Source organism: Callorhinus ursinus, unplaced genomic scaffold, assembly GCF_003265705.2.
Source record: "Callorhinus ursinus isolate GAN/ISIS: 27379988/994484 unplaced genomic scaffold, GSC_fseal_2.0 scaffold1, whole genome shotgun sequence".
NCBI lineage: Eukaryota > Metazoa > Chordata > Mammalia > Carnivora > Otariidae > Callorhinus > Callorhinus ursinus.
In genome coordinates this window covers 5396481-5540659 of record NW_027397063.1, presented here as the reverse complement: position 1 = coordinate 5540659, position 144179 = coordinate 5396481, and the positions used below count along the sequence as shown (strand labels likewise).

General features: G+C 41.0%; 2 protein-coding genes, 1 long non-coding RNA gene and 1 pseudogene across 8 annotated transcripts; 1 reads left to right on the top strand and 3 right to left on the bottom strand.

Moving 5' to 3' along the window:
* Positions 1-34833: 34833 nt before the first annotated feature.
* LOC112820682 (uncharacterized) lies at positions 34834-65808 on the bottom strand. Its single transcript, XR_003207224.2, has 3 exons — positions 65646-65808; positions 59268-59328; positions 34834-35316 (listed from the first exon to the last, which is right to left on the bottom strand). It is a non-coding gene; the product is annotated as an uncharacterized lncRNA (long non-coding RNA).
* Positions 44232-44332, bottom strand: LOC112834369 (U6 spliceosomal RNA; annotated as a pseudogene).
* A 95-nt stretch (positions 65809-65903) lies between the features above and the next one.
* Positions 65904-74249, top strand: SOD1 (superoxide dismutase 1). 2 transcript variants are annotated; one of them, XM_073891253.1, is made up of 5 exons: positions 65904-66198; positions 70189-70282; positions 71954-72023; positions 72848-72965; positions 74037-74249. In XM_073891253.1, the coding sequence occupies exons 1-5, from the start codon at positions 66010-66012 to the stop codon at positions 74142-74144; spliced, it is 579 nt and encodes a 192-aa protein (XP_073747354.1). In that variant the 5' UTR covers positions 65904-66009; the 3' UTR covers positions 74145-74249. The 2 variants fall into 2 exon arrangements, with proteins under 2 accessions (XP_073747354.1, XP_025728000.1); XM_025872215.2 differs by having other exon boundaries at positions 65906-66081.
* SCAF4 (SR-related CTD associated factor 4) lies at positions 72247-133481 on the bottom strand. Of its 5 annotated transcripts, XM_025872205.2 has the most exons (21): positions 133009-133481; positions 111506-111589; positions 110379-110423; positions 108703-108864; positions 107480-107615; positions 107063-107202; positions 106274-106450; positions 101843-102063; positions 101068-101176; positions 99213-99377; positions 98594-98679; positions 97734-97924; positions 96728-96828; positions 96186-96299; positions 94887-95043; positions 93581-93738; positions 91919-92084; positions 91745-91831; positions 91400-91591; positions 77514-77975; positions 72247-73531 (listed from the first exon to the last, which is right to left on the bottom strand). In XM_025872205.2, the coding sequence occupies exons 1-21, from the start codon at positions 133036-133038 to the stop codon at positions 73482-73484; spliced, it is 3033 nt and encodes a 1010-aa protein (XP_025727990.1). In that variant the 5' UTR covers positions 133039-133481; the 3' UTR covers positions 72247-73481. The 5 variants fall into 5 exon arrangements, with proteins under 5 accessions (XP_025727990.1, XP_025727971.1, XP_025727981.1 ...); XM_025872186.2 differs by lacking the exon at positions 72247-73531 and having other exon boundaries at positions 76691-77975; XM_025872196.2 differs by lacking the exon at positions 72247-73531 and having other exon boundaries at positions 76691-77975; positions 91400-91525.
* Between the last annotated feature and the right edge of the window lie 10698 nt (positions 133482-144179).

Below are 144179 nucleotides of genomic sequence, written 5' to 3'. Positions count from 1 at the left end.
AATCTGGGAAAGCTGGACTGCAAAGGAATCTTCTAACCCAGATCCTTGATGCCCAAAGTGTGGCCCTTGGACCAGCAACAACGGCATCACTGGGAGCTTGTTGGAAATGTAGAATCAGACTGCATTTTTATGAGATCCTGCAGGTGATCATATATGCATTAGAGTGCAAGAAACATGCTCTGGAAGATTTCATGACTCAGGGTCAAAGGGCAATTCTAGAAGTAGAAAGCTACTTTAATTTCTTTAAGCTTGGTGCTACTGCTGTACCTGGGTCAAGCCCTTTGCCACACCAGTGAGTAAACAGAGGCCTTCCCCGCCCCCACCACCCTGCTTTTCTTAATTCCATTTTTATCATTATTTCCTCCTTATTCTCTTGAAGTATTTTTTCCTTCTATGGGATCATTTTTACAATTTTATAATAAAATGGGCCAGGGAAACAGGATTCCCATGGCAGAAAATTTGTTTTAATGTCTTATTTTCTGAATTCCTGTCTTAGAGTTCCTTGATGGTAAGCAAGAGAAATGAATTCTGGGGAATGTAAGCAATAAATAAATAAGTACCTGGGGTGCCTGGGTGGCTCAGTCGTTAAGTGTCTGCCTTCAGCTCAGATCATGATCTCAGGGTCCTGGGATCGAGCCCCATGTCGGGCTCCCTGCTCAGCGGGAAGCCTGCTTCTCCCTCTCCCACTCCCCCTGCTTGTGTTCCCTCTCTCACTGTGTCTCTCTCTCTCTGTCAAAATAAATAAATAAAATCTTTAAAAATAAATGAATAAATAAAAATAAAAATAAATAAGTACCTAAGTAAATAATACCATTCATTGGATGGATATGGTGGTAGCTGAGAGAACAAAGAACAAGCCCAACAAGGAGGTCTTAGAAAGGACAGGAAGCAGGGCACTCCAGAGGCTGGCATTGCCAGGCAACATTTGGGACCCACCTGTGCCAAATGTTTTCTGTGTCATTGATCACTCTGCAAATTCTCGGGACAGAGAGTCTGTCTGGCCTAGTTTGGTCCATGCTTGGCCCTTGGAGAAGGGCGGGGCATCTTGATTTCAGGACCCGTCAAAAGAGTATCTGATGAGCGACTCTGGGTTCAGCTGCTGTCATAGTCAGCATCCATTCTGACTGCTTGGGTGTGGGAATATCCCTGCCATTCTAGTTGCTATACACTTTGACTATCAGCCCTGGAGAGGGGTGCATCCCCAAAAGAAATCTGAGGTGTTTTAGCTGAAAAAGAAGGGGTGGATCCTAGGCAGGCAGACCCAATAAATGTTCTCTACATACATCTGCATTGTGAAACAGACAGGCACCAAGGTACTGATTGGGGAGGATACAGGGAATGCATTTACTCTAAAACCCATGGACTTTTTATTCAAGGACCGATCTGTTTTGTAACCACTGATGCACACGATCGGAGTGTTCAGCAAAATCTTGATGATTTTTGGTTCTTTTTTTTTTTTAATAAAGCTTTTATTTGTCAGAGAGAGAGAGCGTGCACAAGCAGGGGGAGCAACAGGCAGAGGGAGAAGCAGGCTTCCTGGTGAGCAGGGAGCCCGATGCGGGACTCGATCCCAGGATGCGGGAGTTGATCCCAGGACCCTGGGATCATGACCTGAGCCGAAGGCAGATGCTTAACCGACTGAGCCACCCAGGTGTCCCTGATGTTTGGTTCTTCAAGGCAAATCTACTTTCTACCACATCATCAGATTAAAACAGAAATTACACAGTCGGAAGGGGCCTCCACCCTGCCAAGACTTCCGGCATCGGTCTCCCTTCTGACGTTCTAGCATATTCACGGGAAATGTTATACAGATGGTGAGGGTCTGTCTTTTCTCTTTTTCAAATAAGAATAAGAAAAGATGGTGTAGCTATGAAAAACCCACTGTGTCACAGAGCCACGTCACATTTCTCTGGGAAAACATCGTGGGGAGTAAACGGCTGCCGTCCCACAGCAACATTCAACTGAACAATGCTCTGAGCTGAAAGATGTTCCTTGGTCAGAAATCCGTGCCTACAAAGGGATACCATCCACCGAGTTACTCACCGTTAATTACAGGTAATAAAGTCAGCCCACAGCCAGGGGAAATGAGTCTCAATCATGTAGCTTTATTGCCCCCTGGGAATTTTGCAAAGGATTGAACGATGTCCTCACAGAGTGAAATGAATGAGCCCGTGTATCACAGAGAGGACTCAGGGGCATGCCAGCCACCTTACAAAGCTTCTCACCTGCAAGAAAGCATTTTCTTTTTTTTAGAGAGTTATTTATTTATTTGAGAGAGAGAGAGAGTGTGTGTGCAAGCAGGGAGAGGGGCAGAGGGAGGGGGAGAGAGAGAATCTCAAGCAGACTCCCTGCTGAGCCCAGAGCCTGACACAGGGCTCAATGTCACAACCTTGAGATCATGACCCAAAGCCAAAATCAAGAGTCGGACGCTTAACTGGCTGAGCCACGCAGGCAACCCGGAAAAAAACATTTTCTTTTCTGTTCTGAGCACTGATCACACTCTACATATAGCTGCTAATAATAATAATAATACAGCATTAGGGAAACAATGATGGTAGCCCCACCCGCACTTCCCATAGGCCTATCTCTATAAGCAGTGCTGTTATATTCATTATGTCTTCGTGAAGTCTTATTTCTCTGCTTCAAAACTGTTTCATGAGATAAGATAATCTATTTTTGTGTTGTTGGGGAGACTTGGCATCTATGGCCCAAGTAACTAGTATATGCACATTTCTTTGAATCCTCCTGTTTCATCTTGAAAATCCAAGTGATTTTTGCATTCCATGCCATAATCTATCCCTGCATATTTTTAAAAGAGTTTATTTTTTTATTTGAAAGAGAGAGAGTGTGAGAGCATGTGAGCAGGGAGAGGGGCAGAGGGAGAGAGAGAAGCATACGCCCCACTGAGCAGGAGCCCGATGTGGGGCTCAATCCCAGGACCCCAGGATCATGACCTGAGCTGAGGGCAGACGCTTAATAGACTGAGCCACCCAAGCACCCCTATCCTAGCATATTTTAAAAAGAAATCAATGTTTTCTCCCAGACTTTAGATGCACATTTGTTCTCTAGGAAGTGGTAGCAGGCATATATATCATGGTCACCTGACTGAGATGGCTCAGTGAGGAGCGAAGGGCTGGGGGCTCCCGTCCTGGTTCTGTCGCCCTGCTCCAGGGTGGAAAAGGCCAGGAACTTAATTTCACGGCCCCTCAGTTACCCTACTTGGACAATTAGGTGGCTGATTTCTGGTACACTCTCTAACGCACCTCAGAAGGCCCCCCATCCTGGTCCTCTTTGTTGTGGGCTCCAGGGGGTAGAAAAGGAAGTCAGAAAGAGTGACCAGAAAGCCACCTCTTCTTTGTGTAATATATCTGGGCCTTCTCAGAAAGTTACATCGGGGACTTTCCTTTGGAAGTCCCATCTCTGGTCCCCAGTCTTTGGGGAGCACGTCCAGAAACTGAGTCCTAGGACTGAAAGCCAGAAGTACAAGGAAAAAGGATCCGAGAGTTTATCCTTTAAATACCAAATTCTTGATTAGGCCTCCTTCCACCCTCTGTTCTTTCTTCATCTGAACAGAGCGGCGATAGTGAGCGCCCAAGCGCCTGTCACAGTCCTTGTCGCATTCTGTCTGGCACTGTCCAAGCTGCGTGCTGAGAGGGTGGCTTATCAGAAGCTCAGAGGGATAAACCTATCCCAGGAGATTGAATTAAGACTGGAAAATATCTTGACAGGCTGGAATAATGGATGAAATCTAACATTTGAAATTTAATCAAGATAAATGTAAAGTCTGGCCCACAGGTTCAGAATACCAAGTGCACAAAAACAGCTGATCTCACAAAAAAGGCCTAGAATGTTCAGGTCACTACAATCTCAACCTGCACCAAAACCGTCAACAGGATGATTCCCCCCCCCCCCCCCCCCCCCGCTGCTTCCCCTCACTGAAGCCAGCACCGTGTAGGCTTTACTGAATAAAGTTCACTGAAGGAGTGCCTAGGGGGCTCATGCGGTTAAGTTTCTGACTCTCGATCTCAGCTCAGGTCATGATCTCAGGGTCATGAGTTCAAGCCCCGTGTTGGGCTCCATGCTGGGCATGGAGCCTACTTAAAATAAACAAATAAAGTTCACCAAAGTAAGAGAAGAAAACTGTGCACCCCCCTCTGCTCTGTGTTGTTAACCACATCTGTGTCATCAGTGTGACTCATGATAGGAAGCAAAGCAGACGAGGCCAAGAGGGAAAGACAGACTCCAGGCAGGCAAGCTGTGACTATACATTCATGAAAAAAATTAGAACAAGGGAAATAATGTCTTAGTGTTATTATTAACAGAGTTTTGATCCCATTACAGCCCTGAAAGTTCCTGAGGATACCGGACCACAGTTTTGAGAACTACCTACCATCTTTTCACTTCTCTGGCTTCAGGCATATCATCTAAACAAAAGCAGGAAGGTGAGAAGAGTTGAGCAGACCACACTGTCTTCTTACCCAGAGAGGAAAAGCTGCCCTAGCAGGTCTGAGCTGCCTTCCTCATGGCTCACTGGCCAGCCCTGTCACAGGATCTCAACTAGCTCTTGTCCAATATGAAAGCAAAGACCAAAACCCAACAAAGGTGTTGTGAAGTTTGGAAGGAAACAAAGACAATCCAGAGAATGGAATAACGAAAAATTTAAACCCATAATTACTTTCTTCGGAGAAGTAAGAGGACAATATTGGGTCCCTAAAATAAGAACAATATACTATTAAAAGTATTTTGCAGCTGAAATAAAAATTCAACCAATGGATTGAGAGATAAAATGGAGGAAATCTGCCAGAAAAAAAAATACAAAGCAAGTAAACAGAAGAAATTAAAAAAAAAATTAGAGGATACATGTACACAAGGTGTAATCAGCCAGATCAGATTAATTGCACAAAGAAGTGAGAAAACAGAAAATTACCATGGAAATAATTCAAGAAAACGCTCAAGAATTTGAGCATTCCAAGAATGGTTCAGGAATTGAGAGAATTGAGTTTCCAGATTACAAGAGCCTACTACATGCCCAGCAGGAGGAAAACCTCTCAAGGTGGGTCATGATGGCATTTTCAAATTCTGCAACTAGAGCAGAGAGAGAGAGGGAGACAGGCAGAGAGACAGAGACAAATTCTGAGAGAGAGAGAAGTCATATACCAAAAAAAAAAAAAAAATTGAGAGTTAAGTTGACTGTGTAGAATGTTGGGTTGAAAATAAATTTGCCTTCAGAATTTTGAAGGGACTGCTTTGTGGTCTTCTAGCTTCTGGATTGCATCCCGATTCCCGTACATGAGCTCTCTCTCTCAAAATCTCTCTCAATCTGTCTCTCTCTCTCAATCTCTGTCTCTCTCCATATATATATATATCCTATCAGTTCTTATTGGTTCTGTTTCTCCAAATGCCACATAATAAACTGGGCGGGCCAATTTCTGTTCTGACAGGGGAGCAGGGAAGATGGGTACTGGGGACTATTAGGAAAAAGAAGTACTTAAAAACTTCAGTCAGAGCAAAAACTTGTATAAGAAAGGAGACATAGCCATGATGGGCTACTTGGCTTAGCAATGACTATATTTTGTATAATCATAACAAGTAAACTCTGATACATCGATTTAACCCCAAACCATCATGTAACTATTGGAATGAGCAGTAAATGCTCTCGAGGTGCTAAATGATCTTCCTGTACAGTAGGACCCTGCTATAGACTGAATATTTGTGTTCCCCGCAAATTCGTATGTCGAAATCCTAACTTCCAATGTGACAGATAGTATTAGGTGAGGCCTTTGAAAGACTCTGCCCTGGGGCATCTTGGTGGCTCAGTCAGTTAAGCATCTGACTTTAGCTCAGGTCATGATCTCAGGGTCCTGGGGTCAAACCCTGTGTGGAGCTCCATGCTCAGTGGGGAGTCTGTTTCTCCCTCTGACCCTCCCCCGTGTTCATGATCTCGCTCTCAAATAAATAAATAAAATCTTTTTAAAAAATTAAAAAAAGGAAGACCCTGCCCTCATGAATGGGATAAATGCCCTTAGAAAAGAGACCTCAGTATTCTCCCCTCATGTGAGGTCAGAGTGAGCTGTCTGTGAACCAAAAAGCAGGTCCTCAATGGACACTGAACCTCTTGAACTTCCCAGCTTCCAGAACTGTGAGAAATAAATTTCTGTTGCTTGTAAGCCACCCAGTCTGTGGTATTCTGTTCCAGCAACCCTCATGGACTAAGAGAGACCCAATAGACAATACATATACACTGAGAACTGGAGCATGCTAGAGCTTGAAGAATCCCTTGAAGTCCAAATCGCTTGACTGAATCACTCTGTACGATGAGAAATGGCCTCAGAGACAAGCCACAAAACGAGTCAATGGTGGAGCTGGGATCAAAACCAGGTCTCTTGATTCCTTTCCCCAACTGCCTCCTCAAACAGGGATGCCAGGTTGTACCACTGGGAGTGGGGGCACCTTTGTCATTGTATTTCATGAAAATACACAGTCTAGGGAACACCAGCCTCCAAGGAATACAATGCGGTTGGCGCCTCCTGGAGTTGTGCAGTGGTCCTGTGCCCAAAGAGAGTATTCAAGCCATTTCCAGGCATAATCGTAAAAGCTCTTTAAAAAAAAAAAAATTTATTTATTTATTATTTATGTATTTATTTATTTAAATAATCTCTTTACCCAACATGGGGCTCGAATGCACGACTCCCAAGATTAAGAGTCACGTGTTCTTCCGACTGAGCCACCCAGGCACCCCATCGAGAGCTCATTTTTTGCGAGACTGACCCAGGTGGGTGATGTAGGCTGTGGCTGTGCAAACACTGTTTCTCCATTTGCAGCCATGGGACTCATGTGGACTCGACCCCCAGATCCTGGCCTCAGCTTAACTCTGCTCTCAGGATTTCATTCCACTAACAGAGGCTCTGAGGAGGGGTCACGCGCCCCTGAAAGGGTGTGTGGCCGACGATGCCACCAAGTTCACTGAAGCAAGGTCGCCTTGTGGCCCTCCTGCCATCCTCCTTGCGGCGACCAACTGCTTTTTTCAGACTCTTAATTCGATGCTGTAGTCAGCTCAGGCTCACTGTTGCCATGGGTTACATGAATTCCAAACTAAGGATGGAACCAAAACAGTCCCTTAAATATCAGGCCTCAAGTGGGAAGCGCAAAGAAGTGCTCCAACACCTTGGAAGAGATGAGGTGACGTCATGACAAGGGACAGATACAGAAGAGGAATATGGCAGAGCAACCAGCTGGATGGTGGCCGCCGGGGGCTGCAATTTGTTAACAGCTGCTAAAAATATTCGCTCTCTGTGGGGCTTGCAAGTCATGGCAAATTCCCAGAGAAATGAGAATGAATGTCTGAACTTCAGTCTTGTGCCATCCAATATGGTAGCCACTGGCCACACGTGGCGACTGAGCTCTTCAAACGTGGCTGGTGTGAATGGAGATGTCCTGGCAGGAGTATGGCCAGAGTGGCTGGGTAGGGGAATAAATGTCGCTCTTTCATTGCACTTATCAAAATAAACTCCCGAGGGATTAAAAAGTTAAAAGCAAAAGAACATGTAGGAAAACTAGGTGACTTTTGGATGGCGCAGGAGTGTCTAAGAATATGGGCAACAGAAGAAATCACAAAGAGAATGACAGATTTGACTGCAAAAAAAAAAAAAAGAAAAGCTTTAGCTTTTTGTTTTGGACCAATATTAATTTTAAAAGGGTTAAGAAGGGGCACCTGGGTGGCGCAGTCGGTTAAGCATCTGACTCTTGGTTTCAGCTCAGGTCATGATCTCGGGGTTGTGGGATGGAGCCCTGTGTCAGGCTGTGTGTTCAGTGCGGAGTCTGCTTGAGATTCTCTCTCCCTCTCCCTGTCCCTGAGATAAAGAAATAAATCTTAAAAAAAAAAAGTAAAAGAAATTACCTTCAGGCCAGGTAGGTACTTTTGGAAACACTTTCTCTTAAAAATATTTTTTAACTGACATATAACATTGTGTAAGTTCAAGGTACACAACCTGTTGATTTAACACATTTATTACACATTTTGCAATATGATTACCACCATTAGGCATACCTAATGTATCACGTCACATAATTATTTTTTTTGTGGTGGGAATAATTAAGATCAAGTCTCTTAGCCACTTTGCAGTTTATAATATAATATCGTTTATGATCATCATGCTGTGCATTAGATCTCCAGGCCTTATTTATCTACTAGTTGCAAATTTGTAAAGAGCTTCAGCTTTTATAATATTATAGGTATAAATACGATTTAAAACCATATAAAATGGAAAATTATTTTCCATAAAGATCACATATAAAGTACAGAAAAAATTGATGATGTTCTAATACCCCAGGAATGGAATGAACAACTCCCAGAAGAAATACAGATGGCTAATAAACATTTAAGTGTTTATTCCTACAAGTAATCAAAGAAAAGCAAATTAAAACTGCCATTAAAAGTTTAAAAAGTTAAGGCAAGTTGAAAACACTGTTTATTATGATTCAAGTGAACAAACTTTTGTTTTTGATGGAAGTCACACATAGCTGATGGGAATGTAAACAGGGAAAAATTTCTAGAAAGCAACTTGCAAAATGCATCAAGAGTCTAAAAATGCTCTACTCTTTGACCTGGAAATTTTACTTCTAAGGAAATTAACAGACCGATTTATGTGCAAGGATGTCCATATGTTCACTGTTCATAATGGCAAAATAACTGAAGCAGCTGAAAATATGCAAATAAATGACGCCACCATGAAAAAAAAAAGATGTGCTGTAAGCATAAAATGCATATTGGGTTTCAAAGACTTAGTATGGGGGCTCCTGCATGGCTCATTTGGTTGAGTGACCAACGCTTGATTTCGGCTCAGGTCATGATCTCAGGGTCAGGAGACCTTCTCCGGGCTTGGCATGGAGTCTACTTAAGATTCTCTCTCCTTCTCCCTCTGCCCCTCCCTCCAGTCCCTGCTTGTGTCCGCATTCTCTCTCTCTAAAAAACCAACGAAAACAAAACAAGAAAACCCAAAGGCTTAGTATGAAAAAATAATGTAGAAAGATCACACTAATATTTTTCAATCGATTCTCTACAGTGGCCAATATACTGGGTTAAATATTGAGTTGTATAAAATAATCATTATATATTTGGTTATAATATCGGGTGAAATAAATTGGGTTAAATAACATGATTAACATTGATTTCATCTCCTTTTTAGTGTGGCTACTAGAAAAGTTAAAATTCCATATGCAACTAGCGTTTGTGGCTCACATTTGTGGGTTGCACTACATTTCTATGGGCTAGAGCTCCTTTATTTTTTTTATGATTTTATTTATTTATTTGAGAGCGAGAGAATGAGAGACAGAGAGCACGAGAGGGGGGAGGGTCAGAGGGAGAAGCAGACTCCCCGCCAAGCAGGGAGCCCGACGCGGGACTCGATCCCGGGACTCGATCCCAGGACTCGATCCCGGGACTCCGGGATCATGACCTGAGCCGAAGGCAGTCGCCCAACCGACTGAGCCGCCCAGGCACCCCGCTAACATTTTTAGAAAGGCTCTACGTGCTACGTACGTTACCTGTCTTATGTCATATAATCCCCCCAACTATCCTCTAGGGTAGGTAACATCATTGACACAGGGCGTTTAAGCTATGTGCCCAAGGTCATACAGCCAATTAGTAGAGACGCTAGGATCCAAACCCCAGGTAGCCTGTCTCCCAAACCTGTTGCTCTATACTGCGTTAAGAGAAATGCAAAATTGGGAAATCTTGAGAGAAACCTCTTTGGAACAATCAATGGTGTTTTCCCACTTGCACTGCCATGATGCCCTGGGGAAGACATTGAAGCTTAAAAGCTAATGGTTGGTTCCTGAAATGTGCCCATCAGTGCGGTGGATGGCATTGTGTCTCCCGGGTTGGGTCACTGCAGCTGAGATAGCACATTCCTGAAAATTTCTTACACATTAGGAGCCTCTTGAGGAGGCTCTTAGCCTTGGAAGATGTGAACAAATGGGTTAGAATCAATAAAAAAGGATGTAGGGGCTTCAAGTGGCATAGGACAAAGGAATGACCCAGTTGGGAGGGGCCAGGAATGCAGGGCTGAAAATTGGTGAACAGAAGGAGGTTAGAGGCATGTTGTACATGATAAAAGATCCTCAGGTTTTCAGGAGGAAAATATGTAAGATGCGTGAACAATAAAACAACCATTATGGGGATGGTTGCAAATTGGATTTCTAGAAAGAAAATTTAGCCATTGACCTGGTGGGTCGACCACATCCAAGTGCCTTAAACTGTGACCTCAAACCATGGTGCCTCATCCAGTGGCAAAGTTGGCTGCTCTCTAATTATTAAGAAAAATATTTAAGTACCCAACACGGCTGAGGATTTACTTTGTATGTGTTTTAAAGTGGATGGCTGTGTTATCCCGATAACGAGCTCCCACTCCGGACTGTCTCCCATGCTTTAGAGAGCAGAGAGGAAAGGGTGGGGTCAGTGTTAGCTCTGTGGCTGGTCCCCGGAGCTCCCTCACCTGAGCCGCAGCCTAGGACCCCAAAGAAATACATCTGTCCCTTGTTCCTAGGCAGAAATGAAGTTTGAGAACAAATGGTTTAACGGATGATACAAGAGAATCAAAGGGATCGTGGTAGGTCAGATGATGGTTCAGACAGCAGGAGGGGGAGAAGATGATTCGCACAGGGAACCCAGAAGCTTTAGGGATTTGGAGATCGAGGTGCAATGATGTGGATAGAGGAGTGCCTTGAATCCAGGTAGATTGGGTTTAGATCTCAGAGCTGGCCCTTAGAAGCGTATGGGAGTCTGTGTGGAGTTTTTTCCCCCACACCAACAATCAATTATCTGCCACCTGGGTGTCCAATAATCCATTCAGTGCTGATACGGGCTGACATTATCTACCCACACTTCTGCCTGGCTGACTACAAATTTGAGGTTCCCATACCACCACCACCCTCCCCCCAGTTTGGTAATTTGCTAGATCAACTCACAGCACTCAGGAAAAAACTTTACTGACTTTGCTGGTTTATCATAAAGAATACTACTGGTGCTGGTTGGTGCCAGAGAATTGGTGTTGGAACCCACCAGCTAAGGCCCCAGGCATCACAGACCAGAGACAAGCAGTGCCCTCAGTGCTCTTTCCAAATCCTGACCCAGAGGATCTCTGAGCACAATAAAATGATTACAGCTTCATGTTACTTTTGGGGGGTTGGTTTCTTATGCAGTCATAGATAAATGGACCCAGGTGGTCCACCTGCAGAGTTGTAAGGATCAGAGGGAACAACACATGGAGATCACCTAACCTGGGGCCTGACCTACAGCAAATCTTACCTTCATTACTGAAAATGAAAGGATCATAAGCTACTCTCTGTATTTGGCCCATCGGTCTTCGCCCCACTCCTCCCTGCCCCCCCCCCTCCCCCAAGATCTCTGAGTCAACTCAGAGTAGCAAAGACCCCCCTCCACAAGTTCCAACCACTTTGAGGGTCTTTAAAGGTCTTTCAAGCTGGTCTGAAGCCAGCTTTATGTTAAATCAAGCCCCTCTGCCCACCTGCCTTTATTCTCTTGCTTTTTGGAAGCCCAAATCCACTTTGACCTGGGGCTGACCCTAAAATTATTCTGCAGGCTGTCAACCCAGGTCCATCCGATCCTGCAAAGTGGGGGAGGCCAGGTGTGAAACCCGCACTGGGAATGGAAATAGTTTTCCCTGCTCCCTCCCTTGGCTCTCAGTTTGCCTCACCCCGTGGAATCCTGCCCCAGAATCCCGTCATTTCTCTGTGCTCCGATCTGCCAAGGATGCAAGGAACATAGGTTCTCCACCCTCTCTTTGGGGCTCTGAGGCAGACAAGACACCACCCACTCACTCTGTGGTGTGTCTCAAACGAGGTGCATCTCCTGCCAAGTGGCTCTTCCTCTGACTTTTCTTTTTCTCTCCAGGTCGAGTTGTGAAACACTTGGCACTAACACGGACCCGGAGTCCAAGATCAAACAAACCAAAGCAAACTTTGTAACCATGGAAAAGAACGACTGCATCAAATGATTGCTGCATTCAGGTGAGGAAAGCCCAGGAACTTCCTTGTGCCCTTGGTGCGGATTGCCACGTGGGGCTAGACAAGGACCCGGCAAAGCTGCCCCACGTCCTACTATCCACATGGAACTGCTGAAAGGTAGATCCACGTGGGGTGAATACGCTTATGGCTCCCATTGTATGAACGAGCAGACAGAAGCTTAGAAGGTTAGTCCGGGGCCACAGAGCCAAAACAAGACAAGGCTGGGATTTGAACCCAATCTGTACAGTTGAAAGTCTAGCCTCCCAACCCCCAGCCTGTACCACATCCTCTGCTATAAATTCTGGCTCTGTTGCTGGGGGTACACAGAAAAAAACCCAGTGAGCTCCACCGATCTTTACCGAAACCCTATTCCATGTGATGTACTGTGTCAAGAGCTGTGCAGGATAAAAAATGACTGAGACAGAGGAAGACAGCTGATACTAGAGAAAGAAACAACAAATCTTTCTAAAGATTCTTGTATAAAATGTCATGAAAAGCCCCCTACCCCTTCACAGAGCTCTCAGGCACTTAACTAAACCATACAGGACATTCCCTTAGCAGGAAGAAACACTCCAAAGAGCTGTCCACGGCTGAACTGTATCCCACAAAAGGACGTATTGAATCCTAGCATGAATGGAGGGAAGACAACGGGAAAAGACAGAGTGAAGACGGCCATCTCCCAGCCAAGAAATGTCAGGGATTTCTGGCAACCACCAGAAGCTAAAACAGAGGGCATGGGCTAAATTCCTTCCTTCTCCAAGAAAGAACCAACTCTGCCAACTGACACATTGATTTTGGACTTCTGGCTTCCAGAACTCCAAGAGAATACATTTGTGCTGTTTTAAGCCAGCCGGTTTGTGGCCCCTTGTTATGACAGCCCCAGGAAGCGAATACACCTACCTTCCATTTCACTGTGGTTCCTGTGTTGTGGGAGGAAAGTAGTCTCTCCTTAACCTTGTGATCTCTCATGCTTCCTGTGTCTCCTCAAAGACCTCCAAATCCTTCACCTAAGCTTGTGTCCTTCCAACCAGATTGTCTGCTAGGAGCACGCCCTCCTGCTCGAGGGCCATGGCTCCTCAGTGCCATTCACGTATCCCTCTGCTTCCCCAAACCCCTGAAGTGCACATTCAACTCTGCTTTCTCTGCATCCCTCCTGATTCATTACCCTCAGCAAAGGACTGACTCTGCCCAAGGGATGGATGGAGGAAGTGAAGCCGGAGACGTAGGATGAGAGCAGAGGCTGAGCAGGAACAAAGTCCTACAGAATCTGATGAGGTGTTTCAGTTCCATAACCTAGGGGAAGGGAAGCTACGGAAGCAGGAGAGTTCATTTATTTACATATACTTTTTTTTTTTTTTCGAGAGAAGGAGATGGTGGGGGGAGGGAGAGGGAGAGAGAGAATCTTAAGCAGACTCCATGCCCAGCACAGAGCTCGACATGGGACTCCATCTCACGACCCTGAGATCGTGACCTGAGCTGAAACCAAAAGTTGGTGGCTTGACCAACTGAGCCACCCAGGCGCCCCATTTACATATACTTATTGAGTGCCTGCTGTATGCTAGGCATGGCGCTAAATGCTGGAGAAGTGCATCAGGTAGGAATGGTTTCAGTGGTAAATGACAGGACACGTAATGGAGTTAAACCGTAAGTACATTTATTGTTCATTTAACAAGCAGTCTGGAGGGAGATGGGACCCTGATGTCTTCAAGGACCCAGGTTTTCCAAACTTCTTTCTCCACTGCCCTCAACATGTTGACTTCGAGTCTTGTGTTTGTTGCCTCATGGTATGGAATGGTGACCACATTGACTGAGACGGATGTTATAAGCCAATGTGTATCTCCCCAACATTCCTGTGTTGGAGTCCTAACCCCCACTACCTCAGAATGTGGCTCTACTTGGAGATGGGGCCTTTAAAGAGGTGGCTAAGGTAAAATGAGGTTATATGGGTGGGCTCTAATCCAACATGACTGGTGTCCTTATAAGAGGAGATTAGGACCCAGAAAGGCACAGAGACACCTGGGATGCATGACACAGAGGAAAGACCATGTGGGGGCAATGAGAGGTAGCCACCTGAAGCCAAGGAGAGGGGCCTCAGGAGAAACCAACCCTGCCACCTTGATCTTGGACTTCCAGCCTCCAGACCGTGAGAAAATAAATTTTTAAAAGATTTTTATTTATTTATTTGAGAGAGAGCACAAGTGGGAGGAGGGGCCAACAGAGAGGGAGAGGGAGAAGCAGACTCTCTCCTGAGCAGGGAGCCTGATGTAGGGCTTGATCCCAGGACCCTGGGATCATGACCTGAGCTGAAAGCAGATGCTTAACCACTGAGCCACCCAGGCGCCCAGTGAATTTGTTGTTTAAGCCGCCCAGTCTGTGCATTCTGTTATGGTAGCCCTAGAAAATGAATACAAATGGGGAATACAGGGAAGACCAGGCTGGGGGGTGGGTGGGAGGCAGAAGGAGGAAGCCAGCTTCCGTGCATTGATTTAAACTCTTCCCTTCCCCATCAAACAGGGTCAGCGAGGCCCCCCTCATGCCCCCATGTCACACTGCACATCTTAGAGACCTCACTCACCTTGGGACTCATGTCAGTGCAGAAGGATCCCCTGCCCCCACTGGACTGTGAACAGCTCATTCTGTGTTGAACATCCCACAAGGTTGTTTTGAAGGGAGAAAGATGTGTTGTTCCTTCATTTACTGCATGATGAGCTATCTCCGTGCGTTGGAGTCATGTTCGTTCTCCATGCACTTGCAGCTGTAAAGGTCTGCAGTTTAACAGAATTAAAAGAAAATGATCATGACTTGGAGAACCTAGTAAAGTGCCCAAAGATGTTGTAGGTTCTCCAAATCCTTCATGATAAAGTAGAGGCTGAGTCTTGGTGGCAATCCTGAGAGCGCTGGGGTAACCCACATTTCTTGAGTCCCGTGCAGTATGTGTATCAGAATGTGTGTGTGTGTGTGTGTGTGTGTGCGCGCGCGCACGCGCAAGCATGTGCCCATGTGTGTCTGATGAGGCTTAGAGCAGGGACGAGGTGGACAGATGGCTGCCTGGGGTGGGAGGCTGGTTTCTCTCCCCCTCCTTCTGAGCCCTCACAGGTTTCCAAGTATGAGACTGGCTAAAATGGGCTGAGAAACATTAGGATAAAAAAAGCCAAAAAATTTAAACAGTGGGGTTTGAGGCACCCGAAGAAGAAACATTGGGATTTCAGTGCTTGGTGTATGGAAAGAAATGAACCAGAGATCAGCAAACGCCAGATATGATAACTGGATTTAAGAGGCTGTCAAGAAAAAATTATTCTGATACTTGTTAAAATGGCAAGGAAGACTTTATTCAAGATGATCCCTATAGGTGTCAAGACTAGTGCCGATAGGGGAGAGACCCAGCTCAACCCTGAGGACAAGAGGGGAGTTTTAGTCGAGGGTCAGCGTGAGGGCACAAAGGGGTGGAAAATTAGGAAGAGAAGACATCATGGGGTAGGGTATTCTTATTAAATTGACCTAACAGGATTCCTACTAAAGGCAGGCCAAGGACTTGTACCTCAGATGTTGGGGATGAGAAACTTAATCAGATAGCAAGAGTGACTAGAGAGCAAGGATGAGGATTCTTTTTTTTTTTTTTTTAAGTAATCTCTAGGGGCGCCTGGGTGGCTCAGTCGGTTAAGCATCTGCCTTCAGCTCAGGTCATGATCCCAGGGACCTGGGATCAAGCCCTGAATCGGACTCCCTGCTCTGTAGCAAGCCTGCTTCTCCCTCTCCCTCTGCCTGCAGCTCCCCCTGCTTGTGCTCTCTCTTTCTCTGTTAAATAAATAAATAAAATCTTAAAAAAAACAAACAAACAAACACCTCTACACCCAACTTGGGACTCGAACTCACAACCCTGAGATCAAGAGTCACATGCTCTACTGAGCCAGCCAGGTGCCCCAGATAGGGGATTCTCTTTAACATGACATAGCAGGACTCTTGCTAAAACTGGGGGTGGGGGTCAAGGTCAATGCCCAGAAGAAGACCCAGATGAACCTGAAGTTTGATCTAGGAGAGAGTCTTATCAAGGCAGCTCCACCAAGAAGCACATAAATACAGGGTGGTCAGGGCTAAACAGGTGTTAGAATGTAGATTTAAACTATGTTGTATAATATCTGAAACTATGTATAATATTTTATATGTTGTTTATGTTTTATACATATTATAATATTTGTAACTATTTTTTTCTCAAAGTAGATTTGATAAATGATTAAGAAAATCTAGACCCAGCTCAGCAAAAACCATATTTAAATTTTCTTTTTTTTTTAAAGATTTTATTTATTTATTTGAGAGAGAGAATGAGAGAGAGAGAGAGCATGAGAGGGGGGAGGGTCAGAGGGAGAAGCAGACTCCCCGCTGAGCAGGGAGCCCGATGCGGGACTTGATCCCGGGACTCCAGGATCATGACCTGAGCCGAAGGCAGTCGCTCAACCGACTGAGCCACCCAGGCGCCCCCATATTTAAATTTTCAATCTCCTATTTCCTGAGAAGCTAACATTTTGATGAATACTGATGAAATCTCATGCCAGCACATCAAAGATTTAGGAGGTTTTGGCCTAAAATTGTCTCAAAGATTTTTCAACTATGCCTGTGAAATCAGTCTCATTAATCTTTGAGAAACTATGAAGAAAGAGGCACTAGAAGGTCAGCGTTGGACAAAGTCTGTCCCAATTATATAGAGTCTGGATCCATTCCTAGAATGTTCACTAGATCAATTCTGTGTTTTAGGACTGTGCTGGAACTTGCTGGAACCACGAAGGAAAGCTGCAGAGAGAATGCCACTCAAGTCAGGAAAGTGGTTCCTTGTGGGGAAGGAGGCAATTCCTCCTTGGGCAAGACACACCATGGACTTTTGGGATTCTCCCAACATTCAACTTACTGATTGCGGATAGTTCCAGGGATGTTGGACTCATAGTTATTTATCAATTAGTACATACTTATATTTTATGTACCTTTATGTAATGTGTTGTATTACACAATTAAAAGCTTTAAAAATAGTTTGTCCTATGGGCGCCTGGGTGGCTCAGATGGTTAAGCGTCTGCCTTCGGCTCGGGTCATGATCCCAGGGTCCTGGGATCGAGTCCTGCATCGGGCTCCCTGCTCCTTGGGAGCCTGCTTCTCCCTCTGCTTCTCTCTCTCTCTCTCTCTCCCTCTCTCTCTCCCTCTGTCTCTCATGAATAAATAAATAAATAATCCTAAAAAAAAAAAGTGTCTGTTTAAAAAAAAATAGTTTGTCCTAATTTTCTACAAACAAATAAATGGAGGCTTCTGGAAATTATAAACCAAAATAATCCTTGGAAAAAAAATTCTAGGATAAGTGATGAAATGGACAGTGCGAGTACTTGGAAAAGAAAGTGGTGATGCTAGATGCCAGCATGGGTTTATTTAGAATAAGCTGGGCTAAGAGCATCTGAATTTTGTTTTGCATAGAGTTACTAGGCTAGTGGGTCATGGATTGCAGAAAGCATCTGGAAAGAGCTCTCAAGATATCCTTGTGGACCAAACAGAAATGTGGGCTGGCCCAAAAAAAGTTTATCTGGAGGATGTGAGGTTGGTTTGCTGGGGATGATCTAAAGCATGGCTGCAAAGGTTTGATACCCTTCTTATAGAGAGGTGAGGTCTATGCAGTGTCATGTTGCTACATGTCCAACAGCCACCTCTCTAAGGATAAAAGCCCTGATTTGTAGTATTTGACAATTTCTATGGGATACATTTAAAAAAAAAAGATTTTATTTTTAAGTAATCTCTACATCCAACATGGGGCTCGAACTTGCAACCCCGAGATCAAGAGTCGCACGCTCTACTGATTGAGCGGGCCGAGCATCCCTGTGGTGTGAATATCCCCACCATGATTGATGTCAAAGATGGCTGTGTTTAACAATGGACTCATACAGTTTTTGGAAATTTTGCTGGCTCCACTACCCTACTGGGCCTATGTCTCCTCTTTTGGATCTAGGCAGGTTTGTGACAGCTTTAATCAAGAGTCCAATGGCAGTGATTCCAAAAGGCCAGTGATAAAGGCGTGTAACTCCCACTCTGATGCTGGAGCACTCTGGGAAAGCCTTCTGGGAGCCCCAAGCTGCCATGTAAGTTTCGCCTCTGAGAGAATGTGCCAGATATGTGAATGCAGCTACTTTGGACTGCACAGACTCAGCTACCCAGCGACCTCCACCACTACCACGAGAAACAAAAATATCACCCATTGAGCCTTGCCCAAATGTCTGACTTCCAAAGTCATAGGATATAATAAAATGCTTCTGTTAAACCACTAAGTTTCGGGGCAGTTTGTTCTGCAGCAGATCATCGAAATACTTCCCACACCCTCTCATCTCCTTTCTGATTTGTCTTTCTCTACACCAGTGGCTTCGAAAGGGGAATGCTCAAATTCCGAGCCTCCCTTACAGCTAGGTGTGGCCAGGTGACAGTTTTGGCCAATGAGATATAGGCAGAAATCCCTGGGGAGATTTTCTCTTTCTGAATCAGGAAGGCAAATATCAAAGAGGCGAGGATTTTTGCTCTTTGTACTTTGTCATGCCTTTTTCCTGCCTGGTATGTAGATATGATGGCCTGGGGTTCTGCAGCTATCCTGTGTCAGGAAGAGAAAGTTGGTTCTAAAAGTAGAGAAAGGCAGAAATCCTGGGTTATCTGCTTCTGGATCTCTAGTGACATGGAAAAAGTAAAATTTTACTTGCTTAAGCCCTTGTTTGTTGGGATAGCTGTTACTCACAGCTGGAAGCAATTCCAGCTTACTTTAGAGAAGCCAGTTTGTAGCAAGTTGGATGAAGGAACCAAAGAAGTTAAATCAGGACTGGTTTCTTGGGTGTGTGACCTGTGCAGTCACACAGGGACCCACACAGAGAAGGGCCCACACTTGGTTTAATGCTCTCCTAGCTTTACCTTGAAATTCTGAATATTTTTTGAACAAGAAGCCCTGCATTTTAATTTTATTTCTTTATTTATCTTTAATCTCTACACCCAATGTGGGGCTTGAACTCACAACCCTGAGATCAAGGGTCACATGCTCCACCGACTGAACCAGCCAGGCGCCCCTGCATTTTCATTTTGTGCTGGAGCCCTCAAATTAGTCAGTTCTGAGTTTAATGAATCAGTGTGATCCTAAATGGAATTTGTATGTAAGTTATATCATCAAACTCGGTCACTCAACATTTTTCTTAAAGTCACAGAAGAGGACATAGAAAACATCATGAAATTTGTAAACAGCCCCAAATTTGATACACTGTCAATTAGATGACAGATTTAATATTTAAAAAGAAATCTAAATAGTCATGGAGCCCAAAGCAAGATGACATTTAAGAAGAGAAAAATGAGAAGCCCTGTCTTTGGGATTTTTTTTTGAAGATTTTATTTATTTATTTTAGAGAGAGAGAGAGTGGGGGGAGGGGCAGGGGGGAGGGAGAAGGACAAACGGACTCTGCACTGAGTGCAGAGCCCTACCCGGGGCTCGATCTCATGACCCTGAGATCATAACCTGAGCCAAAACCAAGAGTTGGATGTTTAACTGACTGAGCCACTCAGGCGCCCCTCGGAATTTTTTTTTAACACACAAGGTCAGAGCTATCCATGTGGCAGGAACTCTGTGGTAGGGTCACTACTGTGTGTCCAAAGTAAATCACCACTTATCTGGAGCATGACATTGTCCCGTGCATGGTAAGGGGTTTAGCTGGGTAATTCCAGGTCAATCTAATGATTCTAAGCGAGCTACTGACTTGGGCTTGGAAATTTTTTCGCAATATAGTGAAATTTAGTAATATAGTATTTCATCTGGGAAGGAGACATGTACATATTTCCCTAAAGCTTGGAGCTGATGTGGTACCAGGTGAGTGGGTGAGAACTGGGACCTACAAACTTTGCCCAGTCTTCTTTACCCCAGTGATACACATACACACACACACGTATATTTATATAGTAAATATAAATACATGTACACATAATGGTTATAAGCGAAAATATCAAACAAAATATTTACGAACCCCTTGATTATCTCACATTTTATTATAGTCACCCAGAATAGACCACTTTATCCAATAAAAGTTTATAAATAATAAATCTGCCATGAGAAAAACTGATGTAATATTTTATTAACATCTCCAAAAACATGTTGGTTAGTGAAGAGTAAAACAATAAAACAGAATCTAGGTGCCCCAGACTTGAAAGACTGTTATCAAAACATCCCTTGCCTCCTTGTCTTTTGTAAGGATTATATGACGCAATCCAAGCAAAGTGCTGGGTACACAGTGAGCACTCAGAAAGTGAGTTCTTAGAATAATACAGTATATTTGTTCTTTGCTTAATCATGGCCCAAACTACCAGCTAACATCTTCTCTGGCATCGAAGAAGTGAAATTCAGGGAAACCCAATCAATGAGAGCCAGATAATGAGGCGACCCATGTTTGAAGGGGAAAATGTGAGTGAGTGGGAGAGAAGACTAGGGCTGTAAACTTTGTTCCCATTTCACCGTTATCTCTAACTGACTAAAACGGAACGTTCCTCAAATCAGTGAGTCAGCAAGCGGCGAGATCACCAAGACAACTATGAGGTGCTGGCACCACCTGCTGGTCACAAGGCAACAGTTCTGTGAGGACAGAAGCCAGCTTTGGTAACTAGGGGAAACACAGACACTGTTTTCACAGGACAGTGTGGCTGAAAGAAGACGGATTTTGGAACTCACTTGAGTTCCGATCCCAGCTCAGCCACTTGCTGGTGGTCTTGGGTGAATTACTTAACTGTTCTTAGCTTCCTTTCCTCTGCTGTAAAAATAGAGCTACTAATAGGGTCTTTGAATGGAGTCTGGCTACACCCGCCTGGGGGTGGCAGAGAGTGTTTGGATAACTTTGCAAAGGGAGAAACAGTTTCCAGATCCTCAACTTCCACCTGCCCTTGTTCCCAGATTGATGTCTGACAACGAGTGTGGATGAAGTATTAAGCTGGTTTTCTTTCAGTCTCCCTCTCTCTTCCAAAGCTCTTCTCTCCCACTTCACAGAAGGAAGGCATTCCTGTCATCTACCCTTGGTCTAACTAAAGTGTCCTGCCCTAGGAAGGGGGGGGGTGATCCTGGGGCACCAAAGGGACAAATGGAGATATCCGTGCCTGCAGTGAGAACATGAATGACTAATGACAGAGTAGCCAGTCCTGATAAATCAGGTCATTTCCCATGCATTGTCTTAAGCAAAATTAGAGGACCTAATTGAATTGCTCATTACTAGATCATTAAAATTAATTTAATGAGAGATCGCTAAATGATTTCTGACATATTATGCTGAAGGAATTAAAAGAATTGAATGATATTGGTGTGATAAAACTCCTTCCGGACTACCTCCTGATCTACGTGAAGCTGGTCTCTCAGAAGATGTACCCTTTTTATAATTATTAGTAAATAATTATAGATTCACAGGCAGTTGCAAAGACAATACAGAGAGATCTGATGTACCCTGCACCCAATTTCTCCCAGTGATTAATCATATGGAACTATAGGACAATATCAAAACAGGAAATTGACACCAGTGCAACGTGTGTGTAGTTCTGTGTCATTTTCATACACAAGGCCCAGAGCTATTCCCTCAGCATGAAGATCTTCCTTATGCTGTCCCCTCGCTGTCACATCCACCCCTACTCCACCATTGTTAACTCCTGGCAACCACAAATCTGTTCTCCAACTCTAATTCTGTCATTTCAAGAATGTTATATAAATGGAATGATACAGTATCTGACTTTTCCAGATTAGCTTTTTTTTTTAGTCTTCATAATGCCCTTGAGGTCCATCCAAGTTGTCACATGAATCAAATTTTTTTTGTATGCTGATGCATACAACTTTCTAGATGAAGAATGGGGATAGAACTGATGCCAAGGCCTGATTCATTGTAGCAGTAAGTAATTTTTATTACCAGCAAGATAAACTCAGTGTCACCAGAAAATCATCCATTTCATGAAGATATGTACTTCTAATAAAATTACTTTTTACATTTAATAGCTGTCAATATTTTTGTTCTTTTAATCAGTTCTATTACTAATCATTGTAGATTAATCCAAATTAAAGAAAATTTAAACCTTATAACCTAAGATCACAGGAAATGGAAAATATTTCAATTTATATAATTTAGTTAGACAGAAATGGTGGATGATCAACAAAAGGTCTTCAAGCATGTACTGTAATAGGAAGAATACTGTAGGGGATATGGGATAGAAGTTGAAGGGGGAAATGATGCCTATTTCTGACTGGTAAAGAGTTTGTTCAGTGTTTTGTAAATAGATAAAGATGGGTGTTAAGTCTCTGGGGCATTTAGGTTCCATCAGACACATGTGCAAGTGATCCCAGAGGATTGTTTTGTGGTAAGAACACTTACCATGAGATCTACCCTCTAAACAAATTCTTGAGTGTACTACAGAACTCCTAGCTATAAGCACAATGCTGTCCTGCAAATCCCGAGAACTTACTCCTCTTGCATAACTGAAGCCTTACACCCAAAAAAAGTGATCTAAGAGTTTTACTTGAAAATGTATCTCCAACATGAGAGAAATGACATCCTTTGTAACAACTTAAACTTAACACGAAAAATGGTTTTTAAAATGTTAAAACTTTAGAAAGCATATGGGGGGAACACAGTTTTTCCAAAGCTCTTCTAGAATGTAGGTGAACAGAAACGGTGAATCACCGTCACCAACTGGTTTTGGCAAAGTGGTTTTGAAACTATGAGGTAATGCCTGTGACATGAACAGGGTGGCCCTCATATAATAGCATTCCCATAAATGTTCCCGGGCATCCTGGTAAGAAACCAATCTGTACTGGGAGAGTTTCAGTGAGTAACCAAAATCTGACTCATACCGGATTAAATTGAAAAGAGAATTTACTGGTCTAAAAACTAGGAGGCTGCGGTGGTGGATCCCTACGCTTAGTTGGTAACTTTGGAGATCCATCTCTCCAGCTGTTCTGGCTCTAGTTTCCTCTCTGACGGTTTCACGTAGGGGAAGACGTTCCCTTGCGGTGGCAACACGGCCGCGGTTCCGTGTTGTCCGGGGCTCCCATTCTCCCCATTTGGCAACCCTAGCGCAACGAAAACTTCTTTCCCAATAGGTACGGTGGAATTGCAGGAATTGGGTCTTATTGGCCTGGCTTGGATCATGTGCCCATCCCCGGGCCAATGACTGTGGCCATAGAAATGGAATGCTCAGATTGGCTAGTCCTGGGTCACGTGCCCACCACTGAACCCGGGGAAAGCGTCAGCCGGGCCCAAACCACCGGAACTGACGGTGACGGAGTAGAGGAAGATCAGGTATTCTACAGGAAGGGAGAATGGATAATGGATGCACCAACGTGATGGAGGGCTTCACGTCATCATCAGTCAGCCCGAATTGTAGGGATTAGAAAGATACATCGGTCATGGATCTTGTTCATTATTAATGTACGTGTTCTGAGTGAATGAATGTAGGTAAAGTGTTCAGAACAGAATGGTGTCTAGTACAAAGCGAGTACGAAATAGCTAGGGTCTGAGGTCAGGTTCCCTAGAAGCAGGGCCTCGGGATTCGTGTTCTGGGGATTTGCTGAGGGCTGGCTGTCAGGGGAAGGGTAGGGAGGGAAGCAGGATGGGGTAGGGAGGCGGTTAACTAAGCAAAGGCGTGCTTTCAGGAGGAGACCGACTTCAGGCCCATCTCACGGGGAGCTCTGGGGCATGAAGTGCTTCATGGAGCTGGTTCCACTTAGAGCAGGGGGCTGGCCTTCTGTCCGCCTCTGTCAGGCAGTCACCAGCTGTGGGCTCCTGGGGGTGGGCTGGGGAACCATAACCTCCTGGGTCCTGTGCTCCTGCCCAAGGAGGGCAGTTCTCTGGAGAAGGGGTAGGTGTGAGCGGGAGCGAACACTCAGAGCACCGCCGGTCAAATCGAGGGAATCAGGCTGGGCATCAACAGCATCTTCTACAGTTCCTATCATTATTTTTATTGAGGGTATGGAGACGAAGATAAATAAGGAAGAGTTCCTGTTTTCCATGTAGGAATTTCATCTTCACTGGGGTAAAATACAAAGAGCCCCACGTTGTCTCTTATGGAGTACCGACCCTCAAGGCAGAGGGGCCTTGGGGAGAGGAGAGCTCAGCAGGCCACTGAGAGGGCCAGGAGAAAGTTCTGGAAAAAATGGAACTCGAGCTGGCACTCTAAGGGTTGGGGAAGCTATGGATGATGGGGGGGGAGACAAAGGGGGGGATGATGGAGTCAGTGCTTTCCCACAGCTTATAGTTAATTGGTGGGCCTCTGGCAGGAGATGGATGGGGGCAGGAGAGCCACACACATGAGAGACCCTTAGAGTTGGAAAGTTAGAAAGGCCAACCTCCAGATCGCCAGAGAGCAACATGTGACACAGTCACCCTCAAAGTCCTGACAATGATCCTCTGAGTGACACGTGGAATCACTTGTGTCACAGATGAGAACACTGAAGCACAGAGAGGTTACACTATTGTTGAAAGTTGCACAGCTGGGAAGCAGTGGAGCAGGGTATGGGCCAAGTCATCTGGCTTGAGTTGGCACTTGGATCCTCCGTGCTGTCCTGCCACCCCCTTCATGACTGCAGGGGCCCAGGAAGGGCAGCGTGGCCCAGGCTCGGTGGCCACTGAGCTTTGAATTGACTGTGAGCTGCAAGGGAGCTAGCTGAGCAAGGCCAAGTGAGCCCTGCTGCACAAACCCTGCCCAGGGGGGTGGGCAGAGGCATCACCAAAACTTCAGCTAGGACTTCTGCAGCCCTATGCCAGCCTGAAGGATGAAAAGCCAACTGGGCAACTGATTGGCACAGTGGGGACCTGAAAGCAAGGAGTGAAGCCTTGGAGGACAGAGCCTGGGAGGAAGGAGAAGCTGGGGCCAGGGTTTGCAAGACAGCAAAGGGCACCAAGGGGGTGGTGGTGACATGACTTCCCAGTGGACTCAGCCTCCCTGACATGGAGCTGTGGAAGGAAGGAAGCCCAGTTCAGTGATTAGGCCCAAAGGCCCTAGGTACAAGGCAAGCCCACCCTGGGCCAGTTCCTGCCCTGAAGGCAGGATCCCAGCTGCACATCCACTTTGGAAGCAGCTGGGATTTGGTTTTTTTCTTTTTTTTTCCTGTGGTAAAACATACTCAACATCATATTTACCATTTTAACTATTTGTAAGTGTACAATTCAGAGGCATTAAGTACATTCACCTTATTGTACAACTGTTACGGACATCCATCTCTAGAACTTTCCATCATCCCAAACCAAAACTCCATACCCCTTAAACAACGACTCCTCGATCTCCTGTACCCCAGCCTCCCATAATCTCTTTTCTACTTTCTGGGTCTCCAAATTGGCCCATTCTGGGTACCTCAATGAGTGGAGTCATGCAGTATTTGTCCTTTTGTGACCGGCGTACTCCATTTAGCCTCATGTCTTCACAGTTCATTCATGTTGTAGCGTGTACTGTAAATACCTGACATGAAACTTTTGATGCTGAGGTGTTCACCATCTGTGTGATACAGCCATGAGCAAAACGGCCAGGTAAGGAGCAAGGCCTTCCCTACCATGAAGTTCCTCTTATGGAAACCCTGGACAGCCTAGATACCTGACCACTTGAGTGACCCTGCCTCCACTTTCCCGTGCCCTAATTCCTGCTCTGATGCTTCGCATTAGCCACTTGACACCCCACCCTCTGACCCTAATAAAGGCAGAGCCCCAGGTCCATGCTTATCTTTCTCAGCACAACCGACAGAACCTAACGCTCAGAACTTCATTTTTCTTAAGGCTGAATAATATTCTATTGTATGGATATATCCTCTTCTGCTTCTCCATTCATCTGTTGATGGACATTTGGGTTGTTTCTACCTTTAGCTATTGCGAATAACAGTGCTGTAAATGGCGCGCAAGTATCTGTTTGAGTCCCTGTTTTCAGTTCTGTTGGCTCCACTCCCAGCAGTGGAATTGCTGGATCATATGGTAACTCTAAGTGAAACTGTTTTCCACAATGGCTGTTCCATTTCACATGCCTACCAGTAACACACAAGGGTTCTGGTTTCTCCACATCCTCGCCAATACTCGTAATTTTCCATGCAGGGGTTTTGTTTTGTTTTGTTTTAGGTTTTATTTTTAAGTAATCACTACAGCCAATGTAGGGCTTGAACTCACAATCGTGAGATCAAGAGTTGCATGCTCTACTAACTGAGCCAGCCAGGCGCCCCTCCATGGGGAGGTTTTGGGGCTCTCCATACCAGCCCGCACTTCAAGGGGTTGGAATTAGAACCAGCCGCGGTGCGGTTCGGGCTTAACTATCTCCTGGTCCTCATCAGCTTCCCTCCCTCCCCAGCTCCAGACAGGCCTCCCCTGTTAAAGCCTGTGTGATGACTCTGGTGTGGGGCCAGACTGCAGAAGCATCACCACAGTTCCCCGGGACACTGAGCCCCGAGGTACAACCCTATCCCCCCCTACCCCACCCAGCCCTACCTTTTAAGGACACATCTTTGGAAATGAGTTAACAAATGCAGATGACAACCCACTTTTACCAGAATTTGAAGTTTATGTATCTTCAAAAATTTTTTTTAAGTTTATTTCTTTATTTTTTAAAATATTTTATTTATTTTTTTGACAGAGAGAGAGAACACGAGAGAGGGAACACAAGCAGGGGGAGTGGAAGAGGGAGAAGCAGGCTTCCCGCTGAGCAGGGAGCCCAATGCGGGGCTCAATCCCAGGACCCCGGGATCATGACCTGAGCCGAAGGCAGATGCTTAACAACTGAGCTACCCAGAAGCCCCTAGTTTTATCTATTTTTTAAGTAATCTCTACACCCAACATGGAGCTCAAACTCACAATCCCAAGATCAAGAGTCGCATGCTCTTCCAACTGAGCCAGTCAGGGACCCCAAAATTAAAAAAAATTTTTTAGTCAAGTTTAATTAACATAATATATTAGTTTCAGGTGTGCAATACTGTGATTCAACAAGTCTGTACATTACTCAGTGCTCATCTCGGTAAGTACACCGTTCAGTACTCTTAATCCCCTTGTCTATTTCACCCATCCTCCTACCCACCTCCCCTCTGGTGACCATCAGTTTGTTCTCTATTTTTTTTCAGTTTGTTCTGTATTTTTGTCTCTTTTTTTCTTTGTTCATTTGCTTTGATTCTTAAATTCCACATATGAGTGAAATCATATGGTGTTTGTCTTTCTCGGAATTATTTCACTCAGCATTATACCCTTTATATCTATTCATATTGTTGCAAATGGCAAGATTTTGTTTTTTATGGCTGAGTAATATTCCACTGTGTGTGTGTACACACACACACCCTACATCTTCTTTATCCATTCGTCAGTCAATGGACACCTGGGTTGCTTCCATATCTTGGTTATTGTAAATAATGCTGCAATAAACATAGGGTGTACATATCTTATTGAATTAGTGTTTTCGTTTTCTTTGAGTAAATACTCAGTAGTGGAATTACTGAATCATATGGTAATACTATTTTTAATTTTTTGACAAACTGCCATACTGTCTTCCACAGTGGCTGCACCAGCTTGCATCCCTAACAACAGTGCATGAGTGTTCCTTTTTCTCCATATCCTCGCCAACACTTGTTTCTTGTGTTTTTGATACTAGCCATTCTGACAGGTGTGAGGTGATAGTTCACTGTGGTTTTGATTTGTATTTTCCTGATGATAAGTGAGGTTGAGCATCTTTTCATGTGTCTGTGGCCATCTGTACGTCTTCTTTGAAAAAATGTCTATCCATGTCCTATGCTCATTCTTTAATCGGATTGTTTTTTTTGGTGTTGAGTTTTATAAGTTCTTTTTTTTTTATTTATTTAATTTTATTTATTTAATTGACAGAGAGAGAGAGACAGCGAGAGAGGGAACACAAGCAGGGGGAGGGTCAGAGGGAGAAGCAGGCTTCCCGCAGAGCAGGGAGCCCGATGCGGGGCTCGATCCCAGGACCCTGAGATCATGACCTGAGCTGAAGGCAGTCGCTTAACCAACTGAGCCACCCAGGCGCCCCGAGTTTTATAAGTTCTTTACATATTTTGGATATTAACCCTTATCGTGTATGTCATCTGCAAATATCTTCTCCCATTCAGTAGGTTGTCTTTTTGTTTTGTCGATGGCATCAGCTGTAGAAATATTATTCTAGATATGTCTCCTTTGGCAAGAGAAACAAAAGCAAAATAAAACTATTGGGACTAAACTCAAATAAAAAGCTTTTGCACAGCGAAGGAAACCAACCACAAAACAAAAGGACAACCTACTGAATGGAATCAACCTTTTTATTTGTTGGTGAGAATCCCTGGCTTGGTGTGGAATCTTTGAGATCTAGAAAATTCCACCATGAGATTAGCAAATTTAATAAAATAAATATATTTATATAAATCATTAATACATTAAATTAATGAAATAAATCAGATTTAGTCAATGTCCATTCTGCCCCACATTCTGTGGAGCTCTACTTAATAATTCACAAATAGACCATCGGTTTACCCCTATATTGTTGGTTCTTACAAAGATAAACTCTGTTTAATAAAGTTGGTTATGGGGTTTCTCAGCAACCCCTTAAGCCAGATGGCTCCATGCAAGACGGCATCCAGGATCCATCCTCAGAAAGTTTCCCTGGCCTGGCGGAAGCGCCTTCCCTGGGGCTTTCTGCCTTTGCATCCCTGAAGCTATAGCTTCTGAAAGGAGTGTCAGCAGACCTCGTGTCCTTTGATTGCATCTGTTTATTTTTGTAAGTTTTTTTTTTTTTGAGGTTTATTTATTTGGGGGGGAGGGGCAGAGGCAGAGAGAGTCCCAAGCAGACTCTGTGCTGAGCACAGAGCCCAACGCAGGGCTTGATCTCACCACCCTGAGATCACGACCTGAGCCGAAATCAAGAACTGGATGTGCAACTGACTGTGCAACCCAGGTGCCCCAATTATTTCAGCTTTTAAAAAATCTGGAGATTTTACATACAATCTAACTTTCCAGATTCTCTTACAAAAATGCATGATGTGGCAACCCTAGATGCCACATTCCCACAAGGCAAGAGTTGACTGGAAGAGATTATCACTACTGTGTGTTCTATTTTTTTCTTTTGTTTTTTATTTAAATTCAATTAATTAACATATAGTGTAGTATTAGTTTCAGAGGTAGAGTTCAGTGACTTATCAGTCTTATATAACACCCAGCGCTCATTACATCACGTGCCCTCCTGAATGTCCATCACCCAGTTACCCCATCTCCCCATTCCCCTCCCTTCCAGCAACCCTGTTTGTTTCCTATGACTAAGAGTCTCTTATAGTTTGTCTCCCTCTCTGATTTCATCTTCTTTTATTTTTCCCTCCCTTCCCCTATGATCCTCTGTTTTGTTTCTTAAATTCCACATATGAGTGAGATCGTATGTCTTTCTCTGACTTATTTCACTTAGCTTAATACCCTCTAGTGCCATCCACATCATTGCAAATGGCAAGATTTCATTCTTTTTGATGGCTGAGTAATATCCCATTGTGTGTATATTCCACATCTTCTTTATCCATGCATTTGTTGATAGACATCTGGGCTCTTTCCATAGTTTGGCTATTGTGGACACTGCTGCTATAAACATTGGGGTGCAGGTGCCCTTTTGGATCACTACATTTGTATCTTTGGGGTACATGCCTAGGAGTGCAATTACTGGGTCGTAGGGTAGCTCTATTTTCAACTTTTTGAGGAACCTCCATACTGTTTTCCAGAGAGGCTGCACCAGCTTGCATTCCCATCAGCAGTGTAGGAGGGTTCCCCTTTCTCCACATCCTCGCCAACATCTGTTATTTCCTGTGTTGTTAATTTTAGCCATTCTGATGGGTGTGAGGTGGCTTTGTGGTTTTTATTTGTATTTCCCTGATGATGAGTGATGTTGAGCATTTTTTCATGTGTCTGTTGGCCATTTATATGTCTTCTTTGCAGAAATGTCTGTTCATGTCTTCTGCCCATTTCTTGATTGGATATTTGTTCTTTGGGTGTTGAGTTTGGTAAGTTCTTTATAGATCTTGTTGATTCCATCTGTTTGGATTCTCCTTGGGAACCTGATCTTCAAACTTCTCTTCTACTCTCACTTCTCAGGGAACAGTTACTGTCTGTGGGAAAGCAGCTGGCATTTTTCCTTCATCATTTAGATTTCAGTTTGTCAAACAGAAATTACTGCTTTTGGTGACAAAGAAAAGGAATGAAGTCAATGAAGGAATTAGCTGGGCATTTATTCACTCAGTGGGTTCCCACTGTATCCATTGTGATGGTTAATTTTATGGGTCAACTTGGCTAGGCTATGGTCCCAGTTGTTTGGTGAAACACCAGTCTTGATGTGGCTGTGAAGGTATCTTTAGACTTTGAGTAAAGCCAGTTACCCTGCACAAGGTGAGTGGACCTTATCCAATCAATTGAAGACCTTAAGAGAAAAGACTGAGGCCCATAGAAGAGGAAGCAATTCTGCCTCCAGTCTGACTGTAGACTAAAGACTGCAACTCTTCCCTGGGTCTCTAAACTGCCCCGCATGATTCAGACTTGCCAGCTCACAGAATCATATGAGCCAATTCTCTAAAACCAATCTCCTAAAATTAATGAATTTAAAAGGACTTCTTAAAATCAATCTTTTAAAGTATATGCATGCATACGTGTGTGTGTGTGTGTGTGTGTGTGTGTGTGTACACATACATACTCTTCATACTCTTGGTTCTATTTCCCTGGAGAACCCTGACCAATACAGCCATTCTGCAGGATAAAAACAGCAGACTCTGCTTTTGTAGGAACTTAATTTTAAAGACTACATAAAAGGCTAGAATTTAGTATTGCCAGAATTACCTTCATGAATCTCAAGTTCTCAGTAAGGGACCATCTTTACACAATATGCTGATGAGTGCCATATTAGCTGTCCAAAACAGTCCTCTTCCCTGACACCAGAGATGAGCAGATTGCTGTTTCTATGTTTATTTGCAACTGAGCATCAGTTGAAATAATCGCTTGAGGATACAGGGCCTTGTTATATCAAAAATAAGTACCTAAACTACATCAAACTAAAAAGCTCCTGCACAGCAAAGGAAATAATCAACAAAGTGAAAAGACAACCTACTGAATGGGAGAAAATATTTGCAAATCATTTATCTGATAGAGGTTCACATCCAAAATATATAAAGAACTCACGCAACAATAGCAATAAATCAAACAGTCTGATTTAAAAATGGGTGGAGGATCTGAATAGACATCTTCCCCAAGAAGATATACAGATGGCCAACAGACACATGAAAAGATGCTCAACATCACCGACCACTGGGGAAATGCAAATCAAAACCACAATGAGCTATGACCTCACACCTGTCAGAATGGCTAGTATCAAAGAGACATGAAATAACAAATGTTGGTGAGGATGTGGAGAAAAGGGTACCCTTGTATACTTATGGTAGGAATGTAAACTGGTGCAGCCACTGTAGAAAATAGAATGGCAGTTCCTCAAAAAAAAAAATTGAGGGGCGCCAGGCTGGCTCAGTTGGGAGAGTATGCAACTCTTGATCTTGGGGTTATGAATTCAAGCTCCACGTTGGTGATAAAACAGGTATGTTTAGGGGTGCCTGGCTGGCTCAGTAGGAAGGCCAGGTGACTCTTGATCTCAGTGTTTTGAATTTGAGCCCTACATTGGACGTATAGCTTAGTTAAAAAAATTAAAAATAGCACTACTATATCATGCAGCAATTCCACTTCTGGGTATTTATTCTAAGAAAATGAAAACACTAATTTGAAAAGACACCCCCATGTTCCCTGCAGCATTATTTATAATGGCCAAGACATGGAAACAATCTAAGTGTCCATGATGGATGACCAGATAAAGAAGATGTTGTATACAATGAAATCCTGCTATTTGTAACACATGGGTGGACCTTGAGAGCATTAAGCTAAGTGAAATCAGTCAGAGAGAAAGGCAAATACCATATGATCTCACTTACACGTGGAATCTAAAAAACAAAACAAATAAAAAAACAAGCCCACAGATACAGATAGATACAGACACAGATTGGTGGTTGCAGGCCAGGGGAGGAATGGGTGGAGTGGAACAAAAAGTACAGTCTTGCAGCTATAAAATAAAGAAGTCTTGGGGATATAAGGTACAGCATGGTGACTATAATTAATAATATTGTGTTTCATAGGGCGCCTGGCTGGCTCAGTCGGTTAAGCGTCTGCCTTTGGCTCAGGTCATGATCCCAGGGTCCTGGGATCAAGTCCCACATCAGGCTCCCTGCTCAGCGGGGAGCCTGCTTCTCCCTCTGCCTCTCTCTCTCTGTCATGAATAAATAAATAAAATCTTTAAAAAAATACTGTGTTTCATATTTCAAAGTTGTTAAGAGAGTAGATTCTTTGAAGTCCTCATCACAAGAAAAAAAATTTTATAACTACGTTTGGTGACAGATGTTAACTAGAAACGTAGTGATCATTTCACAATGTACACAAATATGGAATCATTATGTTGTACGTCTGAAAAAATATAATGTTCTATGTCAATTATATACCTCAATACAACTTTTTTTTTTTTTTTCAGAGAGACAGCTTGCATGCGGGAGGGCAGGGGAGGAGGAGAGAGAGAGGGAGAGAGAATCTTAAGTAGGCTCCATGCCTAGCACAGAGCCTGACACAGGGCTCGATCTCATGACCCTGAGATCATGACCTGAGCTGAAACCAAAAGTCCGATGCTTAACTGACTGAGCCACCCAGGAGCCCCAAGAGTGAAGACATTTTTTGAGTCTAAAGGAACAAAAGTTGATTCCATACCTGCTGTGGGTAAAGTACTGTGATAAAACCAAGGTAAGATGTAGCTGTTCTCTTCATGGAATGGAGTCTAGTAGGAAAGTTAAGACACATGTAGTACACAGGCCTATATTTTGGTGTCTAAATGCCATTACCAACTAAGAGGAACCTGGGATTCTTTGAGAAAGACCAAACCTCAGGTCTCTGGCAGGGAATGTAGGAGAGGAGTGACATTTCTAACACAGAAAGCAAGATCAAAGACCAGTGGTGTCCTGTCATGAAAACTCAGAACCAACTTGAAGGAGTGCCCACGGCTCCAAGATGAGAAATCAATCTGAACATCAAAACCAATAATGTACAACCTAAATGTCCACTGATGGGTGAATGGATAAATAAAATGTGCTATATACATGCAACAGAATATTATTCAACCTTTAAAAGGAAGGAAATTCTGACACATACTACAACATGGATGAACCTTATGCTAAATGAAATCACCAGACACAAAAAGACAAATACTGTGTGATTCCACTTACAGGAGATACCAGAGTAGCCAGATTCACAGAGACAGTGGAATGGTGGGTGCCAGGGGCTGGGGGAGGGGAATAGGGAGCTCTTGTGTAATGGGTACAGAGTTGCAGTTTGGAATGATGAGAAATTTCTGGAGATAGATGGTGGCCATGGTTACATAACAATGTGAATGTACTGAATGCCACAGTGGCGTTTCACTGTGGTGTATTTTACTACAATTTAAAAAAAAAAAAGAGTGGTGCCTGGCTGGCTCAGTCAGTAGAGCATGTGACTCCTGATCTCAGGACTGTAAGTTCGAGCCCCACGTTGGGTGTAGAGATGACTAAAAAATCAATCAATAAACAAATAAATAAATGGATGGATGGATGGATGAATGAATGAATAAATAAAAAGAAATGATTACAGCCAGGAAAGATGTGTCTGGAGATGGATGGTAGTGATGATTACATAACAAATGTGAATGTACTTTAATGCTACTGAAGTGTACACTTAGAAATGGTAAATTTATGTACATTTTACTGCAATTAAAAGGAAAAGAATACTTAGAAATGATTATCACCAGGAAAGATGTTCTCTTAATCTAATAAATATACAGTAAGGGTTAAAGAAAAAGACTAATGACCATAAGTGATGGAAACAAGGGGATTATATGAACAAGGGGATTATATAAAAACCGCAAGCAGAAGGAAAACGTGTGTGAATGGAAGTCATATGAACTTATGCTCATTTCCACCAGAGGCCAAGATAAGGGAATGAAATTCCAATATGTGTTTTCTCCACCACCATGGGCAACTGTCTCCATTCTGACACTATCTACCTGCAGATAGTTAAGGGCTCAGTCCCACTAGGCTCCTCCTCGCTCCCCCACCACCCCACAGATGCCAAATGAAAGTCCAAGCTGTTCCCTGTGCTTCTGGTGACTGTCTATTAATTGGCGGATCCTACAACTCCCTCCTTGGGTTGAATTAACTTGCTAGTGAGGCTCACAAAACTAAGAGGAACATTTTACATTACTAGATTATTGGTTTATTATAGAAGAGTATAACTCAGGAACCGTTGGATGGAAGAGATGCGGAGGACAAAGTACGTGGGCAGGGGTGTGGAGCTTCCATGACCTCTCCGAGTGCATCACTGTCCTAGCACCTCTACGTACTCACCAACCTGGAAGCTCTCTGAACCCCATCCTTTTGGGTTTTTATGGAGGTTTCGTTACATAGGCATGATTGATGAAATCACTGGCCATTGGCAATTGATTCAACCTCTAGCCTCTCTCCCTTCCCCAGAGGTCAGGGGATGGGACTGAAAGTTTCAGCCTCTGATCACACGTCTGTTTCCCTGTCAACCAGCCATCAACCTTAGGGGCTTTCCAAAAATCACCACATTGACGTAAACTCATGTGTGGCTGAGAGGGGCTTGTTATGAATATCAATACACCTTATCGCTATTGTCACTTATGAGATTCCAAGGCTTTTAGAAGCTCTGAGTCAGGGGTGGGGACAAAGACCAAATATGTATTTTTTTTTAAGATTTTATTTATTTATCTGAGGGAGGAGGGGCAGAGGAAGGAGGAGAAGCAGACTCACCACTGAGCAAGCGGCCCAACGTGGGGCTCTATATCAGATCATGACCTGAGCAGAAGGCAGACGCTCAGCCGAACCACCCAGGTGCCCCTGAAATATGTATTTCTTATTATAAATCACAACATCACAGACATCTTCAAGGAGAAGTCGTGGAGTTGAGTGTGTCTGTGGGAGGGGCTGTCCAGGCAGAGCACACAGCCACGGGAAAGGCTTGAGGTGGGACAAAAAGAGTGTGGCTGAGGAGCAGCACGAGGCCCACATGGCTAGAAGCAGGAGAGGGTGGTTCACTAGTAAGAGATGGGGCACAGAGCTGGCCGGTGGGAAGGGAGGAGGAGGGACATGAGTTCCTGTGGGCCCTCTGATCCATGTGGACTTCCTGCTGAATGAAGCCAGTCAGGTTATCGAGCAGAAAGGAGATGCTATAAACCTAAAAAAATGCAAATAAAGTGTCAATGAAAATGTGAGGCATCACAAACTCTCACACGCCGCTGCAGCTGTATAAACAGGTTCATCCAGTCTGGAGGGAAGTGCCTTGAACACAGAGAAATTAAGTGTGGGCTCGCTCATCCTGTAGCATGCTTGCATGGGGACACAAAGAAATGTGTATGAGAAGGTACACCTTGGTAGCAAAGTGTATTAGTCAGGGAAGGAATTGGCTCACATGATTATGGAGGCTGAGAAGTCCCCAGATCTGCAGTCGATAAGCTAGAGAACCAGGAGAGTGGATGTAAGTTGTAGTCAGAGGGCAGGAGAAGATGGATGTTCTGACTCAAAGAGTCAGGTAGAAGTTCCCTCTTGTTCAGTCTTGTTCTATTCAGGTCTTCGGTGATGGCATGAGGCCCACCTATATCAGGGAGGACAACCTGCTTTATTCAGTCTACCCATACAAGTGTTATTCTCTTTAAAAAAAAAAAAAAAACCTCCCCTTACAGACATAGAATAATGTTTGACTAAATGTGACTGGTGGATACCCCATGATCTGGTCAAGCTGACACATAAAATTATCTATCAAATGAAGTATGGGTAGCAACACAGGTGCCCGACCCAAGGGGATTTGTAATTAAAGTGTAGCAAATGGAAAGCATAAAGTGTACTGCCAACCAGTTGAGAGCAATGAAATTGTCCCATATCACAATATGGATAAGATGGAAAACTGTAATTAGGAGTTAACAAGGTAAAAAACAAAACAAACTTGTTTTTACACTCTAGAGTGAGACCTAAAAAAATCCCACACCCCTGGCAAAAAAAAAACAAACCCCAAACAATGAACTCATTATGACAGTCAGTGAAAAGAGAAAGTTCCTTCCCCTAAAATAATGCTTTTGTCACCACAGATGGCATCTATTACTCCAACTCCTTACTTGGAATATGGATCATTAAAGGGAAATATGTGGACATTTATCTTGCCTTTCCTACAGAAACGGTATTTCAGGGTGACCAAACAGGCCTGAGTGAGGAGAAAAGCCTCTGCTTTACAGAGGATGCCAGCTAATAAATGTAGAAAAATCGTAATATAAAGTCACCATTGTGCAAACTTTAACTTTCTTATGTTTCACTAAGGAATTATGGTTCTGGAAGATACTGTCCTTTATTTAAGGTTTGTAATTGACTTTAAAATGTTTCAGGAAATTATATAAAAGAAAGCACCAAGCAAAAAAAAGGCAAAATGGTAATTGTTGAATGTAGGTGATGAGTGCATTAAATCATTCTCTGTACCCTTCTGAATAGTTGGCATTTTTTCGTATATGGAAATTAGAGAGAGCCACTGGGGCTCTTGGGAAGAAGAAATTCAGGGATTTAGGTTATCATTTCATGTGCAAATGTCACATCCGAATAGAAATTCTTGCTGACATATTTATCTTTACATTAAGCCTCAGAAAGATTGTTTCCTCAATCCAGTAAGACCACGGAAGTCACAGTTGTTTGAGAGGAATTCTGGGTCAGAAAATGGTGAAACTGGCCAGGCCCCTGGTGCTCTATAGTGGACTGGGGACTACAAGCCAGGGACCAGAAGCCTTAGGTTCCAACCCTGGGGCTTCTCATCTGGGCCTGCCTGTTCTTACTCTAAAGTGGGGATTTGCATCTATTCAACCCCATAAATCTAACTTAAAACCATGTGCAGTGCTCCAGCACGTGGTTAGGAGCCGCTAGGAAGAAGGACGTCCCTAAGGGGCTTCCCATTCAGTAGAAGAGATAGACAGGAAAGACAATAGAGAGACAGGTAAAGTTCACACACTTACAGGTGCTGATGAGGGCTACCGAGGCAAACAAAGCACCCAGCAAACACAAAGGGAAGGAATGATTTAGTCTGGGGTCTTGGAAGAGCAGCAGGTTTTCTTTTTTTAAGCGGTAGAGAAGAACCCCCCACCTCCCCGCCCGCCCGGGGCCACATCCTGAGCAACAACAAAGTGGTGTTTGGGTGAGACCAGATTAATGGGAGTGGCAGATGAGAATCCTGAAACCAGATTGTGGGAAACTTCCAAGCAGTTTCTTTTATGCTGGTGCCCAAACCAGCAAATGTTCGAGAGTCATGGAGGAAAGGAGGAAAACCTGAAAGGCTGGTGTTTTCAAAAGGTGATCCTGAACAAGTAAGGAGGACCAGCTGGAGAGGGGAGAGGACAGAGGCAAGGGTTATTAACCTTTTCTGTGCCATGGACTCCTGCTCAGGATAACGTTCCTAAGTGCTGCTATGGTCTGGTTGGTTGTGTCCCCCACAAATTCATATGTTGAATTCCTAACGCCCAGTGTAACGGTAATTAGGAAGCAAGGCCTCTGGGAGTTGCTTAGGTCAGGAGAGTGGAGCCCCCACGAATGGGATTAGTGCTCTTATAAAAGAGACCAGGCAGAGCTCCCTGCCCCTTCCACCACTTGAGGATGCAGCCCACAGAAGATGGCCTTCATCAGCACCTGACCTTGCCAGCCCCCTGATCTCAGACTTGCAGCCTCCAGAACTGTAATAAATAAATATCTGTTGTTTGTAAACTACCCAGCCTCTAGTATTTTGTTGGAACAGCCCAAACGCATTAATACAAGTGCAGAAAATAAAATACACAGGTTTACAAAGGAAATATTGTTGAAATCCTAACACCAAAATGTATTTAAAATCTGGTATGTAACATAGGTGCTTTCCTTATTAATATATTGAATAACAAGATCTAATAACTGTGAGGATTTCAAAGGAATGACGAGTGTAAATAATGTTCTGTGTCAGTTGTAATGTGATATAAAAACATCTGGAATTTCCATGGGTGACATAGCCATTGGTACTGCTATGCTTTGTTGTCTCATTCATAATCGAAAAGAATAATGAATTTTACTAAGAGGGTGGTGAAAATATCAACGTAATTGCTTTCCCAGCCAAGTTTAAGACCGCCTTGAATTCTATCCAAGGACCCCTTGGGGAGACCGGGTGAAGACTCCTGAGCTTGAGGCTGTCCTGTTTACCCTGAAACCAGAATCCGCATTGATGGGTATATTTCTGGGATCTTGCCAAAGTCAGGCGAGACTCCATTTTCTTTACAAAATCTGAGTTCATTAACTGATTCTTTCGGGTGAGACAGTTTGGAGTAGGGTATTAATGAAGGCTCTACGTACCTCCCCACAGGTGATTCATTAATTAAAGAGAGGAAATAGTACCTTTATAGTGGAGAGCTATCCCAGACATCTTCACGTTGACCACCACAGCAAGTGTCCAACAGTCAAACACTAATAATAGGACAAACTGAAATCACATTACTCTAGACCAAAATGTGGAACCAGAATAATCTCAAGGAAGCAATCAGATAAGCCCCAGTTGAGGGGCCCTCTACAAAACTAGGCATTTGTCCTCTTCAGAAATGTACATGGCATGACAAAGTGAGGTGGAGGAGCGCTTCCACATTATGGGAGATTAAAGAGATTTGACACTTAAATGTCTTGCTTAATCCACGACTGGAGCTAAGCTTGAAGACAAAGGTTTATAAAGGATATTATTTGGACAATTGGCAACATGTGAACATGAAAAATATATTAAACAATAATATTATATTAATTTTTTGGATTTGGCGATTTTTCTGAGATTATACAAGAGAATGTCTTTGTTCTTGGGAGATATACTCTTGGGGCACCTGGGTGGCTCAGTCGGTTGGGCGGCTGCCTACGGCTCAGGTCATGATCCCAGGGTCCTGGGACTGAGCCCCGCATCGGGCTCCCTGCTCAGCAGGAGCCTGCTTCTCCTTCTCCCTCTGCCTGCAGTTCCCCCTGCTTGTTTTCTCTCTCTCTAATAAATAAACAAAATATTTTTTTTAAAAAGAGATATACTCTGAATTGTTTAGGTGCAAAGGGTACACATTAGTCTTAATGATTCAGCAAAAATGTCTCTATATTAAACACACAGGTACAGACATATACATATATATATACATGTACATCTAGACACAAACATGTACATATATGGAGAGAGTGTTCATGAGCAAATGTGACAAAAATGTTAACAACTGGTGAATCTAGATGAAAGATATAAAGAAGATATATATGGGGGGGTGTGATTCAGGATAGTACCCAGCAGTTATATTTCTAGGTCAAAGGTAAATACTATGTACTTTTGTTAGATATTGCTCAATTCCCTTCATCAAGGGGATGTACCACTTTGTATTCCCACCAGTTACGTGTGAGTGCCCACTTCCTCACAACCTCGCCACAGAGTAGTTTGTCAAGATTTTGACTTTTTGGGGCACCTGGGTGGCTCAGTCGTTTAGCGTCTGCCTTCGGCTCAGGTCATGATCCCAGGGTCCTGGGATCGAGCTCCGCATCGGGCTCCCTGCTTGGCGGGAAGCCTGCTTCTCCCTCTCCCACTCCCCCTGCCTGTATTCCTTCTCTCGCTGTGTTGCTCTCTGTCAAATAAATAAAATCTTTAAAAAAAAAAAAAAAAGATTTTGAGTTTTTGTCCTGATGACAGGTGCATTGTGGCTTCAATCCATGTCTTGTGAAGCGCATAGAGCTTGCAGTTTTCTACCAGGTAAGTGGCTCCTAAGACCTTATTTCAAAGAAATGGCTTCCACTCAGGCTCCAGGTACTTATTCAACCCCAGCCCCTCCTTCCTCCCTGTCTAGACAGATACGGTTAGTCAGATTGTGGGAATGGGTCCTCATGGTCATTATCATCATTATCAAATTTGCCTAGACGAGAAAGGGCACTCAATACATTTGTGCCAGTGGTGCATTTGTATGGACCTGGACAACTTGCCCAGCCATTTTGCTTCCATCTCAATCCACATAACAGTCTCCTCCAGAGGGCACATAGACAATACCTTCCCCATTGAATGAGGAAAAGGAGGTTCAAGCATATGAAGTGGCTTATCCAGGCAGTAAGTGGAGAATCCAGGACTGGAGATCACATGTTCAGATTCCTAAGTGCCTACAAAGTTACAGAAGAGGTCCCAAGACTACCTCCCTTCTGACACCCATGGCAAGTCCAGGGATCCCCACAACTACCTTAAGTTCAAGAATTCACATGAAGGACTCTCAGAACTTGCTGAAACCTATTGTACTCACTGTTATGATTTATTACAGTGAATGGATACAGATTAAAATCAGCCAAGGGAAGAGACACATAGGGTGGGGCCCAGGAGAGTTCCATACATACACAAAGCCTCCAGCTGTCCTCTCCCAGCAAAGTCATGGACAGAAACAATGCACGGCAACATGCATGGAGTATTGCCAACCAGGAAAGTTTACTCAAGCCATGGTGTGCGGTTTTTATTGGGGCTTGATCTCCAGGATGTGGTCAGCTGCCCACATGGCTGACCTCAGTCTCCAGTCTATCCAAGAGCTGAGCTGATACTGCATGACCAAAGCCCTCACCACAAATCACATTGTTAGACTATCTGGCATGGCACAGAGCATCCAAGTAAACAAAATCACTCTTATCAGGCAGGACATTCTCAGGGTTTAGAGATCACCTCCTGGGGGTTGAGGGCAAAGACCAGAACTCTCTTTGGGCAAGGTTAAATCTTTATTATGCAATGCCCTTTCTTTGTGCTCCCTTATGACAAGTGGGGGTACCTGCTCACAGTCAGAGAAATGCTCAGCCTCTGCACCCGCACAACTGTGATGGAGAAAGCACACCTGGCTGAACAGCAGGACTGGAGAATGGAAACTGAGCAGAACAGAAGGGAGGAGTGGCACAGGAGAGCCCAGAAGTGAATTTAATGACGGCCCTCTGCAAGAAAAAGTACATTCGATTCCGGTGGTTGGGAATTTGCATCCCATACTTTTCTCTGCTCATCAAGGGTGGAAGAAAAATGCTAGTTTGAGCCCACTTGTCTCTGGGGTCAGGCCCAGCAGGCCTCAGTATCATTTTCTGATTGAGTGCATCCAGGACCCCTAGGTGGCATACATTTTCAGTTTAGGCAGCAAAAAAGAAAGAAGGAAAAAAAAAAGGAATCCAAAAGATTAACAAACCTCATTCTTCTATCAAATTACATTTCCTGGTAAGGTACTATTAACAATGAAAACTGGCTTGCAATTTGTGCAAAAGGTGTAAGTTCACCTCTTTATTGGCTTTTTAAATCTTAGCCGTGGGAATGTTGTTGACACTTGGAAAAATATTCTATTCCCAAATAGGACAAAGTTCAATAGAGATGAGGCCAAGCCTTACAACAGAGGGGAGAATGGGGAGGAGGGGCCGGCAGGGAGCTGGGAGTGCAGAGAAAAGTCTTGTTCACCTTCCCTTGGAGCTTTCTCTATGGGCACTGGCATGTCCTGAAGGAGCACAGGAGGCCTCTCCAGTTTCCCAAGCCCATCCCAGCTGTTTTCAGGATTTCCATTCTCTTCCAGCCTTCCTTGGACAGGAAGCCACAGCCATAGGCAACTGGTTTATTTCTTCATAACACAGACAAAAGCTTGGAAAGACCCAAACCCAACACCTGGGTTACCAAAGCCTCGGTGGGTGTTTATTTAGGGCACAAGACTAAAATGATGAGAAGCCTTGTCATTTATAATTCCTCCCCCCCCACCCCCTTCCTCTTTCCTGTCTCATTCCTGCGAAGGAACCAGAAGTTTCCTACCAGGGATACTTTACTTATTGATTAACAAATATTTACTGAGCATCTATTAATGCCAAGCATTGGTAGGAGCGATGATGGGCAGACACAAATGACAAAAATAAACAAACCAGAAAAATACCAGCAGGTGGCCATTGTTTACAGGGGGCTTGAGTAAACTTTCCTGGTTGGCAATACTCCATGCATGTTGCCGTGCATTGTTTCTGTCCATGACTTTGCTGGGAGAGGACAGCTGGAGGCTTTGTGTATGTATGGAACTCTCCTGGGCCCCACCCTATGTGTCTCTTCCCTTGGCTGATTTTAATCTATATCCATTCACTGTAGTAAATCATAACAGTGAGTACAATAGGTTTCAGCAAGTTCTAAGAGTCCTTCTTGTGAATTCTTGAACTTAAGGTGGTTGTGCAGATCCCTGGACTTGCCATGGGTGTCAGAAGGGAGGGTAGTCTTGGGACCTGTTGGGGTGGTTTTCCTGTGGTCAGAAGTGGTCTCTTTAAGAAGGTGACATTAAGGGGCGCCTGCCTGGCTCAGTTGGAAGAGCATGTAACTCTTGATCTTGGGGTTGTGAGTTCAGGCCCCACATTGGGTGTAGAGATTACTTAAACAAATTAAAAAAAAAAAAGGTGACATTGAAATAAAGACTTGAAAGACAAGAATGAGTCAGCAATGTTAAGAACTTCTGTGGGAAAGGGAGACAACACTGACTTGATAAAGAAGCCCTAACTCGCCCCAGAAAATATGGAATCAACTAAGGTGAACTGAACTGGCAGAGCGAAGTGGTAATGAGCAGGAACTCCGGCATCAGAGTGACAAAACTTTGAGTCCTGGGTGTGTGACCTTAGGCAAAAATTTAATGAGCTGGAGCCTCCGTTTCCTCATCTCTAAAAGGGGTAAATGAACCCTCCCACTGAGGAAGGCCAGGAGGGCTCAGTGCAATGGACTGGCACCCAGGACCCCACAGGGTGATGCACATCCACACATCAAGGGTCCTTGGGGTGGCCCAGGAGGAATGCTCAGTGGGATAAGCAGGGTTCCCTTTGGTGGCCCAAGCGTAGGGTTAGTAAAGGAGTAAGGAATGCCTTTACTGTCTGGTGGGCTCTTTTCCAGCAAACTCCTAGCAAAGCACAAAGGGCACTATCTCAAGCTGCTGGTTATATAACTGGTTACATAACTGCTTAAGGGGAAACATAACTCTATGGAAGGCTGCAATTTAACAGAATCATTTGTAATTGTTTTAAAATAAACCATTTCCCCATACCAACATGGAAACAGCCAGCATAACAGGCAATGCAGGTGGCTTGTGACCATCTATAATGTTCTGATTTCTAGGCGTTGTCAAGATAAACAGAAAGAAAAAGACGAGAGTAAGCCTATCTTTTTTTTTTTTTTTTTTTTTAGTAAATAGGTAGATATATTTTATTTGTCAAGAGTAAATGTCAATTTTATTTAGGGTTTTGGGACGCAATAGATCAGAATTCCAGTGCTGGCTGGGTAGCCTTGGGCAAGTTGCTTAACCCTTGCTACTCAAAGTGTGGTCCCCATGCCAGCAGTATAGGGATACCTGGGAGCTAGATGGGAATGTACAACTTCAGGCTCCACCCCAGATTTGCTGAATTAGAGCCTGTATTTACCAGATCTCCAGGTGATTTTATGCACTGAGAGCTGGGGAAGCATTCATTTTATTGCATATCTGAAACTAATATAACACTGTATTTTAACTAACTGGAATTATGATTATTATTATTGTTATATTTAAGTAAGCTCTATGCCCAACGTGGGGCTTGAACACACAACCCCAGGATCAAGAGTTGTAGGCTCTCCCTAATGACCCAACTCCTTAACTAAGTGGAATTAAATGAAAACTTAAAAAGCCAAAAAAAAAAAAAAAAGACTGGGGAAGCATTGATTTAATATCTCTGAACGTCACTCTCCTAAGAGAGGGGCTAAAGTGGCTTTTAAACAAATTAAATATAAATATAACCAGCTTTTTTTTATTTGCTAAGTCATTCTCACCCAGTTTATTCTTCCAAACAAGCTTTCAAATCCTTTGTCAGCACTCCACAAAAAAAAAAAAAAAAAAAAACACTGGAATTCTCATTAGAACTTCATTAAAAATATAAAATAATTTGAGAATTGATATCTTTATAATATTTGTTCTTCCTATCCAAGAACATGGGCTGTCTCTACATTTATTACGTCTTTTCATTTTTTATTCAAGTTAAATTAATATGCAGTGCTATATTAATTTCAGGTGTACAATATAATGATTCAACAATTCTATAATTAGTGCTCATCAAAATCAAAATATGTAACACCACAAATTTGCATGTCATCCTTGTGTAGGGGTCATACTAATCTTCTCTGTATAGTTCCAACTTTAGTATATGTGCTGCCAAAGCAAGCAATAAATATAACCAGCTTTTTAACAATTAAAAATTAAGCAGGGGGCTCCTGGCTGTTTCAGTTTTGGAGCATGTGACTCTTGATCTCAGGGTTATAAGTTTGAGCCCCATGTTGGGTGTAGAGATTACTTAATAAAATTTTTTTTAAAATTTATTTGAGAGAGAGAAAGAGCGCATGAGTGAGGGGGAGGGGCAGAGGGAGAGGGAGAAGCAGGCTCTTTGCTGAGCAGGGACCCCGACATGGGGCTCGATCCAAGGACCCCAAGATCATGACCTGAGCCAAAGGCAGATGCTTATCAGACTGAGCCACCCAGGTGCCCCAAAGTTAATAAAATCTTTAAAAAAAATTAAGCAGAACAGAAAATGAAATGAAAAACAAAGTCCGCCTCCACCCCCCCAACTCCTCCTCATCCCACAATACCCTATAACTCTTGCGCCACTAGCCACTCTCTGAACTTCCTACAGCTTGGCCTAGTATTGGCCCTTTCTCCTTTGCAGGCAGGCAACCCCCACACTCTAGGCATTATTTGTCTTGAGTTTGGGTGGCAGCAGTGGAAAAGCACCCTTCTTTCCTACAAGCCAACAAGCTCTTCAAAGAAATGCTCACTCTGATCCAGGCTGACAGATACCTCCCTTTCATCTACTGAGCCCACAGGAGGGCATGGTTTCAGGTCAAAAACTGGTCTAGCCACCTCCTAGCAAGTTATGAGGGGAGATCCCTACACCTCTCTTAAGAATGTTAGGGTCTTGGGGCGCCTGGGTGGCTCAGTTGTTTAAGCAGCTGCCTTCGGCTCAAGTCATGATCTCGGGGTCCTGGAATGGAGCCCTGCATCAGGTTCCCTGAGAAGCAAGGAGTCTGCTTCTCCCTCTGCCCCTTCCCCCTACTCGTGCTCTTGTTCTCTCAAAGAAATAAATAAAATCTTAAAAAAAAAAAAAAAAGAATGTTAGGGTCTTGTCACATGTCACTGCTATTCTTGGTTTGGGGCTTCAGCTGATATTCCCGGACAGGGTTCTGTTACAGTCTTCCAAATCTGGCAGTCCGTGGATTGACCCCAGAGACCTGATCTGTCTCAATGATCATTTCATGGTCAGCTCCTTCAGTATGAATGTGACATGACTGAAATAGGACTTCCCTTCATGTGGGCCATCCCAGCTGCTCTAAAGGGAATCAACCAGCATCTTGGGATTCCATGACTACTCAGATTCTGTCTTTCTCTAGTTTTAAGAGTCTGGGCATCTTGGTCCAACCTAAAATTTGAGGTTCTCACCCATCATCTCAATTAACGAACAATAAATATTATATACTCTGCTAATTTCTATGTAAAATGATTCTAGTAGCAATCCCAATGTGTGTGTGTGTGTTGGCGGTGGGTGCTACCCATGCTGTTCAACAGGTATCTGGACACCAGCTGGGTGTCCTACAGTTTGACTCAATTCTGACACTATGTACCCAGAGAGAGCAACAGATGCCACAGGTGAAGGCCTCAGTCCTCTAAGACTGTCTCCCCACCCCCCAACCTCAGAAGCCCGTCACATGCCCAGTTTATTACCTGGGCTTCTGACTGACCAGCTATAGACTGGAGGTTCCAATGACCCCCTCCTTGGGCTTGATTAATTTGTTAGAGCAGCTCACAGAATTTAAGAGGAACATGTTACTTACTGGATTTCTGGTTCATTATAAGAGGATATAACTCAGGAACAGCCAGGTGGAAGAGATGCACAGGGCAAAGCTTGGGGAAAGGGTGTGGAGCTTCCACGCCCTCTCCAGAGGCACCACTCTCCCCAAATCTCCACATGTTCACCAACCCACAAGCTCTTTAAACCAGCCCTTTTAGGTTTTTATGGATATATCATCGGATAGGCTTGACTGGTTAAACCACTGGCCACTGGTGATTGATCCAATCTCCAGGTCTTGCCCTTAATGTAGGTCAGGGAGGGCGCCTGGGTGGCTTAGTCGGTTAAATGGCTGCCTTCGGCTCAGGTCATGATCCCAGGGTCCTGGGATCGAGCCCCACGTCTGGATCCCTGCTTGGCGGAGAGCCTGCTTCTCCCTCTCCCTCTGCCTGCCACTCTGCCTGCTTGTGCTATCTATCGAATAAATAAATAAAAGTCTTAAAAAAAAAATATAGGTCAGGGATTTCCAGTTCTAACCCCCTAATCACATGGCTGGTTCTCAGGCAACCAGTTCCCATCCTCAGGTGCTTCCAAAAGTCACCTCATTAATGCTCTTACCACTGAGGGAATTCCAAGGGCTTAAGGAGCTCTGGGCCAGACATGGAAGAAGACCAAATATATATTTAATCACAGTATCACACTTGACACATACATCCTTTCCTTAGCAAAATGCAAAATTGAGGAACAAAAGCAGCTTGAATTTTCTTTTGATACCAAATTAATTTATTCATCAAATATTTATTAAGGGTTTACTCTGTGGCAATGCCATGCTGGCACTGGGGGAGAGAGATTTAATAATGAACAAGACAGCCAAAGTCAAAGTCAAAGAAAGACACCCCTATGAGATGGCTTTCAGTTATTTTTAATTCTAGAGGAAAAAACTCTCTGAGAACTGAGAAGTTTACCTCTGTCTAGTTGAAAGTAAATGGAGGCATATTAAACATTTTAAGACTTTCAGCAAAAATTGACTGGAATCAGACAGCATCCAATCTAACAGATAGGAGCCCTAAGGAGCTGTACAGAATGAAAGACTTCTAGTCAGAAGGGGGCAGGGAGAAGGAAGTTTGACTAGACAAAAAAGCAGGTTGGTTAATGCAAGGTTACTTTCCTTTAGGGGATGGCAGGGGGTCTATCAGGCGGAATACTTAACTAGTGCTGATTCCTGACTGACTGGTTTAAGACTCCCTTTCTGAGAGAGCCAAAACTGTAATTCAGGTAAGTCTCGGTTTGGTGATATGGGGCTTAACATAAGCACCCCAATTTTGGACTGGTTGCCTTGTTTTTAAGTCCCAACCAAAGGTGAATCTTATCTCTTACAAAAATTTGCTTAGTAGTATTTTAAAAGTTAAGCATTTTTAAAACAATAATAATTTTGGGAAAATTACTACAGTACATGAACATGGCAAAATCAAATGGCCCTAAAGGGGATATGGATAAAAGTCAGCCCCTCGGGTGCCTGGGTGGCTCAGTTGGTTAAGCGACTGCCTTCGGCTCAGGTCATGATCCTGGAGTCCCGGGATCAAGTCCCACATCAGGCTCCCTGCTCAGCAGGGAGTCTGCTTCTCCCTCTGACCCTCTTCCCTCTTGTGCTCTCTCTCATTCTCTCTCTCTCAAATGAATAAATAAAATCTTAAAAAAAAAAAAAGTCAGCCCCTCCCTCCTCTCCCAACCCCAGCTCCAGCTCCCTCCCCCAGGGATGGTAGGTGAAGTTTGGGCTTAATGCCCAGGTGGGGCCTCCTAGCCAACTCTCTTTCTTCCACAGACCGATCTGAGATCTTTGGACCAGAGGGTCTTGGCTTGCTGGACAAAGGGGGCAAGGGTGAGGACAAGTCCCCAGTCCCCGTGAGGCCTTGAGTTCTCACATCCAACCAGCTGTTTGGAGTAGAGATAGAAGTCACTCATTCTCAAATGCTTGATTGCCAGACACTGATCCAGACATTTGGAATATACCAGCCAGTAGAACAGACAAAAGTCTCTGCACTCATGAGCGCTTACTTTCTAACATGGGAAGACAGAGTGAAAAATAAACATGATAAGTAAATTATGGGAATTAGCCATCTCTCCTTGTTGGAGGTGGAGAGCAGGGGAGGGCTGGGAGGATGAGGGCCTGGTGTGAGAACCTGGGCAAAAACATCCCCCTTCGCACTACTCTAACTGAAAACTAAAGAGCTCTAAGTACCCTCCTTCCTTAATCTTCTACAGTGCAAGGGATCTGTGGCTACCACCGATGCCTCTAATATGAACAAGCGATCCCGAACAATGTTCTACTGCGCTTTCCTTCAACACCAAAATGAAACAGACCTCACAACACAGGGGTCCAGTGAGTCACCCATTTTTTGTCTCCAAGCAGTGCTCTGCACTGCCACTTCTGGACAAGGAGCTATCTCTGGTTTCCAGGAAGACTTCTTGTAGCCAGTGGGTTGGAGCGGAGGGAGAGGGACAAGCAGACTCCCCGATGAGCACAGAGCCAGAGGTGGGGCCTCAATGTGGGGACTCGACCCCAGGACCCTGAGATCATGACCTGAGCCAAAGTCCGACAGTTAACCAACTGAGCCACCTGGGCAACCCCCTACTTGAGCCATTTATTTATTTATTTATTTTTAATTTTTTTATTCAGTCGAGATACAGAGAGAGAAAGAGAGAGAGAGAGAGAGAGAGAAGGAGCAGAGGGAGAAGCAGGGGGAGGGGGAGAAGCAGACTCCCCGCTGAGCAGGGAGCCTGATGTGGGGCTCAATTCCAGGACCCTGGGATCATGACCTGAGCTGAAGGCAGACGCTTAACCATCTGAGCCACCCAGGCGCCCCTACCTGAGCCATTTTTAAGTACACAGTTGAGTGGTACCAAGTGAATTCATACTTGTGTAACCATAACCACCATCCATCTCCAGATCTTTTTTCATCTTGCAAAACTGAAACTCTGTACCCATTTAACAACAGCTCCCATTCCCCTGACCCCCGGCCCCTGGTACCTACCATTCTACTTTCTGTGTCTACAACTTGACTACTCTAGGTCCCTCATATAAGTGGAATCATACAGTATTTGTCCTTTTGTGTCTGGCCTATATCACTTCATGGTTCATTCATGTTGTAGCAAGTGTATGGATTTCCTTTCTTCCTTTTTAAGACTGAATAATATTCCACCGTAATCTATACGGTGTTGTGTTTACCCAATCATCTGTCCATGGAGACTTGGGTTGATTCCACCTCTTGGCTATTGCACATAAGGCTATTATAAACTTGGGTGTACAGAGAGCTGTTAAGGTCCTGCTTTCAATTCCTTTGTGTATATGCCTGGAAGTGGAGTTGCCCTCCTTGCTTTTCTTAATTACAGACTAAATGACTCTGTTGCAAGAGAAAGTCAGAATGGACAGGTAGTCTGCTGGATGTTTAGCACCAGTTTGATAACCCAGCTGAAGCCCTCTCATTTAAGGAGAGAGGGATTTTTGCCTTCTCACAGATTCACAGAAAGTCCCACTCACTGACATACTTTCAAACGTACCTTGTTTCTGGTGTAACTGTTTACGCTCTGCGTGTGTGTGTCCAGAAACTGCACCCAGCCCAGATCCATAATCTTATTAGGGGCTTTGCATAACCACATCACAGCTGCATCAAACAATTTCAACACTGAGAAGCTAATACCCCTTCACTGGAGATACATTCTTTCACACAATCTCTTACCTTAGGTTTATGTAAAAGATCAAGTTCCATTCAAGTGACAGAAAAAGAAAGGATGGTGACCTAAAAAAATAAGCACTTAAAGTGTCTGAAATGGAGTAAATAAAATGCAGACCAGCTGCTCAAAGGGGTATAGGAAACACCTAGCAATTCACAGACTTATGGAGACAATTGAACACAGGAAGGTGTGTGCTCATTTGCGTGAATAATCAAAGAAATGGAAATTAAAAATGAGATTTTATTTTTAAGCTCTCAGACTGGTAGATAAAGAGACTGGTCCTATGAAGGTCTGGTGAGGATGCAGGGAAACAAACGCTGAGGGTGGGAATGAAAATAAGTGCAACCTTTTTTTTTTTTTTTAAAGATTTATTTATGGGGATGCCTGGGTGGCTCAGTTGGTGAAGCAACTGTCTTCAGCTCAGGTCATGATCTCAGGGTCCTGGGGTTGAGCCCCGAGTTAGGCTCCCTGCTCAGCGGGGAGTCTGCTTTGCCCTCTCCTTTTGCCCCTCCCCCTGCTTATATGTTTCTCTCTCACAAATAAAATAAATAAAAAATCTTTTAAAAATTACTTTTAAAATGATTTATTTATTTGAGACAGAGAGTGTGGGAACAGGTGGAGGGACAGAGGGAGAGGGAAAAAGAGAGTCCCAAGCAGACTCCCCACTGACTGTGGAGCCAGACGAGGGGCTCAATCTCACGACCCTGAGATCATGACCTGAGCTGAAATCAAGAGTTGGCTGCTGAACTGACTGAGCCACCCAGGCACCCCAACGCAACCTTTTGCAAGTACAATTTGGCAAAAACCTATGAATCAGCATGTACACTTGTAGGAATTCGTATCTCAGAGACATTTTGCAAGTTCACGAGAATATGAATGCAAGTCCATAAGAAAATACGCAGCATCTGTTCTAACAGCAAATCATGGGAAATATCCATAAGTCCACCCATAGGTGTAATCCCCAAAAAGATAAGGTAAGTCCAAACCCTTAGTACCTGTGAACATGACCTTACTTGGAAATAGGGTCTTTGCTGAGGTAATTAGTTAAGATGGTATCATACTGGATTAGAGTGGGCCCTAAATCCAGTGACTGGTATCCTTATAAGAAGAGAGGACACACAGACATACACACAGGGAAGAAAGCCATGTGACCACACAGGCAGAGATTGGAGGGGTGTGGCCACAAGCCAAGAAATGCCTGAAGCCACCAGGAGATGGAAGAGGCAAGGAAGTGTTCTCCCCCAGAGCCTTTGGAGGAATCACACAACTCTGTTGACACCTTGATTTTAGACCTCTGTCCTCCAGAACTGTAGAAGCATAAATTTCTGTTATTTTGACCCACCCAGTTTGTGGTGATTTGTTATGGCAGATATAGGAGATTGATACAAAAGGGATCAGTTCAATAAATGATGGTATATAAACATGACAGGGTTGGGAGTGAGACCCTTGAGCTATTCCTTATTATGTTCTGGTCTTTGAACTATGTGAATATAGTTCCTTTTAAAAAATAAAATAAAATTCAAACAATAAATAAAATACGATTCTATTTCTTTCTCTATAACCTAGTTATTTGAGTTTTACTTATTGTGCTTTTTTATTTTTTAAAAAGATTTATTTATTTGAGAGACAGCAAGTGTGCGTGTGTGTGCACGAGCAGGGGGAGGGGCAGAGGGAGAGGGAGAGAGAACCCCAAGCAGACTCCCTGCTGAGCATGGAACCCGATGTGGGGCTCGAACTTATAACCCTGAGATATGACTGAGCCAAAATCAAGAGTCGGACACTTAACTAACTGAGTCACTCAGGCATCCCTATTTTTTTTGCCCTTTAAAGCAGTCTGCTTTAAATAATAGTGGACAATTATACTGATTCTTTTTTATACAATTTTGAGCTGGAAAGAGCTAAGAGATTGCCTAGTGTAGTAGGCAGAATAATGGCTCCCAGGGGCGCCTGGGTGGCTCAGATGGTTAAGTGTCTGCCTTCGGCTCAGGTCATGATCTCAGGGTCCTGGGACTGAGCCCTGTGTTGGGCTCCCTGCTCAGTGGGGAGCCTACTTCTCCCTCTCCCTCTGCCATTCCCTCCACTTGTGCTCTCTGACTCTACCTCTTTGTCAAATAAATAAATAAAATCCTAAAAAAAAAAAAAAAAGAATAATGGCTCCCAGAGATGTCCACATCTTACTTAATCCCTAGGACCTATGGATACATTAGGTTATGTGTCAAAGGGGAATTAACGTTGCAGATGGAAAATTTAGGTTGCTTATCAGCTGACCCTAAAATAAAAAGATGACTCTGGATGAGCCAGATCGATATAATCATAAAAGTAGGCTCAGTGCCATCCCTTTAAAAATCAGACAGGGATGCAGGAAAGCAGTGTCAGAGTGATGCGATGTGAGAAAGATTCAACTGGTCATTGCTGCCTTTGGCTTTGAAGATGGAGGAAGTGGCCAGGAGCCAAGGAAGGCAGGCAGCCTCTAGATACCGGAAAAGACAAGGAAATGGATTCACTCTAAGAGACTTCAAAAAAGAACATGGATCTGCTGACACTTTGATTTTAGCCCAGTGGGATCCCCATCAGACTTCTGACCTCCAGAAATGTAAGACAGTATAAGCGTGTTGTTTTAAACCAGTAAGTCTGTGGTAATTTGTGATAGCAGCCTTAGGAAACAGACATCTTGTCAACTCCTCCTTTTCCAGAGGAAGAAACTGAGATCCAGGAACACCAGAGAGAAGAATCAACACTCAATCCCAGGTCTCCTGGTTAATAAGGGTGTTTTCACTATAAAATGTGTTACACAAATAATAACTTAGAAGATAAACATCCTTTCAAGTCAAACATGTTTTGTTATAATTGACTTCTCTGGAACATTTAAAATATGAATTGTTCCTTGAAAAGTTCAGCTTATTAACATTTCTGGAACATTTCTCATCTTAAAAACAAAAATAAACAATAAGGATATTCCATACTCACTCTCAAACCAATTTATTAAGAACCATTTTTTCACCCAGCTGAACTGGCTTATCTTCCTTGGTAAAACTGGACTAGATTTCTCACTTCAAGCCAATTCAGGGTTTTCAGTCCCATGCACATGAAGAGCTTCACAAGAAGAAAAACCTATCATGCCATTGCACGTACAGTTAATGTATGTGCAACAGGATTGCTATAAATTTAAATCCCTGTTCACTGTCAAGAGTAATAAAAAGATTGCTTCTAGAATTAATGTGATTCTGAGCCCTGTTCTCTAAGGCACTAAAAGGTTAACAGAAAGCACATGTTTTAAGAAAACTGTAAGGGGGAAAAAGAGTCCTGATCAAGTGGCATATGAAGGAAGATTATTGTTATTCTGGGGAGTGGGGGGCACCTGGCTGGCTCAGTCAGTGAAGCGTGCAACTCTTTATCTCAGGGTTGTGGGTTCAAGTCCCATGTTGGGTATAGAGATTAAATAAAAATAAAAATAAAATCTTAAAAAAAAAGATTACTGTTATTTTTGGACAGTGTGGTAAAACCAAATTTGTCCTACAGACCTTAAGTACTCAGTGTGTGTTTTGTTTGAATCAAGACTCATGGGAATCTTATGGTATTTAGTTAATCATGCTTAAAATGTAAGATTAGAGTAATCAAGCAAGGACAAATATAAGATGTTATTTTAGACTTTAAAACAAATTCCATGGTATTGTTGAAGGGTGCTGGCTTAGAATTCAGAAAATCTGGGTTCAAGTCTGGGTTTTACCCTTTCGAGGTTATGACCACCTCCCTGAGTCTTAATCCCCAATTTATAAAATGGGAATTATGGGGCCCCTGGGTGGCTCAGTTGGTTAAGCCACTGCCTTTGGCCCAGGGTCCTGGGATCGAGGCCCACATTGGGCTCCCCGCTTGGCGGGGGGCCTGCTTCTCCCTCTCCCTCGGTCGCTCCTACTGCTTGTGCTCTCCTGCTCTCTCTCTCTCAAAAAAACCCCAAAAAACCAAAAAACCCCCACTAAAATAAACAAACAAACAAACAAACAAACAAATAAATAATGGAAATTATGATACCATCCTGGCCTTCTAACAGGTACTTGTGAGTACAGCATGGAATAAGGAGCATGAGAACAATTCACAGACTCTACTCTGGGTGCCGAGGAAAAGCCCTGTGCATGAGGGGCAAGCTAGGAGTAGACGGGAGGCCTCATCCCACAAGGGCCACTGGTGCAGATACCCTCACTTGTGGAACTCCTGCCCTTACTGGCAAAAGAAAAGTACAGATCTATGAGCAAACGAGTAGTTTCTTGTGGAAGTTCATGAGCAAGTCAGGTCCTTGCACTGGAAATCCTCCTGCTGCTGCACTGGCCTGACCTTGCCAGTAATTAACTGGGCCTCTTAATCTACTGCCTGGAACTCTCTGTGGTTTCCTCCTTAGGATGACCTTCCCCTCATATGTTGTGTTAGGATGCTTTAACAAGTGAGGAAAACTCATCCAGAAATGGCTTAACTGATGAAGAAGAGGTATACTGAAGAAGAGTTCTGGAGATAGGTGGTTCCAGCTTGTGAATCAACAGGCTAGAAGATGCCATCTTTCAGCCTGATCACCCTCAGCTTGTTTTACTCAGTTCAGCTCCCGTCACATTTGAAAGATGGTTGCCCCAGGACATCCAGAAGAAGCTGACCAATCCTTCATTTTGCAGATCTTTTTTAAAGAAAGGGAACATTTCCCAGAAGCCTCCAAATGCATGCCCCTCATGTCTCACTAACCAGGACTGGGTAGGTGTCAGGCTTACCCCTAAACTCATCACTGACCTACAGAATGGGGTGACCCTGGCTGGTTTAGACAATCAGGATTTATGATTTCCTCCAGTCACAGGGGAGGGCAGACTCTGAAACAAAATCTGGGCTATTGGGCTGGTGATCAACAGTGCCTGCTGGAACTGGAAAATAATCTTTTTTTTTTTTTTTTTTTTTGGAAGGGGGTAGGGAGGGGCAGAGGGAGAGGGAGAGAGACTCAGGGCTTGATCTCATGACCCTGACATGATGACCTCAGTTGAAATCAAGAATCAGACGCTTAACCGACTGAGCCACCCAGGCACCCCTGGAAAATAATCTTTATGGTTCAGTTCAACTCTGTCTACAGTAATTGCTTAGACGTTGAAAAGGAAGGTCCATTATTACCTTTCTTGTCTTAGATAACCAAAGGACATCATGAACTTAAATATATCCAAAATGAAACCACGGACATTTTCCCTCAAACCTGCTCCACTTACAGTCTTCCCAACCATCTTAATTATTAACAACTTCACGCACTGGGCCAAAACTCTGGAATCATGCTGGACCTCTCTCCTCTTGCACCCAACATCCCAACCATCAGCAAATCCTCTTGACACTGCCTTCAAAAATCGGGGCCCAGGAAACAGGGATTTTGGGGGAAGGTTTGCATAAAACCCAGCTATGCTCCAGCATCAGACTAAGGAGCATCTGGAGGCAGCATCCTTGGCATGGAATTGGGTGTCCTCATGACGGGCAGTAGCAGGGATGAAACTTCTCCAGGTAGCTCTGTGGACTATGGATGGGGACAAGGAGCCAGAGCATGTGAAAGCTGTAGCTGATACTCTGATTTGTGGACACGTGAGCTGCTACTTTGGATATGCCCGGAAATAACTAAGGACACCTGGGGATGAGGAGAAGGGCTGGTGGGGACTTGTGCCAGGAGGAAAATGCAAACTGCCTTTATTTGTGGCTACAGGCTAATCAGGCTCTTCGGGACTACCGGTGGATAACTACAAGTATGTATGATGGAGATGGCATTGTGAAAATATATAAACTACTGTGTTTTTGTTTCTCTCTGAAATCACATTCCCTGGTAGCCTCCCACTCGAAAGTCTGAGTCATGGGCCTTTTTGTCCCAGAAAAGGAGAGGCTGTTCACCCCCAGAACAAGGATGTAATTGCTTTGAGTGCCAAAGTAGACTTTCCTGAGGCTGTAGCATGGAGTGACCAGCCATCCTGGTTTTTCTAGCACAGTCCCATCTACACTTGTGGTCTTAGCATTATTTTAAGTATCAATCCATTTTACTATCAAAGGTGTCCCAGTTTGGACAGTAAACTATAGAATCACCCCACTTTAGAAGATAATAGTTTGAAAACCTTTTCTTGATTCCTTAGCATCCATTAACAAATCAAAAGTCAACCCTTATAAAAAGAGTATAGAATTTTACTATAAATCAGGGGTAGCAAGAAATCAGCATTGAAGGTAGAGATCAGTGGTTCTTAAAGTGTGGTTAGCAGTCCAGCAGCAGCAGTATCTCCCGGGCACTTGATAGAAATGCACATTCTCAGGCCCCATCTCGGACCTGCTGAATCAGGAACTCTGGAGGGTGGGGCTAGTCATCTGTGCTTTAACAAGCTCTCCAGGGGGTTCTGATTCAGAGAAAGTGTGAGATCCTCTGAGGTGGAACAAGTGGAACACTTTCTTCAATACTGTGGGAAGAGAGGGAAAAGGAGAGCTACAGGGGAGACAAGCAGTGTGAGCCACATGGGTCCTTACTTCCTCTTTCCCTGTGAGTTCTTTTTTTTTTAAGATTTTATTTATTTATTTATTTGAGAGAGAGAGAGCACAGGAGCAGGAGCAGAGGGAGAGGGAGATGGAGAAGCAGACTCCCCCTGAGCAGGGAGCCACATGTGGGGCTCCATCCCAGGACCCTGGGATCATGACCTGAGCCGAAGGCAGACGCTTAACCAAGTGAGCCACTCAGGCGCCCCTCCCTGTGAGTTTTGAGGGCAGAGGTAGAAACACCTAGATAGAAATGAAAGATCTTGAGAACTTTAAGAGTGGCTAGTGGCTAGTGGCCTACTTTAAGAGTAGAAGAAGATCAAAGATCTTGGAGAGGGTCCATGGGAGAGATTTCAACATGGTGCCAGGCCAGCACAGCTGGGTGTGGAGGGTGATGTAAGAAGAGGGAAGTCTGAAGAGCTTCACATCACCTATGCTTAGCACCTACAGCACCCAGAAGTTTCTGTGGGCCCAGTATTGGATTACAAAAAAAAATGAGTCAACTGGTAGACTAGCAGAAGACTGGGAGCAGTGCAAAAAAGTGGGCACTTGGTGACAAAGCAAATGGTCTGAACCACAGACAACAGTGGTGGGACCAGTCACACCATGGCTGTCACCAGTCCAGAACCAGACTGGACCAGCTGCTCTGCAGCTGAAACCAACAAGGTTCCTGGTGACATCACATGGATGGATAGGAGGTGCTTTCCTCCAATGCTGCCAGAGATGCCCAGAGTCTATCCTGGAGTGCAATCACAGGAATGGGAGGAAACTCAGCATCTATCAGTGAAACAGGAAACTGTCCACAGTCTAAGGAAGGCAGTCTGGAGCACTGTGGTGTTTGGGATAATTACAACCCCTCTGGAAAATGACTAGCATTTATGAGAAAATAATTGAGCAATTTTCTCATAGACTCTGATGAGATTAAGAGCCTCTGTGGGCAGTTAGATTTACCTATATTGTCTTGTTATGAATCACCTGAACTGCTAACACCATCAGGCTGGCACTGAATAGACCACTGTTCACCTGAAAGGCCTTTTTGAACCTAATATTAACAATATTTTTAGTCACCTTTACTTCTATCAAAAGTTTCTACTAAAAAGAAATCTCTGAACTGGCTTTATTTCAGGCCTTGTTCCCCTGCAGCACTTTTTTTTTTTTTTTTTTTTTTTTTTTAAGCAGGCTCCATGCCCAACATGGGTCTTGAACTCACAACCCTGAGATCAAGTCACATACTCTACCGACTGAGCCAGGCAGGTTCACAACCCTGCAGCAATTTTAAATAAAATTTTATGTGTGCTCATAATGAGTTCATAAGAAAGTTGTTTTAGTATCTAAAAGACTCTGAGTTAAGCTAAAGTGGTGGTTTTCAAAGTGTGGTCTCTGGGCCAGCAGCATTACCTGAGAACTCACTAAAATGTAAATTCTCCAGCTACACCCACGTCCTAATGAACCAGAGACACAGGGGGAGAAAGCTGACTTCTGGCTATGGTCAAGTGAAAAGGTCAGCAAATCCTCTCCCCAGAATGCAACTATAATATAAAGCTAGACAAAATTGACAAGAATGACCATTTCAGTGCTCTGGAAACCAACCAAAGGCAGATGACAATTTGAGAAGTGTTTATGCTTGAAAACTGCCGAACTGTGAGTAAGAATAGTAGATGTCTGAGGCATTCTGGCCTAGCACTTCTTCCATCTCCTCCAGCCCAGTGGGTGGAGGGGTTCTGCTAGGGCAGGACAGGTCATGAGGACTGGCAGCTATGCCACTGCGGGCTCACAGGATTTGGTGTAGTGGGTGATGTCCATGGCCAATGGCACTGTCAGTGGAAGTAATGACAGCCTTGCCTTCCAGAAAATACTACAGGAAGTCCTTCAGACTGAAAGGAAGTGACATCAGAGGGCAATTGGATGCACAGGAGAGAATGAAAAGCACTGGAAAAGGTAAATATGTGGGTTAATATAAAAGACTTATAAATATATTTGCCTCATTTCTCCTCTTAATTTCTTTACAAGACATAAGATTGTGTACAGCAATACTCAAAACACTGTATTGTTGGGTTTACAGCATATATAAATGTAATATGTATAACAATAATAATACAAAAGAGAGGGGAGAAAATTGAGCTATATTGCAGTAAAATTTCTATTATTTTACCAGAATTAAATTAGTATTAGTCTCAACTAGATTTTGGTAAGTTAAGATGCTATACTCTAGGGAGTAACCATTAAGAAAATACATTTTAAGATAGTAAGAAAAGTTAACAGAGGAACTTAAATGATATACCAAAAAATACTTATTTAACACAAAAGAAAGCAATAAAAGAGGTACAGAGAAACAAGGAAGAGAGGGGACATATGGGAGACAAATAGCAAAATGGCAAATGTAAATCCATACATATTATGAATTACATTAAATGTGCATGGCCTATATATCCCAATCAAAGAGTAGAGATATTCAGATTGGATACAAAAAGCAAGATCCAAATACATGCTACATGCAAGAGACACACTTAGGTTCAGAGACACAAATAGGCTGAAAGTAAAAAGATGAAAAAAGATATACCATGAAAACAGCAACCATAAGAAAGGTGAAGCGGCTTATGTGGATATTAGCTAAAATAGATGTAAAGATAAGAAATATTACTAGAGACAAAGAGATGTTTCATAGTGATAAAAGAGTCAATAGATCAGGAATCTACAAAACCCAATTTCCAAGTAAGGTCACATGGGGTTAGACTTCAAGTTACGAATTTTGGAGGAGTCACAATTCAAGCCACAACAAATCCAAATGTCCAGCAACTTTTGTGAGTGGAAAAATAATCTGTGGTATATCCATATAATAAACTACTATTTAGACATAAAAAGGAATGATCTATTGATGCATGCTACAACATAGATTAAGCTCTAAAACATACTAAATGAAAGAAGCCAGATGCAAAGACTACATATTGTATGGTTCCATTTATAAGAAACATACAGAAAAGGCAAATTTATAGAGAAAAATGCAGATCAGTGGTTGCCAAGGGCTTGGGATAGGAGAAGGGATTAAGCAAAAACCAGCAGGAGGAAACTTACCGGGCTGATGGAAATGTTCTAAAACTGCATTTTGATAATGATGGCCAACTACATAAATTTACTAAAAAAAAAAAAAAAAAAAAAATCACCAAAGTGTACACTTACAAAGCGTGAATTTTTTTATAGTATTTAATTATATATTAATAAAGCTATTTCTTTTTTAAAAGTTTCTGGGGATGGGGACCAGCAATCTGGGTTTTAATAAGCCTTCCAGCTAATTCTTATACTAAGGTATGGAAATCACTGCTCTAAAGAGACTGTTTAAAACAAATGAACTTGACATAACATCATTGGCACATCCAAGTCTTATCTGATTCTTACCCATCCAAAGTGGTAGAGGTTCATGAAGACAATTACATCCCCTAGAGGGAATAAATAACTACATTTTCTTTACAAATCTGAATAGCATGCATGTTAAATTTGACATAGAGTCCAGACTTAGAAGTGACCCTGAGATTCAGACCCATATCCAAATGGACAATTCAAGCTTGGCACTTCTAGGTCCCTCAGGCACCCCAGATGCACCCTTTCCTGAATGAGGCTCTTTATCCCTCTACTTGCTTTCCTTGGTAAATGGCACCACCATCCACCCGGTGGCCCAAGCCTGAAACAGGGGAACTACATTTGCCTTCCCCCTCCCTCATCCTGCACTTTAGATAGTCACTGAGGCTTGCATTCCGTTTCCATTATCTCTCCATTTTTTCCAGTAATGGCCTTACGCCAGGACCTTATCATGACTTGCAAATGGACTCACTGCCTTCAGTCTCACCCCACCCCCTGTCAGTCCACACTCAAGATAGTCTAGGGATCATTTTTTTTAAAGATTTTATTTATTTATTTATTTATTTATTTATTTTAGAGAGCGAGAAAGGGCACGCTAGTTGGGGGGGGGTGGAGCAGTGGGAGAGGGATAAGCAGACCCCGTGCAGAACCCACACAGGGCTTGATCCCACAGTCCTGAGGTCATGACCTGAGCCGAAATCAAGAGTCCAACATTCAACTGACTGAGCCGCCCAGGCACAGCCCCCGCCCCTCCCAGGGATCATTCTTACACATGGACATACTCATACTGCTTCCTGCTAAAACTTCTTTGGTGGCTTCTCATCTTTATCAGTTAGGAACTGCTTTTGACTACATGTACCAGAAACCTGGTTATGCTTGTTTAACCAAATAAAGGTGCATTTTTCTCACGTGATGAAGTGCCAAGGTAAGTGGCATATTCCCAATGCAAACCATTGTTAGTTTCTTCTTTTTTTTTTTTTTTAAGATTATTTATTTATTTATTTGCGAGAGAGTCCACATGCACGAGCAGAGGGGGTGGGGCAGACGGAGAAGCAGACTCTCTGCTGAGCAGGGAGCCCAACCTGAAGGCAGTCAGGTAACTGACTGGGCCACCCAGGCACCCCAAACCGTTGTTAGTTTCTTATGTCTTATAGTAACATAATGTGCATTTATAGCTTATATATATACAATTTGAAGATTTGAATGTAATCGGGCACAAGCCCAGTGTTTTCAAAAAAGCTCCCAGGTAGTTCTAATGTGCAGCCCAGGTACCTGTGATTGACAGCTGAGGTCTAGAGAGGATTATCCAGGAAGATACAGTGGGCCAGACTGAGCCAGAGCCCAGGCTGGAACTGCTAAAAATATAGCCTATGACATAGGTTATTGACAAGATTATTAAATATACAGCTAACTCGCAATTACAGTTCGCAAACTTCTAATCGCAGACTGTTCACTCCTGCTTACTAGCCATCTACATTAATTTTTACACTTTTCACTTTCTAACTTTTAAGAATGCCTCAGATACCTCATGATTCTGTGATATAATCTTCCTAGAGGGTTTATTGGTAATAGGTTTCAGTTTTGGGGATTTACTGACATCTGCATTTTAGTATCTGCAGGCAGAACCAGCTAATGCCACTTCTTGTTTCTCCTTTGCTTCCTAACTGTTAGTGCATTTGTTTCTTAGCATTTAAAAACCTCTCTTTGTACTTTGCTTCTTTTGAATTTTCCCTAACTCTGGCATTTTTCTACAAGTCACATAAAAATATGTCTTTTGGGGGGCCCCTGGGTGGCTCAGTCAGTTGAGCACCTAACTCTTGATTTCTGCTCAGGTCATGATCTCAGGATCCTGAGATTGAGCCCCACGTCAGCTCCATGCTCAGCGGTGAGTCTGCTTGAGATGCTCTCTCTCCCTCTCCCTCTGCCCCTCCCTCCCGTTCTCGCTCTAAAATAAATAAATAAATAAATCTTAAAAAAAATATGTCTTTCATAAGCAAAGGCTGTGGTAATAATCCCTTTGTGATGTGAAGGAGATTGATAGAAAACTACATATTTACTGAGAATGATGAAGGTATAAAGGGAAAACTGCCTTGAGTCACAGAAATAAAAATGATTTAGGGAAGAGAAAGAAGAGATAAAGGAGAAAAATAGAAAAATGAACCCTAGGAAAAGAAGAGGAGGAAGGGGAAAAGAAAAGAAATGTAAGACTGAACTTCTGGTCTACCTTCTCACTCACATCCTAACTACAGAGGTCCCCAAACATTGACTTTCATTCTCAGGAATGCCAGAAAGACACGCCGTAAGCTGCTCAGTCATCCACTCAGGCTGCAGTGATATCTGAGACATCTATCCCTCCTCATCATTCCCTATAAAATCAAAGTCTCTCTGGATTACTCGTGCGCCATTCTGACCGTCAGATTCTGGCCACATTTTGGGGCTCAAGACAACCCAAGCTACTTTTGGATTTTTTTTGACTTCTTGGAAATAATGACTCTCAATAGGATTGGCCTGGTACAAAAGTGAACTTTTCAAAATTACCTGAGTACTCTGGTCACACTGCAGTTTGAAACACATGAACTCTGGGGCACAAAATTTTGGGGCAGGAGCACTCCAAAGCCACCATGGAATCTCAAGGTCAAAATGAATAGGCCTGCCCTAATTATTTACTAGACTGGGTCAAGAGCACAAATGGAGGCCCTCACACCATACACTAGATCTTTAAATGATATAAATCAAGATAACAGCCAGATAAAATAGATCCTATCTTCTGGTTTAACAAATATATCTTAATAAAGACCTGGAAGGCAGGTTCAAATATGGCATTCTTGGACTTCCTTGAGTTCTATGTAGGAAGGTGGCAGCGATAGAATGAGAGCCAGCCCCCTGTCCCTGGTCTTTCCTTCTTTCCCCACTGCAGGCTTCATGCTGCACTGAGGGGGCCTATGGTCAAACTTAGGTGTATACCCATGGTGGCACAGTCCATCTTTAGCCTGTCTAGGCCCTGGAAACAGACCGAGGATGCCAAGAAATTCCAATGTCTTAAGTATTCAATGAGTGTTCTAGAACAGTAGTTCTCACCTGGGGGCAATTTTGCCCCTCAGGGAACATTTGGCAATTTCTGGAGACATTTTGTTTGTCACAGCTTGAGGAAGGGGGTGTTAAGAGCATCTAGTGGGTAGAGGCCAGGGATGCTACTAAACATCCTACAAGGTACAGGATGGCCACCACAACAAGTAGTTATCTGACCCAAAATGTTAACAGTGCCAAGACTGAGATATCCTGCCGCAGGTTGGACAACAAATACTGTTCAAGATCACAAGATACCTTGGAGATATTGTGGGTTTGGTTCCAGACCACCGCAATAAAGTAAATATTGCAATAAAGTAAGTTGGATGAAATTTTTGGTTTCCCAGTGCATGTAAAAGTTATGTTTACACACACAGTAGTAAATGTGCAATAGCATTATGTCTAAAAAAATGTATATACCTTAATTTAAAAATATCTTATTGCTAAAAAATGCTAACCATCACCTGAGCTATCAGCCAGTTCATAATCACTGATCACAGATCATCATAACAAATATAATGGATAATAAAAAAGTTTGAAATATTGCGAGAATTACCAAAAACGTGACACAGAGACATGAAGTGAGCAAAGGCTGCTGGAAAAACGGTGCCAGTGGGTGCCTGGCTGGCTCAGTCAGTGGAGTGTGTGACTCTTGATCTCAGGGTTGTGAGTGTGAGCCCCACACTGGGTGTAGAGATTATCTAAAAATAAAATCTTTGGGGGAAAAAAAGAAAGAAAAGAAAAATGGTGCCCACAGACTTGCTCAATCAGGGTTGCCACAAACCTTCAGTTCACAAAAAAATACATCTGCAAAGTGCAATAAAGTGAAGCGCAATAAAATGGGGGTATGCCTGTATTTAAATTCCTTAATCCTGTTCTAGAAGGAGGGGTAAGGATCTGGATGGGAACACCCTCTTGGCTCCACAGACTCTCCCTCACAGGATATCTGGCTTGGGGAGGGACAGAACAGAGCCTTCTAAAGTACGGGCCCAGGGCCAGGGACTCCATTGTGCAGGTGGGAGGGCAGTACTGGGAATGAATTTAGAGTACCTTCTGGGGTCCTCTAAACCTGTAGGAGACAAAGCCCTTCCACTGACCAAAACAGGGGGCTCTCCAGGCTTCATCTGACTATCTCAAAAGAGGACCAGCTCCCTGTCCCAGGGCTGCTCTTTGTATCCAGGAGTTGGTCCCTGGGCTGGTCCCCTGGCCAGCTCATATAATGAACTGAAACCTGACTTCCTAATTTCCTGGAACCCAAAGAAACTTAGACCTTGGGCAAAGGCCCTTTGGCTAGCATTTGCACATTTATGCAACTTACTAGCATACGCCAATTATCTGGCAAATACTAGTAAGTATAAGCAGGAAAATTACGAATATGTGCACTTTCTAGAGGCTGATAAAAAATGGGGATTGTATATCTTTGATAGAGGACGCCTTAGAATCCAAGGGTCTAAATAAGTAAATACGATGAAGTGTAGCCCACGTGCGGCTGAAGCAGCCCCTGTCCTTGTTTCACTCTGGCGTTGAATTAGGCCTCAGTATTTTGTCATCCTTACAAGTGAATCCTCCTGAATGAGCATTAGAAGGAAATACAGATTGTGGTGAAGAGTTCTCAGGAAATGGGGAGGATTTAAAAATCCCACAAAGCAAACGGAACAGAAATCCCCAGCAGGCAGAGTTGTTCTCCTTTAGGTCTGTCCCTTCTTGGTCCCTGTCCTGGTCTCTTTGTTTCCACTTTTCTTTTCAGGACACTTTCCCCATCTCTTCTTTGGAGTCGAGTAGTTCCAGCTCTTGGCCCCAACTTGCCTGCTTCCCTGGGCAAGAAGAACACCTGCCAAGTCACAGGTTCTCAAAGTGAGGTAGCAGGCCAGCAGCACCAGTGCTACCTTGGAACAAGTTAGGAATGCAAGTTCTGGGTTCCCATCCCAGACCCACCGAGTCAAACCCAGCAACCTGCAGTTTAACAAGCCCTTTGGGTGAGTGTAATGCACACTTCCATGTGAAGGTAAACTCACCCCTTCCTCCAAAAACAGTTCAGCCACCTTTGTTGGCATTCCATCAGGCATGCCCTGTGGGGATGGAAGATGAAGACTCTACTCCCCTCCATGCCCCCAGCCCCCATGGCTTATCAAACTATCTTCCCAACAAAAGACAGGGCGGGGAGGAGTCTCAAAGCCCTGTCTGTGCAAACAAATTCATGGCCGTTGTGAAAAAAATTCTAAGAGAACTTAATAAATGGTGCTACAGTCTCCTGTATATCTTTGTAGACATTTCAGAGCACACAGCGAATATGTTTATCCTTAAAATACACAAAAATAGTTCGTACTGTTGGCTCATTTCATAACATGTTTTTGAAATATGTCCCTTGGGGGCGCCTGGGTGGGTCAGATGGTTAAGCGTCTGCCTTCAGCTCAGGTCATGATCCCGGGGGTCCTGGGACGGAGCCCCACGTCCTGGCTCCCAGCTCAACAGGGAGCCGGCTTCTCCCTCAGCCTCTGCCTCTCTCCCCTGCTCATGCTCTCTCTCTGCCTCTCTCTCTCAAGTGAATAAATAAAATCTTTTAAAAAAAAGAAAAGAAATATCTCTCTTGAAGGCTAAGTAAGACTCCGCGTGGGGGTATAACTTGTACCCACTCTGCCCTTCTCCCTGACTGTTGAGGCAGCAGAGCCCGACAACACCCGAGAGATGTGCAGAAGTCAGTGTGCTGACGATTTGGTATTTTTACGGTTGTGGGCCTTGTCAAACGGAAAAGGTGACGAGAACACAGAATTCCGCTAACCAAATTGGTAACGCCGTGTGCTAAGGACTAAAAACTGCAGGGAAGAAAAGGCGAGGGCAGGGATTGAGATGCGCCGACTCAACACACCCTCGGAAACCCAAAACACAAGAAATGAAACGACAAAAAGCACCCCCAGCTCGACGCGTCCCAATTTAACAGATGAGCCAATTTCTAAGAAACAGATCAATGTTCTTACAACCGAAAGTCACCACACAAAGTGACTTAAAATATTAAAGGTGTGCCACGTATACCTCATTTTCCCAGTTTCGCGTACTGTCATCTACGGAAGGGAAGAGAAAGGCCGAATTTTTCCACAATTCCAGGTTTCCGGGCGTTTTAGAGCCGCGGGACGCAAGGATCCCCGCGCTGCCCCTTGGTCCCGCCCCCGGTCGGTCACTCCCGGCCACTCGCGTGCGGACGCCTCGTGGGGAGCGGGCTGAGCGCGCGGCCGGCGATTGGTTCCGGGCCAGGGTGGGCGGGGCGCGGAGCTCCGGCCCTATAAGAGCGCGCGGCGCGACCACCTCGGTTTGCGTCGGCGTCTGCTGCGGCGTCTTCCGCTACCCTCCGAGTCCTCACAGCCTTTGGAACCCGGACCGGAGCGCGGCCTCGCGAGTCATGGAGATGAAGGCCGTGTGCGTGCTGAAGGGCCAGGGCCCGGTGGAGGGCACCATCCACTTCGTGCAGAAGGCAAGGGCTGGGGCGGAGGCCGGCGGCGAGGCCGTGCCCGCGCACCTGTGCCCGGCAGTGGCGGCCGCCCGGGCCTCGCGCCGCTCTCGTCACGCCCCCGCCGCGCCGTGTCTGCAGGTTCGCGCCGCCCGAGGCCTCTGCCCCGCGGCGGTGCGGCGGCCGAGTGCTGAGTCACCGGGCGGGCCCGGCGGGGGCGGCGGTGCGTGGCGAGGCCTGGGCGCGGGTGCAGGGAAGGAGCAGCGGCCGACCCTGGTGGGGTTGCTCGGAGCGCGGGCCCGGGAAGGAGGGCGGAGGCCGGCTGGCCCGAGGGCCTGCGCCGCCTCCGTGGCGTCTGTAGCCCGGGGCGGAGACGTGACGTTTTTGAAGAGGCTGTGGCCCTTCCCTTGCGGGGTCGTTTTGTGGGTCCTGAGGCTCCTGCGGACTCGAGTTGCGCAGTCCCGGGCCTGGCCCGCCTTTGGGAGCAAGGAGTGCGGCAGGGCCGCCTGGATACGGTCGCATCCGTTAGCCCACTTTGGGGCTTCCTTTCCGCTCAGGGGTCTGCAGCTTGCAGCCTGTGGGCACAGCCGGTCCCGGGGCGGGTGTTGTACAGGCCCGGAGCTAAGAGGGTGGCTGGAACTTGGTTAGTTGAGAGGGTACTGAAAAACAGGAATCACGTGACTGTCGAGGCAGCAATGAAAACCATTGAGTCCTGAAGTAGTAATTAGTGAAAGCTTAAATGTGCACACACACCGAAAGATAGTCGTGAACCGGGAGCACTCAGACCAAACCATGGAATGAGGATGAGGGGTATTTTGTTATAAAGCAGCTTATATAGTGAGAAGGCAGGGACTGTTTATTTTTCACAGTGATGGGTCATGATAGTTTTCTTAAATGGTGAGAAATTGGTTGGTGGTTACCGCATACCGGCCTAGGGATTCAAACAGTTTTAGCTTTTGCTTAGGATTTCCAGGAGCATAAATAGGAAATGACCCGGGTCAAGTTAGTCTTGCAAAATAAACCAATTAAGCTATGCTTGTATGACTAAATTTGTTTTGTCTGATCAGGGAATTTTCAAGGCTGGTCTCCATTTGTTTTTGACTTTAAACAGGACAGAGACCTTATGTGGCCCCTTAACAGAAAAGTTTGCTGACCCTTGCTGTAGGTCAGGGTCAGGCTGTAAAGGCAGAGAAGATGGCCTTGGACAAAGCTCCTTTTCCACCTCCGGAGATCTGATCGACTCCCTTGTTGGTTGTTTTCCAAACCTGTGATTTTTTTTTTTTTTTTAAACCCCTGGGTGCACAGTAGGCTCATTTGGGGAGCTTTTAAAAAAATGTTGTTTCCAGGGCGCCTGGGTGGCTCAGTTGGTTAAGCGACTGCCTTCGGCTTGGGTCATGATCCTGGAGTCCTGGGATCGAGTCCCACATCGGGCTTCCCGCTCAGCAGGGAGTCTGCTTCTCCCTCTGACCCTCTTCTCTCTCGTGCTATCGCTCATTCTCTCTCTCTCAAATAAATAAAATCTTTAAAAAATAATAAAATAAAACCAATACTTAAAAAAAATGTTGATTCCAGATCAGTTATATTTAAATCTGTCAGGGTGCAGTCTGACCTTTGCTGTTTTTAAAGTTTCCACAGTAGTACTAATTTGCACCAAGAATTGAGAACTGTTGGCAGAGGGTAGTGGGTGGGGTTTGGGAGTTGGAAGTCAGATGTGGAGAGTTTCACTTAACTCTGTTGTTGGGGCATTCATTTAACCAAATTCTCTGTAAAATGGTTTTGAAATTGCTCTACCAATAAGCCCATTGCTGAAATGGTCAAAAAATAAACTGTACAGAAGTACTCAATAGTATTGCAAAACATGGGGTGCCTGGGTGGCTCAGTCGGTTAAGCAGCTGCCTTCGGCTCAGGTCATGATCCCAGGGTCCTGGGATCGAACCCTGCATCGGTCTCCCAGCTCAGTGGAGAGCCTGCTTTTCCCTCTCGCTCTGCCTGCCGATCTGCCTACTTATACTCTCTCTCTCTCTGTCAAATAAAATCTTTAAAAAATTGCAAAACACGTTTTACAAGGAAGGTGCTTGTGATAAGACTTGTCCCCCAAATCTTAGGAACTGATGGAAAATTGTGGTTGTACTTGGCTTGATAATCGTAACAATATTTAATATACGAATGAGATTTAATCTTTAAAGTGGCTTACAGAAATGTGAGAGGACATGAAAAGTAATCTTGGAAATTTATGCGAGGGAGCTTAATTTTTTTCCTTTAATAGGTGGTTTCCAGATTTTCTGGAAAAGGCTTTGTCATTTGACTAAATTTTGCTGTTTTCAGTTGCCAGACTTTGTTTTGCTCCTCCTTTCCTTATGTAATTTCACCAGCATTAGAGAATCTGAGAAGCCTTTGAGGGATACCTTCCCTCTGGCCATGGAGAAATGGCTTGGGTGTTACCTTCAGAAGCCAAGCTGTGAATCCATACATAATTGAGTTTTTCCACCTCACCTGAGTTGCGGGTGTGACTCCCTCTTTTAAGTTCCAAACTTCATTTTGGTGGTGCTGTTTGTACCTGATAAAAGATCCTTGTGTAGTTAAGCATTATAGCTCTACGGCTATGCAGGAATGTTAAATTGGAAATAAATTGTATTTGTTTGGCCTAGAGTGTTAAAATTTTGGATTAATTTCCAATTTTTAAAAATCAGAAATTTTCACTTGTAAGTCCAAATTACTAGCTTTTCTTGAAAACTTTGGAGATCTGCCCACACTGAGCCCTCGTTAGCTCAGGGCAGCACCCTGCAGGACTGAGTTTATATTCCTTTTTGCTTCCCTGACCTGTTTTCAGTCATTTAAGATAACAGCCTGGCCCCTATAGGGTTGTACCCAGGCAGCTTACTGTTGAAATGCTCATATGTGCTCTGTGCATTACCCATTACCCATTAATGGAAGCTTGGAAGAACCTGCCCTTTTGTCTCTGCTGTTGATAACACAGTGCGTTTTGGGGAGAAACATTCATGTTTTAGTTTTTCCAGAATTAAAGCTTAGAAGAATCCTAGTCTCTTCTCAAAAAGAAAAGCAAAGAAGGGGGCAGGAGTTGACATACTGCTTCCGTTGAGCAGTGGTATTTATCCAATGGAAAGTCAAACATTAACCTCTTGTAACTGTTGGCCCTGGCTGTTAAAAAACCTAGCTAAAAACAGAGACACCATCATGTGTATAACTGTGTGGTATGGATGCTGTGTGTATTTTATTTTTGTTCCTAAGATCTCTTAGTTGTAAAAGGTAACTTCCTTAATTTCTTTATGCACTCTGCAGCCCTATTACCTATTACCATTGCCTGCATGGCGATACCTGTGTGTTTTTCTGCTTTAGTGTTTTTATTGCTCTTTCTTTTTGGTCTCGAGTGGAAAGGTTATCTAGGTTTGAGGGCCTAAAATGAGTTTGGAAAACAACAGACCAGAATCAGTCCCCCAGGGAAAGTGGGATAGAATATTTTCTGGCTATTAATAAAAAATATCTATGCTGGAGACTGATAAATACCCACCTAGTGGGTGAGTGGAGAATAGGGATCCTGCGGCAACCAGTTGGACATTTCCAAGGTGTCTTTTTCTTTTCTTTTTTTGATGGCAAATCTGTATGTTTGCTCTATGGAAGAATGTCTGCATGAAGAAAACGAGGTGCTATGTTGGTGCTACCATTTGGGTTAAAAAGTTTGATACATATTCATATTCAGCAGGTGCAAATATAATGTATTCAAAAGCATTTGCAAAATAAAGAAGAACTTATTCTTGTTATATATCCATTGTAGGGGAGTCAAGCCCTACAAAGTCTATAAATCCTCCATTTTCGTGCTCACTCGCCCCTCTGCTAGGTGCGTTTTCTGTGCTATTAATTGTGATACCTGCTGCATGGCTCCTGGGCTCTGAGTGTTAGAGCAAGGTCACATCTCCCTTGTGTTGGTCCCCAACCTAGAACAGTTAAATAGCTTGCTAGAAAAGTGGTAGGCCTGGGATTTGGACACAGATCTTTCAACTCCCACGTCCATGTTCCTTCCATTTTCTTGTGATTGGTAAAGGTAATTCAACTGTTTTCTTTGTTCAGAAGCACTTGCTCTCTCAAACTTTTTGCACTTTTCTTTGACTAAAGGGAAATGGGCCTGTTGTGGTGTCAGGAACCATTACGGGATTGACTGAAGGTGAGCATGGATTCCACGTCCATCAATTTGGAGATAATACCCAAGGTGAGTATTGTGTTGGTCTGGTGACTCCTACTTGTCTCAGCTAGTAAGATAAATAGGACTGGGTAGAGCTACCCCTAAACATTAAAAACCCTCAACATGCAGGAAAAAAAATAAAGTCAGTAGGATTACTAAGGTTAACCTTAGGGAAATGAGCCAAAAGACTGGTTTGCGACTCTTAAGTGTGGAAAGGAAGGGGAAGAAGTTGATTTTTTGTGTGTGTGTGTGTGTTTTTTTTTTAAGATTTTATTTGACAGAGAAGGTGAGAGAGGGAACACAAGCAGGTGGAGTGGGAGAAGGAGAAGCAGAAGCAGGCTTCCCTCAGAGCAGGGAGCCCAACAATGAGGGGCTCGATCCTAGGACCCCGGGATCATGACCTGAGCTGAAGGCAGATGCTTAATGACTGAGCCACCCAGGCGCCCCGAAGTTGATGTTTTTTAAACATGTTTATACCTTGATTATAAAAAGAGTCAAGTATTTTTTAAGAAAACAATAAAAAAACAAAAAATTAACCTACTTTCTTACCTTCCATAGTAATCTCAGGTGTTTGTGAGCTGGGGTTGAGGGTGGGTGCTTCAAGCACAGGGTCTGCATTTATTTGCATTATTCTGTAAGAATAGCTCCATCCCTCCAACACAAGAGCCTTAGCGGGACAGAAGGTAAAATCTGAAAAATGAATGTAAACTAGCGGTGCTTTTGGTTGAGTTTCATTTTCTCAGTTTGGGATTAGAAGCAAGTTAACAAAAGCTTATGGGTTAAAATGCATTTAGTCATCTTTTACCATATTCAAGTAACCTGAACTCAGTGTTTACTTTTTATGATGAGAACCTGATTCATTCGTCTTGCTGGATTTGTTTTTATGTTCTATGATTTGGTTCCTATAAAAATTGTGATTTAATGACAGCTTTGATCCATTTTGCCGATTGAAATTCCTCAGGTTGCTCTTTTTTTTACTGCCTCTGCTTTGGGAGGCATTTGCCCTGGGTCTTTGATTTACTGTGCTACTTCCTGTAACCTGTGTGTCTTCTCCCTGGGGAAGCTGGGTTGAAGCTGTAAAACAATGGAAACTCTCCTCCGTCACCTGCTGAGTGAAGAAAGCCTGTCACTAAAGAACCTCCTGCACTGTGGTGGTGGTTCTGTGAGAATGGCTTTCCCTGAAGCACAGGAGTGCCATTTTTCCAGAATATATTCTGAATGCCGCCCCTTGGAATTCTGTGAGGCAACAGCCTTGGCTCATAGATAGAAGGTGCCATTTATATTCTGCTTGCACCAAGTAAAGGCACCAACAGTAGTTGCTGGTAGTATGTTGCTGGGGAGGTGAGTTTCTTGTAGTTAAGGTTCGCTACCGTATAAACCAGGATCAGAATCATGGGATTTTAATAATAGAAGAACCATGAAGATCAAATCCTGGCCCTCTTATTTTACAGGGCAGTGAAGAAACCAAAGCCCAGAGAAGGGTATTAGCTTTACTGGTGTTATAGAAATTGTTTCTACTGCTTGCCTGTTTTGTTTATACTAAAGTGTTGCTTCCTGTTTTTATGAACCTGGAAGTCATGATGGTAGGTCAGTATTTTCTGTATTTGAGGTTTTAGCAATGACCAGTTTCTTTTTAGAATTTATTTTGAAATCCTGATTCATAATTTGGCTACCTTTGTTTTTGTTTTTGGCAAATAGGCTGTACCAGTGCAGGTCCTCACTTTAATCCTCTATCCAAAAAACACGGTGGGCCAAACGATCAAGAGAGGTGAGTGACAAAAGTGCTTTAATGCTTACTAAAATTATGGCGATGGCTTGTTGGGATCCGTATGGGTGTACTACTTGCAGATTGCATGCTAATGTAACTGTGAGTAGGCCTCCCCATCTCTGCTCTTAAATTTGTTGCCCCCCCAAGTAACCCCTTGGCTCCAGGTGCTAGAGCGGCTTACTCTCTGGGCTGAGGAATTGACAAATGGGGACAATTAAGACGATTTGGTTTTGTAGCATTTATTGAATATAGAACTAATACAAGTGCCAAAGGGAACTAATACAGGAAATGTCATGAATAACAAACAGTACTGTCAACCACTAGCAACATAAACCATTGTGAAACATAGGAAGCCTTGTAGATAAAAATTTGATATTGAAAATTCAGTGAGTCCATTTGTGTGTTTCCTGAGAGCCTTTCAGGAAAATATTAAATTTAAGGACAGGGATTAATTTATTTTAATAACAGAGGCCTAGCATATAGCATTCTTAGCCATGCCAAGTATTAACAGGTGTAACTCATTAACTCAGAATTTACCCTTTGGTACTTTACCTCTGACATTAGAGATGTGCCCCCATCCCATGATTCTTCCCAGAGCACTACTGTGTAGATTTGAAGCTTTGTTTGAAGAGCAATGTGTCTAGAATATCAAGTTGTTTCTAGTTGTGTATGTTCTAAAAATCTGTCCGTCTGGAAGAGTGGGTCCTATCTGACACATACCATATCCACCTCTTAGTGTCCACCCTTATGTATCTGACTCACCAGCTAGCCTGATGTTAAATGGAAGTCAGTCCTAATTCCTGATGCTTTTTCAAAACTGTTAGGCATGTTGGAGACCTGGGCAACGTGACTGCTGGCAAGGATGGTGTGGCCACCGTGTCCTTGGAAGATTCTCTGATCGCACTCTCAGGAGACCATTCCATCATTGGCCGCACAATGGTGGTGAGTTTTCATATGCTAGGATATGCGTACCATTTCTTCTAATACACAGACATGTATCTTTTCACGAGTTCATGATTATTAATCCTGGTTTCTAAGGATCCACGTACATTGTACCTTTAGTTCAGATTAGGAAAAGCAATTACTTTATTTGATGATTACAGTGAAGGTGAATTAATGATGTAGGTGGTTATGACACTCTTCTATGGAACTGTGGTCGTTAAGTAAGTTACATTTGGTCATATTAGATGTGTACTGTGGAAACAGAAGTAGTCTTTGTCTAGTTTTAAAATGGCCAGATTTTCCTGCCACAATTGAGTGTCCCCCTTATAGTTAAACATTTTGTTAAGTCTAAAATCTGAGCTGGACCTTAGTGTTAGTATTTTATTCATGTCTGCAGGTCACCATCACTTGTTTAACGTGTGGGAAGCGATTGCCCTGAGTTACCCACGGGAGCTGCATTTGGTTCTCGCAGACACCAAGTAGCGTAGGCTCTGTGTTGCCTGCCCCAGAGGACAGTTAACGTTCTGTAGTCCTTTCCTTCCAGGTGACCCTAGAGTTTTCTTCAGCTATAGTTGCGAAGCAGAAAAATCATTGATCAATGTTTGAGGAGCCAAATCTAAAATACTATTTAAATAGTTGAAGATACTTATTTACAGACTCACAGTTCATTAGGCACATTTTTGAGTTTCTTTAAATTCACTTTCATTCCCCCCCCCCCCAAAGTGTTTATTATAAAAGAAGGCTATTACTCAGGCTACTAAAATTTCTCCCAGAGGATTCAAACTGGCACATGGCAGCCTGTAACACTTGTCTCGGGTTTTTAGTATTTCGTTTAGATAGCAACACTTACCTAGTGTTTACAACAAACTTAGTCTGTATCATGAAGAAAAAGCTTTGAGTAGTAGTTTCTACTGTTTACCACTAGATTAAATATTAGCATATTTCCTTGCTAGGATTATCTTAACATGATCTTTTCTAATATTAAGTGGTTCTTAAGTCTTTTGGGTATTGTTGGGAATAGGTGGTAATTATTTGACAGTGCTATGTTAATGTTCTTAAAACTTTCTAAAGGTCCACGAGAAACGAGATGACTTGGGCAAAGGTGGCAATGAAGAAAGTACACAGACGGGAAACGCCGGGAGTCGTTTGGCTTGTGGTGTCATTGGGATCGCCAAGTAAATATTCCCTAGGATGTGATCTGAGTCCTAGTAGCTCCTATGTTACCTTGCTAGTTGTAGAAATTTAACTTGATAAACATTAAACACTGTAACCTTAAAAGTGTAATTTGTGTGACTTTTTAATTGCTTTAAGTACCTGTAATGAGAACTGATTGATGATCACTTGGAAGATTTGTATAATTTTATAAAACTCCTATTCAGTTAAAATTGTCTGTTTCAACGATCTCTGTATTTTGCCAGGCTTAATAATCATATATGGGTATTAAACTTAAAATTGTCTGAATTTCTTCAATTCTCATTCAAGCCCGCAATAAATACACCATATGGCACTGAATTTTGAACCTATTAAAGTATCCAAATTGAAACTCTGAATTAGCTCTTGATACTCATACATAGAGCTTGAATGGAACAGATTTAGTAATACGTTGACAGACACTACCTGTTTCATAGAGGTCGCTTTTCAGAGTGTTTTAAATGAGTTTAAATTTTTAGCAGCTGGTCTTTTAGCTAACACTAATAACCTCAACTTGAATCTTGGACAGATAGATATCCTTTGTCAGTTTCAGGGAAATTAAGGTGGTTTTCCTGATTAGCTACTTAGCATTTTGATTCAAAAGGTACTTGTTTATTTTAAAAAGATGTTACGGTTTGAGAGAACCCTTGGATAACTTTTAGTGAAATTGTGAACAGCAAGTTATAGCCTCAGCTAAGAGTAAATTTACCTACCTGCCAAAATGGCACATTATCCACGTTTTATACACCTATGAACATTTAGTTTTAAGTAGAGGTTGGCACAGTCTGCTTCCAAATTAGCCATTTAAAGAAAGATACCATAGCATTTTAAGATGGAACCAAGGAAATGTTTGAATGTGGGTTATGTCTATTTAAGAATTTACACATCCAGTTAGTAAATTTTAAGTCTGGTTCTCTTATTGTAAATAATTATGTACCTATGAGAAACTTTTCAAATGAAATGTTAACCTAATTCAGGTTTGACTCTGGATTACAGTTATTAACTGAAAATTGTAGAATATTTCTGAGAAATCAGAAATAAGCTACAATTCTGATTGATCATAAATACGTACTTTTATCAAATGTGGGATATTGGTTAGGAGAGGAAAAGCCAATGTGGAAAAGGACAATTTGTAGTGTTCTCAAAGTTTTAAAATTGGTGTTTGAACCACATGCTCAGAACTGGTTAAAATCACTGTCAGAATTTAAACACAGTAACAGATTTCACTAAAGTACAGTCTGGTGTACCTATGTGGGATAAGACTCACATACAGGGCCTCACTTGTGAGCCTCAAATGTAATCACTACCACTTAGTACTGGGGGGGGCTGTCATGTGCAAATAGGATGGTTCCAATACCTTACAATTGGATATACGGGTTGTCAGTCCTTGAAATCTGAACACTAATCAGATGTGTATTTCTTTCCAGAAGCAGTTTCAGTTAGGACTTTTAAACCTCACAGGTGGGCCAACATCAAACGAAGGACAAGTTTTATAATTGAAGTGCAGATATTAACTTGGATTTTCTCTCTAAAGTCAGGAACACAAGAACATTGTCCTAGATACATTCTCCCCATCAAAACAAAGGTCTTGCTGCAGAGTACTATTTAAAAACCAAATAAAGTAGCTTCACCTGGGGATGGGGGCAAAGAAAAAGTTACCTGCTCAGCACACTAAAACTAGGACAGTTTAAAAAGGTAATTTAAGAAAAAGAAGCTTCAACAAGGCCATAAATACTTGGGACTGTGTAATGACAGGTCTTTTCCTTGGCACTGGGGAAAGCAGTTTTATGGACTATTTTAGATACAGGTTTGATTTGGCTTTGGACGTCTTCAAGTAATAGTTCTTGGAAAACCTACATCTATTTTTCCTAGTTAACCCGACAATTTAAACAAAGAAAATACTTTGTATGTTCTTATATGTGACAAAAAGTTCAGTCTACCTCTGCCCAGCAGGGGAGTTTAAAAAATGGTAAAGAAAGGCAACAGTCAAGGCTTATAAGGAAACAATAGGTTGCATTTAAGTCCTTAAACATATAAAATAAGACAAAAAGCTTTTAGGTTGCAAATGTTGTTAACCTTGATTTCTTTCACCCTTCTGAAAAATTTAATGGGATGTTAAGAAAACACTCAAACTTATTTCTAGTAAGTAATACCCAGGCAATCAGATAATTCTATAGTACAGTCGGGTACTTTGGGATCCAGTTTTTCCCCCAGCAAAATTTCTCTTTACAAATTAATTAGGGCAACATTTACCACAAATCCAATGGCAAAAAAGAAAACCTTGATTGAACTGCAAACTAACAAGCTTTTCGATTAACATTAAAACAACTAACCTTTACACCTTATGATTGAAATGCTAAAATTCAAAAGTATTACAAATGAAAGTGTTTGAGAATAACTACATAAAGATGTCTATTTCCATCAAATAAACAAGTCTAATTTAGACTCCAATACAGTATTAACAGCTCAAACTTTGATGGTGAACAATCCTTTTCCACCTTAATGCAGTGTAGGAAGAATAGCACACATTAAAGTTTGTTATGAAAATAGAGTTTATTAAAAACATCCCTATTGTTTTGAGGAGCTTTCACCGTTACCTTGTCTTAAATTAAAAAAAAAAAAAAAGAGCACTTCTAATTACGATTTGTAAACTTTTTAAAGTCAAAACTTTTAAAAAGTTACAGCAAAAAGGGTAATATTTATTCATATTTTCAGTATTTTTTGTTATTTTGTGGCTATTTTTAAATAGAAGGGAAGCAATCAAATTGCTTACAATTCCCCACCAACTACTGCGGGGCTGTGATATAGCAGGAGCAAATATAATACAGCATCTGTACACCTCAAGCTCTACACTCCCGAAGTGTCACTGTCACATTTTGACAAATTCCAGTCTCTAACGAGGAGCCTCTGCTGCTGAGCCAGAATCCTTTTCGGGTTCAACGGATGAGGTAGCCTCAGCAGGTAACTCTTCAGAAGATTTTACAACTGCAGACTCAGACTCCCCCTTATCAAGTTCTGAAACAGTGTCTACATTTCCCACTTGGCTAATGGGAGGTTCAACGGTTTTGTTACCACCTGCCCTGTCTGTGACCTCAGGCTTCTCCTTTCCTCGGTTTTCTTCCTTCTCTCTACGAGACTCTCTATCTCTAGAATCTCTCTCTCTGTCCCGATGCCCACTAGAGCGTCTATTCCTCTCTTCCAAGTCTCTGTGCCTGTCCCGGTCAGGGCTCCTTCTTCCCCACTCTCTCCTTTCACGATTACTATTCTCTCTATCATCATTACGGTTCCCATACCGTTCCCGGTCATTTTCCACCCTATTTCCAAAAGATCTTCTTCCAAACCTCTCTTGGTCTCTACCTGAATTGAACTGCTGCCTGTTATCATTTCTAAACGGCTGTGGCGGCGGCTGCGCGGACGGCGGTGGCTGGGCAGGCGGCGGCTGCTGCGGCTGTGGCTGGGGTGGCGGCGGCGGCTGGGCGGGTTGCTGCCTGCCGTCTCTGTCCTCGGGGCCCCCTGGGCCTGGCCCTGGGCCCCCAAGCCCTGGCATTCCGCCCGGCCTAACAAAGGGGCCATGCGGTGGAAAGGGACCTTTCATTCCATGAGGTGGAGGCATTCCAAAGCCCCCCGGTCCTGGAGGGGGGCCTCTATGCATCATATGTGGCGGCATGGGGCGAGGTGGCATCAGAGGAAACCGCTGTAAGTGAGGTGGAGGCATTCCTGGAGGGCGCTGAAGTGGGATCAGGCCAGGGCGGGCACCAAGAAGACCAGTGGATGGTGCCTGGAGCCCAATCACGGGACCAGGTGCAACTCCTTGAGTACCTAAGAGAAAGTAAAAAAAAAAAGTATGTAAAGGAACAGAGAAGATGGCATTCTGTTTTCACCTGTTTGCTGTGGAGCCTGAATCAAAATGAAGTTCAATCCAGAATCTTCCAATTTTGTGTTGTTTGCCAGTCTACCTGTGAGAGACTCGATGTGATGGCCCAGTAACAACCATGGCACAGTCTTAAGATATATATAGTATATATCTATATATATATAGATACATACACCTATATCTATATTCTATGAAGATATATGTCTATAGAATTAGTGTATGGATAATTAGTATCTAACATTGGTGGAGGTCAAAATAAGCTGGAAGAGGAAATTACAACATAGCAATTTTGGAAAGTCTCCTGTAGCCTTCACTAGCAGCTCTTTGGTAAAATACTTTTAAAGTACTTAAAACATTTGAGAGATACAGTAGACTAGGCCTAATGAGAAAAGGCTGAACTATCTGAGCCAACTGAAAGCCAGCTCAGGTGTACCCTTAGGAAATTTTACACTTTAAAGTCTTAATACTAGAAACAAATGGGGTCACTGACCCAGAAAATCCACCGAAAAGGGAGGTCTCTTCGATTCCATGTCGTTTAGATGCCGTACTATACAGCAATAAGCATCACTGGAACAGTAAATGCTTATAAAATAAAGATTGATACACCAGTGGAGAGTTTATTTTTACAGGTTCTTTTTCAAAGCACAGCGTAAGGTGTAACTTGCTAGGCCACAATGACGGAAGTATGCTCAAAGTTCAGCCATTCATTTTCTATTCATTCTTCCTAAGGCGACAAGATGAAGTTGGTGCTGTTGACAGCAACAAGGACGTACTGGTTTTATTTCCCATTTACATGAGAGTTTGCTCACATTTTGGTTTAAGTCATACAAATTCAATAATCCAGCATTTAAAATGATACAGCAAACAGTATGGATTTGTTTCAGCTCACCACAGTAACAGAAAGGCATCATCTCTCTCTTTGCAAATAGCATCACAAGCCAAATACAATGACCAACAGGAGTAACTCATTACTGTAACATTGGAAAATATTCCAGATGTTGGAATATGTACTATTTACCCATGTACTGCAGAAAGGCCCCTGAGCAAGTTATGGGTTATGATTCTTGACCAAAAATGGTAAGAGAAATGCTTGGGTGATGCTGATAAAAAACCAACCCAAGAGCAAACCCAGTACTTTAATACTAAGTACTTCCCACCCCACCCCCCGCCACCCTAACATCAGCTTGAACCACTTCCTCCCACGTGCTTCAGCAGCAAACATTTAACAAGTCCTGCTCGCTCCTAAATTTTTCGTATAAGAAATACGAAACAAAAGTCTAACTTCAGTTTCTGCTCCTCACAACATGTGGTCCAATACTGTTCTGTCTGACTTACGACTAAATAGAGTGGACCTGAAAATATATGTACAGCAGTTTGTAACTTTTAACATGAAGACTCAACAGCCTTGGTATTTACTTACACACATCATCTTCCTTCAAATGCTTAAAAAGAAGTATGGTGAAGTATAATCTCACTTAGGAATGACCTTGGACATGTGCCTCAGAAATGAGAATACCTGCCTCTTGTTGAGATTAAATGGGATAAAATACTAAGAGTGAGCTCAGAGCCTTGTCTATAGTTAAATGCTGAAATAACATCTATGTGACAGGTGATAAATATCCTAACATTAAATATCTGACTTCACTAAAATGAATGCATTTTCCATTTCTCATTTGGATCTTATGAACCTCTTGTGGCCCCCCAATATCCATCACAATTTAAAGTCAAGCACTTTGGTAGTTGGGAAAAATGTGAATGCACTGAGCTTCCACCTGTCAGGTCTAAAAGTAAAATATGCTAAACACCACTGTAAAAAGCTAGAAATGGACAAATGAGGCACAGACCTTGTCTCTTCACACACTCTTCAGACTCTCCTTGAAAATCCCAATGAACATATACAGAACCTACCCACATTTCAGATCGAAATGAATTCACAATGGCAAATGCTGTTCCTATCACTTAGTAAACCCTGAGAGTATACCATACAGCGGGGCAACAAAATCACCTAAGATACCTCCTTTCTCTCATTTTTAAAAGAAATTAGTCCCAACATCTGTGGACTGTAACTCAAACAACATAAAATGTATGTCCCGAAGTTACTGCCCTTTTAATGGAGATAACCACACACAGATACACTCAAACAAACTGAGCTTTACTTTCCCACCAGCCTTTAAAATGACCACTGTTTACTCTGTTCTAGAGTTCAAACTGTGTGGCACATTCGAGTACTTCATAGGCTCAAGAGGCCAATGCCAAATTTTTAAACAATGATAGAAACATGGGAAAGAGGTTCAAAGCATCTTATAGTAACAAAAGAATCAGGTTCAGATGAATCTTTAAAAGGAAACAGTGACTCTGGCAGGATAATGGAAAGGTCCCATTTCCTGATTTACCCAACACTGGCTTCCTCAACTACCAATCTGACAGTGGCCAAAGGATGCAAGGCCACCTCACCCTTGCACACAACAGATAAATTGGCAGTGATACTCTTTAAAATACAAACCTGTCTCTAGGAACACCTCTCTTAAGTCCTTTATAACATGCATATGAGAGTACACAGAGATTGCTTTAATAGGGTTAACATTTATAGTAATCATGTATTTAAACTACCTACAAAGCATAATATTTTTATAAAGCAAAAATATTGCCTAATTCATTGATTCTGTATGTGTGGACATTTGTATTTGCCTAAAATACTACATGCTCAAATCCCTTCTCTCATTTGCAAATAAGCAGATTTCCATTTAATCCTTCACGGACCAACATTTAGATTCCCCTGACAGACTATTCCCATAGTCCTAAATGTTGACCTTCAGGCCACAGAAGTGATAAAATTGTGATTATGTTTGTTGGCAGTCAACGTGTGTTGTTTTTATAATGAAAGCTATATTTAACTAAAAATACACCAGGTGGCTTAAGCCCTCGATAGGCATGCTAGCTGAACTTCATTTTTAATTAGGCAAGTTCACATTATACATACATCAATGGACTATATCATGAGTTACTCTGGTCTAAAGGGCATTCAAAGCAATTATTCATTCAATCTGGAAGTATAACATGCAATGCCACTGACAAGTCTTCTAGAGTTACAAATTAAGAAAAAATTAACTCACACATACTGAACGCCTGAACTTTTACATTAACTCGTTTCATGTGCTAGAGATACAAAGATAAATAGGACATAGTCCTTTACTTCGAACAGGATATAGCCTAAGTAGAAAGAAACATGCCAGCTGCTGGAAGAGATGGCACAAGCTAGTATGGTGGCAAAGGTGGAGCTGACGAAGCTGGTGTGCATGAATCTGAGTGTGAGGCTTAGGGTGTCTGAATGGGGTCTCAAAAGAAAGGAAGGAAGGAAGGAAGGACATCACCAGACAAGAGAACTGCAAAAGAATATCTTCTGACAAGAGAGAGAAAACAAATACGCAAGATGAGGTTTATTACTGAAGCAGCAAGCGAGAATTTGTGCGAATACAAACTTACTATCAGCTAAACTGAAAGAGGTTCATGAGGCTGAGCAGACGGGCTAGGGCAATTCAGAGGTATGTTATGCCGCTGCAAGAGGAAAGCTGGACTCTGACTCAAAGTGATGGGGCGAGGACCAAGGCACTATTTGCAGGGATGATCCCGTGTTCATTTTTGAAAGAGCTTCCTAGCCAGCAGTGTACAGGAGAGCCAGGAAGGGAAAGACAGTGGAGAGCTGGGGGACTATTACCCCCAGAATCCAGGGGACAGAAATGAGAGACTGAACCGCGACAGAGGGGACAGAGATGAGAAACACAGCTTTCTGCTCTGAATGAGTAGATGGAAGCATCAACACAGTGCAGGAATTTAGGAAGAAAAGCTATTTTTGGGAAGACAGAGGACAAATTTCTAGCGAGAGCTAGAGGAGACTGAGTTAGATCTGGTGGAAATGTGCAGAAGAAACTGGTATGTGTATCTAGAGTTCGCAAGAGAAGTCCCAGTGTTACCCACAGTTCAGGTGAGAAAAGCGAAGAGTTCAGACCTGAGGAAACACTACCTTAAAGTCTCCGAAATTTTAATACAGCAGATTTTAATGCAAGAAAAGGACAGCCCCAAACGTCTGTATTCAAATTTGAGAAGTATAAGAAATACGTTGGAGTTTAACTCAAAATAACCAAGACTTAACTGTGAATATTCCTATGAGTAAAAAATAAGACACTTCACAATTAAAAAATAAGTCAAGTTTAAAGGGGAGGTGCCATTGCTACATAGCGCAAAGCTGTCCAGAATTATGTGACATAAAGAACAGGTAAAGGCTAAAGGGGCAGAGAGGAAGGGGAAATTGGTACACATTTGGAGTCCAATGTGGACCTTGAAATCTCAGAGCATAAATAAGGGACACAGTCCTTCTGCCTAACAGGTAACTTTCTGCTAAGGACTGGGGACGGGGGGGGGGGGGAGGACAGGGAGACACATAAAAAGTTACTAAAGGTTTGAATTAAATACTGCAGGAGTGACCCAAATGCATCAGTTAGCTGGATGCCTTTAAAGAGGATGTAAATTTAAGGGGGATCTTTTAAGGAAAGCAAGGACTTGCTAGGTGAAAAGGGGAGGAAGGAAAAATATGAGAAGGAAACATCGAAAAAGCAAGGCAATTCTACCTCTTCACCAACGATCTTGTCCCCCATCCTACCAAAACCACTGCTTCTTTCAAGTCCTGGACCTTTTGTTACAAATACCTGTATTACTTCCAATTTCTCATCTGCAAGCATCCCACTCTCTGACCCCCTTCTCAGAATAATTTTTTATCTCACAAAGGTCAGGGCCCCACAATGCCCTTCATTGTCTTTACCTTCCCCTCCTTACCTGCCTCGGAGTCCATGGTTCCCCCTCACAATTGCCTGGAAAAACCTCGATGGTTCTGAAGGCAACTCTTCTACCTAATCTGTACACAGACAGGGCCGGGGGGGCCCCCCACCCCCAACATGCCGACTGGTCTCATTTTAAGTTTACAACTGCAACCACAAGTGCTTCCTTAATTCGGGTTAGTGATCCTAACTCTCCTAGTCTGTTGGCATTTTCATTTCCCTAGATATCTAATTCACCTGCTCCCGTTTCTCCTTAATCCTGTCTACTCTTAGGGGGTTTGTTTTATACCAAATTCAGTGAGATAAATTCATATAGTGTACAATTCATCCACATAAAAGTGTATAATTCAGTGGTTTTTAGTACATTCAGAGCTGGGAAACCATCACAATCAACTTTAGGATATTTTCGTCACCTCAAAAAACCCAAACTCTATCACCCCCATTTCCGGGCAATTGCCGACCCCCCCAACCCCAAGGCAACCACATATTCTGGTTTCTGTCTCTATAGATCTGCCTATTCTGAACATTTTATTTAAATGGAATCATACAATATGTGATCTTCTGTGACTGGCTTTTCACTTAGTCTTATCTTTTCAAGGTTCACCCACTTTGTAGCACGTTTAAGATTTTTTTTGTTTTTTTAATTACCAAGTACTATTCCATTATATTGTTTGAAATGGAAACCATATATATATATATAGGGCTTTATCATGAAAATAAAGGTCGTTGGAAGAAGACTTTTTCACTCACCTACCTACCACATCTACCAAGTTACCTGTACCCCTATTACTCCAAGAACATTACGCTCCAAGGGCTAAGCCCTTTATTCAAACCCTGAATCCATGCATGCCCTCAGCAAACGCCTCTTCTTGCACCAAAAACTTCCCCTCTGGTGAATCCAATAAAGATGCTTTAGTTTCATCCGTCTTTTAGAAATTAAAAAAACAAAAACCCTCCCTTACCTTGCATCTCCTATCAACTATCACCCCATTTCACTGTTCCTCTATACAACAAATAGCCTCAAAGAGGTCCAAAATCACTGTACCCATTTCTTCAGCTCTCATTCTCCACTGATCCTACATAATTGGGCTTTTGGATCCTTCATTCTGGGGAGACCACATTTCTAAGGTTATCCAGGAGCCTTTATTTTGCTAAATCCAGGCAGCAAGCTTTAGTGTCCTTCCTTGACCCATCAATACAACTGACAGTCGATCCCTCCCGTCTTCCTAGGAACTCTACTTGGCTTCCAGAATACCCCCTCTACTTTGCCTCCTAGCCCACAGGCTGCACCTTCCAGTATCCTCTGCTGAATAGAATAGTACAGAATAGCAGTTAAAACCACAGGTATTGGAGCAATGCTAGCTTCAATTCTGGACCCACCACTTGTAGCTGCTGACTTGGCCAGGCTACCTCCTCTCTTTTACGCTTCAGCCTCCTTCTCTATAAAATAGGGTAACTGTACCTACCTCTTAGGACTGTAAGGCTCAAATGACTGATACATACACACTCTTCAGAAGAGTTCCTGGCATATGGAACTATGCCCACCTTAGTTCTCAGTATTGTATCCTCAAGTGTTGAAGTATTCCTGGGCTCATCCCTTTATGTCTCTACATTCCCTCCGTAGGTACTCTCACTGCTTCCTGTGGGTTTGCTGATGTGTTTGCAGATGACATCCAAAATTATATCTCTAGACTTTATTCACCAAATTGTTTACTTACCATCTGCACCTAAATTTCAAAGTTAAAATACCCAACATTTTAACTTGATATCCTCTCTGCAAATCCACTCCTCCTTGACATTTGCCCATCTCAGGAATGGAAATTACACCCTACTGATTGCTCAGGTCAAATACTCATTCTTGACTCCCTTCTCTCATATCCCATATTTAATAAGGCAATAGGGAGGCCCTATCTTCAAGATAAATTCAGTGTCCAACCAACTCATTTTCTCCACTGTACCACCCCCGATGCAAGTGGTTAGCCTGCATCTCATCGACTGCAACAGCATGTAAACTAGTGTCTTCTTTCCACTCTTACCAACTCCTATGGTCTGTTTTCTATGTAATAGCCGTCATCCTTTATAAAATATACATTGGATTAGAACCACAACATTCCCCACTGCACTCATAACCAGGCCCTTGACAACCTTCTCTGAACGGATTGCCACTCTTTTCTTTGTTCACCCTGCTCCAGCCACACTAGCTCACTGTGGTCCTTCTCAAATAAGCCGAATTCATTCTCAATCCTGGCCTCCTTTTGTTCTTCTACTTGAAATGTTTTTTCTCTATTTCTATGGTTCTTCCCCATCATTTCTCTCCATATTACCTCCTTAGATGCCCTCCTGAACCATCCTCTTTAAAACAGCACATCCCACGCGACACTCCTCAAATCCCTGTGTTCTCTGCTTCACTCTTTGTAGGATTATCTCCATGTGAAGTCCCTACTAGAATATAAGCTCTATAAAGACAGGCTTTTGTCTTTTTCATTCAGGTATCTCTAGTACCCAGAAGGGTGCCTGGCACACAGTAGGTACTGAATAAACACATGTTGAATGTACGAATGAATGGTGGTGGCAGAGGTGATAACCAAAATTATCAAGGAGAAAATCTCTCTCAGGATGCAAGAGCAGAGGCTTTAAGTCCAGGTTTCTCCCCCAGGCGCGGAGTGTCTTTCCGCTGTTAACCTACAAAGATCTGGAATTTATTTTGAGAAAAGCTGCACACAACCTCCTTTTCTGTTCCTAGTTGCAGTTCCACCTTTTTTGATCTGATCCCAATAAAATGAATGTTACTGTGGCATTTGCATGAACCTAGAATGAAATTTTCCCACAAGGAAAAAAATTTATCAACCATTCTTCTCTCTCCCACCAATACCCTGAAAGCCCTAGGCATGTGCACATATAATATATATATGTAATTTTTAAAAATCACTAAATGTCTTTTTTTCATTCCAGACCTTCAGAAAATGAAAATACTAGTACAACTCATACATGTCTTTCCTTTGCTTAGATTTACCATTTAGTAACATTTAGAGCATAACTATTTTGTAAAGACTCCCAGGCAATTCTTATAGCAGTTATTATGTTGGGAGCTGGGGAGAACAAAATAAGGAGCTAGTTTTCAAAGAATGAGAAAGCACATTTAGATATTATTACACATTAAGATTATACCAAAAACAAATCGTGCCTAGAATGTTAATCAGAGATCTTTAAGAGAAATGTGAGTTTTCAGTAATACATAAGCAGGTATCCTGAGAGGCAGATCTATTTTTAGCACAGGGGTACATTATGTTTTGATAAAATCCAATACATGAAAACCAGATTTTCAAATGAAGAGAAATCAGACACAGATTATTTTAAAATGACTCCTTGGCTTTTTGCAAAATAATGTGCAATAGGCTCTGGTCAATTTCCTATAGTTTATTTATAGTAGCTTTTTAGAATTTGCACACAAATTGCTATTTTACTATAACTGGCAAAGTATAACAGGTCTGACTTAGAGTTGAGTTGCACTATTAGAGTCAAGAAGTGTGGAATAAATAACCTATCACTGAACGAGATTTCCCTAGGGAATTTTACTTTCAACATTACCTGGGGGGGGAAAAAAAATCTTACCTGAAATTCTTCACAGCAACATCATTGGCTACCAAAATCAATCTAGAGCCCAGAGTGTCTGCCCCTCCCACCTTCCTCAAGCCCAAAGTGATATATGTCAGAAAGATTTAAATTTAAGAAAGAGTCTTTAGGCTGGAGTTCTATAGCCTAGGAAGCACAGAGGGACATGGGGACAATGTGATAAGCAGCTTTCCAGTTTTTGTACAAGACCTTCCCTGTGTTTTTCATTTGAAATACTTCACCCTCTGAGAAAATATAGTGTATTCATGCATCAACTCATATCCAAGGCAAGTATTTGTCGTGGATTAATAGCTATTAATTCTCTACTGTATCCACTGAACAATGTTATATACTAAATTGAAGGTATTGCGATGAGTATGTGGGAACCACTTCTACTATGTAACACTAGTGAAATAATTACCAATGTAATATTTAGAGTTCCAATTCAGGTATTTTAAAGCTTTCAAAGGGAACATTTTATAGGACAGAGTCAACAAGCTTTCTGGGGTACCAAATCAAATACCTCATAGATCCCTCTAGCTTATAATTTAAAATAACCAAACATTATAGTGAAGTTCACAGTAAGAAAAAAATATTAAAACATAAAAGTTATATTAAAAATTAAATATTACCATTAAAGAAACTACTTTCTAGAATTTTCTTCAGATTTTCTTTGAATGTTATTCACACTAGATTGGTGCTCTAATGTTCTAATTTAAATGTTAAAAATTACTAACTATAAAAAAAATTAAAATTCTGGGCAGAGAAATCCAAGCTAAGTGAAATCACCACAAATCAAATATCAATTTTAAATTACTGAATGTGATCATAAAACTATTCTTCTAGGCAGTTCTAAGGATCATAACTATTGCATAAAAGCAAACACACCCGTTTATGTAATAATTCACAAACCAATTCTGTACACATAATTTCTTGAAGTGTCCAAATTTGGGAACATCAACTCAAATGCTTATTGAGTTCACGCAGGGATGTGTAGAAACCAAGTCTGAAGGCCATCACACCACTGTCTAGCAATTCAGCCTAGAAGGCCACCAATTTGTGACTTCTGCTTTAGATCTTTAGTAACCAAAATCATCAGTAAATAGGAAGCAATCTTAGAAATACCCAATTCCTATTTATAAATTTCACCATCATCTATAGCAGTGTGACAAAACTAGGGAGAATTTGCATATTAACAATTAATGAATCAATGTATCTGACAAGAGAAAAGGCTTTCATTTTCCACAAAAGGAAAGAGTCCAAGTTAGCATAATTTTTCCTTGAAAAGATATTTTGGATATACTGGTAACACAGTAGAGATATGTAACACAAACAAACATTTTTTTTGTGTATTTTTTTTATTGTCTGCAACACCAAAGTAACCCAAATTTCACATTTACAATGAACTTTTTAATAAAAATATGCTATACATATTAGAGATACATGTTATACAAGTTTTTGAAAATTAAACACATACACTTAATACAGTAAAGAGAATAAACTGAATTGCTATTATCATTAATATTCCTTCTCTCCTAAATGATCAACAACTGTTACCAACAGCTTTTATGAAACCACCACTGTCCTAACTAGCTATTTTGGAGTGTGAGGTACGAAGAATGGACTTCTTCAAAATCAAGTGATAATGAATTATTACTGTGCATCATACAGCTTCATATTTTCAGCTTACCAGTTACTAAAATAATCAGAATTTCTACAAGATGGAGGTTTAGTTCTCTACAAATTTGGTAATGTGGGCTACCTCAGCCCAACTCCAGAAATAAGTAGTTAACACTTCCAAACTAATGCCCACACTTACATCTGATCATTCAGAAAATTCTTTAAGCCAATCCTTGCAGCACTGCATTGCCTCCTCTCCATAATAATCAGGTCTTAACTACTGAATTCTGGGAGATGTGATGAACAGTTGTTTGGCCCCTGCCACTTTAAATTGTTATTGCCATGTTTCAGAAAGTAAGATCCAAGAACTGAGTTAAGGTCCCAAGAATAGGTTCACCTTCCCTTGTAAGAAAACTACCTGAGTATCATTAATGAGAAGAATATAAATATCATATTATGCTGTTTCAATGAAATACCACTATGAACTAACTTATTTCCTCAGTAGGCCAAGTGATGGAACTTGAAAATGTGTGAACTTATGACCTGGTCTAATCCACCATGAAAATATCTGAGGCAACTATGTCAAGATACATTTTTTTCCCTAAAAAGCTTGCTTCCTTTGCCAACAAATAGAACAGTTTACAAATCACAGCTAAAGTAATATAATTTTAGAATTACAAAGTATAGATCTTGTCTAGGTATTCTAAATCTCCCAGGGCACTCCTTACCTGTAATAAGCACCCACCATTCACAGATGGCCTACCCTGTGGCAGGCCCCACATGTCAGTCATTTTATATACATTAGCCCATTGAATCACCACAACACCTGGTGTGTCATTTTTATTCTTTTTTTTTTTTAAACAGATGAAGAAACTGGAGTTTCATATCACCTTCTAGGCTTTAAGTTTCCTGGTACAGCATAGAATTTCTTTTTATTATCATAAGAGAAACATTAGAGCACCAAGAAGAAAGTTGAAAGCATCTTAGTTCTAATATTCTATTACTTGGTCAACATCAACAATATCCCAACCTAATTAGCAATCCTTCAGTGCTGCAGTATTACATGTGATTATTGCATTTCTTTATCAGAATGATGGAACTATGATTCCTCTTTTGGGTAAATTCTCCTTTATTTGCATCACATTAAAAAGTCTTTTTCTAAAGGTCAAAATTTATGGGATATTCTTTTCAAGATTTCTAATTGAAGGAATATGAAAGGCTTTCTTTCTTGTGACTGGAACTAAACTACTGCATCTTAGTTAAAAGTACTTATTTTGACAAAACAGTTTTCATTTTTACGTTATGTCACATTTTGATCTTTCCACATTTGGAACAGCCTTCAATTTCTAAATTTTGTTTTGCAAGTTACAATGATCATCATCAGAGATAAAGTATAAACAGCCCTGCATTGAAAACCATCCATCTATCCACATCCTCAAGTAACAAATGTCCCTCTCTCATGGAGTTTCTATTCTAGTATGTATTTGGGAGGGAGAAGGAGGGGAAGACATACAAAGAGGCATGTCAGGCAATGATAAATGCTAAGAAATGTAATTATTTTTCTAGCAGCGCTTAACTTACTAAGTTTGTTTTTTTTTTAAGCTCACCAACTTTTGATCTGTGCTTTGTTTCACATGTCGGATGCAGAGTTTAAATTATGCACCTCTGTGGTGATAAGAAATAAAGGGTGGAGTCTTCAGGACCTAAATGTTAAATCAGTGGCAGGCTACTTAGTCTTCAAGGCTGTTTGAAAGTAGTGGTTATTAAACTCTTGGGGATGAAGAAAGCTTTCATTCAGTGGATTTACTAACACCAAAAAAAAAAAGCACAAATGCATGCCACTTTATAAATAGGTCTCAGGCGGCCTAATATCCATGGATTGCTAGTAGACTAGGAAATTTCATTACAAAGAGAATTCACAATCAGGGGTGTCAGTGTGTGGCGGAAGAAAGGGGTGGATCAGAAAATACTATCCAACTCAGATTCTGTGATTCTTATGCAACGATCTTACTACAAATATGAAAAACAAAATGCATAACAAAACTGAGATTCAAAGATTTTAAAGTTTCCTGGCTCCTAGAACAATGTTCCTTCTACTACATGATTTTCATTATGATGTAGACGTCTTAAGCAACTTCCTCATTAAACAAGCTACTTCCCACCGTTATGAGGACTACTGCTACATTACTGGTGACAATTTTAATCCCAAATGCTCTTTTACCATTACCCAGTCTGTGTACTAAAGGAAATAAAAATCAAGTTTATTATCAGACTAAGCTCAGTCTTAGAGAGGGCAGAAGACAGAATGCTATTTGAAAACAAATTGATTTTTATTATAAATGTAGTATATGCACAAAGTAAAAGTTTCCAACAGCACTGAAAGGTGTAGGTGAAAAGTAAAAGTCCTGTATCACAAACTAATGTTCCACAGTCCTACATTTCAGAGGCAACTAATGTGCTCTCTCCTTAAAAAAAAATCTAAGATTATGAAAGCACATATGTGCACATACATGTACCTCTGAAGAATACAATCGGCTTCCAGGACTACAATGTTATAATACTAAGGATGAATTAACTACCCATTAGGAGAATCAAGTGTTAATTATACTTGGCAAAACCACTTCAAAATACAACAATTTATTAATTTAAAAGATGGTCACCATAACAAGTATATGAAATAATCATTTATAATTCAAGTAAGCCTCTTAAAGATGTAAACAATCTAAATCTTACTTCCCTTGATCGCAGTAGTAAAATTGTGGGTTAAGAGTACAATAGATAAACTAGCAGGAGAAAACTGAGGGGTGAGAAAGAATTGCCCCAGGCTGTGCAACTGTCACTCAGACAATAAAGCCATTTTATTACAATGTATCAAAGGTAATTTCTTTGCTAGCCAACAGAGAAGGTTATCACAGCCCAGGGTTTTATAGAAATTGGTCCAGACAGGAAAAAATTCTAGGCTGTCAAAGAAAAGCTATCTCTTATAAAGCTGGATGTCTGGGGTTGTATCAATCATGGACTTTGTACCAATTCCCCCTCACCTATACCAAATTAAGATGTACAAATCCACACTTTTATTCAGGACAACAAACATGATTTCATCTTTGAGGTTGTCTCTTGGGCTACTCCTTGGTAAAGACCAAGTGCACATATTTAAGAGAAAGATCTTCCTCAAAGAAAAATATCAGTCTCAGAGAACATTTTACCAAAATTAGCATTGTTTAAAAACAAAACAAAACAAAACAAACACCTAACTTGGATGGGGGGGGGAGGGGAAAAAACTAATGATAAAAAAATTAACTTACCAAGAAGTGAAACAGGCTGGGTTACAGGAGGGGTGGGCAGATTCGTGGGTGCAGCAGGTGGCACGGCAGAGCCATACATTTTCACACTGTCACCAGACTCGGCGTTTCCTCTAGCCCCAGACACCACTGTTGGAATGGGATTTCCAATAGATAAGTCTTTTGTAGTGTCTTCATTTATACCAGCGATAGTAGCTAAGGAATATAATTACATCAACATGTGAAGCTGAATAATTATCTCCCCAGTCAACATTTTTTTGCCATACTATAGACCCTATTACTGGTCCATTCTCCCTCCTACTCCCAACTCCAAGAGGACGAGTGAACACAAAGGAAAAACATGCTTACAGTTTGGGATGCTTATTGGTGGAGTGTGAGGAGGAGGAATGGATACTGGTGGAGTTATAGGAGGTGGGGGTCCAGGAGGAAGAAAACCTAGAATAAGAAAAATAATGTCAACTTATGTTCTGTCACCTTATTTTGGTCTCTAAAAAGAATGTCTTCTTTAACAACTTAGTGTACCTGGTGGTAAATGCATCGGATTAAATCCTGGGCGCAAAAATGGTGGAGGCGGCGGCGGAGGAGGAACACCAGGACCAAAACCCGGAGGGGGAATGCCCAAGGGAGGTGTGAACGTGGGTGGCTGGAGAGCACCAACTACAGGAGGACCAGGCTGATGTGGTGGGACCTAAAAACAAAGAATAATGAAGCCACATATCTAGCCATCTTCCCATCCATATGGTAAGTAGAGATGAAAAGATCTTGTTGAAAAAGCTATTTCTAAACTTGTGCTTACTGTATGAATCAATTTATCTTTTAACAGATAGTAATTAGTACCTACTATAAATGACAGAATTCAAATTTTTGTTCGCTTCTCTATGATAGCAAATTCACATTTTATCTCATGAGTATGGACAGGTAAGCATGAGAAATACAACTCTAAGAAAAGCCACCTGGCAATTTACAGTGATTAAGATCCCAGGTTCTGGTGTCAAACTGCCTATCTCCTCTCCCCTTTTAACTAGCTTTGTGACCCTGAGTAAGGTGTTTACAATCTCTAGACCTCAGTTTACTCATCTGTAAGATGGAAAAGTGCCAACCTCACATAGTTATGGGGATTAAAGAGGTAATACATGTTAAGTGCTAGTGCCTGTCACTCAATAAACACCAAACAAATGTCAGCTACTATTTAAAAAAAAAAAAAAGTATGATCAATTTGAATGGATTAGTCAGGTTTCTTTAAATGAGTGGGGATATACACTGAATCCTGTTTAGAACCTGTGCTGAATGGGCATGTCCAAAAGATTTGCAAAAGAGTTTGCCAATTTAGGAAATCCATTTATAAAATAATCACAGCTAAGTATGTATCAAAGCATGTAATTTTCTCCTTGGAGGGAAAATCAAAAGGCTAGGTAACTCACTTTTTGTGATAGTTCAGATTTATCTGATTCAGATTTAATGTGAGAAATTGAAAAAGGTACAGGAAACATGCTGAGTATTTAACATATATTATGTCATTTAATCCTCAAAACAACTCTGACCTAGGAAGAACACCAGAGCCAAAGCCAAGAAAGGGAATTCCGACTTGCCCAAAGTCACATTGTGGAGAATAAACAATGGAGCTGGGATTCAAACTATGTTCTGTTAGAATTCCGGATTCTCTCCTCTGAAGGAATGCACTGACTGACCAGACAGCAGACGTTTTTAAGAATACACCCTCATGTTAAGTGGCACTCAATTTATTAAATAGCTCATCCATTAAAAAAATTCAGGATAGCACCACACAAATTGAGAATTAAGAAACTCTCCCTCAAATCAGCTGCTTGTTGGAATATATACTTTAAGTCCCCTCAGAACATAAAGTCCCCAAAGAATAAAGATCCAATAAAAGAAAACAAGAGGAAGCCAAATATAAAATGCTATTAGGTTTGCATCTCAAGTCTGAAACATTATAAAGACACTGAATAATCTAGACAGATACGTGAGTTTATTTTGATTTTGTCGATGTTTATGAAAAATGTGTTAAGGGTTTATAAAAAGTAGGTCCGACATACCAAAATATGAATATGCGCATTTATGTATTCGTGTCTTTGAACATTAATCTAGACACACATCTAAATAAATAAGATTTAGAAAGGCTTATCTTTCAGACACAAGTTTAAATAGTGCCCCAAATGTTCTTACCTGTGGAGGTGGCACTGTTATGGGTGCAGGGACGGGCACAGGAGGGACAGGCACTGGCAAAGGCTTAGGTAGGGGTGACACTGGTTCTGTGTGTGAGGTTTCCGCCCCTCCATTTTGAGCAACTTCATTTTCATGCTTCTTGGGGATTCCTTTCCAATCTATGAGAGTTAAAGAAATTTAACAATACAAGTTTAACATTTTCAGTTTATAACTTTAAATCTAGAAATTATTTTTGAAATGCTGATTATATAAAAAACTCAGCAGTATGATTATTAAAGAAATGCCTATGCTAATCTTATAAATATTAAGTGAATGGACCACAGTAACAAACATGCAAAAGAATGCCTACAGTTCTATGTATTAATTCAGTGAATTCTCATAACCATCTGTAAGTAGGTCCCATTATTATTCCCATTTTATAAATGAGGAAAACAATTTGGAAATTAAGGAAAACAAGGTCACACACACCAATAAGTGGCAGAGGCAGGATTCAACACACATCTGGCTCTAGGTCTATGTTCTTAACCAGAACAGTGTACTGTCTGGAATAAAGATCCCAGGAGGGAAGAGCAAGATTCTTTTTACTCTGACAGAATGCCTGGCACACAGTTGAGCCCTGATACCTATGTGCCTGCACAGACACCTAGGTGAAGCCATCACGCACCAAGGGTAAAGAGGTCAAGGTATGGGAATGGCCCAGCATTGTTTCACCTTTTTGGCTCTCAAACCAACTCTGCTTGCTTGAAACTCCTTTAATCACTTACTATTTTGCCATACTACCCTGCACTCCTCCTTATCCAGCTATCTATCAATCTCCAGATCATGCCCACACCTGCTATTTTCCCCACTGTAACCCTACTGTCAATCTGGCCTTTTTAATATTCATGGCACAGGTAACGCACCTCATCTACATGTTTACTTCCGACTGCTTCTCTGGACTAGTAAATGCTTTCAAAGACATTATGAAGCACTGGATTAAAACACAATACCTAGTAATGTTCAGTTTAAGATTCATTTGATCTATTAGGTTTTCACAGTGAAAAATTCTACTGTAATTAATGATTAACCCCACAATTAGCAGTATTTCATTTATGTCTGAATCTGTCCCACTAAACAGAAGTTGCCTCAAGGGCAAAGACCACATCTGTCTTATCTACCATTTTTCCTCAGTTTATAATGGAGAGAGATTGGCACATGGTGGGTACTTGAAAAATTTCAAAATCCACTTCCTACTATGAAGAAACATTTTTCCTATGTACAATCAAGAAAATAGATGAATTTTAAAAGAAATTAAATACTGCTTTACCTGGATTAAGTGTATCACCGTCCAACATTCCTCCTTCACAAAAACTCTCCAGTTCTTCAGGCTTGACTTTGTCCCATGGAATATAAGTAACACCCAGTTCTACATCCCAATACTGCTTATAATCTGCCTTTATTCCTTTGTTTAAAGCCCAGGCAATCTGTATCACCATTAGTCAAAATATAAAAAGAAAGGAAGGGAGAAGAATATCAGTTTTGAGAGTTAACTTTTTTGAATTTCTAATCACCCAGACTCGGAGGCAAGAGGGGAACAATCTGGGTTTGCTTTCCCCGGATTTCACTTTGATGCCAGGAAATTGGTTAACCTTTTCTCCCACTTTGTACAAATTTAACTGGCATTACCTCCTTATTCACTCTTCCAATCACTCACTTCTCAATTTAGCCAACATAAAACTTAGAGAAAAGGAAAATAATGTTTATCAGGGAAAGGCTGAATGAAGTTCCCTGTACAGTCCAACATACTGGGGACCACTTTCCAAAGTCTTGAGTACCTTGGAATTATTCAACATTAGACAAAATCCTTTTGCAATGCAATCTAAGGGTAGACTAGAGTGTTATGACATTGAGGAAATGCTGACTCTGGCCCCTTATGGAAAGAATACCCATGTACCTACTACACCCTTTTCTCTACCTCTGTTGAGTATTTTTAATAGTTTATTCTAAGAATGAGATGGCGAACTTTAAAAATGTGTAAAATCCAGGGGCACCTGGCTGGCTCATTTGGAAAGACTCTTGATCTCAGGGTCATGAGTTCAAGCCCCATGTTGGGTGTAGAGATTACTTAAATAAATAAAACTTTTTTTTTTAAAGATTTTATTTATTTGTCAGATGGAGAGAGCGAGAGAGAGCACAAGCAGGGGGAACGGCAGGCAGAGGGAGAAGCAGGTTCCCCGCTGAGCAAGGGGCCCAATTCAGGACTCGATTCCAGGGCCTGAGCCAAAGGCAGACGCTTAACCAACTGAGCCACACAGGCACCCAAAATAAATAGAACTTAAAAAAATTTTTTTAATGTATAAAATCCAAAAAATCTTGAATGACAAAATCTTTTACTAAACATATTTAAAGAACCAATTAAAAATACCTTGACAAACCTATCTACATTTTTTGTTAAAAAATGAAATTCTACATGAATTCAACATTTAAAATTTTATGTTAACATTTAGGAGATAACCTCTTGAAGACATACACGAAATGCCTCAGTGTCCAAAATTAGTTTTTAAAAAGCCAAGCAGTATTATGTGTTAAATTTTTAAAAAATGAATTACAAGGTATAAAACTGTACCTTTATGGATTTCTGGTTCACTTTATAGTTTCCTCGGCTCAGTTTCTGCAAGGCACGATAAGCATCTTGCCTATGAACCATAACAATATAGGCACAACCTCTGGGAGGAATCATCTGCTCCAAAACATTTTAATAAAATATAATAAAATCAAAGAGCAATAAAATAAAATAAACACTAAATAACCAATTCCAACAACCCCAACTCCCCTGCCCCCTACCCATCCCACCAAGCCAGGGTCTATAATCTGAGATTAAGGTATCATAAACTGGCAATTCAAATTTGGTCTCAACTACCAGTTTTTAATAAACTTACAGTTCTCCAAGCTTTGTTAATATAGACTTTTCCAGAAAAGGGTTTCAAATTAAACTTGGTTATCTAAGAAATGTGGTTAAATGCAGAGTGCTAAACACGGACTCCACACCTACACTAGCCATATCCTCTACAAAGCTGGGCAAATTTTAACTTGGGTCTCAAGTCCATAATTTCATAAAGTGACATTAATCAGTGTCCACTATAATTACATAATTTAATAAAAACTCACATTAATTGACTCAATTGGACCAAACTCTTCTAATAGACTGGCCACATCCTGTTGAGTAGTCCTTTTGTCCAGCTGTCCCACCCAGAGGGTAGTACTACAAACTTAAAATAAAATTATAATCATAAAAATATACACATTTTGATAATGAGCAGCACTGTACTTTTCTACAACAAAAAAATCATTATAGGAAGAAAGCACAAGTCACACAACACAGTAAGATTAAGCAGTAAATCCCATATACATCTAAAAACATTCTAGAGAATGCTGGTAGGACTTCCAGAAATGGAATGGGATAGTGAACAACACAAGACTTCAAAAAATCTGGCCCTTTTGTGGACAGATCTAAACTGGGCCAGAGAAGCAATAACCTGTCCAGGGCCACCCTTGGCAAGTGAGCAAAAGACCCGATCCCAACTCTCTTGATAAGCAACCAGCCCAGCGTTTTTGTCCACTAGTACAGCTGTCCCTTTCTGACTGTGAGTGGACACGGATAGTTTTCTCTTATGTTGTATCCTACGTAATAAGCCTCCCAGAAGCAGAAGCTCTACATATGCCCTACTTGTATTATAAATTAAAATGTCAACAGTAACTACAAACTTATAGCATGAATGTGTCTAGCATACCTTATTAAACATATTCTGAATGCATGATGAGATTCAGGAGACAATGTAAGCTAATATATTCTGTAAACTGTAAATACTTAAAAAAGAGTTAATCTGGGGCGAAAAAAACCCTTCCATATACAGGAGAGCTAGTTGATTGCTTTCCATTTCATACATTAAATTCAAGACATGCTATCACTTTATTCCTCATCACTATTAGTTGGGTTCAGTCCTTATTGCTGTTTTATAGCTAGTTGAACATATCAAAGCAAACTCAAGGGTATACGCCAAAGCACAAACAAGAGACAGTAAAGCAGTATTTTGCTAACAGTTATAAAACATTTTGTTATACTCAGGATACGAAAAAAATAATGCAAGAAGTTTGAATGTAAAGGTTAATTTACCACTCGCAGTTTCTGGTTTGATTTGAGGAAGGCCTTTTTGTCGGCGTTCTCTTTCTTTTTCTCGATCTCGCCTTTCTTGGGACCGAGATCTAGGAGAATGTCGGCGTCTATCTCTGGACCGTGATCGAGAACGTCGATGACGGGACCTTCGAGATCTAGAGCCAGATCGAGATCGCCTTCTTTTTGGTGACCTAACATTTTCATGAGGGGGAGAATGGATAGAACATAGAGAAAAAACTGAAAATGGAGGCAGGTATTAATCCCAAAAAGAAAAAATAGAACTAGGTAGTTTAATGTTTGAATACATAATAATAACTGAAGAGCAGGGAATTCATTTTTAAAAATTTTAATATGTTGCAAGTTAAAAAGCATGCACATATTTTAAATGAGATAAGTAAGGTTGCTAGCTTATAAAAATGTCTCTCATCTTTGATAACTCAGTATTATAAATCATGTACTTAGTATAAGAAGCTGTCATCATTGAGATAGACTGGCCACTACTGGTATCTACCAGTTAACTTCTTTTCTGCAGCAATTAAAAATGTTATCTGATTATAGTATTGTTTATTACCTTTCCACTTTTGTTTCCCAATAAACTTGTAAAAGAACTGTGAATACATAACTGCTATCATTCTAGGCACATATGCCTGCAGGCATTGGAACAACTAAGGAGGAAAGCATGGGTAAGATGACTGACCTCAGTTTTTTAAATTACTACTTCCGTTCCCACTCTACACATACAGACATACAAACACACCAAATATTATTTTATTAACACTGCATATCTAAAAATAGTCCAGTTTGATTTTAATCTGTCTCCTAAGACATACAGGATTGGAAAAACATTTTCTGTCAATTACCTGGATGCTGACCTAGATCTTGACTTTCTGTTATCAGACATGTGCCGTTTAACCTCTTGAATACAAGGTTGTTCTACTTCCATTTCCTTTAAAATCAATAAAAAACAACAACAAAAAATAACCACCCATCATTAAATGAGAGAACTGGAAATTATAGAGGCAAGATGACAAAAACTAAAAAAATGCTAAATTACAAATCTCTTACCTTGGCAGTTTTACTCTGGTTACTTGACACCAAGTTACTAGTTTAATAATGACTGTCCATCGGTGAGAAAAAAATTTTTTTATATGGTTTACAAGATTAGAAGAAACACTTCTCTAGTTCTGGAACTTCATATAAGTTACATACAATTTTACTAAACCATTGACTACAGTGGTAAACTAGGCATTGGTTAAGCATTCTGTACTCTATCTTAATCCTCACAGAATCCTACGGAAATTGGTGTTATTACTATGTCCACTTTCCAGATGAAACGCTTTAGGCACAGAAATGGTGAATATGTGCCCAATGAACAGTCTATCTTCACATTCAAAAATGAAGATAACAAGCAAACAGGCAGGAATCTGCACATAAGTCAAAGCAACCAAAAAGATAACCAATCTGAGAATAAAGTTTTACCTGATGTGCCTTCTGTGTAAGTGGTTCATTTTGTGCCTGAAAAGAAGCTTGGAAAGGCTGCTGCACGGGTGGAGTTGGAGGAATCACAGACTGAGCCATGGGAGGAAATGGAGGTGTAGGAAGAAGGCCAAATCCTGGCATCTGTCCATTCGGAGGAAGTGGAACCTTTTGTTTTTAAAGAAAGCATGTGAGTAGATTTTAAGTAACTTTTAAGTAACAACTACCAAAAATAATTCAGAAAGCCCTTAGTTACCTGATATAAAACTAAAATATCTTCAAGAAATTAACAATGATTAACAATTTCCACAGGTATTTTATCTGAAGAATTTTACATATCCAAGTATATAGGTTAAAAATTCTAGAACTCATTTTTAAAATTATGAATGCACAGGCTTGACTTAATATATTTAATTTCATTTATATGAGGAACAATGTGACAGAACAAACTTAGAAGTCAGAGAGGTACTGTACTGCAAACTGCCTCCCTTCAACTTCAAAGGCAATTATAGCATTGACGTACAGGTTCACTTTTTAAAAATTTACTGCAAGGGGAATTTCAACTGACATCCTTACTTTTAGGGTTTAAAATACCATAATAATAATGAGAGTAAACCACAATGTAACATATTTCTGTATGTGCCATTCCAATACCAACAAATATTAAAGTATAAGAGCCTGGGTGGCTCAGTTGGTTAAATATCTGCCTGTGGCTCAGAACAAGCCCCACCCACATCAGGCTTCCTGCTCAGCGGGGAGCCTGCTTCTCCTTCTCCTCCATTTGTGTGCTCTCAAATAAATAAAATCTTAAAAAAAAAAAGTGTAATTATAACATCACAAAGAAGTACTCCTTCTAATTTATTTTTTTTTAAAGATTTTTTTTTATTTATTTGAGAGAGAGAGAGCATGAGAGGGAAGAGGGTCAGAGGGAGAAGCAGACTCCCCGCTGAGCAGGGAGCCCGAAGCGGTACTTGATCCCGGGACTCCAGGATCATGACCTGAGCTGAAGGCAGTCGTTTAACCAACTGAGCCACCCAGGCGCCCTCCTTCTAATTTATTTATAAACTTTCAGTAACTGTTAAACATTTGGAAATAAGTCCACAGGTTTTCTTCATATTTTAAACAAGCTTATCAGTAAGTCATTAAAATCACAGTATCAATTTCATATTAGCAAATTACAGATACACATAAGAAAATGAACACACTCTAAAGAGATTTCTTAGAAACCTTTTTAAACCAAGTAGTAGTATTTCCCAAGGCTGTTTATGAAACAGAATCTATACACTTTAAAAAAAAAAAAAATATACAGTCTTTAGATCTGACTTTAGCATTAGATCCCTATCTCTGTAATTTAGCTGTGCAATCAAGTTTAGGAAACTCTGAATAAAGGATTTGCAAAAATAAACCCAATAAACAAATCCCTACTAACTTCTTGCAATTTTCCAGACTGCTATGTTCGTTTCACTGAAGATTTCAAACTATACTCCTGAATGCTGAGACTAAAAACCCTCTAAAGCATCCCAAACAACATTTACCCCAAAAAAAGCTTCTCACAAGGGAAAGAGCTGAACCACTAAGCAGGCCAGGTCCCTGAAACAGAGCTATAATCTCTCTCTAAACGATTTTAACAAAAATACCTATTATTAAATTATAAGCATGTACTATTTAGTATGCTTGTTTTAATTAAAGCTTTTTAAAAAAACAACTCAAGTCAATTATATGCTCAACAGCTTTGATTGCAGCTGCAGTACTACTCAGACACACAGTTAAATAACAGTGGTCTGTGAAGTGCAATCCATATGCTCTAATGAATAGATCTTCACAGGCTAAAACTCAGCAGCAAGAAAAATGTATATACCTGATGGTGCACTGGATCCTGCTGTATTGTCATCATTCGAGGTTGAAACTGATCCATATTTTGATGTTGCGTATATGCTGGCTGCTGCATGCCATCTCCAGGAAACCCACTAAAAAAATACGAACAATCTTCATTTTATCCATTCAAAAACACACACGATTCTAAGCCACATTTATACTATAGAAACATTAAGAATGTTGTTCAGGAGTCATTAATAATTAATATCTTACTGAATCATGTACTTGCCTAAATTAATTTATACACTCAGCATTATTCCCAACATAAAAGCCATTTTTAACTATAAATCTGATAGGATCCCCTCCCCATTCAAAAGAAAACCCAAAACATCCTAATTTTAAAAAACAATGACTACATGAAAAGTGATTTTGTTACTAAAGTTATAGTTGACCCTCGAACAACATGGGTTTCAACTGTGTGAGTCCACTTACACAGTTTTTTGGCTATGGTATAGTACTATAAACATATTTTCTCTTCCTTATGATTTTCTTAACATTGTTTTTTCTCTAGCTTATTTCATCCGAAGAACATAGCATGTAATATATATAACATACAAACCATGTGTACAGGTTTGGCTTCTGGTGAACAGTAGGCTATATAAAAGTTTTGGGGGAGGCAAGTTATAACGCATTTTGGGCTCTGGGCAGGTGGACACCCCTACCTAATCATCACGCTATGCCAAGGATCAAATGTACTTGTCTCATGCCTTATAATGATGCCCAACTCTATACCCACTGAGTGCGGTAAAGAAACTTACAAGGGTGCCTGTGGAGGGGAAGCGGTGGGTGCAGTGGCGGGCGCAGTGGCGGAGGTGGGCGCTGGAGGCGCAACAGCCACAGCAGGGGTGGTGGTGGTGGTGGCGGCGGCGGCGGCGGCGGCGGCGGCAGCAGCAGCAGCAGCAGCAGCGGCGGCGTCTTCCTTCTTTGCTTCTTCCACAGCTTCTGGCTCATCATCATAATCAAATCTATCAAGGAGCTTCTGGAATAGGTATGTCAATATTCCATTTTAAAACTGGGATTGGGATACACTACACAAAAGACTTGGTAAAAACAACAGAGGTTTCCTATCATCTACGATGCCAGTGCCGTCGTCACGTACCTACTGTCTCACGTTCCCACCTGCCCCTTAGGACCCTGGTTCACAGACAAACCACTGCCACACAAATGCCGTCTGAAAAAGAATTTTTGGGGCGCCTGGGTGGCTCAGTCGTTAAGCGTCTGCCTTCAGCTCAGGTCATGATCCCGGGGTCTTTTTTGGACATTTTTACTCTGCTTTTCTTCAATTATAAATGCAGTGTTTTGTATTTCCTATATGCTTATTTTAAAGTTAATTTAGCAATATAAATATTAAAATACTCACACACTCATAACTTTTAGAACTTTGCACACATGAAAATGGGTGTACATTTTCAGTTAATTGTAAAATGTACCAAGACTGCCTTATCCAATCACTATCAAGGCCTAAAGAAAAATGTCCATATGCTGCTTGCTCAAAAACATACTAATATGACCAAGAAAAAAGAGAATGGTATAGGCAGGCCCAGAAAGAACTTACTACCTGGGCACTAACTTCTTCCTTAAAACTTCACAGCTCATGTCAGATTACCAGAAACATGGAAGGAAGGGAGGGAGGGAGGGTGGGAGGGAGCTCAACACTTCACAAAATCACATGCCTAGAAGAGCCATTTAAAAATAAGATGACATTTGTTCAGAAAGGAAGGGGGGGCGCCTGGGTGGCTCTGTCCTTTAAGCGTCTACCTTCAGCTTGGGTCGTGGTCCCGGAGTCCTGGGATCGAGCCCTGCATCGGGCTCCCTGCTCCGCGGGGGACCTGCTTCTCCCTCTCCCACCGCCCCCCCCTTGTGTTCCCTCTCTGGCTGTCTCTCTCTGTCAAATAAATAAAATCTTAAAAAAAAAAAAAAAAGGAAGGAAGGTAACACAACACCTACTACTTCTATTACTATCTACTGTGTTTAAATATTGGCGGCCCAGGTGATTAAGAAACATTACTAAGACTGCACAGCCAGCAAATGGTAGAAACGGGATGTGGACACTGTTCTTTTCGACTTCAAATCTCTCAGTCTCTGACATTAAACAAGCAGTCTTTTCCCTCAACCTGTGCCCATTCTGGTCATGGATTTTCAACTTCAAATTCCTAAACTTGTGTTGTTCTGTGGTAATTCTGCCTAGAAATTATGGTTCTACTTTACTGGACAAGAGATCTCTAAATTAAGAAGGGAAGTCCCCTTCTTGGACAACACAGCTTCTTTGTAATCCTAGGCCATGTCATTAAAAGTTCTTATAGTAACTGAGCCATCTAATTATGACCCAGACACCTTGTTGCCTTAACACATGTTAGTGTATCTAACCCTCACAGCAACAGTAAAGTCTAGGCACTGCCATCACTATTTTACAATGCTGCACACTGAGTATTTAAGCGACTCAGCATCAAGACAGAGTCAGTGATAGGAGTCAAAATTAAAACTCAGGTCTAAATTGTCTACAAAAAACAAAACTTCTGCCTTTGCTGTTTTTCACGTGTAGGTATGTTCTTTAAAGTTTTAAGATTTATACCTATTGCTTTGGAAAATGATTTGAGGAAATTAAAAAATTAAACTGAGATCCAAAAAGACATTTTTGTTGCTTTTTAGGAAACTGAAGATCTATGAAGCAGCTTGAATGAACTGTTCCCAGTCAAGCTGTTCTACTAGCTTAAAACAGACTTTTAGTCAAAGGAAAAAGCACAGAATTTTTTTTTCTAAACTTCATGTAACTGACATGACCAACCAACTCACTTGAGGTAAAACACTAGAGGAATTACAATTCAAATTAACAACAAAAAAGGATTCCATTAGCATTACTGTTATTCAACATTTCTTGAAGTCCTAGCCACCAATACAGTAAGAAAAAGAAACAGGCAGACATTGAAGAGGAAAAGTCAAATTTAATAGCTATCCAGAAATCTGAAAGAACTGTTTGGTATCATAATCATTTAAAAGATAAAAGAAGCAAACAGGAAAAATGACTAAATATCTTAGGAATAAATGATGTAATAAATGTATGAGACTTGTATAAAAAGGGATTTTAATAGAGATTCTGTGTAAAGCTCTTGGTACTTCTTAAATTAACCTAGAAATTCTAAAATTTATGTTAAAGTTCATCTTGAAAAGTATGCTGTGATGTTTAATTGTATCAATTTGGCTAGGTTACAGTGCCCAGTTGTTTGGTCAAATATTGATCTACATGTTCCTGTGAAGGTCTTTTAAAAATGTGATTAACATTTATATTAATAGAATTTGAATAAAGAAATATCCTCCATAATATGGGTGGAGCCTCAACCACTTAGCCAAGGCCGTAAGGGTAAGAACTTAAGGTTTCCTGTAGAAGGACTTCTCAAGACAGCAACATAGGAACCTTACCCTGTAGAATTCAGACTCAGAACTGCAACATTAACTCTTACCTAAATTTCCAGCCTGCCTTCTGCCCTACAAATTTCAAATCTGCCAGCCTCCACAACTGTGTCAAACAATTCCTTAAAAATCAACCAATCTCTCCTTCTCCCATTTCCCTCTGTGCGTGCGTGCGTGTGTGTGTGTGTGTGTGTGTGTGTGTGTGTGTAATACTTGGAAATGAAATACAGAATATAGTACATAAGCTGCATTTAAATTGTCATGATGCAGAAATAATTATATTAGTGGGGCACAAGAGTCCAAATGTCCACAAATAGACACAGAAACAAATGAGAATTCAGAATTCAATGTATGACAAAAATAGTGAGTGAGAATTGGTTATTTCCAAAAAGTTCAAGATTCAACTCTCTTGAACCATATTCTAAAACAGGCTCCAGATGGAAGAGACAAACATAAAAGTATAAAACTACCAAAAGAAAATATAAAATTAAAAAAATACATACGTGGGGAGAGTTTCCCTAAACTCTGAAAGAACATACACAAATCTGTTCCAAGCAGATAACTGCTTCCCTTTTTACTTTAGAACTTCCTGTATTGTGTTTTTGTCCCCTAATGATAACTAGTATTTACCAAATGGATTCTTAATGTGGACTACCAGCAATAAAATTGTATCTTAAAATTAAAATCTGGAAAGAATAAAACATTTTAGAGATGACTAAGCTAAAATATTTCACTTAGTTCTAGGGTTTTCAAACTTGTATTTTTGGCAGTGAAACAAAAAATGAAATTTTATATAGTAATAAACCCAATGAACAGACAAGATATAAAACAGCTGAGACAGAGTCGTCTGGGTTAACATTTCTACAGGAAGCTCTGAGCTCTGCAAATCCAGCACATCTATATCCTTAGTTGCAGCTCCTTAAACATGCCTACAACAGAGCAGTTGGAAGATACTGAACCGACAAAACCCTCAAGTTATACATATGGTAACTAAGTTCTAAGAGCAAAAAGCAAAAGGTAACTTAAATGTCTGTCAAGAGGGGAACGGTTAAACTGTGATGTGTACACATAATGGAATACTCCTCATAATAAGCTCTCAGTAAAAATGTAGATCTAGGGGCGCCTGGGTGGCTCAGTTGTTAAGCGTCTGCCTTCGGCTCAGGTCATGATCCCAGGGTCCTGGGATCGAGCCCCACATCGGGCTCCCTGCTCAGCAGGAGGCCGACTTCTCCCTCTCCCACTCCCCCTGCTTGTGTTCCCTCTCTTGCTGTGTCTCTGTCAAATAAATAAATAAATAAATCTTAAAAAAAAAAATCTAAATCTATTAACCTTAACAATGACAACAGACAAGAGGATTAGGATCAAAATAAGTTAAAAACTGTGTATATATATTTATATATTATGCATAAAACATGCATATATTATATATTACAATATACATACATATGACCAAATAAAAAATATATCCATAGGAAATTAGTTCAGAAGAGATATACAGCAAAAATTTACAGTAGCTATCTCCTAGTATGGGGGTTAATGGTAAAAGTTCTCCTGTTTACTTTTCTACTTCCTATTTACTGAAAATTTCTGCAATGAGTATATATTACACACTTATACCCAGGAAAAATAATCAGTGTTTTGTTGTCAATGGGGAAAATCCCTTAAACCAAAAAACAACAAAATGAACAATCCAGAGAATAAGTAGAGGAGGAGTAACTTCCATATCCTAAATTGAGTGGTATAGACAGTTAAGGTGGGTTATATAAGAGAAGCTAGCCTACCTTGTCAAATGCAGTTTTTTGCTCAGGCTGGGGGAAAGCAGCTTTTTGTTCAGGTGGCTGTGCAGGAGCTGTCTTTAACTGAGCTGTGATAGCCTGGACCTGAGCCATCACAGCATTGTCAATGGCCGGAGACTGTGGTTTTGGAGGCTGTTGAAAAGTCTGAAGGATCTGCTGAAGCTTAAAGAATGGGAAAACTGATAAACCACATAACAAAGTACAATCATAGTATCAAAGGTTGATTTACTGAAAACACAAAAAACTTAAAGGTGACTCAAAATAGCACAGGCACAAAGTAAACTGGAAAAAGAATACACCTTTTGGCAAAGGTTAAGTCTGTTGTAAATACCAGGGATACAATGTGTGTCATTTAAGGTTAAACATGTATGCTGATACCCCAACGGGCAGCAAATGACACTAAGAGAAAATACACTGAACTGTGAACAAGGTAAGGAAATGTTTTCTAGAAAAATGTAAAAATCATCTCCAATACAAATAATTTTGAAGTTAATCCGAAATGCTAGAATCATGAGCAACAATACCAACCGGTCACCAGTTCTGAAGTCCTTGTCACAGTGGTATTGCTATTGCTCAGTGTATGGCTCCCTTATTTCTCACCTTTCCCACATTTCCCCTGTGATCCCTATGCCATTACCTGTCCAGTAAAGGCTTTTCTAGGTGAAAAGTAGAAATATTTCCTCCCTTGAATGTGCTCATTCATTAGGAATGGAAAATAAAAACTGACAATAGTACCTAACTGCAAGGAATTTAATCTTGAGATAGGTAGTTTACCTGTTGACCTTGAGTTGTCTGAAACAGTTGGGCCACAGCAGCAAAAGCATCAGAGCTAGGCAACTGTGGTACAGTTGGTACAGAGTTTGTAGTGGCTTGGGGTGGTTCAGAAGAAACTTTAACTGGAGGTGGAGGTGAACCTAAAAAAGAAAAGGTTATTAAGACCTATGAAAACTTTAATCTTCATGTTTCCCTTTTTAAACTCCATTAAGCTTTTTTACTAAAATAAAGATCATGGTACTAGACTCTGTACTATAGCAAATACATGAAAGAGCTGTGGAAAGAAAACCATACCTTCCAAGATGTAAATTCAAATGTCTTTCTTATGGAAAAGTTCCACTAATATAAACAGACTCCAAACTTCTCATGTACAAAAGTTATACCATTTTCTAAGTTCACCGATATACTTGGCCATACCTTCATTATTAGTAACATTTTCTGCTACCGGGGCGGCATTACTGGTTCCTGCAGCCATATCCAAAAGAGGTTGAATAATTTCAATTTTGAATACTCCATTTTTTTGCCAAAGGTTCAGCACACGAACTATTTTACTCTGTTATGTGTAACAAAACATGAATATACAATAAATATTTGCATAAAGAAATAAATCTCTAAGCATTTTATAAACAGAAAAAAATTTATCTTTAGAATTATGACCTGGTTAAAACTACCCTAATCAGCCTTTCTTCAGTAGTACAAACTAGAATAAAAAACAAAGATGGGGGAGGAAAGGGGGAAGAAACAAAAAAGAAATATAACCTAGATAATCAAAACAAATATAACAAAAAATGTATTTCACCTTTTCATTATATTTATTTATGATCACAAAGAAATACCATCACTGACAAAAAAAGTAATCATCTTAGAAAAGTAAATGAAGTGAAGAATTTCTTCAGGATGATATTAACGTTAAAATATTTAAGAAACTGGTCTGTAACTGATAGGTAAGTTGTTTTATGGCCCAGTAAATATGATGGAGATCCAGAGATGTGTTATTCATAAGAAAAATAACTCTTATGTCCTACTCAAAAAATGATCTTTTCTCGTTTATTTTTCCCACAAGAACACTCCTCCAAGAACATAAAGAAAGAATCCACAACACTCAAATTTATATACTGTTTACTGTCAAGAATATCTTCATTCTTCATTCTTCTGAGTAGATTTAGTAGTATATTTCTCCCACCTGCTGGGAGTCCAGTTATTATGTCTGTAATGTTCTTCTACCTTTTTATAGTATAGTAAAATCAGCTGGAAGTATAAGGAATTAAATACTGTAGTCTGATTGCTAATGAATACCATTTATACTCCAGCCTCTTAAATCTGGGGAAAGCCATCAATTATTGGTCCCTTCTTTCTGGAATAAGCAACAATATGAGATGAGTACTGCCTTTTTCTATGGCAGAATTTATCACTCAACTACAAGTAAATCTTTCCAACTCCTTTTTCAACAGTACAACATTCCAGAAGAAATTTCACAAGAAAATATATAAACATGAGATGGCCACAAGAGAAAACACTGGGTTTTGTTTCAAGTTCACAGAGATCCCCATATAATTCTTTCAAATATATAATATATATTTAAATAGATTTAAATATAGAAATAAGAATACAAGTTTTAATTTAAAAATTATTAACTATACCTTATCTTCAGATGGACAAAGATATAAATATTGGAATGTGGCGGTTATGTTTTTAGAGAATCTTGGCCCAAAAACATCTTTATCGGTTCCAAACTGATGACGAGACTGTCGCACAATTGAGTCAATTACATATAATCCTGGAACCTTGTACTCTGGTTTACACTACAAAGATAAAGATACAAAGTTAATAGAAGAAAAGCAAAATCACAATTTGACATTAATCTCCCTTTTATAAAACTGTATTATCCAGTGATTGTTTCTATTTGGAAACCGCTTGAATGTTTAGCTCTCTTATTGGCTAGCATGTCAAATTTCCCACAGGCCTGTACAGAACTACCAATTCTCTTGATACTTCAGACCCCCAATATTTTACTTTCCTCTGATCCCTCTACCTCCCCACAATTTCCCAGAATCAACATTACTTTACCAGTCCCTAAGCCACTTCCACACTAATCCACTTATTTATGATACTCTCTACTCCAATTCATCCTACTTAAAAAAATAATTTCTACCTTTTAAAGTCATCAAAAAGATAATTTTAACATCAATTTTAATTCTACTAAAGTAGAGTATCAGAGAAAAGAAAAACTAAGGAGAGATCACATTTTTGGCCTATCAGATTAACAAGAAGAGAAACAGACACATATATATTTCTGGTGGTACAACCTTTGTGGATGATGATTTAGCAATAAAAGCAAAGCCTTATTTGATCCAACAATTATACATCTAGAAATTTATCGTAAGGAAAACCATTAAGATTCATCTAATTTTTTCCTTAAGGCCAGCCACTGAAGTGAAATGTCCAAAAGGAACTAGCTGAGTAAATGTGGAAACAAGCAATGGAATACTTTTTTGCAGACATTTTATGATAAATTCAGTGGGAAAAGCAGGTTATCAGTCACCAGTTTCTCTTTTATGAATGTACATGTACATAATAAAAAACATAATAAAAAATGAATAGATCCAAATATAAATATCATAGTAATTTGGGGTGATGGCATGTAGGTAATTTTAATTTTTTCCCATTTTACTTATTTGTACTTTGATTTGCTACTATAAAAACTTCTACTGACCTTTTTTTGGTCTGTTGGGATTCTAACTCCTATCTCTCATCTAGTATTCAAAGGCCATGGATCAAAGACATTCACACACATTTACTGGTATGTACTACAAGGCACAGCTCCAGGTTGGGGGAGAAGATAGAGATGTCTAAGTCTCTGTTCTCAGTCCTCTGGTGAGACAGATGTGTGCTAATCACATGGTTATAAAACCAGATACAACTGTAAAACTGAAAGATGATTTAATTATGATAGGAGCAGGGAAAATCCGGAATAACTTCACAAAGTGATTTCACTTAAAATACTTCAAGATGAGTTAAATGTCAACAAAGTAGACAGGGCAAATGGCACAGGAGGGACATCAAACTCAGGCGAGAGTCGTGTTGAGTACACCGGAAACTTGTTGAGTGCCTACCTCATACTAAGCACTCAATCAACAGTATTGCTATAGATTTTTATTTTGTTAAAAAAAACAAACTCAAGAGATTAACAAGAACACCTAGTGACAACTTTTTTTGTAGAGTAGCTTTAGAAGCAAGCATCCAACTTACAATTTACAAAGTAAATTACAAGTACTAATCATAACTAAAATGATATAATAATGAAATGGACAGTTACCTTTTTGATGAACTTTTCTACTATTTGAACTACATGCTTATAAAGCTGAAAAGAATTAAAAGAAAATTAATGTCGTTTACTTATTTCTACATATTCAGTAATGTAATTAGAAAATACTTAAAACCTTAAAATTGCACAATCTGAATTCTCAAAATAATACTGAATGAACCATGACAAATAATCCCTAGTCAACAAGTGAACAATCATAAATCAGAAGCGAATTAACTAAAACAGAAACTACAAAAATCCCCCCAAAAGAAGGTCCTTCTCTTAGATTTTTAATCAATAAACGTTAATAAAGTAGTGTATTCAGGCAACTTTATGAGACTGATAAGAACAGTGGAACTGGAACTAAATAATGCAGTTTCTAAAGCGAGTCAGCTATTTAGGTGTGATCTTGAAAACATTTCACTTCGTGAAGTCTGAGTTTGTTTTTTTCCCTTCTTTTTAATAAAAGTATGAAGCTAATACTCAGCTGACTTACGAAAAGAATTAACTAAAACAGTGTGCCTGAGTGGCTCAGTTAAGCGTCTGCCTTTGGCTTGGGTCCTGATCCCAGGGTCCTAGGATCGAGTCCCACGTCAGGCTCCCCACTCAGCAGAGTCTGCTTCTCCCTCTCCCTTATGCCCCTCCTCCTGCTCGTGCTCTCTAGGTCTCTCTCCCTCTCTCTCAAATAAAAAAAAAAAAAAAAACTATAACAAAGAAAAAACCCCTTTTATTCAACTCTCTACTTCTATTAATTCAACACACACACACAAATTGGCAACTATGTGAGGCAAAAGGTGTGCTAATTAATTAGCTTGACTGTGTTAATCATTTCATAATGTGTATGTTTATCAAGCCATCTTGTTCTATTATATTTTTAAATACATTCAATTTTATTTGTCAATTATACCTCAACAAAGCTGGAAAAAATATAAAGTGGAGATACTAAACAACAACAAAAAAGGAAAAAAGCAGGTTTTGAAATTATATGTTACAGTTCAAATATACTATACTGTATTAACATGTATCTTCAGCAAAAGTTAGTGCTCTTTAAATCAGGCCTAAACTAATAGGACGAATTCTCAATATTTTCAAAATCTCAAAAACATTTTTTGAATTAAATATATTCATTTTATTCTTACCTTAATAGCTTTAATGGCAGCTTTAGTGATAAGAATCATCTTGGCTCGAGAGATGGGAGGTTTCATATCCATAAGTGAAAAGAGCTTAAAAAACAAAAATAATTAAAAAAAATTAAGTTAGAGGTCAATTCCCCCCAGTTCTACAAAGATAGTACAATTTATTAACTAAAAGAATAACAAACTTTTGGAACTAAGTTGAACAATTCAGCTAATAAAGAAAATCCAAGCACTTTCCTATATACCTGCATCACTACCAAGAAAACACAATAGGAAAAGATATTAAAAACAGCAAAAAAGAAAAAAAACAAAAAACATTAAGAAATTTACAAAACCTGTAACTGAAAAAAATGTAAAATTTTACTAAAGAACTCAAAAATAATTTGAATGCAAACATACCAGGGGTTTCTGGACTGAAAGTAGCAATTGTATGACTCAATATTTAATGCAAACCTCACTGAGATTTTGGAGATCTTCAAATAATTTAAGGGTCGTTTGGAGAAAGATGTATTACATTAGGCAAGAAATTTAAAATGCTGGCATTCACAACTTCTTGATTTAGTCAGGCATAAAAATGGCACCATATTTAACAAATCTCATGACAGTCAATCCAACAATCAGGTGCTGCCCATGAGATTTAACCACACATGCATACTTCTTCCAAAGTTTAAATCCAACCAAGACGTAATGAAAGCCCCTAAGAGTTACAAGGATAAAATCCTGACATTAAGAAACTTCTATCTAGCTTCTTAAATTCTTCTTTTTTTTGTTTTGGTTAAAAAAAATAAGATTTATCTGAGAGAAAGCACTCCTGTGCTCACAGGGTTGGGGGGGGCCGAGGGAGACCAGCAGACTCCTGGCTGAGCGGGAAGCCCATGTGGGGGCTCCGTCCCAGGACCCTGAGATCATGACCTGGGCCTAAACCAAGAGTCAGAAACTCAACCAACTGAGCCCCCAGGTGCCCGTTTGCATTTTGTTTAATCATGGGCACATACTCACCCTAGGACTTCTAAAAAGATAATTTGTGCGGTTTTTTTTTTTAAGTAGGCTCCACCCCCAACGTGGAGCCCAATGCAATGTGGCTTGAACTCACCACCCTGAGATCCAGACCTAGCTGAGATCAAGAGTCGGATGCTTAACCAACTGTGCCACCCGCACCCCTAAAAAGATATTGTGAAATAATTAAAGTTTCGGGGCTTTATATCAATATTTCCATTTCTTTCCAAATAATGTTGATACTCCAAATATGAAATCTCTAAGACACAGATCTTTACTAGATCACTAAGAAGTTAACCTGAGTACAAAAGTCTCTTTTCATAGGGTAAACTGCCCTATCTGGCAACATATCCTAAAAATTCAGAGAATTTTCACAGCTTTTCACACAACTACAGACACAATGGGACTATAGATAACAGTAACATTAATATTAGAAAAGGCATGGAATGCCAGAGATAATCAATACAAGAACCAGATACTCTGGTTTAAGCAGAGAAAGGTAGAATTCTTCCATAGGTAATATTAAGATTAAAAAAAAAAGGGAGAAACACAGATATTAACAAAGGAATTTGTTTTTTAAAAATGTGATTCTCTAAAGAGGATCATTATTCTTTATTATGTCTTTACCAATGTAATAAAAATTATCGAGAATGCTCATTAACAGAAAACAATTGGAAAGGAGACAGTAATCTGAGATTATATAAACCGATGGGAAATGAAAAACCAATTTAAAATATTACAACTTAAATACAAATTCTAAAAATGTAAACACTGCATGAAATATATAGCATGCATTTATAAAGGACATATTACCATTTATAAGTTATAAAATTTATTAAGACAACTGTTTATTATTTGTTCTATTTCCTTCTCTGTACCTTAATGTAGAGAAAGGGGATGCAAAAAAGTTTATACATGATCTTTAAGAATGAACAACAGTGAAAACTATATCCCTGGTCATTAAAAGCTTAGAGAATCATATTTTCATGAAGCCTAAGCAAAAACTATTCATTTAATGTGTCAAATAGCACTTCTTGATTACTTCAGCAGTAAGCAACCTGCCATATTAAAAAAACCTCAGCCAACTGAGCACACAAAACAGACCAATGTATCATTGGATAAAATACTCCACAGTCTATATTGAAATCACAACTTGTTAAAAAAATTAAAATACAGCCTATATCATACAGCAGTATAACCATTCATGTAAAATACCAGCAAGAGAACCCTCAAGTGCTATTATCTAACAGACAGTAAAAAGGGTATTAAACATTTCATAAAAAAAGGATCACTTGGGAAGAGAGGAGGGAAACAACATCTGAGTGCCTACGATGTATAAGGAAGAATTAAATTTAGTGGTATATAATTTTATTTAATCATATTAACAACTGGAGGGAGGTGGGTGGGGGATGGGCTAAATGGGTGATGGGTATTAAAGAGGGCACTTTTTGTGATGAGCACTAGGTGTTACATGAAGTGTGGAATTACTAAATTCTACACCTGAAACCCATTTTACCGTATGTGTTAACTAGAATTTAAATAAAAACATGGGAGAGAAAAAAAAGTCATACTAACAACTAACAGATTCTCTTCCACCTGTTTGAGATGATACTCAAAAGGGTTACTTACATCTGTTTTGGATGATGCCCAGGGAATGGGTTCGAAATTATAATTTGAAGATTTTATAGCTCACAATTCTTTTTTTTAAAGATTTTATTTATTTATTTGACAGAGTGAGCACAAGCAGGGGCACTGGCAGGCAGAGGGAGAGGGAGAAGCAGGCTCCCTGTGGATGAGGGAGCCTGACATGGGGCTCGATTCCAGGACCCTGGGACCTGAGGCAGTCGCTTAACCAACTGAGCCACCCAGGCGCCCCTATAGCTCACAATTCCTAATAGCACATTCATATCCTTAATGCAATGCTGCTTATGGATTAAATACATATAAGAACCATTAACTATGATGGGGAATACAGACAAAATACCAAGCAGGCGTCTCTGCCACATATATGTATATACACATATATACATATAGAGAGAGTATTGACTCAGGGATAATGACTAAACATACTGAATTTAATTTGGGATGCCTACTGAAATTCAGGCAGACAAGAGAATATGGATCTTGAACACAGAAAAGGTCCAGGCTAGAAAAAAGAGTCAAAGCCATGAGTATGTGTGAGAAGAAATTTGTAATAAGAAGCAAGCCAAGAACATATAACCTAGGGTATATAAAAAATGCCACTGGGGTATAGAGAAAGGGGTTGCACAAATGAATAATACCAGGACAAATACCAGAAATTAAAGGCATTTGGCATGGTCAAATGTGGTAAGAGGCGCAAACCAAACCTTGTTTGGTTTGACTATTAGGTGGCTGAACAGATACCAGTTTTTTAAAGTGATTTCAAAGTCCAACTGGTAAAGAAGTGGCAAGTGAGGAGGTAGAAATGCAGTTTTGGATCATTTTTCATTCATTTAACAAATTTCTGAGCGCTTAGGAAGTGTTAAGCTCAGTGACTGGTACATAGAGGAGGCAGAGCCGTGTTTCAGTGCTTTAGACATGACCACCCTTAAAACACCTCTAACTTGCAAGCACTGCGATGTTTCTATCACATTTGTTTCTTTTTAGATGTTCTTTGCTTTCCTTTACAAATGCCTTTCTCAAATCTTAAAGGTGAAAATCTGTATTTGATATAACTTATAAAGAAAAACATTATAGGCAGATAGAGAAGTTTCAAATCTGGAGGTTTAAAAAATTACCTTTTAAAAGCTCAATGAATGTTACTGATATTTTATTGACTTCTTCAAAATACAAATTCATCAGTCTCTACCTTTTGCAAGGCAAAAAGGTTCTCCCAGATACCTAGATCAATACCTTCATTGGATACAGAGACCCATTATGTTGAAATTGATATACCTTACTGTAATTATGTGCACTGACACTACCTGTTTAAATAGAAACACTAATAGCCTTTGTGATAGTTAGATATTATAATTCCATTTTACAGATGAAAACACTGAGGCATAAAAGTTTAAGAATCTGCTCAAAATCATAAAGCTGATTAGGTGGTAAATTTAATCTGTGGTCCACCACTACCCAAAGCTCAAGTTCTTTCCAATAACTACCTAACAATAAAGAAATTATTTCATTAATACTATAATACATTATCCTGGAGGAATGAATAGCACACAGACATTAAAGACGATAGACTATAAAAAAAGTTTTATATATACACATATATGTATGCATACAGACCCAAATAAGCAAGTATACCAATATGCAACTGTTATGGAAGGACTGAACCCAAAGATCTTTTAATAACAAAAAATAAGTGACATAGAGGTAAAGTGCTATGTCCAGCCAAGCAGTAAGTTAGAGGTAATGTACTAAGTCCTTAACCAGATCTAGAGCAAAGCTGAAATTTAATAAGCTTAGATAAGAAAGAGTTAATTGACATGTTGGCTGAGGAATCTCTCAGAAGTATACAACCTTGTGGTGCTCTAAGACTCAGATTATAGTTCCTGAACTTTTAAAAACAATAAATTTCTGTTAAAGTAATGATAAGAACACAAGATCAATAATCAACTGTCTGGGAAATCCTGACTCCCCCACTGCTAGCTCTGAGAAGTTGTTTCTTCATCTGTAAAATGAAAATAATAGCCCCTACTTATATTAAGGGAAGTTTAATACAAACACATATAAAAAGCACTTAATGCAACACCTAGCACAGAGTAAGTACACAATAGACATTACCTATTATTACCACCACACATAATTTCGTTGAAAGGAGAAAGAATTCTGGAAATAATTCAGATAAGTGTTTTTCAAACTGTGGGCTGAGATACATTAGAATATAAAAATGAGCTTAACGGGTGTGACAGAACTTTTTTAGTGGAATAGAGTAAAAAAATAAAATAAACAGCATTGTACACAGCAAGGGTAAGTACTGTTTGGTGAAGTTTCTCTGTTTTGTGTGGGGGTATGTATGCAAAAACACCTACGTAAAATTATAAATCTTACTGTAGGGGTGACAGTCAAAGGCGCTGACTCAGAGAAAAATTCTTTTGTTTTAGAAATGAGGGAAATAAAGCCCAAACTGCTGTCAACTTTCAATGAGTAGATTCCTTAAGCCATTAACATATTTCTTATGAACAAACTGTGGGGAAAAAAGCAGCACCATCGAGTCAGAAAAAAATTTCATATTTTTCAATCAAGTTTAGAATACATAGTACATATAGAGACGAAAGAGGGGTAAAGATAATTTGGGCTCTAGTTATTTCTGACCAACATCCAATCTCAGCCAACAAACCTCAAGGGAAAAAACCTACTGGCTTTATATAAAAGTGTGAGAACCATAAAATTTAATATAATTCCAACAAACTCTACTAGTGAAAAAAAACCCCAGATATTTGGGTATTCCGGAAAGAGTCAGAAAGACCTGGTTTTGATTCTGAGTCCAGCCATGTACACAATTCTGGACAAATCACATAACACTGTAGGATGCAGTGTCCTCAAATGTAAAAAAGACATGGTAGTTATCTACTTTTCAGAGGTTTCAATGAGAACTGAGTTAGTTTTTGCAGATGGAATGACTAGTGTATCACCTGTAAGTGCTCAATAAATATCACTAGGAGCAGCACTCTCCCTACTATTACAGCCTCTATTCACAATTAGTGTAATTTGTCAATGAAAGCAAGTATGTCAAAGCAGCCAGAGAAACCCATGCAATTCTCATACAAAATAGCAGAACCAGCAGTAGGCTGAAAAAGGTACAAGACCCGCTTGGAAGGCATTAGTAGAAAAAACACAGATGTGTTTGGCTTTTTGCTCTGTCACTAGCTGAATGACTACAGAAAGTATATATGTGAATACAGTCTTGCTATATGACATATAGAGAAGCCTGATACACAAGGGGATCATTCATCACGATCCCTTATATCAATAAGGAATAGTTTCAAGAGAATGTAAAGAATGAGAATATTTGGCCTGTGACACCTGTTGAATTCATAGCTTGAAGTAGTCAAAGTAACATGATAATCTGCTATTTACTAACAGTATAAACTTTGAGAAGTTTAGTTAACCTCTCTAAATTTCAAGGATCTTTTAAATATGAAAAGGGGGATTAACAGTATACATTTCATAAGGCTATTAGGATTAAATGAGGTAATACACATAAATCTCAGCCTAGTACCTGACATCTAAGTGACTCACTAAATAAAGCTATACAATGCCCTGAGAATCTTTACACACACATTGAGCTTAATTTTTTGTTATGGCTTACCATAATAATCTTGCTCGTATTACATCTACTATTCAAACACTGCATTTAGAGAAATCTTCTCTACAGTGACAATACCATAGTATCAAAGACCCTTAAAGCCGTATAGCACCTTAGTACCTAATGTGGTACTTAAACCAAATTTAGAACTACTTTTATAATATATCTACAGCTTCCGCCAAATGACATAAGGCTTAATAACTCATAACTAATCAGCTCCAATGGTCATAGAGGCCTCCTGTGTACTAACTCCCAATCTCCCTTCTGATACCTTCTCTCCTGTTCCAATTCTGAATAGTGATCTCTCCTACATGATAAAATATTTAAAGATAACTAAACATGTTTCCCACTCAACTATCTTCTTCAACTATTAGTGAAATGGTATTTCTAGATCTACCCTGGCTATTCCTTTTAAGTATGGTATCACCAAATGGACATCGTCCAGATGTATTACTGTGTTAATGGAATCTAGTGAATTGCTTTTTTTTTTTAAGTTTCCTATTTCTGCAATAACACATTACCACAAACTTAGCTTAAAAACAACACAAACTTATCTTACAGTTTTGGAGGTCAGAATCTCGCTAGTCTGAATTCAAGGTGTTCACAGGGCTATTATATTCCTTCTGGAGGCGCTAGGGCAGAATACATTCCTTGGCTTTTCCAGCTTCTTGGCTCTTGGTCTGTCTCTTCCTCCATCTTCAAAGCCAACAGGGTAGCATCTTCTCCCTTACCTTTGCGCTTCTGCTGTCACATCACTGACTCTCCTCCATCTCTTGTATAAGGACCCTTGGGATTACATTGTGCTCATCTAGATAATTCAGGATAATTAACCCATTCCAAGATCTTTAACCCAATCAGATCCGCAAAGTAAGGCAACATATAATAAGTTCTAGGAGTCTGAAGTGGATAGGGGAGGAACTTCTTTCCTTCTCTAAAAGATTTCTTTATTTGAGAGAGAAAGTGCACGTGTGGGCAGGAAGGGGAGAGAGAAAATTTAGTAGACTTCGCTGAGCTCAGAGCCCAAATACAGGGCTCCATCTCACAACCCTGAGATCATGATCTGAGCCGAAACCAAGGGTTGGGCGCTTAACCAACTGCGCCACCCAGGGTCCCTGGAACATTATTTAAAAAACAAAAACAAAAACAAAAAACAGTGCTTAATTCATTAACTCACACCTATAATGAACCAAAACCCTCAAACTGTTTTCAATGGAATCTCTATCAAAACTAGATCTTCATGTTGACTTTATGTTGTTTTCTGACAGTCCTTTCAATCTACTTAGGTCATCTGGAAATAATTTTCTGCTACTTGATGTAGCAGCTACTCTGATGAGCTTATAAATTTCATGAACTTTCATGAATGTGCTTTATATGCCTTCTTCCAACTCAATGGTTTTTTAAAAATTAGTAATAACAGGACCTACTTGTGGGATGACCCGGATATTCCTTGGACACTGCCTGTCAGCTCAAATTCACTTAATACTCTCATCCTGCCTATATTTTTCTAACTTATTCATGATGAAATAATGACAAATATCTTTCTGAAATATTTGGCTTATAGTCCTCACTAGATAAAACACTTCACAAAAGAAAAAAGTTTAATTTGGTCTGCTACGAATTGTTAATGAATCTGTTCTGGCTCCTAGATTAGAAATTTCTAGAAGTTCATAAAGCAAACAAACAGAACCAGTTAAGATAAAAGTTATTGGCATTGAGTCTTCGATTTCTGGAATGTGCCATTTCCTATTCTTTGAAATAGGAAAAGCAATGAAAAGAATTAGAAGACCATATTAGTCTAAATAATTCTTCTAGGGCGCCTGGGTGGCTCAGTTGGTTAAGCGACTGCCTTCAGCTCAGGTCATGATCCTGGAGTCCCGGGATCAAGTCCCACATCAGGCTCCCCGCTCAGCGGGGAGTCTGCTTCTCCCTCTGACCCTCTTCCCTCTCGTGCTATCTCTCATTCTCTCTCTCAAATAAATAAAATCTTTAAAAAAAAATAATTCTTCTAATCCCTAATCCCTCAATGTTTCCTTTAGGAATCTTCCAATGGAATACTTATCGCTACCTTTTTCCCCCCTAAACTTTAAAAAATTTGCTTTCCTGAAATTTATTTTATAACGAATTATACTGATTATATATGCAGTATTCCTTCCTTGCTATTATCACCTCCAAGATGATAAATTCTGCCTTAAGCTGGTGTTATTAATACTTATTTACAAACTTTAAAGGAAAAATATGAATGCTTCCAAAAGGAAGTATGTACATTTACAATGACAGGGTGGTACTCAAATCTCCCTACTGATAGATGCAGATAGCAATTAATTCTAGTCTTTCTTCCTGTTTCATTCATTTGACTCAATATATCAGACACATGGGTTTCAACCAAATCAAGGAGTTAAACTCAACATAACTTTAATGGTTATTAACATATAAACACTTTATAAAAGTACACATTGCATTTCTTAACAAAAGGAAACAAATAGAAAAAAATTAACATCATTTTTTCTGCAAAGATGCTTTTGTCCATCTAATTACAGCCTGAAGACAACTCTATAAGATATTGCTAGAACAATTAGGAAAGGGATAGTTAACAGCTCCTTTTACATGGCATTTCACTTTATGCCTTAAATACACTTTACCAAAAGTTTGTTCAAACTAATACTTTCTTAATACTGGGCAATTTGACATGATGGGGGATGGGTTGGGAGGTACAGAGAGTTGCAAACCAATCACATGAACAATGCCATTCTACCAACTATGCCATTTTACCTGAAAGTAGAACATGTACAAACAGTAAGAGACAGTAAAATTGAAAAATATGTAAAATAACTCAATTAACAGAAAAAAAAGTTCATCCTTACCAATAATCAAAGTACAAACTAAAACGAGATACAATTCTTCAATTGTCTAACCTGCATGAATGTAGATTAGCATCAAGCAGAGAGAGCCCTCTACTGATGAAAGCTAACTGGGGAGTTTTAATTTCAGAAGGAAATTTAAAGCTATATATCAAGAAGTAAAAACAAACAAACAAAACAAAACAAAAACAACTTATCTTTTAAGCCAACAATTCCACTTCTAGAAGTTTATCTAAAACAATAATCATATGTGCTCAAATCTTCCATCACTATTTTAAAATTAGAAAATAATTTCCTGTTATTAAAAAGATCTGGTACCCATATAAAAATTTCCAAACACAAGTGGAGGGGGAAAAAGACTAAAACACTATAAAATGTTAATGCTATTCAGTGGGATGGTATTTTCTTTTATTTCCTAATTTAAGTTTACATAACTTGCACTAATTTTAAAAGGAAAAAAATTAAAATCCACTGATTTTAAAAATCAAAAACTTTGTGTCTGAGACAAAAATGCATTTCTCAACTTTTGATTATAAATAAAATATAATAAATACACAGAACCATCATTATCAGATATATCTTATTCATGGATTAAACCTTGTCTTTGAAGTTAACAGTTATCACAATTTTTCAAAATTATTAAAACATATTTTTTAAAATAAACTTAAAATTTTGCCCCTTTAAATCCTTATAATAACTGATGCCCTTGTGGATATAAAACCCAAATTTGAGAAATCACTATCTTTGTATTTTGTTGATCTCTGCACATTAAAGAATCCCTTTAATTACTGACATACTTTACTGCCAAGCAAATTCTACTGACTTCCATAGTCAAAAGTCCTTTGAAACCCAAATGTTTTAACCAATTTTCAAAACTTGCTTAGACGAAGGTATAAAGAGACAAGACAGTCTGGCATTAATATGAAATATTCCTAAGACGGAGCAAATGTACAAGGCCTTTTAAAACAAAGAGTCAGGAAAAAGAAACCATTGTCTCCCTGCTCCTACTGAGCAGTCTTTCATTTGACTTAAACACTAGAAAATAGTTCCATTTATTTCTCCACAAAATTCACTTTTCAGATTTCTAAAGATCCCTAACCAGATATTTTTACAAGCAACACAGCTGCACAGAGTATTCTTAAGTTCAAAAAAAAATTTCGTACTTTTCCTACATTGCTTTACCTTACTACATCCTCCTACAAACTCTCCAACTTTTCTCCTAGTTCCAGAATTTGGAGTAATGCTTTACAAAATACACATCTGTAAGTGCAAATAAAAAACATTAATATTAAATACGAAACTACTTTTGAGTTAACTACTTATATTTCTATGTGCATTAAGAAAATAGAATATGGCAGGGGCGTCTGGGTGGTACAGTTGGTTGAGCGCCCAACTCTTGGTTTTGGCTCGGGGCGTGATCTCAGGGTCTTGAGTCTGCTCTGCACTCAGCGGGGAGTCCACCTGGAACTGTCTCCCTCTCCCTCTGCCCCTCCCGCCAGCGCTCTGGAGTTCTCTAAAATAAATAAATAAACCTTAAAAAAAAAAAAGGAAAGAAAGAAAACAGAATATGGCAAACAACAGTTTAAACATCATCTGCATTATTCCCCACTTTTTAATTATATCATCAAGCCCTATTTGTCACCATTTGCTGCTGGCAGAACTAATTTTCTAAGCAGTTAATTTCTCACAACTTACTCTGTAAACTATGTCCTTAATTTATTCTTCACTTAAAACTAACTCTTCTATCATTTCCAAGAACCTACCCTTAACCCAAAAAATTTTTTTAAAATTATCTCTACACCCAAGCTGGGGCTCAAACTCACAACCCCAGGACCCAGAGTCCCATGCTCTACTCACCCAGCCAACCAGGCACCCCTCATTCAAAACTTTTCACTTTAGAACCAAGGCTTCCTCTCTTCAGCAGGGCTTTTAACCCATTCAGTTCCAGCTTAGAACAATTTTTCTATTCCTTAGCTACATTTTGGTTCACTGAACTGCAATCAATCCTCCACTTCTTTCTTTTTACTTGATCAAGAAATAGGCAGAAGGTGATTTTAAGAAATGGCAAATATTTTATCTGTGCCATTCCTCTACCAGCAGACTCCAGATTGCAAAATTACTTTTACTGTGCCTCACTAGTGAACTTTATGTCCCCCAAAACTGGCTACAGAACATTTTTGTGAAGGGCATCTGCCTTCAGCTTGGGGGTCATGATCCCGGGGTCCTAGGATGGAGCCCCGCATTGGGCTCCTTGCTCAGTAGGGAGCCTGCTTCTCCTTCTCCCTCTGCCCCTGCCTGTGCTAATACATAAGATCTTAAAAAAAAATTTTTGTCAATTAAATATTTCCTCCTAGACTTCAATATAAGAAATAAAAATTAGAGGTGCCTGGGTGGCTCAGTCGTTTAAGTGTCTGCCTTCGGCTCAGGTCATGATCCCAGGATCCTGGGATCGAGCCCCGCATCAGGCTCCCTGCTCAGCGGGAAGCCTGCTTCTCCCTCTCCCACTCCCCGCTTGTGTTCCCTCTCTCACTATGTCTCTCTCTGTCAAATAAATAAATAAAATCCTAAAGAAAAAAGAAAAATTATCCCATACTTAATGTATCTCATTTATAACCAGTTATTTCCACAAAGTTGTCACAAATGGATTTATGTGCAAGTATGGGACTAAAAGTGAAAATGTTAGCATTTATTAAATCCTCAATCAATTTAAAATTTTAATTGTGAATATAAATTAGTGAAAGAAATATAAAGGCCTAAAAGTGCATTTAAGTTTTAAATATGGATTATCTGTGCATGACTTAAAAACTTACCAAACTTCATTATTCTTAAACTTCTACAAATCCTTCCAAAAGTATACATTTTGGTGCACTTGTTACCATGCTTCAGACGTACAAAAGTTGTTAGTGAGCCCTCTCCTCTCATCAACACTCCAGCAGACAAAGATCCACTGCTCAAAAACCTTCAGCACAACCATGTGGGGCTATGGACTGGGCTCAGATGGGTACTTAGAGTACTCAGTCAAATCTCCCAACTGCCATTTCTACACGGTGTGACCTTGGTCAATTCACACCACCTCTTCGGTTTCCTTACCTTTAAAATGAAAAGAATGGAAAGACACACCTATATAAAACTCTCAGCCCATTAGCTGCATCTGGCTGGTGGGTTAAGGAGCAAATGCAGGATTCCTTTCCTGTCCTTCCCCTGAACTGTCCCCAATGGATTACTTCTTAAAATAGCATGTAAAAACTAAAGATACCCTATAAAACAAACTTACAATTCAGGATCAACAAAATAATTTACAGAGCCTCTCGGTACCTACTAGATACTGTTTTCAATGGAAAGAAAATCAGATTAAGCAACAAAACAATGGAAATGATGTGCTAAAAACTAACGTTTTCCTATTTTTTAAACAGGTTTCAGATATAATTCACATACCATAAAGCTCACCCCTTTAAAGTATACAATTCAGTGGGTTTTTTGTTTTGTTTTGTTTTTTTACTATATTCAGAGTTGGGCAGCCATCAGCATTATTTTGTTTTAGAATACTTTAATCCCCTCCAAAAAATTCCATACCCATTCCTCCCTGCCACCAACCAATAATCTACTGTCTCTATGGATTTGCCTATTTTTGACATTAAACAATAATTAAAGCCTTTATAAAGATTTGAACATATCTCCAATAAACCCCAAACTTGGCTGTCCTTTCCAAAGTGATTTATTATTCAGCATCTCTTAATTAAGGTGAATGAGGTGATATATAGCCATTAAAGTCTAAAGAATATTTTGTTTCCTAAAGGCTTAAAAGGCATATTACTGTAAATTTCCATATTATAGGCTTCTTTTCAGCAGGGTGTAATTCTGCTTCAGCTAAAACTCAGCTCCGACAAAGTCAAAAGGGGGAAAAAAGCAGAATAATCATGATAAAATGCATAAAGATGTATTAAAAATATTGCAGAGGGAGATTTACAGACTATAGAGTTGGTCAACTACTACTCTCTAAGGTAACAGTGGGACAATGGGAGAAGAAAATACAGGTCAGGCAATCAGTGGGTAAATTGTCTCTAAAGACTCTAAATACAATTAATAAAACTGAAATCATTTTATCATCACTAAGCACTGGCAATTCTAAATAATATCAGGTATAAAATAGTCCTTCCTCTAAAATATGTTGTTGACTGAGATGCTTAAGTTTTAATCTGTTGCTGTGGTGACTTTAAGTTTTAACAATATATAAGCATCAAATCTATACGCTTTTACTACATATCCTCTAATAAGCCATCTATTCTAAGTGGAAATTCATTAGGAAATCCTCTAGTTATGTGGTCAGTGCCCAAAATATGCAGATTCGCCATACCTGTTCATCTGGAGCGTCAGTACAAAGAGATTTAGGATAGCCTGCACTCAGGCTCAGTTAGTTTCTCCAATCCTGTGGTTCCTATATATGTGTGTGTGTTTAAAGAGTACATTCAAAATATGATAGCTGAGTGCAATTCTTCTTTCTGAAATCTATTTTTCTGGTATAAATATTTACAAACAGCCAGAATCAGCCTAAAACAACGGTATAGTGGAACACAGAGCTTGAAGATCCATGAATAAAAATCATGGAGAATGCCATTACTACTTTACAAAATGTAAGGAAGTAGACATTTACACATAATTTAAAGAATGTTTAACTAATAGCAATCTATACTGAATTTTTCGGTGGAAACATTTCAGTGAGTTTTTTTTTTTTTTTTTAGTGAGGAGACATTTGAAAGTCACTACAATCAATGTGGAAAGACATTCTAGATTTCTAGATTTATTGTGAAGTGGTTTTTTCCTAAATTTCTAACCAAAGGTAACTTATATTTAAGACTCCCGGGCACCTGGGTGGCTCAGTTGGTTAAGCGACTGCCTTCGGCTCAGGTCATGATCCTGGAGTCCCAGGATCGAGTCCCACATCGGGCTCCCTGCTCAGCAGGGAGTCTGCTTCTCCCTCTGACCCTCTTCCCTCTCGTGCTCTCTATCTCTCATTCTCTCTCTAATAAATAAATAAAATCTTTAAAAAAAAAAAAAAAAGACTCCCTAACTAGTGTATGTCTGTTGCTTTATATACAGCTTTTCATAATTAAAACTAATAAAAAGTGTTCTTTAATCAATTATGGGTGAAGATTGATCAAGCGGGCTAATACTGTCTACGGAACACAAATATGTGAAGATCATCTTGATAGTCACTGACAAATATGCAGAAGGTAAGGCCTGAAAAGAAACTGGAATATCATAGTAAGTCAGTATGACAGGCCAGTATGTAGGTAAGCTTTTCTGTTTTTTTCCCAAAAAAAGTATCAATGCAATTTAAAAATACTAACTTTTTTCCACTGTAGTATATATATATTTGCAACCGGCATAAAGTTCACGTTTCTTTCTTGGCCATTCTCATGATTATTTCTGGAATTAATTTTGTTGTATTAAAAAGGGATGTATTAAAGAGAAAAACTGTGCTCTGGATGTCAAATATGCAAGGCGTGCCACTGCTCTACAGTTTCTTCCAACTAGGATTACTGACCCACATAGGTTTATAACAAAATCACCAATTATCCAAACACAAATTTTAACTTTCAGAAGAACTTGGATGGCCCTCTACTTTTCACTGAGCCCTGCCGTCTCCCCCACTACCCACCCCGTGACTCCATCAAAACCTTAGCTTCTAATTCTTAACTTCACTCCAGAGTCACATTGGATTTCTTGCAGAATTCACTACTAATCAGTACAATGTGCTTCATTGGAATATCAAAGTTTCTACATTTATGCCTTCACAAGGACTCTAGCTATAAAGCAATGAAATGTAATCAATAAACCATGCAAATACTTAATAGGACAAAGGTGACCAGGGTATAATGAATTATAATACTGTTTGTGAAATCTTAATAGTTCTCAAAAAAAAAAAAACCAAGAAACAAAAAATCATGATAGTACACTGCTAATCACACATAATATTAACACGGAAATGTAGACACGTCTCTTCAAGTCTAAGCTTTCAACGGATCTTTTTAAGGCAAGCTGAACTACTACCAAAACTCTACTTTTTCCTGTTCCATAGGAACAGAATATTAATCAACTAATGGTACTAAAAATTTGAATAATGGGCAAATTGCTTATTCTATATAGCTGATGACGTCGTGTAGCTTGTTTTAAGCTCATCGTTAAAGATGTATGCCGTTGCTCTGAAGTATGCTTAAAAAAAAAGATCTGGCATATTATCTCAACAAATGTTATGAACAATACTAAGGGTCCATCATTTATATAAGAACTTTTTTCCTACCATGTTACCAAAATATATTTAAAACAAGACTTCAATGTGTGCAGATATCTACACAAGTTACCCGGAATGCTGAAGTAATTATATTCACTTGGGTTCCATGGCAGAGAACCTACAATTTGTATCTGGCAAAAAACACCCTGCCCCAATACCAACTACCATTTGTCAACTTTCTGCCAGGTAGTTTTACGTCCTGAACCCTGTTTCACAAGATTTATAAGCCAACTTTTCCATTATTCCAATTTTTCTCTCAATTAGTTCCTTATCACGTGTCCATGTAATTTTTTCTGAAACAAAATACTAAATGAAATGCCAGACTTCTAGGGTAGGGGATATTTTCAACAAGAACATCAGTGATAAATGCTGCAACAGAAAGCTCTGAAGAGCCAGCATTATTAAAATTCACCATAAGGCCAGACATCTACTGTTGTTGGAGATAAGCAATTCTGAGAGTCAAGAAAGAGCAGAATGCCACGATAACTTTTAATATCTAAAACTCCTGTGGTAACAGCATAACATGGTCAAATGAGGCAAGAAAAAGACCTCCAATTTTACTTCAACTGTGGCCTGGTCCTTTACATCTCTTTCACACAGTAACAATCTTGTGTCAACTCTTTTCCACTGCTTTAGATAGACTTGGAAGGAAATGATCAAGAACTAAAGATGAACATGAACAGATTAAGAAAAAAAATACTTAACAAAGTATCTTCATCATCTGATTTAAATTCTCCATACCTAGTAATCAAGAGGTAAAACATACAATAGTCCATACACAAAAATTTCCAGTGGGAAAAGAAAGGGGTGGCAAGCTCCCCGCTGAGATGTGTAACACAACTCTTCCTTCAGGATAATGTGGTGGTTCAAGACTGACAGCCCAGTGGATAAGGGTACCAACATAAATTCATACATAAAATATTCATAAAGCTTAATCTGAGTTTAAAGATAAAAATGAATGTTAAAGTTCTTGTATTTTCTTCCTGCACTTCAGCATAACATTGTATGTACATCACCTCAGTATCTCAGCGCTGTAGTTCTCTAAAAATCTGAGGATCCCTGGGAGTCTAAGTTCCTTTCAGTGGTCTGTGAGGTAAAAACTGTTTTCATTTTAATACTAAAACATTTCTTGCCCCCTTCATTCATTTTCTCACAAGTGTACAGCGAAGTTTTCCAGAGGCTACCTGATGTGTCTAATTACAAGAGACTGAATAAAGAAGTAGATATGAGAATACAGGTTTACAAACCAAAGTTGAAATGAGACTTGCAAAAATGTAAAACAATGTCACTCTTCTCACTTTTGGGGGGGAAACATTATTTTTCACTTAAAATGTTATTTATGTTAAAATATAATGGATTTGTTATTTTCAATAAATGCATTTCTCAGACTAAATTTCTAAGATGATAAATATCCCAAAGACATATGATATATATATATATGTGTATGATATCATCCACAGATACAAAAGCTCTCTGTAGCCCTTAACCTTTAAGAGTTAAAGGAGTCAAAATCCAAAGTTTGAGAACAGCTGTCCCAGAGAAACTCTTATACAATGGAGATAGATATGTTTGAGAAAGTTCATTCAGTGTTTGTCAGCAATAATTGAGAAGCAACTTAAATGTTCATCAACTGGGGAACCAGATAAATAAAATATGGTTTATTCAAATGATGGCATATCCAGCATTAGAATGAAATCTTAATGTTAACAACGTTTGAGAAAAAAAAAAGCCCACGAGTATATACAATATACCACTTATGCATATCAAAATACAGATTATATACTGCTTATGTACCACAGAAATTGATACTAAATGCATTTTGATTGCCTCTGTGGGAGGAAAGGACTTTAACTTGTAATATTTTAAGCTTAAGTTAAAAACACTTATAATAGTAACAACTGTCCATTCTTGTTATATCTTCTCTGCACTTTTTTATACTTTTAAGTCTTTTTTTAAAAAAAGATTTTATTTTAGAGAGAGCAAGTAAGTACAGGTGTCCTGCGCTCGTGGGGGGAGGGGCAGAGGGAAAGGGAGAATTTCAAGCACACTCCATGCTGAGCTCTGAGCCCAACCTGCTTGATCTCAGGACTGTGAGCCAAAATCGTGTCTGATGCTTAACGGACTGAGCCACCCAGCTGCCCCTAATTAAAAGTCTTAAAATCATAAACGCTGCTCCCTCCCAAAAGTGTGGGAAGATACAATCTGTTGGGATTAGAAAAGACTGGTTAAAGGCTAAAAATGAAATCAATGGATTAACCAATCTGTAACTTTCATTCATTCAACAAACTTACAAAATACCAAACTCTTCACATTAAGGAATATATAAACATAGCAGAAAACAATTAAGTATTGGCTATAATTAGTCACTCATTTTTTTCACTCAACTTTTTACAACACTTAACAAAGCGTCTCACCATAAAACTCCTGTTTAAAGGGTATCTTTAATAACTTCATTCTTTTTATCTTCCTTCCCATATCAGAGATACTGACCTCTTTTACCTATGATCTGTACCCTTCCTTTTAGCCACAATTGTGTGCTAAGCAAGCCCTTTTATTTTTAAACTGTGCTTCTCTACACTTCCCCTCCCCCAACACGCTCAAACTTCCACTCCTGAGACCAAGGCTTCAACATCACTTATTAAGGCTAAGATCACATATATGCTACACAAACATACAAATGGCCTACCACTAGTGCCTACTACCCTGTTAAATGCTCTTCCTTCCCTTCATTCTTGAGGCAACTTTGTCCTTAAATCCCTCAGAACCAAACTTCTAAAAAAGACTACATTTGTGACCTTTATTTCCTTATCTCCTTCATCACCATTCAACCTTAAACTTCAGATCCCATTACTCTCAAATTTTAGTAGCTTTTTTCTTAAGTCTTAACCTGTTAACTGCTCCCTGGGTATTATACAAAATATTATCTTTAGGCAGCAATTAAGATGGAGAGATGTGCATTCATATCCCAGCTCTACCATTAGCTAACAGTATGCCCCTGGGCCAGTTATTATTTAACTTCTTTGAAAATCAGTTTCCTCATCTATAAATGGATGTCTGTGCAAGGTTGTGGGAATATCCGACATGTATTTATAAAATGCCTGATATGCCATAGATGCTTATTAAATATTAATTCCTTTTCTCACCCCCTCTCAATTTTCTCCAGGGCACATCTGAGAATGACTCCCATATGTCTTCCTCTATTTCTTGGTTGCTTCCAAGTTTGAGTCCTACATGCCCAACCGCTTGCCAAAAATTTCCACATGACTTTTCCACTCAATCTCAACCTGTTAAAAAACCAAACATTTCCTCTTCCACTAAATATGCTTATGATGACTGCTTGACTTGTGCTAGTAGCATCACCACTTTCCCAGCACCTAGAATGTGGGGGCAAAAGGGGCTTATTAGCCTTTCAGATGGCAGGTCCACGGATCCCTCCTCTCCCTGCCACTACAGACATGCCAAGTTCAGATTTTACTCAATTCTACCTCAGTCCTCAAAATGCCAATCTTCCTCAAATCTCTGCCTTCTACAATATATACAAAGCAAGCAGTTTTCTTGATCATATCACTCCACTACTTAAAACCTTCAGTTTATCTAGAGCCTAAAAGTGGAATTTAAACATATTAGACAGACATGAAACTTGTCAGGCCCCAAATTACTTAACCATCTTTACTTTCCAGTAGCCTTTGGAATCAAACCACTGTTCACTCCTCAGCACTGTTGCCCTTCAATCACTACTTTCCTACACCTTCTGAAATCCTAAAACTGACTCCACCTTCTCTTCCCAAGTCTTCACTGATCCCTCATAGCCATCCCAGGGTATTTTTTAAGAGCCCCAGAGGAAGTTGTTCTATCACATGTTAAAGTTATTTGCCTTAGTCTTGTGTCCTCTATTAGATCAGGCTCCTAGGGGACAGAGATCCTTGGTAGTACCACAGTACTCAGGACACAGCTTTGTAGCTGAGCCTGCATTTAAAAGTTTATAAAATTAAAGTAAGACTTGGGAGATTTGAGGTTACAAACTAACCAATAACATTTCATGAATGGGGAGTAATAACTGAGAAGCACTACAAATCAAACAACACAAGAAGATGAATTTTAAAGTCAGACTAATTTCTCCAGAAGAAAGTTTCTTCCCAAATCAGAACTGGCAACACACACCTAACATAATGTAATCTGCAGCTCATAAAGAGTAGGAATGGAAATAAAAATTTGAGCAGAAAGGTGAATAATGATAGGAAAACTCTCATTTCGCACATTTTAAAAAGGTTAAAATACCATTTCCCTTTTTTGAGAAGTCAGTATCCTACCTTATTTTTGTTTTTCAAAGTATCAACTCCTGATCACACTTTTCCAGAACATAAGATATTTTGCTTAATGTGCTTACTGTCAACTTCCACACTGCTTAACTCAGAATTAAACACTTCTGATCTTAACAATACTCTAAAAATCCCCTTCTTCATTAAAAGTTAACATTAAAAAGAGTCAATAAGGTTTTATCTTGGGAAAGAAATGTACTTATAATTTTTAAAAACTCTTGTACCATTTGTAAAATTCTCATGCATTCAACAAGTATTGGCCTCCTATGGTGAGGGGAGGAGGAAAGAACAGAAACTCCCTACCCTCATGGAGCCAACATTCCAGTAAACTTTGCCTTCAAGAAACCAAGTCAATTTCCAGACCTGAAATCTTTGGAGCATTATGACAAATTCTCTAGCCATCAAATATTAGGAAATATTATTTCGTTATTTTGAAAATCATCACACTGGCCAACACCAGTTGCTACTCCAGTTAAGACATTTTATGCACCCATCGGTTGAAGACAAATCATTTCTAGGATAATCTGTAAGGCAATAAAAGATCCTAACTGCAGTGTTACTGGAGGATCCCATATTACGGGACTGCAAATCTAAAGGAAAGTTATCGCACGTTCATTCTGTTCCAAGTGAAATTACAAAACCTTATTGTGAGATGCAAGTTTTTAACGCCGTATCAAGACATCTAGAGCTACAGCACTACATCTCACTTTTTCAATGTTGGGTTTATCTTTAGTGTTTGGAAAAGGAAAATAATCCAACTCAACATACGACAACAGTTTCCATTCTGTAACTGTATTTTTAAATCACCAATGGTCAAGTCCCCTCTCCCCAAATCGACTCTGATGAAGAGGATGTGTGGACTCTACGCTCCCAAAACAGCACCTGGAATCAGACTTGAGACAAAACTATAGAGCTTTAAGGCGGCAGGCAGCTTTGTTCCCGGTTTTGGGAGGTTTTCACATGTAAATGTTCCCCTAGAAGGGAGCCGCGGATTAACTACCGCGGGAGGAGTGCGAGGGTGGGGGACTGGAGGCCAAAGCCGGCTTTCTACCGGACCGAGGCGGAGCAAGTACTCCTCTCCCATTCAACTTTTTAGGTGTCACGTTGGGGCCACCGAGACCATTAAGAGCATTGTGTTCATGACTGGAAATGATAAGGAGCCACCCCTTTTCATTTGGGAACCCCATTTCCCAAGTATGTGAATCCCGGGAGAAGGGGATGAACACCCTCTCCAACTCCTCCCCGACCCGGGATCAGAGTCCAGCAGCCGCCGCGCCGCGGCCTGAGCAACAGGAGAGCCGAGGCCGCCGCTCCGCCAGCCCAGCGACCGGCAGATGCTCCCGCTCCCCCGCCCCCAACCCCACACGCCCGCCCGCGCTTCTTTCTTAGCCCCTTGCGGGCTCCCGGCACTGCGAAGCCAGTAACGGGGCTGGGAGCAGAGAGCGAAAGCGCCCGGACCTGAAAGAGGGCGAAGTTAGAGGCACCGGCGCAGACGCGGGCTGGGGGAGGCCGGAAGGGGGCGAGGGGGGCAGCCCGAGGTCGCCGCCCGGGGGTGGGCGATGGGGGAGGGGTGTGGGGTCGGTTCCCGTGGCCGCCGCGACCTCTCCCAGACCACAGGCCGCTCTGCGCAGGCCCCGCCGCCCCGAAACCCGGGCAGGAAGCGTCCCCACCCCGACCAAAGCTTTAAACCTCCGGCGGCGGGAGAAACGGAGCCCTGGCTCCCGCGGCAGGCCCGGCACCCCCTAGCCCCGAGCACTCCTCACCTCCTGGTTGAAGGCGTTGACGGCGTCCATGTTCACGCTGCGGCGGCGGCTGCTCCGGGCCCGCCGGTCACATAGACCTCGCGCCGCGGCGGAGCGGGGCCGGGGAACCGGCCGGGCCTGAGGGGCGGGGGGGAAGCGACGAGCGGCGGAGCCAGAGGCCGGGCAGGAAGAGGCTGAGGCCGAGGCGGCGGGGCGGGCGGCAGAGGCGGAGGGTGGCGGGCCCCCTCTCAGTCCCGTTCGGAGGATGAGGAAAAGGAGGCGGCGGCGGCGATGGGCTCCAACATGTCCGTTTGCTGGTGGCGGCTGCGCTCTGCGTCTCGCTGACACGGCCCCCCGCGCCCTCACGCACTGGCCCACACTGGCCCGACCGGCGAGCGGGCGGGCCTCTCTCTCCCTCTCGCCAGCGGGATGGCGGCAGCGGCCCGAGTCCACGCCGCGCGGGGCACCCTGGGACGGCTCGGGCCTCCCAGCGCTTCCTGTGCCCGGCTCCCGCCCCGCCCCGCCCCGCCTCGGGCGCGCTGGCCCCGCCCCCGCCCCGCCCCCGTCCCGCGCGCCGCGCGCCCGGTTGCTGGCGCGTGACGCTGGGACGCCGGGCGCTTTCCCGCCGGCGGTGGCGGCGGGCCCGGGAGATTGCTTGGCACTGAGGCTGGGCCCCGGCGACGACGCCGGAGAGCGCGGCACCCCGAAGTCGGGAGGCTGGCACGGAGAGGGCCCGCGCACACGCGCGCCCCTGCCCGACGCGGCGTTCCCCCGTGCGTTTTCGTGCCATTCTGCCCAAGCAGGCCCTGCACCCGGCCGGGGCGATTGGGCGGGCACGGACCCACTCGCTCTCCGCTGCCTGGAACAAAGGGCGCAAGATTTAACCTCAGCCCGCTGAGCGTGCACTTGCAGGCGCCGGTGCAGACTCCGCCTGTGCCGCCCTGTGTCTGCTCTAACTGTGCGAGAGTGGAGCACTGAGAAGGACGTGCAGGCAGTGGCTACCCACGCAGGCCCGAAAGAACCCCTGTGAAGCCCTGTGCGGCGGGATTCGCTAACCCTTGATACAGATTCCCCCAAACCTTTCCTTTTTGGTGGAAACACTTTGCCCTGGTTCACGTACCTTGAGTACCAACTATCTGCTAGCCACTGTGCTAGGTTCTGGGGATATGGAAATAAAAGGCGATCTTTCTGCGGCAGACAACTCCGTTTAGTTGGGGAGGACAGATAAGTGCGCAGATAAGAACTAAAGCGTGATAAACGTTAGGGCAGAGACCCAGGGGGAACAAAGAAGAAAGATACTCATCTGACTAGAAGTCCAGGAAGGCTCGTCAGAGGAAGTGGCTCCCAAACTACATCTGGAAGAAGCAGCAGCAGTTGGAGAAGTTGTGGACTGAGGCCGATGAGTACTTTGGTATCACCTTCCCCGAAGGAGGACCAGCTGGAGCTTAGGGGTGGGGTGGACTGAGAGGGAGTGACTGAGACCAGGTCCTGCAGAGCCTCTGTGCCCTTCCAAGGAGTTTGGATTTTGGCCCCGGGGCAGTGGGGAGACATTGAAAGATTTTAAGAGGAGAGTGGTGTCACGCAATGTGCTCTTTAGAACAAAGGTGTACAGCAGCAGGAGTGAGGTCAGGGAAAAAAATGGCTCTAAGTCCCAGGGGATGCAGAGGACTTAAGGCAATAGAGCGGGAAAGACAAGGTTAGATCTTTAAGAAGTGGAATGAACCAGCTGGGACAGAATTTAAGGAACGGGGAGGTTTCAAGGAGAATGCTCAAGGTTCTGGTTTGATGAGAGGGTGGTGGATTTGTGAGTCAATTTGGGGACTATATGGGGAGGAAGGAATGGGTTTGAGTGAAGGTAGAATAATGGTAAACACTTGTAGATTCTTTACCATGTGCTAGATCTACGCAATATACAATTCTGTGTTATTTCATTTCATCTCTGTAACAGACTTCTGTATGAGGTGGCTATCAGTAATGCCCTGTTTTATAGCTGAGGAAGCGAGGCCCAATTCCGTTAACTAACATGCCCAGAGCCAGATGATTTGCTTCTGTGGCCTGTGGAGTTCGAGGGGCCCCTGGGGCAAATAAGTGAAGAGTGTCTGCCTTCGTGTCATGAGCCTGCTTCTCCCTCTCCCTCTGCAGTTCCCCATGCTTATGCCCTCCCTGTCTCTCTTTCTGTGTGTGTCAAGTAAATAAATAAAGTCTTAAAAAAAAAAAAAAGCATGTTGTTTTGGGATCCAACGCATTGTGGAGGTTGGGCCCTGGAATGACTGTTGGATTGAGGGCCTGAAGGAGAACATTTTCTGTGTACCATCCTACTGAGATTTGAACGTATAAGGGGGAAAATTTGGCTTCTATGATTCTTGTGTTTGAGGTAGACAATTTAGATTTAGAAGGTTCTTTTTGGATAGAGTTGTTCGTGTTTATGTTGCTTTTGTTCGGGAAGTCTTTTAAACAAGTTATTTGGGGGAACATGTGTTATCAGCTAGATCGTGGGTGCCTTGGTGGTATTTTCTCCCATTTTTCTGTTCAGAAGATGGCATCTCCTCTGTCTGCTAGGGGACATGTAGCAACCATTCGTACAGCTATGGCTGGACTTCTGTCTCTGTCCGGGCAGACAAGTCAAATCTTCCAATAGGAAATTTTTGGCAAATGACAAAAACTCAGGAGGGCTGTCCTTTGTGAGCAGACCTTGAAGCAGTAGGAATGCAGCCTATTAAGAAGATGGCTGGAAGATGATAAATACATGCAACTGATAAAACTCAGCAAGACGTTTTAACAACTTGCAAACTTGCCTTCTCTCAGAGAACATAGATTTAAGCAGATTCATTGTTCTTAATGTGGGTGTGAAAATAGACAGTTCTGAAAAGCCATTCCAAACAAATTCGTGTTTTTAAAGAGTAGGTGAAATCAATATTCAGAGGAAGGAAAAGATGGCATTCAGGAAGTAATTGTCTGGTTAATTCTGTGTCCTTCACATGTCAACTTGTTCTTTTGTGAAAGGAATGCTGGCCACAGTCCACAGGTGTAGAAAATACAGAAAGCATCTCACTCCTGAAGAGCCTAGGAAAACCTTTATGGATAAGAATTCAAGAGAAAATAAGTTCTTTCTAATGCTTTATTCCATATACTTTCTGGAGCAAGTATAAACTAACTATATTGTAAGAGATTCTTCCTTTCTCCTTGGTCTGCTTCTCTTCTCTGGCTAGGCTCCTTCCCTTCCTGAGATTTCACCTGACACCAGTGGGATCCCTCTCCCTCCTCACATGGGGACTGGAAATCTCTCCTGGTTTACGACTGCATTTCCTGCTGGAAAATTCCACATGGATGTCCCCCTCTGTCCCCAAGGTACCCACCTGATTCCTTTTCATATCAACCTCTATCTCCACGCCTGTAGCCTTTGGTGCCAAATTAGTGGAACAGATTATGAGGAAAACAGGAATCCGAAGGAGGAAGAGCTCAGTGGCAGGTGGGGCAATGGGATTTTAGGGAATTTTTATTTCCTTCTTGAGTTTTCAGTATCTTTTAGATTCCCAAAAGAAGGCATGTATTACTCTTGTAATCAGAAGGCATGAGCTCCTTAAAAAAGGAAATACAGATACGTGTGCAGCAAACCTATAATGTTTTGGATTGATAATCTTAGCTATGATAGTAAGCATAGGAGCATATGAGTGAGCATATGAGTAATGTATTAATCAGGGTTCTCCAGAGAAACAGAACTATTAGACTAAACACAAACACACGGAATATATTTATATATATATTCTAATATATCTAATATAATTTTAATATAATTTAGAATTATTTTATATAAATATATTTAATAGAGAACTATAATCATGTATAATTAAATATATAATTTATAATAATATATCCTAATTCTCATATTCTAATATATATTCTCTCTGCACATATATATATTGGGATATATAGAGAAAATATATATATTCTAATATCTCTATGTGTGTGTGTGTGTCTATAGTGTATAGAATCTGCCATCTGCAAGCTGGAGAATCAAGAAAACTAGCAGTCAGTCCCAGACCAAAGGCCTGAAAACCAGGGAAGCCAGTGGTATAAATTCCAATCCAAGGGCAGGAGAAAATGAGGTGAGATGTCCCAGCTCCAGCACTAAGGCAGGAGAAAAGAAGCTCGTTCCTCCTTTTTGCACCTTCTGTCCTATTCAGGCCATCAACAGATCCGGATGATGCCTACCAGTATTGGAGAGGGCAATCCACTCTACTGATTCCATCAATTAAAATGCTGATCTCATCCAGGAACACCTTCACAGGCACACCCAGAAGTAACATTTAACCTGGGCATTCCGTGGCCCAGTCAAGTTGACACGTAAAATTAACCATCACACGTAACTGATAAAGGAAGACAGTTTCTTTTGGCAATTTCCTATTTGACTTAAGATTGAGATCTAAGATATTTTTTCCAAAATTCAAAGTTATTAAAATCAAATCTTGGCTGAAGTGAAATGTCACCTTCCGGAACTGAACCACCCCAGTCTAATATTTGCCTATTCATTCATTCATTCATTCATTCACAATATAAATATGACTGCTTCTATGGACGGGCACTGTGCTAGGTGTTTAGGATACTATGGTAAACAAAAACAGAAGTTCCTTTCTCCTGGAACTACTCCCCCAGAGTCTAACACCTGGCCCTGAGGTTGAGCTTTTTTTTTTCATTTGCATATTGGTCATTTGCTGATGATCATGTCCTGTGAAAATAAAGACAGTTTATTTATTTTTTCCTAACCACTGTGTATGTCTTTTATGTGTTTTTCTTCCCTGCAATCACTAGTCCCCCAGCACAATGTTGAATAAAAGTAGTGAGCGTACCTTGTGTCTGATCTCAGAGGCAAACATTCTTTCCCCATTACCTAGGTTGTTGTCTATAGGTTCTCCATAGATGCCCTATAACAGGTGGAGGAAGTTCCCTTCTATTAGTTTCTTGAGAGGTTGTTTTGTTTGTTTTTATTTTTTTATTATTTACTTATTTATTTTTAAAGATTTATTTATTTGGTTTAGAGAGAGAGAGCACGCGAGCAGGGAGAGGGGCAGAGGAAGAGAGAAAGAATCCTGAAATCATACCCTGAGCCAAAACAAGAGGCGGCTGCTTAAGCAACTGAGCCACCCAGGTGCCCCTGTTTTGTTTTGTTTTTAAATCATGGATTGGTGTTGAATTTTGTCAGATGTGTCCATCTACTGAGATACTCATATGGTTTTTCTATTTTACTGTAAATATGAATTCTAGTGATTGGTTTTTGAATATTAAACCAACTTGGCATTCTTGAATAAACCCCACTGGTCATGGCGTATTACCCTTTATATGTTTTGCTGAATTCAATTTGTAGAGATTCTGTCAAGAGTATTTCCTCTATGTTTATGAGTGATATTGGTCTGTAGTTTCCTTTCTTGTACTGGTTCTGGTATCTGAGCAGCCTTTTTTCATCAAATGAATTGAGAGCAGTTTCCTTCCTTCTCTATTTTCTGAAAAAGTTTGTGTAGAATCCGTATTATTTCCTCATTAAGATTTTGGTAGAATTCACCAGCGAAGTTATCTGGGCCCAATGCTTTCTTTATGAGAAGGTTTTATTCAATTTTTAAAATTGATACAGGGCTCTTTAGATGTTCTATTTCTTGGGTCAGTTTTGATAATTGGTATCTTTTGTGAAATCTGTCTACTTAAAGGTTAACAACTTACAGTTGTTATGCCATACAGTTTCTTATAAGAGTCTCTTACTGCCCTTTTTATGTCTGTAGTGATGTCTCCTTTTTCATTCCTGATGTTGGTAATTTGTATGTTCTTTTAAAAATTTTCTTGTTCAGTGTAGTTGAAAGTTTGTCTATTCTGTTGATCTTTTCAAAGAAACAGCTTTTCATTTTATTGATTAATCCTATTGCTTATGTGCTTCTGGTTCATTAATTTTCACTATTACCTTTATTATTTTCTTCCTTCTGCTTGCTTTGTATTTAATTTGCTTTTCTAGTTTCTTAAAGTGGAGGCCTAGATCATTGATTTGAGGCTTTTTCTTTTGTAATATAAACATTTGAAACATTGAATTTCCCTCTCAAAACGTTGTGCTTTCATTTCCATTTACTTCAAAATATCTTGTAATTTTCCTTTATAATTTCTTCTTTTATCCCACATTTACTTAGAAATGTATTGTTCAAATTTCAAATATTTGGGAATTTAAAAAAAGACCTTTCTGTTATTGATTTATAATTTAATTCCATTGTGGTCAGAGGTCAGACTTTGTGTGATTTCAATCCTTTTGACTTTATTAAGACTTGTTTTATTCCTCAGGCTGTGGTCTCTCTGGATGATTGTTCCATGTGCACTTGAAAATGTTTATTCTGCTGTTGTTGCATGGAATGTTCTATTAATGTCAATTAGGTCAGGATGGTTGATAGTATTGTTTAAGTATTTATCTCTTCATTTTCTGTCTACTTATTCTCAGTTGCTTAGATATCTTTTGCTGTGATTATGGATCTATTTTGTTTTTGTTAATGTATTTTATTTATTTATTTATTTTTTTGAGAGAGAGAGCACGAGTGAGTGCCAGTGGGGTGGGGGGAGGGGCAGAGGGAAGGGGAGAGAGAAAAATCTTTTTTTTTTTTTTAAAGATTTTATTTTTTTATTTGAGAGAGAGAATGAGATAGAGATGGAGAGCACATGAGAGGGGGGAGGGTCAGAGGGAGAAGCAGACCCCCTGCCGAGCAGGGAGCCCGATGTGGGACTCGATCCCGGGACTCCAGGATCATGACCTGAGCCGAAGGCAGTCGCTTAACCAACTGAGCCACCCGGGCGCCCGAGAGAAAAATCTTAAGTAGGCCCTGACTTGACCCTGGGCTCAATCTCATGACCCTGAGATCATGACCTGAGCCAAAATCAAGAGTTGGTCGCTCAACCAACTGAGCCACCCAGGCGCCCCTTCAATTTCTCTTTTCAGTTCTGTCAGTAGTTTCTTCATGTATTTTGAATCTTTGTTATTCGGTTTGTACAAATTTAAGATTATTATTTTTCCTTGATGAATTGACCCTGTTTTCATTAGGAAAATTTCCTTTTTTGTCTGGTAATAGTCCTTACCCTAAAATCTGTTTCATCTAATATTGATATAACCACTCTGGTCTTATGATCTGTATTTGCATGACATGTTTTCCATCCTTTTTCTTTTAACCTGTCTGTGTCCTCTCCAATCCTTGTGCTTATTGTTGTTTTATATTTTACTGCTACATATGTTTTATAAACCCACAATATATTAGTATTAGTATTGTTTCCTGTATGTTTTCCAGTTTTCTGGTTTTTTGTTTGTTTGTTTTATGGTGGAAGGGTAATTCTGGACTTTGTTACTACCTCATGATTAGAAGTTTCCAGAAGTTTTAAATTATTATGGAATAAAATTTGTTAATTTTTTCTTTTATAGTTCTTTGTATTCTGCCTAGGAAATTTTTGCCTGCCTTAAAATCATGAAGATATCCTTCTTGTTTCCTTTTGGAAGCTTTATTGGAAGTTGTAGTGCTCATATTGGGTCTCTGGTCCATTTTAAATTAACTTTTGTATATATGTAAGATAGGGTTCAAGTTTCACTTTTTAAAAAAGTTCTTCTGTCCCCATTTACTGTAAAGCTTTCTTTCTCCATTGAGTTGCATTGGCAACTTTGTCAAAAATTAAATGGCTGCATATGTAGGGTTGTATTTCTGAAATCATTATTCTGTTCCTTTGATCACTAATACCACACTTGATTACTAATATTTTATAGTTAAAGTTTTGAAATCTGGAAGTGTAAGTCCTCTAATTTTTTTATTCAAGATTATCTTGGCTATTCTAGTTCATTTGCCTTTCCATATATATTTTAGCTTATGCTTGTCAATTTTCGAGAAAAAACAAAATCCATTGGTATTTTAATGGACATATCTGATTCTCAATTGATATTCATGACCATGAATCTCAAGTGGGCCCATTGTGAAATCCAGCAATCACACTACATTTCCTTATGTAAGGAAAGGAAGCTATTCCAGAGTTCTCCTTACTTCTTATTGACCAGAACTGAGCCACATGCCCATCCCCAAACAAATGAAAAAAAGAATGGAATTGTCTATTTAAAACCAAACCAGGATTTGTTGGCTAAAATATGGGTGCCTTTCCTTCAGACCAAGAGATATTTGCCTACATGTGAACAAATAAATTATGTCAGCAAGGAAAGAGGGGGAGGAAAGGAGCAAAAGTATGGTTGTTGAGTGGGCAAGATTGAATCCCATGTAAACAAAGACATCCTATGTGTGTGAGGGTGTGTTTGTGATTGTATAAGCATGCAGAAAATATGAAAGGATAGATACCCAGTTGTTGGCATGCTACATCACAGTGGGGAAAGGGACGCCTTAATGGAAGTGAAAGCAGGAGGGGAGACAAGCAAAAATGAAAAAAAAAATGCCTTAAAAATACGTAGATCACATGTATGCATTTATATAAAATTCTGTACATATGTGAATATATATATCAATTAAAAGATTAGAAAGGGGAACACCTGGGTGTCTCAGTTGGTTAAGCATCTGCCTTCAGCTCAGGTCATGATCCCAGGGTCCTGGGATCGAGTCCCACACTAAGCTCCTTATTCCTTGGGGAGCCTGCTTCTCCCTCTGCCTGCTGCTCCCCCTGCTTGTGCTCACGTGTGCTCTCTTTCACAAATAAATAAACAAAATCTTAACTAAAAAAAAAAAAAGGAGAAGATTAGAAAGGGGATCCCAACCCCTTTGGGGGGGGGTCCAACACAGAGGTCGTTAGGTCCTTTTTGGGACAACATATCAGCAACATGGCTGAGTACCTGAGTACCTGAGTACCTGAATTCAAGCAAAAAATAAATACACGAAAATGAAGGAATGAATAAATCAGTTAAGTCTGTAAGCAGCCATAGTACATGTTCCATCTAAACAAACAAATACATGAAAACAAGTCTGTAAACAGCCAAAATAGATATTGTCCATATATTAAGGTCACACATGCCACCCAGTGGACACTCAGCACTCACTCCTAGGATAATCATCTAACAATTCTAACCCCTTGAGTCTTTTAAGTACAAACACATTAAAAGCAAAACAGGGAAGGAGGCTGCTGGAGATAGGCAGACTGCGGCATCCAGAAGCAGCTGCTGACAGGCTGACAGCGACAGAGGAGAGAGAAATCTGGATAGTAGCTGCGAGAACGCACAAGGCAAAGCTGTCGGGGCCACTGGGTTTAAAGGCGACTCGTTCTAGGAGCCTCCACCCCCCTGGGTGGCCGGTTTTTTACAGCAAAGTCACAGCAAGGCTGCTGTGATATCAGATCCCAGTTAAGAAAGAAGTTGAAGGTATGCACTGCATTCTCTGTTTAAGACAGCAAGACAGCCTGTGCTAGAAGGGAGGATGATGGCTACGCCTTTTGCAAGAAACAAACTATGCCCAGGTCACCCCTTGTGACTTTTAAGGCAGAGATTCCAGCTCTCTACCGGATGCCCCAGCGCAGGTCCCCAGCTACCTCAGGCTCAACACACTTGAAACTCTTCCCTGCCTCGTTTTCAGTTCAGGTGCCCATTTCTTATCAGTTACAAAAGTGATTGTGAGGGAAATCCATAAATGCAGGTTTCCAAGGGAAGGGTCTGAGGTGTTTCGCCACTCTTAAACACCCTCCCCCGCTTTCAGATGATAAAATGGCCAGAGCACAGAGCATGAGGAATTGGTGTAAGGAGGCTTGTCGTGAGAAAGTGGTTGCCTGTCTCAGGCTCCCATCCCTCCCCTGAATGGGGCATGAAATGAAGGGGTGGAGGAACACTACCTCTAACCCAGGGGTTGGCAGACATTTGGCCTGCAGGCCAAATCTGGTCACTGCCTGTTTTCATAAATAAAGTTTTATTGAGACACAGCCACCCTGATTAGTTTGTGTGTTGTCTATGGCTGTTTTCAAGCTACAAGGTAGAGTTGAGTAGTTATGACAGAGACAGATAGTCCACAAAGCCTGAAATATTTACCACCTGGCTGTCTTGAGAAAAAAGTTTTTTGACTATTCTAACCTCACAACTCATGAGAAAGACTTTAGGTGTCATTAGGAGGGTTTTGAAATGTGTTCTCTGTAGGGAGAGAGAGGACTGGTGCCTAAGCCATGTCTCAGGCGGCTAAGGCAGCCTGTGGGCTGGGGTCTGACTCCTAGGAAATCCAGAGGGTGAGCAATGGGCTGAATACCTACGTTGGTGGCAGGTGCTAGGACAGTGGGATCCAGGATAAGTAGGGGAAGTGATGGACTCTTTCCTGAGGCCCATTCAGGATTGACTGGGAGACAGCAGTGATATGGTTCAACTTGGGTCTCACTGGATAGGCCACCTGGAGACCTGAGGAGGAAGAGCCTGGAATTGGGACCAGGGATTGCATGTGCTGGGATTAAAGAAAGAACTACAAGAGACCACACAGAATTGGTGTGCCCTTCGTGGTCAAAGGAAGTGGGGGAGGAAGATCCAGAAGAGGATCTCTGAAGAGCCCACCAAAGCATCCTTGAGAAAGTGCTAGCGCTGACCGTCTTGCTAGCCCCGAGCCTGAGCATGAAGCCACCTGCCAAGGTCAAGCTGTAGAGCTGGGCTAGACCCGTACCTCTCCATCTTCTCCACGAATGCGTCACCTGGGTGGGCCTGGACCAACCAGTGGCAAGCGGAGGAGAAGGTGAGCAGGGGCGGGGCGGGTGAGAAGGGGACAGAGAGCTACCACTCTTCCCCACTGCACGCTCCCAGCCAAAAAGTCAGGGAAGGAAGTTTTAACACTGTCACGTTCAGTGCTCTGAAATTCTAATGACTAAATCAAAATTGTTTAATGACTTAATGTGACTCATGGATTGCCCAGAAATGAGTTGATAAGCTACGAGACCTGCTAGAATTTCATCCAGGCTCAGAAAAGATGACCTCCGTGGAAGAAAGCCTGAAGGGTGAGGGGAAAAACATAGAACTAGGGTTTTGTTTGTGGCGCGATTCATGCTTGTCGAACATGTTGGGTACAATAATATTTATGGAGCACTCACATGTGCCAGACGTCAAGCACTTTTCGTGCGTTAGCACGTTTAATCTTCCCATCAAGTCTCTAGTACGAAGCCAGTTTTACGGATGGGAAGTCAAGATAAAGGAAAGATAAGCTATGGTCCCTAGCCTCAGAGCTAGTGAGTAGCAG

Excerpts from the sequence above, each read along its gene's own strand:
- SCAF4 (XM_025872186.2), bottom strand. The coding sequence starts at position 133,038 with ATGGACGCCGTCAACGCCTTCAACCAGGAG. Across the intron at positions 107,616-108,702 it reads TTTGTCCATCTGAAGATAAG|AGTAAAATAGTTCGTGTGCT; the intron begins GTATAGTTAATA and ends TACACATAACAG. Across the intron at positions 99,378-101,067 it reads AGGATCCAGTGCACCATCAG|GTTCCACTTCCTCCGAATGG; the intron begins GTATATACATTT and ends TAAAAACAAAAG.
- SOD1 (XM_073891253.1), top strand. The coding sequence starts at position 66,010 with ATGGAGATGAAGGCCGTGTGCGTGCTGAAGGGCCAGGGCCCGGTGGAG. Across the intron at positions 70,283-71,953 it reads ATTTGGAGATAATACCCAAG|GCTGTACCAGTGCAGGTCCT; the intron begins GTGAGTATTGTG and ends TTTGGCAAATAG. Across the intron at positions 72,024-72,847 it reads GGGCCAAACGATCAAGAGAG|GCATGTTGGAGACCTGGGCA; the intron begins GTGAGTGACAAA and ends CAAAACTGTTAG.